The sequence below is a fragment of the Cibotium barometz genome, chromosome 18, assembly GCF_041138505.1.
Source record: "Cibotium barometz isolate CiBa-2024 chromosome 18, ASM4113850v1, whole genome shotgun sequence".
Classification (NCBI taxonomy): Eukaryota; Viridiplantae; Streptophyta; class Polypodiopsida; order Cyatheales; family Cibotiaceae; genus Cibotium; species Cibotium barometz.
This window is the reverse complement of record NC_141063.1, coordinates 37,413,844-37,544,058: the sequence shown is the minus strand read 5'-3', so window position 1 is coordinate 37,544,058 and position 130,215 is coordinate 37,413,844. Positions and strand designations below refer to the sequence as shown.

Here is a 130,215-nt window from a genome sequence, read left to right as displayed (position 1 = left end):
TTTTGTATAAGTTTACAATAAAAACGCTTCATAGTGGAAGGGCACCCTTTTGCAAATGGGTATTTGCAACTTGTTGGCCTTGCCTTATACGAGACATTATAAGCCTTAAGAATGCAAGACAAGTGGTATAGTCAAAGGTTCTTTTGGTCAATCATCATGGAATCTAACAGTGGAGATTATCTTATATATTTTTTATTATTTATTTTTTAAAATAGACTTGGTGAAGATATGTTTTGATTAATATTTGCTGCTTATGTTAGTATAGCTATTATTTACATTAACAAATAGATCATCAAGCAAAGCAAGGGTGGAAGTTTATTTTGTAATTTTTATTTTTTAATATTTTGGATTTAGTGTAGATATATTAAATGCATGTGGGTTTACAATAAAAACGCTATATAGTGGCAATTGTTAGTTCACTTAAATCTTCTTTTGGTCAATCATCATATGATCTATGGTAAAGAAAAACTGCCATTTTTATTTTTGAATTGGGTGGAGGTTTATTATGTGATTTATGTTTTTGAAAATTTTAAATTTGGTGAGTATTTATTGTTTGTGAAAGTTTACGACGATAAAAACACTACATAGTGACAAGATACCCTTTGGAAATGGGATTTTATAGTAAAAGCACTACATGGTGACAAGATACCCTTTTGCAAATGGGTATTTGCAACTTGCTAATCTCAATTGTGCCAAAATGGACACATTTGAGTTTCTCATTCAAAACTTGACCTTGCACTTAATGATATTATGCACAAGTAAATGGTCATTTAATGCAATACTTAGCCATGAGAAAGGGGACTTGCATAGTGGCAAGCTCAAGGGCAGAACTCTTAAGAAAAACCCTCACTTGCATGCGGAGGGTACTAAAAAAATAGATCTATATAGATAGCTTTTAGGGAATATATTATTATTATTTCTTGTGTATGTATACACATTCTTTCATATACACTGGCAACTATTAAATAGGACACTTACTATAAATGTAAATAGATAAATGAACTAATTTAAGATAAGTCTCCTCACTTGATATCATACATTTCTTTTATTGCACCCCCTTAGAGCGGTGGTCCCTCACAAGTTACAACCCTTAAATACGGAGATAAGTAAGGTAAGTAACCTACATGAGGGTTGAAGGGAGGTGTGACGTAGGGGTTGCTTGCAAAACTAACCAATCCCGTTCAACCTTTTTCACTTGTAGCATTTATTAACCAATCCCGTTCAACCTTTTTCACTTGCGAAACTAACCAATCCCGTTCAACCTTTTTCACTTGTAGCATTTATTAAGGAATGCAAAAAGGGAAGTCTCCTAAGGCTCATAGCACCAACAACCTTTTGTGTTTGCATTAATTGATTAATGATAACATCTTAGCATGTTGTATAGTATTTTATAATTTAATATAGTCTTTTGGATTTAGTAAAACAATTTTTTTCCAAAAAAAATTTTTACAAGTGGTATTAGGAAGGTTTTCAATAGTATCTAAATGTGGCCTCATTCGAGTACTTAGAGCCCAAAGTTACAAAAAGATAATACTCTCATAAAAGCATTACAAAAGGATCATAACATCAACTCCTAATCGGTGAACCAAAGGAATAGTTACATTCCACTTGTCTTAAACTTTCAACCAATGATATCCCTAAATAAACTCCACTTGCCATTTCCCTTGTTATTTCTTTCAAAAGAGTCCTACTCCTGGCAATCTCACGGTGAAAACTTATACCACTCTTGTTGAATATCCTTCCAAGGCAATTCAAGAGTTAAGATTATCTCTTCTTATTGTAGTAGCAAATGATACTTCTCTCTTCACAGACAGAAAATAAGGACATTGTAGTTGCATCACCCTCATTTACAAATTCTAATACACTCTCATCTCTAGTACTCTCTGACCACCTACTAATACATATGTATATACAAATACATACATACATACATGGGCAAAAAAGGAAGACATTGTAATTGCATTACCCTCATTTACTCTTCTAGCTGCATTATAAGAGGTCCTATTTCTAACGATGAAGCGATAATACCTTCTTGTAAGTCTCAAACTTTCAACCAATGATATCCCGAAATAAACTCCACTTGCCATTTCCCTTGTTATTTCTTTCAAAAGAGTCCTACTCCTAGCAATCTCACGGTGAAAACTTCTACCACTCTTGTTGAATATCCTTTGATCTTCACCCAAGGAAATTCGAGAGCTAAGATTATCTCTTCTTATTGTAGTAGCAAATGATACTTCTCTCTCTTCACACGGACAGAAAATAAGGACATTGTAGTTGCATGACCCTCGTTTACAAATTCTAATACACTCTCATCCTCTACCACTACTCTCTGACCACCTACCAATACACTTTCAGCCTCTATCATTACTCTCTTGCCATCTATGACTACTCTTAGACAATCTACCTCATCTCTCTCATCAAATATACTGGGTTCTTCATTAACTCCATTCAGTAAGTACTCAGTCACCATCTGCCATACATATACATATATATGTATATGTATATACAAATACATGCATACATACAGGGGCAGAAAAGGAAGACATTGTAATTGCATTACCCTCATTTTATCTTCTAGCTACATTATAAGAGGTCCTATTTCTAGCGCGATGAAGCGACGGTACTTTCTTGTAAGTCTCAAACTTTCAACCAATGATATCCATAAATAAACTCCACTTGCCATTTCCCTTGTTATTTCTTTCAAAAGAGTCCTACTCCTAACAATCTGTTATACATGTACTATCCCTTGACTCCTACGCACATTTTATTTTTTTCATTTCTTCTTCTTTTCCTTGGAGCATTCAAGGAAATGGTCTAAAGAGGACACCTCAAACTACCTAATTCCATCAAGTATTGAATTAGAAGGAGTGGCACATTGAGTATAAAGTCACTTTTATTGACACAATATATAGTGCAATAAAAATAATATTGAATAAAAATAGTAAACATTGAATACAAATAATAATATTTATTTTTATAATATTTGTGTATATACACATAATATACAATCCCTTATGAAATTTTCTCCAATCTTCACATACATACTAAAAGATTATAAAGCTCTCTCTCTTTCTCTCTCAATATATAAAGATTATATATATATATATATATAACAAAACAAATCAATTTTTATTTAAAAAATCCAAAATCAATAAATCTTTTATTTAAAACAAAACAAATCATTCTACACACTCCCTTTATCTTGTATACATTTTGTTTATATAATACATTTTGTATATATATAATACATTTTGTTTGGAATCTTTAGGTAGACCTTGAACAAAATAAAAGACCTTGAGCAAAATAAAAGACCTTAAGCAATGAAGCATTTAGAGGAGGCGAAGGCAGTTGATGAGCTCGAGGAGGTGAAGGCACGGCCACGTGGAGCTCAAAGCTGGTAGGCTGAGTTGCTTGGTATACACAAAATAACCAAAAATTTTAAAAATCTGAAGGCTAGCCAAAATGCAACCACTTTTTCTCAATCATTTTTTATTAAAAAAACCCAAATTATTTTTCTCTCTCTCTCTCTCTCTCTCTCTCTCTCTCTCTCTCTCTCTCTCTCTCTCTCTCTCTCTATATATATATATATATATATATATATATATATGTAAGTATGTATGTATCTTTTAAAACAAATCATTCTACACTCTCCCTTTATCTTGTAAAATAGGAATATGTAAAATATCATGAGAGTGCGGGATCAAGGGATCAAGGGATTCACCTAAGAATATGTAAAATATCATGTGAGTCTGGGCTTAAAATTTCATCGACTTACATAAGTTTTACATACATCCGCAAGCAAAGAATGAAAAAAGTTATAAGTTTTACATACATCCACAAGCGAAGAATGAAAAAAGTTATAAGTTTTACATACATCCATAGCAGCAATAAAAATGGGTATATTTAAAACATCAAGCTTCATAGACCAAAGAGTTTTAAACTACTCCTTCACTGCATTTAGAGTGTTTTCCTTTAGTGAACTCCCTTACACTTCTCGTGAGAGCCACTCTCTTTGTCTCAACAACATGCATGTTCCCCATGTAGAGGACACATATTGTTTGAACAGCATGCATGTTCCCAATGTAGGACACATATTGTGTCAACTTTCATAAAGAAATCTGTTCTCCAAGGCATTCATGTCGATAATTCGAGCATAAGAGGTATGAGGGGCAATGCTCTCTTGGTCACCAACACCAAGAAGCCTTTCGACATACACACCAATCATCATGCAGGTTGCGCGATCAATTGCAAGGCAATAGCCGTCAATGCATAAGCGATTTGGTCCCATGGGCTTCTCAAGTATCACAACAAAGACCAAGGTAGTGATTAATCTTGGCCAGATCTTGTGATGTGCGAAAAGTGAAAGAAGCAGGTCATCAACAGCACAGCCACACAAAGATTAGTGCACAATAACATTAATCACAATTCATCCTAGTCTTAACTTTCTAATTACGTTTTCTGTACACTAACAGTGGTCTGAATTAATCATGCCCTTAACTTTCTAGTAGGGTTATGTACACACTAACATTAATCAAAAGTCATCAGTCTTTAACTTTTTGGAAAGGTTTTGAATTGCTGTTTATACTAGGGTACATCATTAATTATAAAACAATTCATTACAACACTCATGTATACAATTCGACCTTAATTAGTAATTATAGGTCGTCAGATATGATAATGCTTTTTTATTTAAAACAAAACAAATCATTCTACACTCTCCCTTTATCTTGCATACACTTAATTTATATATATATATATATATATATATATATATATATAACATTTTGTATGGAATCTTTAGGTAGTCCTCTATATATATGTGTGTGTGCACATATATATGCACACACACATATATATAGAGGACTACCTAAAGATTCCATACAAAATGTTATATATATATATATATATATATATAATATTTAAAATTTTACCTTGAGCAAAATAAAAGACCTTGAGCAATGAAGTAGTTGGAGGAGGCGAAGATGGTTGAGGAGCTCGAGGAGGCGAAGGCACATCCACATGGAGCTCAGAGCTGGCTGCTCTGCTGAGGTGCCTGGGATACATAAATAACCAAAATTTTAAAAAAATCTGAATCTTTAAAATGCAAAATGCAACCGCTTTTTCTCAATCATTTTTTAATTAAACAACCCAAATTATTCTCACTTTCTCTCTCTCTCTCTCTCTCTCTCTCTCTCTCTCTCTCTCTCTCTCTCTCTCTCTCTCTCTATATATATATATATATATATATATATATATATATATATATATATAACAAAATCAATCATTCTACACTCTCCCTTTATCTTGTATACACTTTGTTTATATATATACATTTTGTATATATATATAATGCATTTTGTTTGGAATCTTTAGGTAGTCCTCTATAAATATATATTATATATTTAAAAAATAACCTTGAGCAAAATAAAAGACCTCGAGCAATGAAGCAGTTGGAGGAGGTGAAGGCGGTTGAGGAGCTCGAGGAGGCGAAGGCATGGCCACGTGGAGCTCAGAGCTAGCTGCTGAGGTGCCTGGGATACATAGAATAACCAAAATTTTTAAAAATCTAAATCTTTAAATTTGAAGGCTAGGCAAAATGCAACCGCTTTTTCTTAATTATTTTTTAATTAAATCTTCAAATTTGAAGGCTAGGCAAAATGCAAAATGCAATCGCTTTTTCTCAATCATTTTTAATTAAAATTTTCTCAATTTTTAAATTTGAAGGCTAGGCAAAATGCAAAATGCAACCGCTTTTTCTTAATCATTTTTTAATTAAAAAAACCCTAATTATTACACTTCTCTCTCTCTCTCTCTCTCTCTCTCTCTCTCTCTCTCTCTCTCTCTCTCTCTCTCTCTCTCTCTCTCTCTCTCTCTCTCTCTCTCATATATATATATATATATATATAGGTTTGCATCCTCCCCTCGCCCTCCATCTGGTCGTGTTTTATTTGTTTGTGTGTGTGTGTGCGTGCGTGTGATTCCACTCCTGGCATCACTTCTGCGCAAGTTGCAAAGCCTCCAATAACCTCCCTCCTTCTCAGCTTTTCCATGCTCCCCACATAATAACTCACACGTGCCATTTGTCGCTGTATATTAGATTTTGATCATATCATCCCATCCTTCCTTTTACAACTCGCACTTAAGATCTCTTACGCTGTAGAATTCAAGTAAATGCCCCTTTCTCTTCCTTTGAAAACCCTTTACTCACAGCTTGCTTACATGTAGAATTAAGTTGTTAGATCTCCATAGCACCACTACGGGTGCTACCACAGGAGAGGATGGCCTTTGGCTCACCACCCAGCCCACAGAGGAAGAATGAGGATTGCCCCTCATCCCCCAGGCTATATAGTGTGTGGCCTACCGTCCACACTAGCCTGGCCGCCCATGACTTTGCATGGGCGTCCTGACCGAGGCGTTGACACTAAAGCCCCGTCTGGCCATCCGATCTACCTCGGCACAGGTGTTACAGCCTACGTGACATTACTCCCCCCTTAAGAAGAGTTTTTGTCCTCGAAAACAAACTGGGGAAACCTCTTGGAAATTGCACTACGGCGTTCCCAAGTAGTTGCCTCCTCATCCCTGTCTATCCATTTAACAAGTACCTCCTGGTACACTTTATGTCGGGTTTGTTTGTCACAATACCCTAGAATCTTTTCAGGTTCATGTGGTATCTTTGGTGGCTCTATCAAGTCCACCAAAATCTATGGAGAAACTGCGTTCTCTAACATGTGAACTGATTTCTTCAGTTTACTGACATGGAAGACAGGATGGACTTGAGAACTCTCCGGTAACTCAAGTTTATATGCTACGTCCCCAATCTTCTTAAGGATTTTAAAAGGACCACAATATCTTGGAGAAAGTTTATCACACTTTCCCGTTTTCATGGTTTCTGACCTCGCAGGAACATTGAGGAATACAAAGTCACCTTCTGCAAAGGTCACCTTTCTACGTCCTTTATCCGCATAAGTTTTAGCGCGATCCTCAGTGCTACGAATGCTCTCACGTGTAGCTTTGAGCATATCATTCATATCTTCAAGGAAATCCTTGACAGATTGAATCTTCTCCTTTTCTAGGCCTACAGCCATTGGAGATCTCATACATTAACATGAATGACGTAAATCCAATCGCGCTAAGTGTTTGGATCTGTTATAGGCAAACTCTAATAAGAGCAAGTACTCTTCCCAATTAGATTGCTTCTTACTAACATAAGAACGCAATGTATCCTCTAGAATTTGGTTAACTCTTTCAGTTTGACCATCAGACTCCCGATAATCTGCCGTACTCATACTCAGAGTAGTATCCAACTTTTTGAAGACTTTCCTCCAAAAATAACTGTTGAACTTTCTATCTCTATCCAACACTATATCTGCGGGCAGGCCATATAGCTTGTAGAGATGTTCAATAAAGAGTTTTGCCAACTTTGGCGTTTTAACAGTTTTCTTCGTGGCGATAAACTTTGCCATTTTAGTTAACCTGTCCACTACCACCCACACTAAGTCATTCCCTCGACTCATCTTGGGTAAACCGGTAATAAAATCCATGGAAATGCTTTTTCATTTCCCCTGAGGAATCTCCAGTGGGCGGATGGAGTAGTCCTCCAACCTTAAGACGTTTGTGTTTATTGACCCGGCACTTATTGCATTTCAGCACATAAGTCTGGACATCCTTAAACAAACTAGGCCAATAAAATTATCTTTTTACTAGTGCATAGGTCTTCTTAATCCCGGGATGACCCGCACTTGGACTATCATGTTTTTCTTTAACAATTTGGGCCCGAAAGTCACCAATAGTTGGTACACATACTCTATCCTTGTAGAGTAAGTACCCGTCGTCAATGGAGTAATTAGCATATTTCTCCCCCCGACGAAGTTTATCACTCCCCTTTGAAGCGGTGGCAGTCAAAGGTGATGAAGGGCCTATGTCAGAGCTCTCCGGCTCCAAACTATACCCAAAAGACACGGCTAGTCTCTTTGGACTAACTCTCGCTTCCCTTCCTGTTGCACCTTCGGCTAGTCTCTCCGAACTAGCAATCAGTGCGTACGCGTACAGTGCGCCAGACCTCTGTAAAAGATGGATTGTGTTCACATAAACCACGCAGTGACTCCAAGAAATCATTCTTGAAGACTGTGAAACTAAGTTCATAAATCTGTGGCATGCGACTAAGTGCATCTGCCACCACGTTATACTTACCTTTCTAGTAACGTATCTGAAGGTCAAACTCCTATAGAATCTCCGCCCACCGAGCTTTTCTACCCTTCAGTTCACTTTGACTTGTAGCGTGTTCACATTATGGACCGCTTGTATATACTCTATTATGTGTGTTATTCACTTTATCTTCTTTGTAGACCACTTTTGCTGTGTGAAGAAGAAGAAGAATTTTCAACCTCTCACCTTGTGTGTTCTCTTCTAGGGTTTGTGTGTGTGTGTGTGTACTTGCAATAGCTCAAGCTCTCTTATCCCCTGCATCTTTTCATGGTATCAGAGCCTAGTTCATGCTAAGGGCAAGCAAGAAAAGTATAGGAAGCGGTATGAGGGTAAGAGCTTTATACTCTTCTCCCTTTGTGTTGGCTACTACACCCTTATCAGGAGCTCTTCGAGAGGCACTCATCGCAAATAAACTTTGATTGAGGAGCTTTCTTCGCGAGAGTAAAGCTACAATAAACAATTTTTTTTGGATTGAAAACGCGTTTCGGGTGCGTCCAGACCTTCGTTTCTCAGTTTACATGCATTCACGGGCATTGCAGGTAAGTTTCGATTCTCTAGAGAACTTTGTTTTTGGAACTACAGGAAGGGCAACTAGTTATGCAAACACTGTGTACTATAGAGAGGTCTTAAAAATGCCATTAAGTGTATGTATACAAATTTAGGTCACTGGTTGTGACAGTTTGGGTGCAGTATAGTACCGCTCTATATAGAGAATACAACAATTTGTGTAGGTCAAACAAGAGTGCTATTTTTGGTAGATTTGTGTTGCAGACAAGATGTCGAATGATGAAATAAACTAGATTGTTGCAGAGAAGCTTGACAAGAACAACTTCCATGCGTGGAGGTTCAGATTGACAATTTTGCTGATGGGAAAAGATTACTAGGACTACATTGAAGGTGAACATGAGGAGGAACCAAAGAAATTGGAGATTACATGAAGGATTGGAAACAAGGAGCAAGGAAAGTCATGTATTGGCTTTTTATTAGTATATAGGACACCATGATTGGGAATATACAGGATGCCAAGTCACCTAAGGAGGCATGGGACACCTTGGTGAAGCTTTATGAAACTAACACCAAGACATGAAAGATTCAATTGAAGAATGAGCTTCATACTGTGGAGAAGAGAAATATATCTATGAATGATTATGCCTTGAAGATCAAGGGCATTATGGAATCCCTTGCATCAATTGGTGTTTGTGTTGATGATGATCATAAGGTGGAAGTGTGTCTACATGGTCTCGTGCCACAATATAAGGCGTTCAAGATGTATATTTAGACTCGGGAGAACCTTCCTAACTTCCATAGATTTGGTGTCAATGCTGATCATTGAAGAGAAGAATTTGGGTGAAGATCAATAGTCTTCACAAAACAAAAATAGTTCAGAGCAACAGGCCTTCTACACAAGTGTAGGTAGAGGACAAGGTAGAGGTTGTGGATGTGGCCAAGGTGGTGGCTAAACAGGTAATCAGAATTATGGTCAGCAGAGCAGTAACAATCCCAGGATTCGCAACAACATCACACAGGTGAAAGAGGCCAGTTTAGAGGCAAGGGGAGTCAAGTAGATTGTGGTAATTGGAAGAGGCGGCATAATGATACACGAGGCTGTTTTTATTGTGGTAAGCCTAGACATGTGTAGGCAGATTGCTATAAGAAGCAGAGTGACATGCAAAATGGAAAAATGTAGCAAAATAACTATGTGTCCTCTAGCAAAAATAATGAGGATAATGAAAGGTTATTTGTTATGCAACATGTATTTAATGCTGTGGTTGGAAATAATGTAGCACTATGTAAGGATGATGTATGGTATGTTGATTTTGGTGCTTCAAACCACATGACAAGTCATGGTGAGTGGTTCAAGGAAACGAAGAATCTTGAAAGACTAGGTTTTGTTGAAACATGAGATGACATTGCTCATCCGATTACCCATGTTAAAGATGTGCCATTGTCAATGCAGGATGGTAAAGTGAAGTACCTTGTAGATGTACTTCATGTTCCGAACATTACAAAGAATTTGGTTTTAGTTGGCCATATGATTGGGTAGGGTTTGCAGATCCAATTTAACCCAGATGGCTGTTATGTAGAAGACTTTAAAGATAAGTGCAGGTTGGTTACAAAAGGCAACAGAGTGGGCAAAATGTTTACATTAAATGTAAATATGCCTAAAATGAGTGCTGCAATGTTTACAAATGGTTCAAGAGTTGTTGCAAATACAGACATTTGTCATTGGAGAATTGGGCATGTAAATGTGCAAAGAATGAAGTCTATGTAGACTAAAGAAATTGTGACAAGGCTGTCGAAGTTCAAAGTTGAAGGTATGTAGAAAGTATGTGAAGCATGTATTTCCACATGACAGAAATGTGAGCAAGAATGTACCAGATGTTGTGCATTCAGATGTATGGGGTCCTACAAAGACTATGTCTATGGGGGGCTGCAAGTACTATGTAACATTCATTGATGACCACACAAGGAAAGTGTGGGTGTATTTCATGAAAGAGAAGAGTGAAGTATTCACTCATTTTCAAAATTTTAGAGTGATGGTTGAAAAACAGACAAGAAAGCATGTGAACTGCCTAAGGTTAGATAGAGGGGGAGAATACTTCTCCAATGAGTTCTCTAAATTCTTGCGAAAGAATGGCATTCATAGACAATTTACATGTAGATACACTCTGTAGCAAAATGGAGTTTCTAAGCAGAAAAACAGACACATTACAGAGATAGCCCGAGCATTGATGGGGCAGAGAACAATATGCCACATAGCTATTGGGCTGAGGCTGTGTCTACAATAGTTTATATCATCAACAGGAATCCTACTACATCCATACATGATGTAACACCAGAGGAGAAGTTTACTGGCAAGAAACCTGATTTATCTCACTTGAAAGTTTTTAGATGTATTGCATATGTGCATGTGCCAGATAAGCTGCGTACTAAGCTGGATCCAAAGGTAGAAAAATGTGTGTTTAATCCTGCTACATGTGAATTGAGGGTAGGAAGGGATGTTGTATTTGATGAGATGAGTAGTTGGTATGCTACTGAAAAAGATGCTATGTGGGGCTGATGTAAGTGAAAACGTGGTTACACAGAATGCAAGTCAGCACCAGAAGAGTCCTCATCAGCGGTTTTGTTGATAGACCATGGAGTGGTAGGCTGCGTCATAATACTAGTCCTAGAAATGTAGTTGGTACATCACATAAAGGCAAAGAGAAAGTGGTTGAGCCGCTTGGTATGCATGATATTTCTGCAGGGCATTCTCTTGTTGATGGAGAGTCTAATGGCTCGGAGATGAGCCTTGATGAGGAGCTTGGGATTCCAACAATGAGGACACTTGGTGTGAAGAAGGCTATGGAAGCCATGAATGCATCAAACACCCTATGATGGAGACGTTGACTTATGATGGTTATGTGGCACATCACTATGCTTATATGGCAAAACTTGTGCAGGTTGTAGAACCCACATGTTTGATGAGGCTATTGGAAATGTGTGTTGGGAGAAAGCTATGGACGAGGAGATGGATGCATTGTATGGAAATGAGACTTGGGATTTAGTTCCATTGCGTAAAGGCAAGAAAGTTATTGGTTGTAAATGGGTGTATAAGGTGAAACATAACAGTGATGGTAGCATAAGTAGGTACAAGGCTAGATTGGATATGCGCAGACACATGGGATTGATTATGAGGAGACATTTGCCCGGTTGCAAAGATGGCAACTGTGAGAGTTGTGATTGCGGTGGCTACAACTAAAGGCTGGTTTTTACATCAGATGGATGTAAAAAATATGTTCTTGCATGGTGACTTGCAAGAAGAAGTGTATATGGATCAGCCACCTGGTTTTGAGAATACAGGTCACCCAGAGTATGTATGTAAGCTTCGTAAGGCTTTGTATGGGCTGAAGCAAGCTCCAAGAGCATGGCATGACAAGATTATTGAGTATCTTGTCACTATTGGTTTTCATATGGCAGATGCAGATCACTCTTTGTATGTACGCAAGAGTGATAAGGGTATTGTGATCATCACCATCTATGTAGATGAACTTATTATTGAGGGTGACAACTTGGATGAGATTGAGCATGTGAAGAGTGTTCTCAAAAGGAAGTTTGAGATGAAGGATTTGGGAGATCTGCGCTACTTTTTGGGAATTGAGGTCATTCGCACATTTGAGGGGATTTGGCTGTCATAGAGACAATATGTATTGGACATGTTGTCCAAGTATGGGATGGCTGATTGTAAGTCAATCTCGGTGCCATTAGATCAAAATGGCAAGCTTAGTGCAGATGTAGGTTATGTGTTGGAGGACCCCACTACGTACAAGAAGATTGTGGGGAGTTTGATCTATGTCACGATCAGTAGGCTAGATTTGAGTTACACTGTTGGCTTAGAGAGCCAGTTTACACAGGTTCCACACAAACCACATCTTGATAGTGTGCGATGCACACTTCGGTATTTGAGGGCCACTGTTGATTATGCATTGTTTTATATGCAGCAGGTGTACCCAGCTATATGGATACACAGATGTAGATTGGGCAGGTAGCATCTCAGACAGGAGATCTACCAGTGGATTTGTGTTTTAATTGGGGAGTGCTGCTGTGACATGGAGCAACAAGAAGCAGCCCACAATTTCCTTGTCGAGTACAGAGACATAGTATAGAGGAGCTGTGGTGGTAGCATGTGAGGTTGCTTGGTTACGCAAGCTACCTGATTTGGGGTTGCATGTGGAGAGAAGGATTGTCATATTGTGACAATCTTAGCAATATATAGTTGGCCAGGAACCCGGTTTTCCATGCATGGACAAAACATGTTGAGGTACATTACCACTTCATCAAGGAGAGAGTCTTGGTTGGCAGGTGGCATATCGACTTGGCCTACATTAGCACACAGAATCAGGTGGCTGACATCTTCACGAAGGCCTTGGGAGCTGAGAAGCTCTGTATATTTTGAGATATGCTTGGAGTTCATGAGTTGGAGTTGAGCTTAAGGGGGAGTGTTGATATGTCAAGCTCAACATGAGCTAACACTCACGAGGCACCTACATGACCATTCGACATTTACATCACTGACGGGTTTGGTAGCTGGCACTGGCATATCTTCACCAGAGATTCTACAGCTAGACTACATCGACAAGTCCACACCTACCCACTCCACTTAAAGTGTTCACATTATGGACCGCTTGTATATACTCTATTATGTGTGTTAGTCACTTTATCTTCTTTGTAGACCTCTTTTGCTGTGTGAAGAAGAAGAAGAATTTTCAGCCGCTCACCTTGTGTGTTCTCTTCTAGGGTTTGTGTGTGTGTGTGTGTGTGTGTGCACACGCGCGCGCTTGCAATAGCTTAAGCTCTCTTCTCCCCTGATCTTTTCACCACATTCCTATGTGAAAGCAATGATCACATGTGGGCGTCCCCACTTGACCATAGAGTTCATGACTAACAAAGAAGAAAGCCATCCATCTCTCTCTTTTGTGCTTATCTACTCGTGTGTGTGTGAAGAAGTTTTATTGGCAAGGAGCTCAAGCTCACTTTCCCTCGTATTCTTCTCATGGTACTAAAGCACATGTTTGTGTAACAAGCTCAAGAGGAAACAAAGGAAGTTGTACATGGGCAAGGTTAATTCCGTCTCTTTCCCTTTGATTCTCAATAAAATCTTTGTAGGTAGTTAGTCAACGAAATTCCTAGTAGGCATAGCATAAGAGGGCCTCATCATATCTTGGGGGCCCTCTGAAAAAAACTGTATCATATACTGTGTTTACCTTACTATCATTATTTTTTCCATATGGAGTCAGTTTAGACCTAGTTTTGGCTTTGCAAGATTTTCCCAGACACTTTGTAGAAGGGTCAACAGAGTGACATTTTTTAACTATGTGGTGTTTCTATGCATGTTTCACACAAACTTTTGTGCACAATGGCTACAAATATTTTGGGATGTGAACATGTATGGAAGATGTATGTTTACATGATTGGTTCACATAAAGTGGTTTCATAACAAGTTTAGAGTACCACTAGTAATTGTGTATATATCTGTCAAATATATTATTGGAGATTATAGGATTGCTTTGAGTGTAAATGTTATTGTAAGTTATGTTTGGCCTACATAATATCATATTTAGCGCATGTGAAAGTTACTAAGGTAACAATGTCTAATTAACTATTTGAGTGTTGTGCTTCTTTGAATCTCTGCTTACTTGCTACATATCTGTGTATATGTTGCTACCTTTGTCTCCACTACAACATGATAGGGGGTCTTAGACCACATGATAGGATTTAGCTTTTGCAAAGGCAGTGTGCTTTTGATATGGTGTGTCCAAGTATGGGATGACAGAGTAGTGTGACCTAATCTTAGTGCCAATTGGAGTAGGACACGACGTTGTGTAAATATATAAGTGATCTCTTAGAGGACCCTACTATGTACATATACATAGTACGTAGTTTGATTTACATGACTATCACACGAGGCGATATTTGAGCTATTCAATTGGATTAGTGAGTCAATTTATGTCTACCCCAAAGAAGCGACATTTAGATGCAACCAGTAAAAGGATAATCAAGTACATAAAGTCCACATTATATTATGAACTTTTCAATGAGACTAGGATACAAGTATATGTACATGGGTACATAGATGTGGATTGGGCTGATAGTATCTCAAACATGAGATCTACTAGAGCGGCTTTATGTTCTCTTTTAGGAGTAGAAAAGGGGCACTAATATGGTGACATGGGAGGTATCTTTGTTGTAGAATCTAGGGTGAACCCACATCTACAAGTAGCTCTATGTTCTCTTTTGGGAGCAATAAGAAATAGCCAGTAGTTGTTACTTTAAAGGCTAAGTACATGGGTGTTGTTATGGTGACATGTAAAGTATCTTTGTTACAAAAGCTACTTGTAGATATGGGTGAGCCCTTAGATAACATAATTATTATTTAGATGAGTAGCATACAGTTGGCCAGTAACCTAATGTATCATGCTAGGATGAAAAGCATATTAAGGTGCATTATCATTTTGTGAGGGAAAGAAAGTGATGTAGATTAGGTTTATGTCAGCACAAAAGAATGAGGTGGTTTTAACATCTTCACAAAGGCATTGGGTATAGAGAAGCTTCACTAGTTTAGAAGCTTATTTGGAGTACATGGCTGTTGGAAAAGTATTTTCTTAATACTCCACCCTCGTCATGTTTGTGCGGGTGATGGATGTGCTCTATTTTGTAAGGCCCCCTTTATGAGAAGTACTCGTTTGTGGTGAGCACTCGGGCACCTAGGAGTTCCCAACTTAGACACTAGATGGTGGCCCAGATGGTGGTTACCCATTTGTGGTGAGCACTCAGGCACCTGGGAATTCCCAATTTAGACACTAGATGGTGGCCAAGTGTGGCCAGATGGTGGTTAGGAGATAGCTTACGTAGACTTGGCACTTTGCCAAGTAGAATGTTGTGCTTGTGCAGGCTATGTGACTGCATTAGTGAGTGTTGGACAACAAACCAAGGACACACTGTTCTCAGGTTGTGGGGCCTATTTGAGGATCCAAACACTTAGTAGGATGATCGTGGGGAGTTTTGCAAAGTTCCTATTGGATAATGTTGTAGTCTAATATGGTCCTAGTCGTATGATGTGGTCGGTTATTCATTTTGGACCAAGGCCGACATGGCCAACCTACATTACTTCTGACATTGGGTACTATATAGAGACTTGCTTAGCAACCTTAGTTCATCATCGAGTTCATTGTGTTTAAGCACTCTTGTAAGCAAGACATACTTCATCTAAGGTCTATCTAGATCGCCATCAAAGCTCCTTGCTTGGAGCACACGGGTGGTCAGACATCATTTGTAAATCAAGTTTTTATAAGAAATAACATTATTTACTCTCCACTTATTTCTACAATTTAGTGCTTTATATTGTGTTGATCCAACTTCTGCTATTATTTATTCTTACAAGGGTATGGAGTGGAGATCAAGGGGGAGTGTTGAGAAATTGAGTGACACGCCAAGATGACACCTCCACACTTTATGCCATTGGCATAGTTGGTGAGATTATGGTTTATACATCTCTAATGGTTTACAGGCTGTATGATAGCCACTTTGGTGTATTAGAGTTATGGTATAGTTATAGCACCGGCTCATATAGTCAGGTTCACACTATAGACCCTATATATTTTAGTACTAGAGTATTTTTCCTTATAGTATGTACTCTTGTCTTTATGTTTTAATTATAGAGAAACGAAGAAAAAGAAAGAAAATTAAGCCATCTATCTGTCACTTGTGTGCTTATCTACTCTTTTGTGTGTGTGTGTGTGTGTGTGTGTGTGTGTGTGTGTTGTGACCCCTCTTCTCTCTAGAAGTTTAATTGGCATACTATAAATGATGTTCCTATACATGTAGGAGATGGTGATATAGGTGTGAATGAGGAGGTTAAAATGGCCCTTAAGACCATGCCAAAGAATTTGGTATAAGCTCTTTATTTTATTTGTATGATGGCTGGTGTGTCATGATATGTAAAAGGCTTAAAGGATAAGGCAAAAATAGAGGCCTTATGGAGTCATGTTGTTATTTGTATGATGGCTGGTGTGTCATGATATGTAAAAGGCTTAAAGGATAAGGCAAAAATAGAGGCCTTATGGAGTCATGTTGTTTAGAAAAGATGTAGGGTCTGGGCAATCTAGGAGCACAACTTGTTTGGCAAAGGGATGAGAAGAAATAAGTCTTTTAAATAGTGGGTAATATTTAAGAGTGGAGGAATGACTCTTGTTGACAAATCTCTTGAACCTTCTATGATTTCCTACCACCCGTGGTAGGGCCCTCATTATTGAGACTATGTGGGAAGGTCAATAATGAGGGCCCCCCACCCGTGGTAGGGCCCTCATTATTGAGACTATGTGGGAAGGTCAAAATTATTAGCTAGTGATTGTATATGGATAACCTACTACCAAGTAGAGGAGAGAGAGGTGGAAGTGATTGGAAAACACTCGTTCTCAATGTCCACAGATATCCATGGGGACTTCAATATGATAGAGAGACATAGGGATAAAAAAGGTGGGAGTGAAGTTTTAATGAGGGTTTAACGGGATGGAACAAGATGAAAGGATGGGAAAATTGGGTGAGGGGTTAACCATATTGTTGATAATACCTTACTTAAGGATTAAATTTTTAGAACAGAAACATATAATGCCATAAATGAACTAGCAAGAGAGGTTGGTAGGGATAATTATGCTTGGGGAAAATTTGCAGAATGTAGGAATAATCATGAGAGTGGGCAAACTTAGAGCTAAAGAGAGTAGATATTATCAAATGAAGATTGCAAAGGAGTGGGAATTGTTTCTTGCCAAGAGATAACTAGACGAATAAAACTAGTGCAAAAGTTAAATAGATGTTTTTGGGGGCCAAAAGAGCTTAAACAAGTAGATTTATGTCCAAGAACACCTTATTCAAAGCCTCACAATCCCCCTCCAAAATTTTGTTTCGAGCTCTCATGTGTAAGAGGACTCTGGATAGGATATATGAAAAGGGGGACTTGATAAATGACCCTTATGAAGAAATGGGTAAGAGATGGGTGGGCTTTCTAGGCAGTACTGCCCATTAGGGCACATTTATGGAGAGATTCTTGGTTGAAAGTTTCTTGTTCGACATCATACCGAGATCTATATCCCTTGTATAAGCAACCTAGTTGGAGAGACAAAAACAAATACATGAGGATGTATGAAATGATAAAACTCTTGGCTGGGATGGGTTGACAATTAGTTCTTCATCATCAAGTTTTCTAGGCAAAATTGAAGAGGCATGTGCCTTTTACAATCAATATAGCCTTCAGAGAAGGAGAAGGCAAATCAAGGATTGGTGTTCCTTAATCACAGTTATTAGGGTTAAGCACACCATAGCCATGCATGCTTGAGGGTCCATCTTTTGATATGGTATCAAAGCCTCCCTCTCCTCTTTGTGCTTCTCTAAATCATTCTCACAGCTCCCAACTCACTAATTCCCATATCATTAGTCATAATCTCTAGATTAAGCTCATCTTATTTATGTTGCCATATACATAGGCAGTGATGTGTGAACACACTTAGGACCGTCGGGGCACTTTTTCCCTCTTTAGGAGGTTTTTTCCCCCGATTTGTATATACGCCCATCCTTCTAGGGCTAACTTATCTTTTGTACATTGACACAATCTAACACTTTGTGTTGTGTGCATTCTTGCTTCTTCTTCTCCAAGCTTTGTGTGCTTTCCTGCAACCCTAATTCCAACAATTGGTATCAGAGCAGGCATCGGCTTCCAGGGCTACACCGCCAGCACCCTCCGACTCATGTTCTCCGATTGAGGTGAGCTTTCACGAGCGCTTGCAGGTCCCTATACTCTGCAAAGCCCATAGGGCTTACCGTTCTCAGAATTTGCATCTGAGGTCGTTTCGGGCTCCGTTTTTGCATTTCAAGTTCTGCACAGGTGTTTTCATCATTTTTTGCAGAAATTTCGACAGTGCAGTTTTCTGCAAAACAGGCATACATATTCTATTGTGGCCCGTGCTACATAGCACGAGTTGTTTTCTGTTCAGTCTTTGCTTCATTACAGGTAGCTTTTGCATCAGTTTCAGTCAGTGGCCATGGCTGATAACAACAATGATGTATTTCGCATGTTATCTGCTGATGACAAACTGGATGGAGACAGCAACTACCCACTTTGGGCATACATGATGCAGCATGTTTTGGTTGCAAAAGGAGTGTGGAACATTGTGCAGGGTACGGATGTACGTCCAGGTTCTGTGGATGTGGGATCTGTTGAGGATGTTGCAGGTCCTAGCAGCTCTACTGTTTTGCTGCTGTTTTACCCACTGCTGAACAAGCTCGTTTTTGGGATGGTAAAGATGCGCAGGCTCATGCCTTGATTGCACTTTCTGTCAAACGTAACATCACCCCACATATTCGTTCAGCTAAAATAGCAAAACAGGCTTGGGATATTCTAGCTGGTTTGTATGCAGGTCGTAACGAGGCAAAAATCGCTTCCCTGCGTAAAGAGCTAGAATTGAAGATTATGCAAGAAGATGATGACATGAATGTTTTTCTTGGTGAGATTAAAGATCTCAAAGAATAGTTGATTTCTGCAGGTGAGATTATTCCTGATCATTCTCTTGTGCAGACTGTTCTTGATGCTTTACCTGAGACATATTAGACTTTTGCTTCCACGTGGAGACTTCTTAATGAGGATAGACCTGATGCTGTCAAGTATGATACTTTAGTCAACAAGCTCTTGCAAGAAGCGCAGTTCAGGCAAAACAGGGCCAGGCAGCGTGCAGTTGATCAAGCATTTATTGCTGCCCAGCAGCCAGCAGAGCAGAGAAGAAGTGGTAAGGCAGCCCTTTCCACTGTTTCTTCTCCTATTAGTAGGTCTGCAACTTCTTCTCCTTCCACAGGTAGCAACAATAAGTCTGAGAAGGCTCTTGATAAAGGCAAGAAAAAGACCAGGTGCAACTATTGTAAGGCAAATGATCATGTCATTAAGAATTGCCCTAAGCTAAAGGCTAAAGAGGCAAAGAAGAAAGAGTCAAATGCAGCCACAAGAGTAGATGCTTCTACAAATGCAGATTCTGCAAATGTTGTGCAGGATACAGAATGGGCGTTTAACGTGTATTGCCAGTATGACCCATCTGTACATGATGCATGTTTGGCAGTTTCTGTTGACTCTCATGTTTGGTATTTTGACAGTGGTGCTACAAAGCACATTACCTCGCATCGTGATATGTTCACTTCTCTTGAGGCTGTCCCTAATGGGAATACTGTCACATGTGCCAATAATGCTTCTTACCCAGTGAAGGGCGTTGGTAAAATTATGCTTACGGCTGTAAATGGCAGCACTTTCACACTTTCAGATGCTTTGTATGTGCCAGGGATAAAGAGGAATCTATTGTCTATCTCTGCGCCGCTTGCTAGACTTGGATTTGTAGTCAAATTTGTGGATGACAGATGTACTGTTCATGATTTGACTTCTGGTGATACGATTATTGCATCTGGCACCTTGTTTCGTGGGCTGTATAGGCTCAATTCTTATGACAAGTGTGTGGAAGATTCAACAAATGCAGTTTCTGATGAAAAGGCAGTTTCAGATGCAAAACTATGGCATGCTCGTTTTGGTCATCTGAACTTTGCTAGTTTGCTGCGTTTGCAGAAATTTGATATGGTTGCTTCATTGCCCCCTCTTGAGGCACCATTAAAACATGTTTGTGAAGGCTGTATTTTGGGCAAAATGCAGCGTTCTGCGTTTCCAAAGGATGGTTCTGTGCGGGCCACTCGCAAATTGCAGCTTGTACATAGTGATGTATGTGGGCCTATGCAAACTCCGTCATTTGGTAAACACTTGTACTTCGTGACTTTCATTGATGACTACTCAAGGCATGCATGGGTATATCCACTGAAGGCAAAGTCCGAAGTGTTTTTGTGCTTCAAACAGTTTATGCTTATGGTTGAAAATGTATCCAATTGTACTGTGGGCACCCTCCATTCTGATCGAGGGGGGGAGTACATGTCTAAAGAGTTTGATGCATTTCTGGCTAGTCGTGGGATAAAACACCAATGTACAGTGCCGTATACCCCTCAGCAAAATGGTGTTGCTGAGAGGAAGAACAGGTCACTTATGGAGATGGCACGATGTATGGTCAAGAGCCAAGCTTTGCCACATGCGTTTTGGCTTGAAGCTGTCATGTGTGCTGCATATGTACTCAACAGGTGTCCCACTAAGGTCTTGGAGTCTATTACTCCATACGAAGCTTGGCATGGCAGGAAGCCTTCTATTGGTCACTTGCGTGTCTTTGGTTGCTTGGCCTATGCTTTAGTGCCTGTGCAACAACATAGAAAATTGGATGATAAGGCTGTCAAATGCATTTTTATTGGTTACAGTGCTGAGAGCAAGGGTTACAGATTGTATCATCCGCAATCAAAGCGTATCTTGATTAGTCGAGATGTTGTTTTTGTGGAAGATGCTGTGCAGCCTTTGTTATCATGTACCAAAGAGACAGGTGTGAGCTCACGGGATGTATTTGATACGTTGTTGCCTCTCTTTACAGGTGGGAATTCAAATGTAAGTACTAATGAGGCAAATATTCAGCCTATGCAGATTTCAAACGACATCATAGATTAGCCTATTTCTGATGCAGATTTACAGGATGTAATTCATGAGGATAGGGCTGAAAATGAGCAGGCTAGAGGGATGCCTAAATGGCTGGTGCAAACCTTGCGTGATAGTAAGATTGATGCACCTATTTCTGATGCAGATTTATAGGATGTAATTCATGAGGATAGGGCTGAAAATGAGCAGGCTAGAGGGATGCCTAAATGGCTGGTGCAAACCTTGCGTGATAGTAAGATTGATGCACCTATGACTAGTCGTACTCGTTTAGGTTTTCAGCATGCCTCTTATACATCAGATTGTTATGCTTTGGCTGTGTCTAGTATGTGTGAAGAGGAAGAACTTCTTTCATTTGATGACGCACAAAATTCAGAAAATTGGTTGGCTGCAATGCAAAGTGAATATGATGCTATAATGAAGAATGGTACATGGTCTTTGTGTGATTTGCCTATTGGATGTAAGTGGGTTTTTAAGTTGAAACGAAAGCCAGATGGCAGTGTTGATCGCTATAAGGCTAGACTTGTTGCAAAGGGTTATGCTCAAGAAAAGGGCATTGATTTTGATGAGACCTTTGCTCCTACTTGTCGTATGACTACCATTCGTAGCATTTGTGCATTGGCAGCTCATAATGGTTGGAATGTACATCAGTTGGACATAAAGACTGCGTTCTTGAATGGAGATTTGCATGAGGAGGTGTATGTATCACAGCCTCGTGGTTTTGTTTAAAGAGGGTAGGAAAACAAAGTGTGCAGGTTGAAAAAGGCTTTATATGGTTTAAAGCAAGCTCCACGAGCATGGTATGAAAAGATACATGCATATTTGACTGCACATGGTTTTCAGAATAGTCCAACAGAAAGCACTTTGTATGTTAAATGTGTGGATGATGTACATCTAATCATTGCTCTCTATGTCGATGACATGCTGCTCACAGGACCAAATGAAAGTCATATTGCTGATTTTAAGGCTGATTTGAATGCCTCTTTTGAGATGTTAGATTTGGGGCATTTGCATCATTATTTGGGGATACAATTTAAACAGTGTGATGGAGGTATTGCTTTGTGTCAGACAAAGTATATTGAGACATTGTTGCGGAGATTTGGCCTTGAAGACTGCAAGCCTATTGCTACTCCAATGGAGACAGGTTTGAAGTTGAGTCTTCATGATGCTGGAGATCACTTTGATGTCACACTCTATTAGACAGCTGTTGGTTGCCTCATTTATATATGCATTACGAGGCCGGACATTCAGTTTGCAGTCTCACAGGTGAGCAGGTTTATGCATAGCCCAGGGTCTCAGCATTGGAAGGCAGTTAAACGCATCTTTCGCTACTTGAGTGGCACTATACATCTTGGGTTGTTTTATCCCAAGGGGGAATCGTTGCCGCCAGATTTACATGCTTTTTCGGACTCAGATTGGCTGGTTGCTATGACACAAGAGTGTCCACAAGTGGTTTTTGTTTCATGCTCGGTAGCTCATGCATATCTTGGTTGAGCAAGAAGCAACCTACTGTGGCCACTTCTAGTTGTGAAGCTGAGTACAGGACAGCTTTCACAGCTATGGTTGAGTGTGTGTGGCTCAGACGGCTTATGGCTGATTTGGGTGTTGGACAGGAGTCTGCCACCTCTATGTACACTGACAGTCAGAGCGCATTAGCAGTTGCGAGAAACCCAGTTTTTCATGCTCGCACAAAGCACATTGAGGTGCATTATCACTATGTCAGGGAGAGACTCTCAGCAGGAGAGATCAGCTTGGCCTATGTGCCAACACAGGACAACCTCGCCGATCTTTTCACAAAGGCGCTTCCTCGTGAGAAGTTCGAAGCTTTCCGCAAAGCTTTGGGCTTGCTCCCCTTTGTGGATTGATCTACTTCGGGCATGGCACTCCCCTATACATGAGTGCCAGCTCTCGTTCACACCATCACTCCTAGGGGGGATTTGTTGCCATATACATAGGCAGTGATGTGTGTGAGCACACTTAGGACCATCGAGGCACTTTTTCCCTCTTTAGGAAGTTTTTTCCCCCGGCTTGTATATACGCCCATCCTTCTAGGGCTAACTTATCTTTTGTACATTGACACAATCTAACACTTTGTGTTGTGTGCATTCTTGCTTCTTCTTCTCCAAGCTTTGTGTGCTTTTCTGCAACCCTAATTCCAACAATTTATAGCTTCCACTTGTGGTCAAAATTATCTTAGTTTGATTCTCCACACTTCCTTCATCATTGCCAAATTCCTCTTAGGGGCATCTTTCTAACCTCATTGCTAAGCCACAACTCCAAGCATTCCATCCAATTTTGTGGCAATTGTCCAATTTCAGTGCATTTCTATCGACTGGTATTTTTCTCCATTAGTCTCATGTGATCCAAATTGACCTAAGCCCTTCTAGGGCTGGTTAGTACCTAGTAGAAGGTCTACACAGCCTAAATATTAGGACGTTTAATGTAGCACACGAGCCAGGAGATGTAAAAAACCAGTTGCTGAATTCTGCCTTGTTGCGTCGATTCATGCTAAGGATGAGCTGAAGTTTGAGCTTAATCCTAAGCTAATCACAATTCTCTTCAAGCCTATGCAAAAGCCCCATCAATGTTGCCTTCTCCAAGCTCAATTGAACACTCCAAATTTAGCTAGTGTTAATCAAGGATTAAAGCCTAATTAGTGTCATTAACAATCATATTAATAGTCAAGATTAAAATTACAAATTTGGGTTGATTTGAGTCTTGAGGAATCATCATTAGCCTCTCGTAATCTCTCTCATCACATTAATCCTTTTATTTGCACAGCTTATCTATTTTTTTGTCCGCATAACACATAGTTTGCATCTACTTATCCATTACATTAAGTTTGAAATCAGAGTCTATTTGCCAAAATATACAAGAAGTAGACACTGCCCATTGATACTTAAAAGATATCAATATAGGTAAGACCTTTCTAAAATGGCAAACAGACACATGGCAAATGTTAAGCATTAGGAAGTTCATTAGGGAAGGGTTACATATCCTTAGGCAAATCCAGTACCTCACAAAGCAAAACATGGATGCACAAAGCACAATTCTAAGCATGCCCAAAGCACAAGTGCATGAGATAACCATAGCACACAGCATGACATCCACACTACATGCACTCTAAATGCATTAAAGGAACATAAGGAAATCAAGAACAAAGCATCAAAAGAAGCATCAGAAACAAAGTCTATACCAAAGGTACAATGAAAAAGACGCCGCCAAAAGGTGGACACAAAGACACACAAGGACAAGCAATCAAAGAGCCAAGAGTCCAGCCAAAGAGCAAATACCAAGAACCAAGGAGCATTCAATAATGTGAAGAAGGACACGACATCAACATGAAGCATGAAGAAAGAAACAAGGGATCTTCATCAAGTAAAAGCAAGGAGATCTCAAGTAAGCAGCAACACTGAGTAATAAAGGAGCTACCAACCACTACTCTAACCTAAATCAAATAATGTAAGCCACCAAATGAGTAGGCAAATTAATATAATTTGAGCACACTTTACCACCTAAGAGTAGCCAGAGAGCACCTAGGGGAAGTGATGCAAATGTAAAACATTCTTGACCACTTGAGAGTAGCTAATCAAGCACCCAGGGGGGGAATGTTCCATGTATAAGTCCAAATGTTAATCCACCTACCACCTACATCAAGGGGGGGGTGAAGTATTTGTAAACCTTGCATATGACCACCTTGCAGTAGCCTAAGAAAACGGCACCAAGGGGGGGTGTTGAGAAATGTGGTGCCATTGAGCACAAGGAAGAGGTAGGTAGTGAGATGAGTAAGCTAAAGAAGATATTATCCATAGCAAGAAGCCACATGAATAAGCTAAATTATCCCACATTGATGTACAAGCCCAAGGATGTACCTTCTCATATAAAAGGGGCCCATTTCAAGCAATGGAAATAGAAGTAAGCTCCTTGTATCTCTCAAGCCTCTTTACGAGCACAAGTCTCAATCTTGTAACTTGATTGTGCTTGAGTCTTAAGCTTAGCTAGCATAATCTTTTCATCATCATTATGTTGTTAATTAGGCTACACCCACCATAGGATTAGTGTTCTTTAATCACAATATTTAGGGTTAAGCACACATAGCCATGCATGCTTGAGGGTCCATCTTTTGACAATTTTTTGATTTCAAAAAATGTCATTGGCTACTAGTCTTGAGGCCCATTAAGGTCTTTCTATGAAAAAATAAGGATAAAGCCCTTCCAATGGATTGCTTGAAAAAGAGTGCGCCTACCCAAAACCTTTGGTGGAGTGGATCTTTTGAATATGCAGATAGATGGAAAGGCTAGGGTGGCAACTTAGCTAGGTAAATCTTATCTATAGGAAAAGTGGTCTCCTATGCCTCTTTCCAGATTAAGGTCAAGGTACTTGGAAATCTCTCTCATGGATGGACATTTTTTTTCTTCGACTCCTTTGACCTTCAAGAACACTCCCTTATGTAATTTTTTCTTAATCAACACATGGAAGAATGCCTTCACTTGCTTGAATGACTGGCAGTAGGGCAACTCAATCTTTAGCTTACACATATGGTGACCCTCCATTGGCTATGCTTGTTGCAAGACTAGGATAGCTACTAGACTAGGATCATGTATAACTTAGAGAGAGGATGGATTCAAATGTGCTCTCTTTGGCTCTAGAAAAGCCGAATCTTTAGAGGTCAACACCTCTAGAAGGGATGACAACTAGTCTAAGGACTAGAGTTAGGCTTGATGGCATACCTTTAAACCAAAAACTTCTGAGCTCTACATCTTATTGATGAGGACACTGAGATAAATGATTACCTCAACAAGGTGTGGAACCTCAAAGAGGAGAATGAAAATTGGATGTCCAAGTGTAAGAACATTTGGAAACTCAAACTACCTCTAAGGATGAACACCTTCTAATGGAAGGTCCTTTTTGGAGCCTTATGCATGGGCTAAAATTTGATGAGAAGGAACAATAGTGGTGGGGAGATTCACTAGGCATGTACCCTTTGAGGATGAATAACTAGTTCTCTCAATGATTATTGTATATATCTCTTATCATTACTGAGTGCCTTTATTGGGTTTTGTGGCATTGGGCAGTTTGTTTATATATGTCTCTACATACAGATCTCAGCTTAGCAATCTTTGATTCGTGAACATTTTAATGTTGTAAGTAGTTTCTTGATACTATAGAATTTTCTACTAGAGACCCCACTAATATATTTCTTGCTACTATAGAATTTTTTACTAGAGACCCCACTAATATATTTTACTTAAAAAAATCGAAACAAAAAGGATTCAACAAGGGTAGATACATATTGGATGCCATCATTACATTATGGAAGGGAATAGAACATGCCCATAGCATACAATAAAATTTCATCTTCTTCAAAATAGATTTTGACAAGGCTTATGACATACATGAATGGGACTTCATGCTGCAATCTCTCAAGGATATGTGCTCTTATACTCTAGAACCCTTTTTGAGAATGCTAGAGGTTGTGTAGCGGCAGTGAATGGAGCCCTCATACACATTTGACCTAAAATGCTCAATCAGACCAGGTTGTCTACTTGCACCCCTACTTTTTACAATTTCTATAGATGTTAACTGGTTGGTTAAAGATGTTATGATCGTAGGCAAAATCAAGGGGATTGACCTCCCTAACAATGCAAAGCAAATGTGTCTTTAATAGTTTACAGATGACACAAACTCACTCTCCTACACAATGATGATGGCTATGGGAATGTCTGTACTTCTTTTGTTTAGCTTCTTTAGTAACCTATGAATCATGATTGAAATATTGGGGTGCTTTTATTACTATTATATTAGCATTGTTTTCTTTTGATTAGTGAGAGATTAAGAAACCAAAATGTAGGCTATCTATAATGATATGGGTGAAAGTCACATTCTTACCACTTTACATTGTTGAAATTAGCAATGTAAAGTGATCTAGGAAGGGAAAATCTATAGGTTGCTAGGTGTCCATATGGGATTTGGAGTCACCTTTCACCAAAGATGGACATGGGTTCTTAGTACAATTCAAAAGAAATTTGACAAGTGGTAGGGTTACTAGCACTACCTAGCTAGGTATCCCTATAGGCTTTGGAGTCACCCTTCACTAAAGCTGGACTTGGGCTCTCAGCAAAATTCAAATGAAATTCGACAAATGGAAAGCTTACCATCAAGGTCGAGCTAGTTGAATTATTGTGCTAAAACACATATTAATGGCCTCTATAATGTACTTTGTCATGTTGCTAGAGGCCTTCGACAAATGAACTTAAGACATTGGAAGCTTTGTGCATGAACACTTTTTGTGGTCATGGGATGCAAACATGTACATAGAATACCCAAAGCTACATGGAATGTATGTATTCTTCCCAAAAATAGGGAGGTGGGTCTACCTAACCTCAATGAATTGGCTAATAAACTGATATCGAAGTGGGTGATCAGAAGTCTTATGCAAGAGGATTGCACTATCCTCCTTAACAGAAATGTTCACTTGTTCTTGGTATTGGCTTCAAGCAATGGAGAAACCTACCCTTTTACTTATGTACTTTGGGGAATTTCAAGTCAACCCGATTGGGAGTCTAGTAGTCGAATCAATTTGAAAAGCATGGAACAAGTACAAGCTAGAAGTAAGAATATAAGATTCAAATACCATATATTTCACATGGATATGGTTTCTCTATGGCCCTACAGAACTTGATTTCACCAATCAAACTCTCTCAAACAAGTCACATAGATGACTAAGAAGGGTATCCAACTATGGGAAGATATTTGGGATATGCAAATAAACAACTAGCTCTCGGATCAAGAACTCGACAGGGGATTTAAACTCAACCATGCTAACATGGAACATATCAAAGCCAGAAGTGCCCTTTGGGATTTGAACTTGGTAAGTACATCTAAGCAAAAGGCTAATTTCGTCTAAGAGTGATGGTAGAGAGTCACATTGACAAAATCCTGCCTATCCCTCTCATGTGTATGGAGCTCACCCTACTCCATGTGAAACTTAACAACAAGTGGCACATCCTTTGGGACAAAAAGTAGTGGGGATACCACTTCTCCAAAATCTGATCTCCTACCATACCTCCTAAAAAATTTGATCTCCTATCATACCTCCTAAAAAATCATGACTCCTTTGGTTGATTATGCATAAGGCCCTTTGGACAAACTCCAAAGCGCTGTCTATTGGTATTGGAGATGGCTTATGTATGCGATGGTAGAAAGGAGGAGGAGGCCATTACCTATCATCAGAGAGACTCTAACCCTCTTGGATCAATGTATCTACCCAATCCATGCATTATAGTGGGAAGGAACTGCTGATCCTGCTCAGAGAAAATATCGTCTATGCTTTGGAATAATATCTGGGCAAAATATCTATGGGCAGTCTGGCTAAATAGGAATGAATGTGTATTTAATAGTATGCATGTCAACATTGCTATGTACCTAGAAATGGTTTGTATGTGTAGATAAGGAGGGAAGTGGATGTGGCCATGAAAGCATGCCAGGCTCATCAACTGGATTATGAGGTTAGAGAGGCACATGATCAACAAAAAAAGAATGTTGGCCAAAAACGAGACTTGTGCAAGTGAGGTGATCGGAGATGAAATCCAACCTCACATGCAAACATGGAGAACTTAAAAGTTACATCAAAGATCTCCTCGCTACTAAGGAGAAAATAGAATGAAGGTTTAGCTGTTTGATTCGTGTCCTAGACAACCGTTGTCAGTTAGCAAGCTAGGCTTTCTCGGTGTTTGATTCGTGTCCTAGGCAACCGTTGTCAGTGCAAGCTAGGCTTTCTCGGTGTAAAAAGCCTTCTTCTTTTTTGTTTTGGTGAAAATCTATGTATAGTTCTTTGTTAACTTGTGCGTGTGTGCTTTCATGCTACCGTCAACAGTCAGCAGGTTTTGAACCCAGCACCTTATGCTTGGGACTTCCTGTATAGTTCTTTCTTAACTTAATATATAGCCTTTTTCAAAAAGAAAAAAGAAAATGCATCTCACCGCCCATTCCAATGGAACATTATTTAACATTTGCTATTATTATTATTATTACTAGAGCACCTTCTTTTCAAGACCTCTCTACTCTCACGTCTCTGTCCACTCTCGCGTTTTCTCTTCACGTCATCTTTTTCCTTGCCATGGCTCCCCACCTTCTCTTTATGGGTGCCCCTTCATCTTATCTCTCTCCTTCAAGGTAACCTTTCCTTCTTCAATTGGCACAGTGCACACGATGCTTAATATTGTCCCTTCTATGGGATGCTTGTAAAGGGAAATCGATTCAGACCCAAGATCCATGTAAGCACCTTTCTACCTTCTTCGTGGTCAAAATATAATTGCGTTTTATTCAAACATACTTGATTTGTATGCAATTAATCTGTATGGAGTTCCTTGAAAAAATAAATAACTTCAATGGAGCTGAGAAATCCCATAGATATTTGGATAACTCAGTCTGCTTGTATCAGATAAAGATGATCATAGTGGATAACTAGTCATATGATTATGCATGTATCTGATGCCTTACCAAGGTCATAATGAATCTTTAATCTTAAGTTAAGATAAAAATGGATCACTATTATATGTTTGAACATGTTAAATACCATAACTCCATCTTGGTGCCTCTCTTCTATGAATACCCCCATGCATAGGAAGGTTTATTTAACTTCTTCCGTATGTTTACATAATTGTAAGATGAATCGAGTGTACTTGTATTAGAGAATCATAATGGAGCACTAATCATATTTGTCTATGTGTTGGAGAGGCCTTTAAAACATCATAATGTAACAATTATCATTTGTTATGTTCTGTAACCATGTACCGGATACCCTGAAATACCTTGAGACTATCACAATGGAGCACTAACTCAGCACCTGTGAAGCATGAAAATATGTATCAAAAAACACTGAGAAGATCATGATGGAGCTTGTAACTATTGCTCTACATGACTATGCATGTATCAGATACTTAAAAGAAGAGTGTATCATCGTTGAATCAAGCTGTGGCAGCTCAAGAGAAGTGGCCAGTTTATGTTCTTTCAGCAATTGAAGATGGGACGCATACATCTAACAAAACTGGATGGGGCGTTTTACAAATGTCACCTCTGCCATACCCATCTTGCAAACTATGATGAATTGATGTCTAAGGTGGGCCTTCTGTCTGGACAAATTCACTTTGCTTTTTTTTCAAAACAAGTTTAGATAGTGGAAGCGGAACACTTTAAAGGTTTTTCAATGCTGCATGTATGTGCTTTTCTAGACATTGACCTATTTTATTAATCAAAACTGGACACCTCTTTCTTGTTCTTTTATCAAACTTTGATGTGGTATGTTCTCACTACAAAGATTAATGCGGGCCTCTAGTTGGACATTCCTCTTTTCATACTGACCATTTCTACCATTTTGCCTAGCACTCTAGATTCCCTGTTTCATGTAAACGCATTAGGGGAAAATTATAAATATAGGACACGTAGTACATGTATTAGAGGGGTTTGCAATGGTCATCACAAACCATGGACAATGCGGGATTTTTTTTTTGGGGGTGGGGGGGGTGGGGGGAGGGTGGGGGGACTGGTGGAGGTTTTGATTTCATTTAACCCAAGAGGATCTTACATGCTTGGATTTCATCCTTGGTTCAGGTCAAGTTCTTTGTTCAATTTAGCAATTATATATAGTAGATTAGGTTGATAGAGCCAAGTCTTCTGCTACCATCTCTCTCTCTCTCTCTCTCTCTCTCTCTCTCTCTCTCTCTCGCTTTTTCTTCTTTGTGTATTTGGCAGTTTTGTGCTTAGAGTCGTTCATAGTGCACCTGAAACCACCCCTTGATCACCCAAGGGTCTCCTGCAAGACAAACACATAAACAAAGAACAGATAGATGATGGTGCCAACAGCTCACCTTGTCACCATTATAGTCATTTTCCATGTGGACGACAGTAGGACGCCTGACAGGTTGTGTGCTTGGGGATGGGAGATTATACAGAAGCCTCAGCACTTTTAGTTTGATTGATCATGCTTGGTAGGGTGACATGGATTTTGGAATCTACTTTTGCAGGCCACCAGTGGGAAGTGCTTGGATAAGGGCCATGAGAACACGGTTTATAGAAGGACACGTGTGACTTATGGCAACCAGTTCACGTTATTTTAAAAACAGTGGACACTTTGAATAAAAGGCGTACAACTAATAACACAATTCTCCTCTGCTCTACTACAAATGCAACTGGGGTGAACCTTGTCTTGATTGGCATATATAGTGGCTCCACCGGCGTGGTGTCAGGAACGACCACATGTAGATGCTTCTGTATTCCGGAATGGTGAGAAATTCTTTTCACCATTCTGGTTGATCCCGAATCTTCTTTGAGTACCCACCTCTTATCTCCACCAGGTGCTCCCTTCTTCCACTTGCCGCGGTAACTGTATGCTATCATGTAGATGACAAGGTGGATCTCTATCAAATCTTGCGATTGCTGGTTTGCCAGCTTTGTGGACACTGCCACATTCTCCCATACACGGGTATTCAATTACAAGTGAAAGGGATTACTCATGAGGCACCAACTTTACTCTATTTTGCGCATGGACACTCTATTTTTGATGGGACACACTATTTCTAATGAGACACGCTTTTATATAACTGGTCACACATACGAAGAGGATGTGAGTATGCCTTTTGAACAGATTTGGGCTGTTTTAGTCCGTTTTCGGATGTGTAGTTGCAAAACAATAGCTATGCACATGCCCGTACATGATGTACTCTTGTACTGTTGTTTGTTAGCATACACTCAATGCCCGCCTCTTAGCATGTATCTTACATCTATGTTTGGTGCACATTTGTAAAACCCCCCATTATGAGGAGAAGCCATTGTATCTTTGGTGGAAACCCCGGCTTAGACGTTGATGGGGTCGTTATTGTGACCATTGATAGTCAAGGGTTCGAGTGTTCTGCCTCCTCTGCTGAGGTTTGGGGGCAGGAGTCCCTGCCCCAATGGTATGGTATTTTGATAGTGGTGATGGCAAGCACATTATTTTTTAGCTTTTGTTTTTCTCCCTTGAGTCTACTCCTCTAGGAGGCATAACCACGTTTTAAAATTCCAATTGCGCAAGGTTACAATGATCAGGATAACTTTTGCATTGGAAACTTTGATGGTTCAAATGTCACTCTAGGCATGCCATGGAATCACATAGTGGGGTTCATGCTCTACTCTTAGAAAAAGGTGTTCGAGTTCAAACACAAAGGCAAAAGGTACGCGATCCAAGCTAGAGTTAGCCGAGATACTATGCCAATGGTAAGTCACATGCAAGTCTTTTTCACGCTATTAGAGATTGTGTTCAATGCTGCTTGATTTATGTAAATGATACAAAAGAACCTATAGATGTATATGCACAAGAGCATGTCGAAGTTTTGGAAAAGTACAAACAATGTTTTTCAAAAGAACTTTGAAATGAGCTTGCACCAAAAATGTTAGATATCATCTCCTTGTTGCTGGCTTCATGTTTGGTGTCCTATTTTACCCTCTAGGGCTAACCATGTTAGCTTGAGGGACTGGTCACCCCTCACTTATTTTACCCATATTTTATCCCCATTTTATGGAGTCTTAGGGCACTTTTCCCTAGTCGTGGAGGATCTTTTCCCTAGTCGGTTGTCTTCAAGTTGGCATATATATAGCTGGCTTGTCTCCCTCATGCTTCACTGCGGGCTTAGCATTGTTTGCTGCAGTCCCTCACATACGAGGTTTTCTCCCCTCTTGCTCGGGACATGTATTCCTTTGGATGATGATATTGAGAGTAGGTTCTCACCTGTGATTCCTCTCCGTCTCTCTCTCTCTCACACTCTCTCTTGTGTTTCCACTTTCCCTTCTTCTGCTGCACATTCTCTCATGGTATCAGAGCGCCGGTGAAGATCAGTGTGGTCAGAGCTGTGTTTTTTTAGCCAGCGGACAGATCTACGTTTTTTTTCCTCAGGTTGCTGCTGGTCGCTTGCTTCTTCTAGGCGTTTTTTCTTTGCAGCCTGTGGTCATCCATATCAGGTATTGACCTTCTGAGAACCCCCTTCACCTGTCGGCTGCACTGTTTTCAGGGCAGCAGCACCTAGAGTGCTATGTTTTTCTACAGGTGGTTTCTACAAGCAGTTTTTCAGCGTTTTCTTCAGCATCTACTCCCCTGTAGTGCTGGCCGCCTATTTTGTGCAGGACAGCAGCAGCCTACATGTTGCGTGTTTTTCTCTTACAGGTTTTCTAATACCGATTTGCTGATATGAGGCTTGGGTGTACCTATTTCTTATGCGTTTCCAGAATTTGCCCTTTCTACTGTCCCGAATACCTTTGCGTTTTCAGATTTGCAGCCATGGTTGCTGCGTTTTTCTGAACTGATCCTGCCGGTAGCTCTACCTTCACTTGGGCTTCTTCCGTTGGACCCGAAGGTACCTTCTCTTCAGCTTTTTTCCTCATATGAGGCGTGGACACTGGTTGGCTTGGTTTTTCAGGTTTGCAGCCCTCTGTTGGTGCTGCGTTTTCTTCTCCAGTGGACACAGATCACTTGCAGAGGGGGTCTTTTGTTTGGATTGTGGTTTTGGAGGCAGTTTGGTACTTGAGGAGGATACTGAATTTCTGGTTTCAGTGAACGTTTTGCTGATTTTGGAACATCTATACCTGTGTTTGGTTCCTGGTCGTCATAGTCACCCGGTTTCTTCATGTTCCTTGCCTGTTGGCGGTGGAGTGCCGTTTTTGCTGGACAGCAGTGTTTTGGCGTGTTTTGCTTCCCTCAAGAGTTTTCTACACTTAGAGGGGGTCCATCTCTACCTACTTTACTTGAGGATTAGTTTCGGGAGCTATTTTGTATCTGTGGAGACTTTCTTCTATGACAGGAGTTTATAGATTTCGGAGAAGAGTAGTGATCTTTTCAGATATCCTGAGCAGAGTTTATAGATTTCGGAGAAGAGTAGTGATCTTTTCAGATATCCTGAGCAGAGTTTATTTTGTCCGAGCCCGTGTTCTTTGCAATGTTTGTAGAACAAGGAGGGTGTTTATAGATTTCGGAGAAGAGTAGTGATCTTTTCAGATATCCTGAGCAGAGTTTATTTTGTCCAAGCCCGTGTTCTTTGCAATGTTTGTAGAACAAGGAGGGTGTTTTGCCTGTGAGGTGTGATCCTTTCACATGGATCACTTGTTTGTTGCTGATATGATGCTTCTGAGGATGCCCCTTCTCCTGTCAGTTTGATAGAGTGTGCATGTTTGTTGTTTTGGAGGATGGATTTTTGGACCCGGTGGGATACTTTGGATTTGTGGTTGCTAACCGTGCCTGGGGCATAGTGGTACTTCCAGAGTTTTTTGGGTTTGGATCAGAATCAGGTTGGGCTTGTACTAGTCTGATGACATCTTTTTTCAGAGGGGGATGTGGGGTCCTTTCATTTGGCGTGCCCACCTCAGTGGAGCATGCTTATGTACAGCATTGGGCAACTCATGGTACGGAGTTTGAGGAGATGGACCCCATCTTTTCTACAGAGTCCTCACATCTTGCAATGCCAATCTCTTTAGAGGATGCTTTTGTACAACATTTGACTACTCTTGGTACAGAGTTGGAGCAGATTGACTCTTTCTTTTGAGGGTTTCAACGAGGAGCAGCTTGCTTCTCCTTGTTCTGTTGCTTTTGTAGTTGAGTTGTTGAGGAGATTGCTTGTGGAGCTTTCTTGGTACGTGTTTCTGCAGTCTTTCATCTTTGATTGAGGACGATGTCTCTGGCTTCTTGGAGTTTATTCAGCATCCGATGCTGAGAGGGGTGTTAGACATCATCTCCTTGTTGCGGGCTTCATTTTTGGTGTCCTATTTTAGCCTCTAGGGCTGACCATGCTAGCTTGAGGGGCTGGTCACCCCTCCCATATTTTACCCCCATTTTATGGAGTCTTAGGGCACTTTTTCCTTGTCGTGGAGGATCTTTTCCCTAGTCGGCTGCCTTCATATTGGCATATATATAGCTGGCTTGTCTCCCTCATTCTTCATTGCTTGCTTAGGATTGTTTGTCGCAGTCCCTCACATACGAGGTTTTCTCCCCTTTTGCTCGGGACATGTATTCTTTTGGATGATAATATTGAGAGCAGGTTCTCACTTGTGATTCCTCTCCATCTCTCTCTCTCACTCTCCGTGTCAGGATCTTTGCCACACAAGAGAATCAAAGTACCACAAGTGTTCGGATAAATCAAGAATTAGTAATCAACTCCATACAAATAAAAGATTCAAACTTATTAAGCATGGATATGAAGGGAACCTTGGGGAAGCTTCCCCTATGGTTCAACTTGAGAAAGAAGGGCTGAAATTAGGGTTTTTCAGCAAAAAGACCAGAAATTACAGCAATAAAGAGAGCTGTTTAGCTGAATTTCAGTCATTGGGAGTGTGTAGGAGAGTGATTAGCATCCGGAAACACTCTTGGAAGCTTGAGAAACACCTTAACAAGCTTGGAAATAGAGTTGGGAAGGAGAAAGTGCATAAAATGTAGCCCAACAGTCCTCATGAAGGAGGCGCCAATCTCTAGAGAGAGGAGTGAGGTGGTGAGTTGTCCAGTGTAGGTGGCAGGAAGGTGCTTTGTGGAGCAAGCTAGAGTGGACACATGGCTGGTTACTCCCTTTGTGCAAAGGGGATAAGGTCTTGGTGGTGGACATTGGGTTATGTTCACCTCGGGACATCAGTGAGTGAACACCGAGCTGGTCATAATTTATAAGTGAGTTTTGGTCGCCTAAAACTTAATGAAGTGTATACACACTCACTTATAAATTAGTGCTAACTCCTAAGGCTAGGTTTATGACCAATACTTACCACATGTCACATGCTACATAACCATGTCAGCATACAGTTTCACACACACGGTTTGTGGGCGGGCGTTCCCTTACCCGGAACTACACATTGGTCAAGCAAGCATGAAAACAGCATGCAATTTCAATTGCAAGCAAGCACATAAAGATGCTATGCAATGCAGCATTGGTATGGACAATCCCCGTTCATGAGACTATACCAAAATAGACGTGCTCCAGGCAAGTACACGAGGTACCCGATCCAATGGAAGACCAATCCACCAAGCATTTCCGGGCATGTACACGGAGGCACAAGTCCCAATGGAAAGCCAAGTCCACAGTATCACATGAGTGGCATTAATCCCGGCATATACAACTGCCATGGACACCAGTCCAATGTACATACATGATAAGAAAGCACGGGTGGACCAATTGGGTGGCCAAATGGTGACATCCCTCCCGGCTTCTAAACAGTTGTCCGCAACTGAAAAGCATCCAAATATGTCTGAAGCACATGCGGGCAATCTCTAAAGAACTCTTCATCTACCCATTTAGCATCAATGGGAAGATAGTTCTTAAACTTCACAAGGTAATGTCTCACAACTCTGCCTGCAGCAGCAAGCTTGCGTTCCTTGTGATACACAATCTGCACTGGCTGCAAGATCTTCTCAAGCTCATCCACTTCTGGTGGATCCTTAGTGACCGTCTCACTGGGCTCCGGCCTACATACTTGCGAAGCAGACTCACATGAAAAGCATTGTGTATGTGCCAATGACGAGGTAATGCCAATCTGAAAGCCACTTCATTGATCTTGTCGATCACTTGAAAAGGCCCATAGTACCTGGTTGCAAGCTTAGGATATGCATCCTCTTTGCCATGCCTCTTTGCAAGTCTTGCTTTCTCAAATTTTAGCAATACCCAATCATTCTCTTTAATATCCAATTGCCTTCTATGTTTGTCGGCAACCTTTTTATGCTTGTCTTGTGACCTTGCAATGGCTGTCCGCACCTGAGCAAAAGCAATATCCAAGTCTCTTACATACTCATCAGCTGCAAATATCTCATTCTTTGTACGAAGAATGGGTGGCAAAACCACCTTACCATAAACAATCTCAAACGGGGCCTTTCTCGTAGATGCATGCACCGTGTTGTTGTATGCAAATTCCACAAGCGGTAAGTACTTCTCCCAAGAAGACTTCTGATCTGCCACATAACATTTCAAGAGATCCAACACGGCTGAATTTGCAGCCTCACTTTGCCCATCCGTTTGAGAGTGATAAGCTGATGAGAAGTCCAATTTGGTGCCCATATTATTAAATAAGGCCCGCCAAAAGAAATATATCTTGCACAAGTGTTCAAGCATCATGGAATGCCGAAGTACATTGTGGGGGATAGAGATCCCAGGACTGCTCAGCTTTGATGGTCTTTTTGACCGGCAAGAAGTGAGCTTGCTTGCTAAACCTGTCCACAATTGTCCAAATTGCATCATTACCCTATTGGGTCCGTGGCAAGTCCATAATGAAATCCATTATAATACTTTTCCATGGCTGCGTGGGAATAGGCAATGGCTGAAGCAAACCTGGTGCCTTTTGCCTATCAAATTTCACCTTTTGATAGGTGATACATGCACGTACATGTGCCTCTACGTCCTTCCGCATACGTGGCCAAAAGAAATACTGCTCAATCATGTGTGTAGTAGGCATTATGCCTCTATGACCAGCATATGGAGGAGCATATGGCACTCATCCAAAACCTCATGTCAGGTACCACACATAGGCAATTATCTTTCATGAGATAACCCTCTTTGATCACATATGAGGCATGTGCATGACTAGCCATCAAATCAGCCCAAATAGTGGCAAAATCAACATCCGTATGATACAAATCACGCATGGCAGACAAGTCTCCATGAGAGGCAACCGAGATAGCTGCTACATATGGCTTTCGTGACAATGCATCGGCCACTACATTCTTCTTTCTTGGGGTGTGCAAGATCTGAAAATGAAACATAGAGAGGAAATGGCTCTCATAAGCCACGGCATGTCCCTCTTGATTAAGGACAGCTCCTATGCAATTTCCAGATGAATCACATTCCACACTAAAAGGCTTTTGCAAATCCGGAATGATCAACACTGGACCAAAATCTTTCAATTTGAGGAATGCATCCCTCTCTACATTAGTCCATTTGAACACGGCCTTCTTCTTTGTCAAATCATGCTAAGGAGAAGCAATCCATGCAAAGTGCCGAATGAACCTGCGATAGTAAGAGCATAATCCAAGAAAACTACGGATCTCATGCATTGAACTCCATTCGGGCCAATTCCGAATTGCATCAATCTTTGCAGGATCCATCCGCACTCCATCTTTGGACACAATATGTCCAAGATAATGTATCTCTGACAAGAAGGACTCACTCTTCTTTGCATTTATGAAGAGTTTATGCTTACGGAGTTCTTAAAAAACAATGGCCAAATGAGCTTTATGCTCTTCTTCGGTTTTCGAGAAGACTAGGATGTCATTAAAGAAGACACTTGTAAATTTTTTGTTTCCACGGAATATACGATCCATCATTCTATTGAATGTTGCTGGGGCATTTGTAAGACCAAAAGGCATAACAAGATACTCATAAAGCCCAAATTCTGTCCTGAAAGCAGTTTTGTGTACATCCTCAGTCACTACACGAACTTGATGATACTCACTCTTGAGATCAATTCGGCTAAAGCATGCCGATCCATCCAGCTTGTCAAGGATGTCATCTATGCGTGGAATCGGAAACCGATTCTTGATGGTAAGCTTATTCAAAGCTCTATAATCCACACACATACGAAAGGATCCATCCTTCTTTTGAACCAAGAGGACGGGTGAACAATATGGAGAAGAGCTTGGTTGAACCAAACCCTTCTCAAGAAGCTCATTCACTTGCTTCATGGTCTTCTCTTTTTGGGATGCACTTACACGATAGGCTGGCCTATTAGGTGGTGAGCTGCCCGGCACAAGATCAATGCGATGATCTTCCGGTCGTATAGGTGGCAACTCATTTGGTAACTCATTAGCAAAACAATCATTCTGCTCTTGCAAACATTTCAGCCTATCAAGAGTGTTTACATGTACATTATTTTTTCAACATGATCTTGTACAAAAATCAAGTATGCAAAAACACTCTTTTTCATTACTTTCTTAATTTGTACATGAGATACAAGGTGAATGGTATCACCCTCTTCACCAGCATCAATTACATGCTCTCGGTCTTCATGCATGAAGGTGAACCTGTTGGTCTTGTAAGCCTTGCACGGATCAATACGTGTATGCCAAGGCTTTCCAAGCAATACATCACAACCATTCAAAGGCGCCACAAGAAAATCCTCATGATCCACATAGCCTTGAATGTGTATGCGCAACTTGCCAAAAATAGGCATGACCTGTACTTCTCTACCATGGCAAGGCAGGCAAGGTCTCTGTATCTAGCTTCATGCAAAAAACGTGAGAGAGAAGAAGATGAACTCAAGAATAGTAAAAATAAACCTAGCTTGGCATATTATGTTTAACCACCTAATTATTATATATACCAGTGACCTCGGGCATCTAGTGTGTACCTTCTTGGTCACACACCATACTCACGCACCCCCTGTGTCCTCGCTGGTAACCCATGCTACACATCATTGGGTCTTTGGTCTACAACCGTCACTCATGAACGTTACCCGTTCATACTTATTATTATAATAATAAGTGATGATGTGCAATAGTATGCGGCCATTGGTTTATCCACGCAACATTTGCGTATCCCACGCATTACTGGCATGTAAATCCCACGTAACAATGTAAGCATTCCACGTGTAAGTCCCACCTGTTGCCACGTGTAAGGGTTGTAATACACAGAAGCCACCGCCATAGTTGCATCTACATCTCTTGCAATGGCTATGAATGTGATCCAAATCTTACCCGCTGTCAACGGGACTTCATGTACTTATTGAAGAATTAATCAAACTCGTATATACATCAAGTATTAAACCATAGACTTAAATCAAATTGATAAGACAGAGCATAGCATAAAAACAAGAAAAATAGAGCAACATCATTATCAACACAATATTAGGTGCAATCTTCCCCCTCATGCATGTAGCTTCCACTTCCGCGACATGAGTATTTTGAGAATTGTATTCAATATATAGCCCAAGGAGCTATTAATAGTTATGTGTACAAAATTAGGCTTGCTTTTTCACTTTTATAAAAATAGCTTAAGCACTAGAGCTTGTTCACATACTAAGTGTAAAATAACCAAAACTCTTCTAACATATGTGCTAGTAATATAGCAACACCATGCACAAGCGTGCATAAATAATTTGTACAATCATTTAGCACGTGGCCAACAAAATAATAATATTCCGAGATGATATAGACAAGATATTTCATGTGCGACACTTGCACTGCTCATCACCTAGCTCACAAACGTAAGCACATTAGTTGTTTCAATTAATTGCCTTCTCTACAATTATTCCCAATATGAAACGTTGATAGGCACAAACAAAACATTTACTTACCACTTGTTTCACTACGATGAGAGTATCATTATACACATCATCTAGCATGGCATGTATTACCACTTGTTAAACTTTAATTAGCATGACTTACCACTTGTTACACTTCAATTAGCATGGCACATCAATTGCATACACCACTTGTTACGCTTCGACCGTGTGCAGTTGCTTAGCATAGTCCACTTGGACCACAATACAGTCATCAAGCATGGCACTACATGTTACACCTTTGTAATATGTAGCGGAAGTATTCGTAATTAAGAATCTTGTAACACAAATTCTCACACCGCCTTCTGTATCCTGAATTTCGCGAGTTTAGCAATCCACTTTTATGACTTCAAACTCTAAGAGATTGAGAGAGAGAGATAGAATCTGTACACAGTATAAGGTCCCGAATTACTCACTGAAGGGTCTGCTATCCCGTTACCGGAATAGTATTTGCTTTATTACTTTGAAGAGATTGACTGTGGACTGACGATAAGCGAAACGCAAGATCTCTGAGGACCAAGGGTCGAGCTGAATTGTACACGGTTGTAGAAGCACCAATGATGACCAATCTCGAGTCTATGCACTCTTCCCAATGGAATGAGGGAAGGTTGCAAATCTGAGGCTGAGGTATGGGCTGTTTGGGACTGTTCTAAGCTATATATGAATGCTGAAAATGAATGTGAATGTTGAGTTTTTGTCACATGCACTCTGCACACTCAGTGCATGGTGACAAGATGGCTCATCATCAACAGTGCAACATTTGTACATTATTAGAACCCAGTAGGATGATATTTGTCGTACGCCGTGACCAGTGTTGCATAGAAACGCGTTTCACACAGTTTCAAAACGTACGAAACGTTTCGAAACGTTTCGTACAGTATGAAACGCGTTTCATACATCATGCAAATTTTTAAAACCTTAAAAAACGTTTTCTTTCGTGAATCGTACAGTGCAGTTTATCACGCTTCCCAGTGGCGGCCGCAATGCAACTTTTGTGCTGATAAGCACCATGGCAGTGTCACCAGGTTGAAGGCACATTTGTCACAAACAAAGGGTTTCGGCATTGGACCATGTAAGCATGTGCCACAAGAAATCTATGATAGCCTCAAGGCTTGGAAGGCCATGCAGCTAGGTATCCCCCTTGAGGATATCCCCAATCTGGGAGAGCCTGAAGCACGTCAAAGTGTCTCCAAGAGGACTCGCAGTATCAGAGAGGAAGATACCAGTGGTGAGGTTGCAGGTGGTGTTGCAGGTGGTTCTAGCTCGGCACCTCGAGCCAAAAGAACTAGTCTTCCAGTGTTCAAGAAAGGACATGTACAGGCAGGGATGGAAAAGGCTGCCATGAAAGAGGCAACGAGGGAGTTGATGAAGTTGTTTATTCAATGTGGATTATCCTTCCACATTGTCAGGACTCCTCGATGGAAGAAGGCAATGAGAGCTATCTCCCGCATTGGGTGTGAGTGGGATGGCCCCTCCTACGAGACATTGCGCACTACTGAGCTTCGCAAGGAGCAACTGGCTGTGGAGATGGAGATGGAGCCTCTCAAGGCCACTTGGGCAAAGTATGGTTGTACTTTGCTTTGTGATGGATGGACAGATGGGCGGAAGAGAAATGTGTACAACATTCTTGTGTCCTCCTGCAAAGGCACAATGTTCATTCGTGCCATAGATGCATCGGTGCCAGGGATAGTGGTTACAGGGGAGTGCATTATGTCCCACATGCGCTAGGCAATCAATGAAATTGGGCCTGATAACATTGTGCAGGTGATCATGGACAATGGGTCCAATTGTGTATCCATGGGCAGGATGTTAGAGGAGGAGTTCCCCAAGATTGTGTGGACACCTTGTGCAGCACACAGCCTTGACTTGATGATTGAGGATGTGGGGAAGCTTGATTGGGTGAGCCATGTATTTTCAGCTGCATCTACCATGGTGAACTTTGTCACAAAGAGGCCAAAGGTTTTGAGCATGTACAGGGCCAATAGTGATCTTGAGCTTCTAAAGCCCTCCAAAACTCGGTTTGCATATATGTTTATTGTGGTGGAGAGACTAGTGAGAGTGCGACATGGCTTATTACGCACTGTTGTGTGTCGTGAATGGACAGCATGGGAGGACAAGGATGAGCCCAAGTCTATAGCATTCTCTCGTATGGTGATGAGAGATACTTGGTGGCAGGATGCAGAGGGACTTGTGAAGGCACTTCAGCCCATGTATAGTGTCCTTCGGCTCACAGACATGGAGGGAAGTACCATTGGGCTGCTTTATGAGTTCATGGACAGAATTGGTGAAGCTCTCAATGATTTCACTACCTTGTCGCGTGACAGGTGCTCACCCTTGGGCTTAAACTTTAGTCTTTGAGTTATTTTATAAATCTTGATCTCTTATGTATGTCACATGTTACATGTAGAGTTCAAGATATTAAGGAGATCTGGAATCGGCGTTGGGATTGGTTTCATAGGCCAATCCATGCTGTTGCTCACATTTTGCATCCCCTTTGGAGGAATGAGGAGCAATACCTCAATGAGGAGCTAGAGTCAGGATGGATCGAGTACATTACCAAGTTGGTGGGAGTGGGAGGTGATATACAGCTGATGAGAAAGCTCGAGGATGAGCTTCTCATTTACCGCAACGGTAGCCATATGTTTGGGTGAGCTACTGCATTGCTCAGGGAGACACAGTTGGAGCCAGTGTCTTGGTGGGAGAAATACGGTATTGGGACACCCAACCACAAGAAACGACCGTTTCAGTCTCTAGAAACGCATTTCTCCATTTCAGGACCCCATTCAGTTCCATGACCGTTTCTCGTTTCCCAAGTGCCTTTGTCACAGGAAACGGCCGTTTCCACCTCTAAAAACTCGTTTCTCCGTTTCCATTCCTAGAACGTTTCCATTCACTTTTCTCATTTCTGGTGACTATGGGGTGTGCACGTGACATTGGAAAAGCCATTTTTCTTTTCAAAATGGATGGCTAAGGAAATAGCCGGGCTAAGAGAATGCGGTCGAAATATATTCAGTTTTGAGCAAATTGTGGGTTTCAAACTTGCTATGAACTTGCTTCTTTGATCCTTGGTGTGAACTTTCTCAGTTACATGTATTTGTAGCAAAGTTTGCCAACATCCATCCACATAAGTGGATATATTCTCCTTCTCAAGTTGTCAAAAAGATAGATCATCGTTGTGTAGTCCTAGCCTTGTATTGTGAGGGTAAGAAATCTTTCTTGACGAGTTTCTGAAATAAATCTCCTCTAAGTTTGTGCTTACTTGTTCCACCACAAAGCTACATTGTCCACCAAATGATTGGTAGCACACTTGATTTTGTCTTTCTCGGAGAATTTCTCCTCCAAAAATAATTATCAAGTTGACTGAGCCAAGTAAGTATGGTGCGAGTATCTTTCTTGCCATTAAAATTTTGAAAAGTAAAAGCTTTGCGGCTAATCTTCTTTTCTTTCGTAGACTCTTGAGCTCTAAGAGTAGCTTGTTTACCATCAGAGTCTGAAGATGTATCACTAGCATGTCCATGCCTCTTCTTATGGGATAACCTGTCCTCTAGATCCATCCTTAACTTCTTCTCAACTAGAATCTAATTTTGGAGTGACTGAATTTGCTCTTGAATGGTTGGGGGTAGAGGATTCATGATGAAAGAGAAATGTGGAAAGATAAAGGTTGCAAATTTTAAATATAGAAATGAAAATTTGGTGAAATAATAATACTTAGCTCATCTGATGCGGATTGAGCAATAAGATGTCACCAGATGTGCTTGAATTTGAGGAATTGGCAAAATATTCGAGTAGAGCTTGAATGTCGAAAGATAAGTAGTAGAAATAATTTTGTTAATGTTGAATAATCAACAAAAAGCTATGGTTCCAGAAGTCTTTAAAAACTCGAGAATATGTAGAAGATAACTAGCATAAGAACTTCTTGACGCCGAAATAAATCCAAGTAATAGCACGTTGAAGAAGTCTTGATTTTCGTTTGTTGGAAATGCTGCTTGAAGTCGATGAAATCATAATCTTTGAAGCCGATGATACCTGATGCAAGAATATGAATTATTAAACACTTCTTTATGTTGAATAATCCGAGAAAAAGTACGTTTAGAAACTCTTTAGAAATGTCGATTAATCATGTCCAAGATTTGGCCACTTTTGTTGAAACTTTTGCTTTTGTAAGGCTCTCTCTCTCTTTTTTTTTTTGGTAGGCTTTGAGGGCTTGTGGAAGAAGAAGATAAAAGCTTTCAAATCTTATAAGAAATAAAAAAAACTTTAGAAAGTTGTAAGCTCATAAGGAATAAAGGCTTTAAAGCTTTACAAAGCTTAAAGTTCAAGGTTAAAATAAACAAAAAAAAAGGTTTTTTCTTCACGATTGAACCCCGTGCGTAGCGCTTGCAATATTATAAGCTTTGAAAGGCTTGGCAAAGCAGGTGCTTTTGTGAGTGCAAATCACAAGAAAAAAAAGAGATGAAGATAGGTAGTGACGCTGGGTGCAACAGAACAAAGCAAGGGAAAAGGTTGCCAGCTAGGCGTGCAGTCGCGGCCAAAGGATAGACGAAAAAGGCAAAAAAATTAAGTGAAAAAAAAGAAGTAAAAAAAAAGAATTTATCCGTTCTTCTTGGAAAGAAATCACCGACAGCAGTAGCGTGGATTTTAAAGAAGGAAAAGGAAAAAATCATGAGCTCTCCATTATAGATTTTGAGCAGACAATGCTTAGCAATTGTGAGAATAGGTCCCCGATCTCTTCAATGTGCTGATTGCATCCATACGGTTGGATTATGATGAGGATTAAGATTCATGAAAGTGGTATTAGGAAGGAGGAGGGTGGTTTTGGGCTTCACAGAAGTGGTCTTTGAGGAAAAGGTGACAATCTCTCTATGCTCTTGATTTCAATCTTGATTCGATGGCTCATAAATTTTCCATAAACCTTCCAAGCTTTGTTCAAGAGTTCTTGAGCTTTTGTCTTGTTTATCCTCTGGATTTTTGTAAGCTTCTCTCTTTTCTTCAAGTCCAGGTATCCATAGCTCTGATACCATTATCATGGGACCTCATGTACTTCTTGAAGAATTAATCAAACTCACATATGCATCAAGGATTAAACCATAGACTTGAATGAAATTGATAAGATAGAACATAGCATAAAAGCAAGAAAAATAGAGCAGCATCACCATCAACACACTATTGGGTGCGATATCCCCCCTCATGCGTGTAGCTTTCACTTCCACGACATGAGTATTTTGAGAATTGCATTCAATATATAGCCCAAGGAGCTATTAATAGTTGTGCGTACAAAATTGGGCTTGCTTTTTCACTTTTACAAAAATAGCTTAAGCACTAGAGCTTGTTCACACACTAAGTGTAAAATAAACAAAATTCCTTTAATATATGTGCTAGTAATATAGCAACGCTATGTCACTTGCACACGTTAATCCGGTGCCACGTAGACATGACTATTCCTTACAGCCGCCTTAAGGGCAAAGTTAGAGGTCGTATATGGGCAGTTTGGAGCCAATTCGGTGGCCCTATAGGTGCCCGGAGGTGCCCAGGACATGCACCAATGGTTGGGACATATTATGGGCACAATATGAACACATTTTATGACATTTTTGACGACTTTTTATGGCCTGAAAAGTGAAAACCGACCTGATTACGACTTGCTATCACTTTTCTATATAAAGACAAGTCATGGATCATTCATAATCATTCAGAGACAGAGATTGCAGAGCCAAGACCAAGGACATGTAGTCTATCAGTTTGGATCAGCCAAATACATCTCCAAATCAGCGTTTTCCATTAACGCACAGTGGAGAACAGTAAGCATAAGTTCATTCATAGTCTAGATCTACATTGGATCTATGACAATCATAGTAATTACTCATTCATTTAGTAATATATAGTAGGAGTAGGTTAGGTAAAGAGTATCTCTCTTCTTCTTCTCTCTACTCTATGTCATGAGCATGTGATTAGCGTTAATCTTTATTGCTTTGTATTAATCATCATTAAGCACGCTTCCGCATAGTAGTCATGTTACACGCCATGCACAAGCGTGCATAAATAATTTGTATAATCATTTGGCATGTGGACAACAAAATATTCCGAGATGATATAGACAAGATTCTCCATATGCGACACGCGCACTTCTCATCATCTATCTCACAAACGTAAACACATTAGTTATTTCAATTAATTGCCTTCTTCTACAATTAATTCTAATATGAAACGTTGATAGGCACAAACACAATATACACTTACCACTTGTTTCACTACGATGAGAGTATCATTATACACATCATCTAGCATGGCGTGTATTACCACTTGTTACACTTTAATTAGCATGGCTTACCACTAGTGTATTACACTTCTATTAGCATGGCACATCAATTGCATAAACCACTTGTTATACTTCGACCGTGTGCAGTTGTCTAGCATAGTCCACTTGTTTCACTTTGACCACAATACAGTCGTTAAGCATGGCACTACTTGTTACATCTCAACAACATACACTTGTCAAGCATGATCTCAAGCTATACCATTAACACTAGGTAACTAGTATTTTATAGGCTACCTATGATACCAAGTCACTAGGATGGCACACTAGCGTTCGAACATCCCCGTTCAGCTAAAGGGTGGACATTATGTAACACCCGCCTTAAATGCAGTCCCCATAGTGGTATTTGACGATAAGTAGGAGGGTGAGGTTCAGGAGCAAAAGAAAGCCCTCATTCGTGCTTATGGCACAGTGAAGGGACAACAATCTATTGTCCTCTTTGATATGGACAGCTCTGAGGATGCCATTTCTCCTCAGTTGGCTAAGAAGATGAGTTGCACACTTGTACCCCATCATTTGGGAGTGGACGGGTTCACACCACCTGGTCTTTGTACTCATATATCTCATAAGGCTCAACATTTCTCATTTATGGTTCAAAAGGCCACATTTCAGCGAGACTTCATTGTCTCACCTCTTTTGGGTTGTGATATGATTCTCAGCATTCAATGGTTTAGGGAATATGCACCCATTCCTGATTTGAGGTAGGATACTTTCACTATTGTTGATGGTATTCATGAGTATTCATGATTGGTGGGGATAGCATTCTAGGTATTCCACTCATCTCACACATCCAGGCTCAATGAGCTATCAGAAAAGGAGTCGAGTGTACGTTGATTTATGTCCGTAGCGGTGTAGCCAACAGTTTGCTGTTCAGTCAGCAATTCCTTTGAAGCAAAAGTTGGATGGTCTCCTAGAACAATTTCAAGACATCATGCTAAAGGATGATCTCCCGTCGTAGCTCCCACTCAGTCGTCCTAAGGATCATTGCATTGAGTTGGTCTCTAGGGCATAATCGCCTAGTAAGTTTCCCTATTGTCTTTCTAAGGTAGTGGAGGGCGAATTGGAGCAATAGCTTTCCTAGTTACTCCGAGCTGGATTTATCCGGCCCTCATCCTCGTCCTTTGTTACACCTATCTTATTTGTGCAAAAGAAAGATAAGTCCGCACGATTATGCGTGGTCTACATGGCTCTTAACAAGCTCATAGTGAAGTTTCAATGTCGAGGATTGAGTATATCCTTGAGCAACTCAATGGTGCAAAGTTCTTTTCAAAGATGGACCTCAAGAGTAGCTATCATCAGGTTCGGATCTTTACGGCTGACATTCCAAAAACAGTCTTCAGGACTAAACATGGCCACTATGAGTTTGTGGTGATGCCTTTCGGTCTCACCAATGCACCGGCAACGTTTAACAAGATGATGTCTTGGGTGTTTGTGGAGCTCATAGGAAAGTGCGTGTTCATCTTTTTAGATGATATACTCATCTTTTTTGCTACTGGAGAGCAACATGAGCAGGATGTTGAAAAGGTCTTGTAACTTTTGTGAGACAATGCGCTCTAAATCAATGCAAAGAAGAGTGAATTTGGAGTAGAAGAAATTCATTATTTGGGATATGTTATTAGTGCAGATAGGATTAGTCTCGACCCTAAAAAGGTAAGGAAAATTCTCGAATAGGATGTTCCCAAAAATGCTAAGTAGATCCGCTCGTTTGTAGGTCTCTTCCAAGCACATAGTTCACATATGGACAAATTATCTGACCTTACAGCATCTCTTACAGATCTGCTCAACGATGCGAAGATGCGTCGACAAAAAGTGTCCGTCGTGGGCAAGGCACTCGAGGTATTCTATTCATTGAAGAAAGTTGCGTCTGAGTCTCCGGTTCTCAAATTGGCTCGATGGGATGATCCTTTCGAGGTGATTACCAACACCAACAATCCAGTCATAGAAGGTGTCCTCAAGTAGGAAGGGCGCCTAGTGGCTTATTATAGCCGGAAATTAAATGATGCAGAAAAGAACTATTCTATGTATGACAAGGAGTTATTGGGGGTGATGACAACACTTAAGCATTGGAAACATTTCCTTTATGGGAGAGATTTCACAGTCAAGACAGATCATCAGGCACTTAAATGGTGCAGACCATACCTACTGAGTGATAGACAAGCTAGATGGAGTCAGATCTTCCAACAGTTTGGAGGTATGATTGAATACATTCCTGTCTCAAATAATCCTGTTGCTGATGCTCGTAAAGCCACAATTTAGGAGTCCACTGAGCTTGAAATGGAGGGAAAAGATCTCTATAATATGAAGGCATAATACGAGGATTCTTTGGAATTCAGGACTTAGTATAGATTGGCCCACCAATCAGAACTGGGTCACTATATCATCCATGATGGCCAGTTAATTTACAAGAACTGGCTATGTATACTAGGAAAACGCGACAAGCACTTCTTCATGATGTCCATGACTCTTTTCGGAGGTCATCGAGGTATCAACAGTACATTGGAGAAGCTTGAGCGATCATTCTATTGGCCTAAAATGAGACGAGATTATCAACATGTCAAAGCATGCCAGATATGCGAAAAAGTGAAGGTTCCTCATACGAAATGGGCAGGGTTGCTTCAACCTTTGCCCGTTTCCGAAGGTCCTTTTCAAGACATCAACATGGACTTTGTTGGACTTGGACCTCTTTCTACTGCATTTGAATCTCGGAACATAGTGCATGACCATTGTGGACCGATTCAGTAAATTTTGTATGTTGGTCCCATGCAAGCAAATGGCCACAGTTGAAGACATCGCTTGCCTGTTCGTCTGCCATTGACCCCATGGGTGGTTTGCCAAGGACATTAACATCATATAGGGATCCCAAGTTTACTTCAAATTTTTGGAGGGTAGTAGCACGTGTCGAGTGCAATCCATCTATAGACCAAAATCTACAATTAGTTGGCTTTCGATGTTCTTGAATCGTATTGCCATGACAGGCAGTCAAAGTGGGAGTATTATCTTCCTTTGGTTCAGGCCATCCTCAACGACACTCATTCATCTAGCATTGTTGGGACTCCGTACGAGGCAGCATTTGGTCGCTGTTTCTTGTCACTTCTTATGAGATTGGTGTCACCTTCCTTGGAGGCCAACAAGACCACTGAAACTTTTTCAAAGATCATTGAGTTTGTCAAGGAGCGCCTTGCCAAAGCTCAGGAAGCTTACACCGGGCAAGCCAACAAATCAAGACGAGAAGATAGGCTTCTTGTGCATACATTCAGCATTCAGCACTCGATTGGGCTACAGCCCCAAGGCCTCCATGAAGAGCATTCTTCAGCATTCAGCCAGCATATGTGTATCCCTCAGTTTTGGGCTTGCATAGTGGTCATCGAAGAGCTATTCAAAAGAGCTTGGACAACATATGGTTCAGCCTACGTTCGGTCTACTTTGTCCTTGCGTTTGGCAGTCCCAAGGCCTCCATGAAGAGCATTCTTCAGCATTCAGCCAGCATATGTGTATCCCTCAGTTTTGGGCTTGCATAGTGGTCATCGAAGAGCTATTCAAAGGAGCTTGGACAACATATGGTTCAGCCTACGTTCGGTCTACTTTGTCCTTGCGTTTGGCAGTCCTCAGTCATCTTTGATAATCATTCATTGTACAAAGTTCTCCAAAGACATATAAGCAAATACTCTTGCTTGCAGGGGGGGCCTTTGATGGGTAATTGGGACCCAATACCGTGTTGACTATCTATCTTCTCTCTCTCAAAGTGATATTGCATAAATTCACGGGTATAAGAGGGCTTTGTTGCGTGTTACAACGATCAACCTATTGCATGCTATAGTGGCGCCGCTTGCTCCACTCTGCCTAGGCTCACGGGAGGGCAAAAAGTTGGGCAGTCATACGGTGGTACCCTGCCGAGATTGTTTGCACACCTGCCCATGCTGCCATTTCAGTGTGCTCGCGCTTCTCCCTAGGAGCTCCTTCTTGTGCCCAAGCCATGGCTTTGCGGAGCTCGTGTTCTTGGCAGAGCACCTGTTCGCAGTCCCCTGTCCGCTTGTCTGCTCTGAGAAAGCCTGTTTGTGTTGCTTGCCCTCATGCTTCCAATTACCGCTTTGCACCTGTCCCATAGCAGCTGTTCCTGCCAATCTTTCCTTGCCACCACCTCCTCATGAAGCTCTTTTCACCCTTGCTGCTTGCTTTCGACACTTCCCTATTTCATCAGCAAGGTCATTGGTCAGTACAGAGAGTGTTCTAGTATGGTGTCCCGTCCGCCTTGTGTTCTTGGCATATGTCAAATTCCCAAAGGATCTCCTCGTAGAACGCTCCTGATACGAGACTCGAAACCTGCAACAAACAAACAAACAACAAGGGGTGCAGGCTTGACTCACCACCCAACCACGTGACGTCCCATACCGCCACGAAGCTACCCTCGCGGGCCTCGAGACTGCTGTTGGCCTCGGCTGCATAAAGCAGGTGCACGTTTGCACTAGATCCAGGCTCTAGACCATAGAGCTCTCACAAATCATGTGAGACTCTATGTGACTAATGACTAACCTTGGCCACCCTTTTATAGGTTCTTGTCCGGACATTGGGCGTCCACACTTGGGCGCCCACCCGTCCATACTTGGGTGCCCGCCCGTTAGTCTATCCCCAACTCAGCTCGCTAATCTGCCTGCCTAGCTCCAAGCTTCCCCACACCTCGAAGCTAGACTTGTGTGCGTGTAGCACACGGTAGATACACACTGTGCACATGACATACTCCCCTTTCTCTAAAAGCTCACTCCTGAGCTCACTAAAAAGCCAGGGTACTCTCTTTGAAGAGTTGTCAATGTCTCCCATGTGGCGTCCTTCTCAACACGATCCTTCCACTTGATCTTGTATTCCGTGATAAGCGTATTACGTAATCTTCTTTCACGAAATCCAAGAATCTTTTCAGGTTCGTGTGGAACAAATGTCATGTCCTCAACATCTATGATTTCTTGAGGAGTAACTAACTGGTCTGTTCCACTCCTTAAGTCTACTGACATGAAATATAGGATGAACTTTTACATGAGAAGGCAAATCCAATTCATATGCAACTGAACCAATCCGTCGTGTAATACGAAATGGTCCATAGTATCTAGGGGATAATTTCGGAGATCGACCTGTCCGTAAAGTCTCGGAATCTTTCGGAACTCGCAAATACACCATTGTTCCTTCAGAGAACTCTCTGGGTGAACGATGTCTATTAGAATAAAATCTGTCTCGGTCTTGAGCACTTCTAATAGATTTCTTCGCAACTTGTAACATTTCTTGCATATCTTGCAAAAAAATTACGTGCTGCATCATGTTGAAGTCTTGAGAATCCCACTGTAACAGGTGATCTAGGTTGAAAACCATACATAAGCATGAAAGGACTAAAACTTGTACTTGTATGCTTAGTACTGTTATATGCAAATTCTAACATAGGAATATAATCCTCCCATGAACTCTGTCTTTTGGATACATATGCTCGAAGCATATTCTCCAAAATCTGATTCACTCTTTCAGTCTGGCCATCAAATTGAGGATGATTTGAGAAACTCAAATTCAAAGTTGTTTCCAACTTCTCAAAAACAAGTTTCCAAAAATCACTCGTAAACTTGGAGTCCCTATCACTGACTATGTCCTGCGGTAACCCGTACAGTCTAAACAATTGCTCGATAAACTGTCGTGCTAATTGCGTAGCTGTAATAGTCTTCCGGGTCGGTAAAAATCTAGCCATTTTTGTCAAGCGATCTACCACAACCCAAATAGAATCGTGGCCTTGATGTGTTCTTGGCAATCCGGTAATAAAATCCATGGAAATACTTTCCCATTTACTACCTAGGATTTGCAAAGGATGCAACAACCTAGCCTGCCTAAAGCGTTCAGCTTTATTTGCTTGACAAATTTGACACTTGAGAACATAATCTTTTACATACCCTTTCATCTTTGGCCAATAAAAAGTGTGTTTCACTAACGATAGTGTCCTGTGTACCCCAGGGTGTCCAGCAGAAGGGGCGTCGTGACACTCCTTAAGAATCTTGGACCTAATGTCCGGGATCTGCGGTACAGAAATTTTGTTATTACGGAGTAGTAAACCATTCCGAATCATCCACTGGCCTCCTGCAGCCTGAATGGTAGGCTGTTCAGTCATCAAGTCTTGGTCAATCAATGAGCTCCCGTCCTAGATCTTCTGCCAAAATGGACCAAAATAACTATCAGTCCTGCAAAGCCCTCTCAATGACTGAAATAAGTCAGTAGAAATCTCGGTGAACGACAAAGTATTCACCTCTCTAATTCAACTAAGTGCATCTGCAACACTATTCATGGACCCTTTTCGATAACTAATCTCAAAATCAAAATCTTGCATTAACTCAGCCCAACGAGCTTTCCTTCCTCTCAAATCATCCGCATCACACACATACTTGATTGACTGATGATTAGTCAATACCACAAACTTGGAGCCATATAAATAATGTCTCTAAACCTTGAGAGTGTGAATCACAGCATAAAGCTCCTTCTCGAGGGTTGGGCAACAAGATTGAGTGTCGTCTAGCTTTTTACTTTCAAAAGCAACAGGTCTACCATCTTGAAATAGAGTAGCCCTGATGGCATAGTCACTGGCATTAGTTTCAAGATCATAAGGCCGACTAGGATCAGGTAATGCTAAGATAGGTGCTTCCTTGACTTTATCTTTCAAAAGTCGGAAGGCCATATCTAAATCGTTATTCCAAGTGAGAAGTGGACGTGGTGCAAGCGAACTCTTTTTTGGGGAAAGAGGTATATAAACAGCGCGCCAGTCCAAACCGCGAGGGAGGAGAGTTGGAAGTTGTGGGAAAATTCTCACGGTTGCGCCTCCCTAAAGTCCTATAAAGAGAAATCCTTTGATCTCTCTCGGAAGTACTTGTTTAAAGCCATGATTGGCGAGGACCCCGGGCATGGTGGTAACGGGTTTTTTCCCCGAGCAAATGGTGGTAGAGGGTGATTCCTTTGCAACCTCCCAGCTCAAAAACAAAAACAAAACAGAGGTTGATTTGACTTACGTCCACGACCTTTCAACAAGTCAGTCATCATCGGTAGTGTGAGCTGAGAGTATTTCCACACAGATTTCCGAAGAAAAACAACAAAACCTAGAAAAGAACGAAGTTGTTTCACTGTTTGTGATATAGGCCGTCCAGAACCTTTTGAACTCGGTCATAGTCAATGCTCAATCCATCTCTAGTGATCTTGTGTCCCAAGTAAATGATGTCTGTCATGCAAAACTCACATTTACTTAATTTAGCATATAGTCGATTATGTCTTAAAATAGATAAGACAATCGTGAGGTGCTTAACATGATCCTAAAGAGTATGACTGTATATCAAAATATCATCCAGGAACACAACCAAAAATTTTTCCAAATGTTTACGAAAAAGATCTTTCATCATTTGCTGTAAAGTGGCTGGAGCATTGGTTAACCCAAAAGGTAATACGAGAAACTCGTAATGGCCATACCTAGTCCGAAAGGCTGTTCTTTCGACATGCCTTTCATGAATACGTATCTGGTGATAGCCAGTACGTAAATCTATCTTCCTGAAATATTTCGCTCTTGCTAACCGGTCAACCAGGTCATCTGATCTAGGGAGAGGATAATGGTTCTTAATTGTCAGCTTGTTCAATCTCTTGTAATCTATACACATTCTCCAGGTGTTGTCCTTCTTTCTCCTAAGCAACACAGGTGCACCCCAAGGTGATTTACTTGGACGGATCTGGCCCATCCTCAAATAATCTTCGAGTTGTTTAGCCAACTCATCTTCCTCAGCTTGGCTCATCCTGTAAGGTGGAATACTAACAAGATGAGCACCAGGGATCAGGTCAATACGATGATCTACTGCCCTTTCAGGTGGTAGGCCCGATGGCAGTTCCTTAGGAAATACATCTTGAAATGAATCAAGTATCTTCTGTAATTCTTTGCTTTCAAATACACTTAATTCATTGACATCCATAGAAGATATGAGAAATGAAGAAAGTGGGATCAATACACAATGGAAACCGGTATACAAAGAAGAATCCATTATATTTCCAAATTTAACTGTATTTACAAGAGGTCCCTGAGAGGGATGTATACAATATGTTGAAAAAAAAAAGACTAGACCAATCTCTTTGGACTTGAAGAGTCTTAAACCACTCAATCCCTAATAACAAGTCTACATGTTCTAGGTGCATAATATAGCATTTCAGAGTATCTTTGTAGTCCTGAATCTGGATTGGTAGCATCTCCACCTTTCGATCCCATACTTGCCGACCCGCAGGTAGGCGTACCTCATAGGTATGATCGCTGGGTGTTGTATCAAGACCCAATTTCTGCACAAGTTTGTAGTTAAGAAAGTTGTGTGAGCTGCCAGGGTCTAGAAGAATGTGGATTCTATGGCCATTCATTCACTTCTCCATAAACTCGGAGAAGATCATTCAAGCCAAAAACTTTAGAGTTGAACAAACAATCAGAACATGTACTAGGGCGAGAAAGTACAGTAATTGACGTACCTGTCAAAGACAACTGGTTAGCTGCCTTTGGCTGTCAAAATACGCAGCGGAGATGATGACCAGATCTGGGAACACGAGCAAAAACGCATGAAGAAAAAAATACAGCACAAGAGAGAGAGATATAGACGTGTAACTCTGCTCTATATACACAAGAAGATCCCGGGTATGGTACACAAATGGTATGGGGGCTGGGGGCCTTTATATATGCCTCCACATGAGCAGTCGGCCTTCTAAAAAAGGCTCCACGACTGCATCATCAGTCGGCCAGCACCATGCAGCCAATCGGCCAGCACTGAGGGTCCACGACTGCATCAAGTACAGTCGGCCAGCTCCAGTACACACATCTGATGTAGTCGGCCAGCAAATGGATCCTCCTGCCAACTCAGGGCTGCCTCCCAAGCCACAGAAAAAATGGAAAAAATGCGGAGAGTGGGGAAAAATGATAAAACACCTCATATGTCACGACCCTGTGTTTTTCTCTGGACAATATGCAGGTGTGCACGGGGACATGGTGGACAGTGTGAATGGCATCAGGTGGGAGTGAAAATGGAAGCCCATGTGTGGAAAACCCCAAGTGTGAAGGGGGGCAAAGAGATTTTAACTTAAAAGGTTTTAAAAACCTTTAAAATCATTTTTAATGCCTTTTATGAAAGAAAACGTGGCCCATATGCTATTTTGGGGCCACGTGTGTGCTTTTTAGAAAAAAAAGGAGATGCTGGCGGGCTGCGTTGGATTATACACTGCCTGAATATCACACACGCATGCTTTTTGGGGAGAGAAGACTGGCTGGCTGCTGCGCTACAGAAAGCACAGGCGCAGACTGAACCTCTCTCTCTCGTGGCTTTTGGAAGGAGGTTGTCTGGCTGCTGCGCAACAGTACACACAGGCGCCTATTGAATCTCTCTTTCCCCTTTGCTTTTGGCAAGAAGCTGGCTGGCTGCGCTGCTGTCCATACAGGTAGAGCTGGACACAAAGGCGTGGACTGTAGGAGGGAGTGCAGGGCTAGACAGCAAGTTTACCCACAAGTTTTCTCTCTCTCTCTCACGTTGAATCAGGTGCTAGACTGCAGGCATATGTGTACGGACAGGTACAACTGGTACAGGCGGCTGCTGTACGACAGCTGATACAGGAGACAGCTACACACTATTTGGTACGGGTGGCTGCTGGTCTCGACCTGTTCGGATAGGTGGTTGCAGGCGTGTGCTTTTTGGAAGATGCCGTGTTTTTGCAGAAAGGAGGGGCTGGTTTTCATGAACATAGACATCATGTCGATGGCGTTCAACTGATGGAACTTTCAGCTTCTCTTTGCTTTGGGTTCGGGACTGTTTTGGGACAGTTTATGGGCTGTTTTTGTTTGGCTGCAAATTCAGCAATGTACTTGGGTTTTTGGCTGCAAGTACAGGTCATTTGGTTATGTTTCTTGGCATGGGAGTGATGCAAGCTCGCATGGCTGCATGCTCATGGAGCAGATTGTTTTCTTTCTGCTAGAAAGGAACAGTGGGACCTACAGTTATGGGCATCTTTATGTTGCCAGATGTTTCATGAGGGAACAGGTAACTAGATGTATGGAAACAGGACAGAAGTTTCAAAGGGAAACAGGCCTAAGGGTTTCATGTGGAAACAGGTCGTAGGTTTCTCGAAGAAACATGTTTTTGGGTTTCTCCAGGAGATAGGTCACATGCAGGCAGAGGGTACAGGAGTGGACACATGCTTGGTACAGCCTTGCTACTGATTGGGCAGGGGTCAGGGAATCCATGACAGAGATGGATAGTACTCTTGGAAGGTAGAGAGGGTTGGTACAGGTGTGTCGACTGTATGGTATGCTGTGCTGTGATACTCTTTTGAGAGACAGTTTGGGAGTTTGTGTTGAGATGCAGGAGCATTGGATGTGTCAGGGTGTGATGCTGTTCATAGTGTGAGAGGCTATGGATGGTTGTGGCAGCCTTGATCATGGGAGAAAGCTTCTGTATGCAGACTCAATGTGAGAGAGTCTTTCGATGTGAACAATGGCTGGGGACTTGTTTGTGGATGCCGAGTGGACAAGAAGCCAGATGCAGGTTCTTTGCAGGCTTCAAGGGTTCTACTGCGACGGCTGAGTTCCTAGCCTTATATTGTAATCAAAGCTCTTATATTCAATTAAAGAAATACCGCAAGGGGCGCCACTGCGATTTGGGGCCAATCGGTGTCCGTGTACTGTTTGCAGGAGCACTCTAGCTCCCCTTGTTTGTTTTCCTTTTCTAGGTCTTCAATGGTGTTGAAGTGTTTTATGTGCGAGTGGTTGTTTCACCGCCCGTCAGGCCGGTTTCATCATAAGAGCGGGCACACCCACAACAAAGGCCCTGGTGTATAAAACTGGACAGGAGATGACTTCTAACACCCCCTCTTAGCTCCTGGCTGTGAAACCAACCACTGGGAGCTGGGGTGCCGCCTGAGCAAATCATGAGAGAGCGACTTCGTGAAGAGGTCCACTGTACTGTCCTCCGTCGAACAGAACTCTAGCAAGATGTCATCAGCAACGATCTGTTCACGAACAAAGTGCCTCTGGATGACCATGGGTTCCTCCAGTGGAAGCCCAAACTTGCAATGCAACCTCTGCATCTTCACCACCTCACAAGCAGCCCGGTACTCTGCCTATGTCCGCGACAAGGCAAAAGATGACTGCCTCTTACTGCTCCGTAAGACTGCTCCTGGGCCGGAAGTAGATCTCCTCCCCAAACTGAGTCACTCCAACCGTGGAGTCGGACTCCATCCAACAATCCCCCTCTTGTGTACAAGAGTCCATGATCCTTCGCATGCCGCAGAAGCCACAGGAAACGCAATCCTGCCTCCCAAAGAGGCACTTGCAACCATGAGCTCAATCGCGTCATCAGGAAGCTCCCGTCCAGTCTGGTGTAGATCAACCAGATCAATGAACCATTCTGCTTCTGAGTCAAAAAGGCATCACACTGCTCACAAGGATCAACACCCGTTACGGTGCAAACACGTCCTGGAAACCTGATGAAGACCACGCAAGGCCTTCTGAAACCTGTCAACCACCCCCTCTGAATCCGGAACCACAAAGCCTGGAGAAAACACCTCCTTCTGCAAGTAATCACCTGCCACCTGCCTGGCTTTCCGAAAGGTCCCCGTGGAAAGAACATCCTCATCTACTGGAGGTTCTTTGTCCCGAACACGACGAGACATCAGAGCATAAGTGACCTGTTCAGTTTCCTCTGACTCACGAACACAAGAACCACCAACATCAGTACTGGAAAGTTCCTGCCAACTGTTGCAATCTACTGGTAAGCTATCCACCGTCTGGTCTCGGAAAGCCTGCACCTGCAGCGTATCCACACACAAGTGGCCATTACCAGACTGCCACTCATCACAAACCTGAGGACCTGGGAGAGAGAGTGCTGAAAGCTTGTAAACTCCATTCTCCACTCCACCTTCCCAAACCACTTGGCCTGTTGCTTTGTCCCGGAGAGCAACAAGATGCTCATCAAACTCCACCCGTACGCCAGTCTTGCAAACCTGATGCACTGACAACAGATGAAAACCAAGTGCCGGAACATACAACACCTGGGATGAATGCTTTCCCTCTCTGCCATCGGGAACTATCTCCATCCTGCCCTCACTGTGAACTGGGATAGTGGATGTATCCCCAATAAGAATATGACCAGAAAGCCTGCAGAGATCCTGTAAACCGGAACGGGAAGGAGTCATGTGCCTGGAAGCACCACTATCTAGAATCCACTCCCGAGTGTCCGTTGCGGAGAGTCCTCCAATCTCCTCCCTACCTGAAGAAAATGAAACATCGGTGTCCACCACCTCCAGGTGCACAAAAGCCGGAGTCTTCATGATTGCTGCTGAGGAATCTTCACCCTTCTCGGTCTTCCGCTTGGGACACTGCCTCCAATAGTGGCCTTTCTCGCCACAATCATTACAGGTCCTCTCTGCCTTCAGTTTCTCGCGGTCAGCGTCGGACTTCTTCCTAGAAGACTACTCCGATGAAGCCTTCCCTTCAAGGTTGGATCAAAAAGTACGTACGGATCCAATCCGTACCGTACATCCGTACCGTACGGGGATCCGTACGTACGGATCGATCCGTACGCCTTTTTTTTTTGGGGGGGGGGGGGGGGGGGGGGGGGGCGCTTTGCTTTGCTTGCCTGCAAGATAAACGTTTGCCTGCGATAAACGTTTTTTTTTTTTGGGTTTCGCCTGCGATAGCGTCTGGACTCCGTACGGCGCACACCTTCTGGTAAGGGCCTCTACAGTCGCTCTCTCTCTCTCTCTCTCTCTCTCTCTCTCTCTCTCTCTCTCTCTCTCTCTCTTCGCTACTGTTGCCTCTTTCCCGTCGCCGCCGCCTTCCTTTCGCTTCGCCTCTTTCCCGGTGCGTTCCCCACCCACCCTTGCTTAGGCCCCCAAGGCAGCAACATAACTCTCTCTCTCTCTCTCTCTCTCTCGCCTTAGCCCACCCTCTGTGGACCGTGCATAGAGCTCTCAGCCTCTCTCTCCTTCAAGTCTCTCTCTCTCTCTCTCTCTCTCTCTCTCTCTCTCTCTCTCAGAGCTGAGCTGCCCACTAAATATTATGCATTGCATGATTGCTGAATCCTGATTGAAATTGTATGGCATTGTGCATTGAATTTGTCAGAGTAATTATGCATTGACTTGTGATTCTAATTTCTCACTTTTGAATTAGTAGGTTTTTGACCTTGTTGTGTCTCTATTTCGAAAGTTTTATATGTCAATGTGGACATGGATTGAAATTTTATGTAGGTGGCTGAAATTTCTGAGATTTTATGTATTTTTACCAATGGTACGTATTTTTACGTACCTTAAATTTTTTTCCGTACCAAACAACGTACAGTACGTACGGATCCGTACAGTACATAACGTTTGGAACCACCTTGCTTCCCTTTGCCCGAGTTATGGCCTTTCGACCGTTGGTCAGTTAAGGCCTCCGAACCTCCACCCTGAGGAGGGTTCGTGAATCGTTCCTCCTGGTCCAGGACCATAGGCACAAGCTCCTCCCAAGTGATGGTGCTGAGCCTGCCACTGGTAATCAAAGACGAGTAAAATGCTGAGTACGAAGAGGGCAAGTGCGACAACAACGTTATAGCCATGTCCTCTGACGATATCTCCTTCCCAGCCTGAAGAACTTCTTGCTGAAGAGCCTGCAGCTTGTTAATATGCTCCCGCATCGTCGACGACTTTGCAGGGCTCATAACCCGCATCTGTACTTCCAAGGAAATCCTCTTCATGGGCGTACCCTGTTGTAAAGTGAGGCCAAATGCTGCCGTATACCTCTGGCCAGCGTCATATGCTTTACATGATTGATTACCTGCGGTGTGCAGTTGAGAAAGATAAACGAACGGACCCTGGTGTTGACACGATCCCACATCTGTGTCTGAGCCTCCCGATCCTTTCGGATCGATGGTAGCTCCCCTTCCTTACTTCCGGCCGTGGAACACCAACAACGACGAAATCAGCGAGGTCGTAAGACTCCAGAACAGACTCCATCATAACCTTCCATATGCCGTAGTTGCTCCCGTCCAACTGACGGTCCACCGGGAACGTGGGGAGTGTCGGGATCTTCACATGCCTCTCGGCCATCTCAAACAGATCTGCCATTGCGGGGATGTACTCTGAAAAGGGTGGGTAAGTGGGAACAAAGAAGAACTAATACCTGCAAGTGGCTGTCCAGCAAATGAGCCCGCCGTCCTCTTGCTTCTCCTCTTCCCGAACACCGTCCAAAACAGTCCACCAATCAGCCACACAATAGTCCTCCTCTTGCTCACACAAATCCCAAGACCTATCTAGAGCCTAGGCTGTGATACCATGTCAAAATACGTAGCGGAGATGATGACCAGATCTGGGAACACAAGAGCAAAAACGCATGCAGAAAAAAATACAGCACAAGAGAGAGAGAGATATAGGCGTGTAACTTTGCTCTATATACACAAGAAGATCCCGGGTATGGTACACAAATGGTATGGGGGCTGGGGGCCTTTATATATGCCTCCACATGAGCAGTCGGCTTGCTGAAAAAGGCTCCACGACTGCATCATCAGTCGGCCAGCACCATGCAGCCAGTCGGCCAGCACTGAGGGTCCACGACTGCATCAAGTACAGTTGGCCAGCTCCAATACACACATCTGATGTAGTCGGCCAGCAAATGGATCCTCCTGCCAACTCAAGGCTGCCTCCCAAGCCACAGAAAAAATGGGAAAAATAAGGGAAAAATGCGGAGAGTGGGGAAAAATGATAAAACACCTCATAAGGGCGGGCACACCCACAACAAAGGCCCTGGTGTATAAAACTGGACAGGAGATGACTTCTAACATTGGCTTGGGTCCTGCGTTGGTCTTTGCACCCTTTTGCTTCGGGCACTCGTTACGTATGCGTCCTTTTTCTTCGCAGATGAAGCAACGCTCCTCCTTCTTGAGCTTCAAAGCTTTAAGGAGACGTTTCTTCTTCGCTGGTGTAGAACTTGAATTCTTTGAAGGTTGGTCCGAAGACTTTCCTTCAGTCGTGTTAGCCATTGGTGCAGAGAACTTTCTTTTGTGCTTGTTCCCCTGCTCGGTAACGGGTTTAGACTTGGAGGAGACCAATGTATCATCATAGATACGAGCTGAATGAATGGCCTCGTCCAAATTTTTGCATTTGTTATTTTTAACCTGTAAACGGTATGAGTCGGGTAAACTGGCTACAAAGAACCCCAAAAGAGTTGTGGGATCCATCTTCGTAGCTTTCATCTGCAAGTCCCTAAATTCTGGAGGTAGACCTCATAAGTGAGGTGCTGCGAGGTCATGGTCAAAGCTGTAAACCGGGCAACAACATCATAATCATTGAAACCAGCCTTTGGTAGAAACCAAAGTGTGGTAGACTAGCAGTCACCTAACCACTTGTAGTCCAGACAAAAAACCAAAAGAACGAGAGCTAGAATGCTCCAGAGAACAGAAAGGAAAAACGACACCTGCTGGCCCCAAAGCTTGGCGCCCCTCTCGGTATTTCTTTATTCAAATTCAATGGAAAAGTTTAACTGAGTACAACAAATCCAGTCAAGGAAAGTAAACCTGCATGTCCAATCTGGCAACCCTCAAGACCTCTTAGCATAGAGGATTCACATACAGATCTGTGTCCCACGAAAGCAACACACTGTGGTTTCCTCTAATGAACCAAGACAATACAACAGGGCAGCCTTGAGCACGCATCTGGTTGTTCCATGTTCATGGCTTCAAACTCAGCCAAAGTACAAATCCACTCTCCAACTCTGTTTCCACCCTTCAAACTGCCATACCCCTCCTCTCACAAAGGGCCAGAAGAAACAACTTTGAAGCAGACATAAGCCAGTGGAAAGAGAGAGAGAAAGAAGTGTTCAATGTATTCCAACTGCTCTGCACAGTTCTGCACTAGTCGACTTGACAGTACGAGACTGTACTTGCAGCCGCCAGCGTCAGCAAATGTGCAGCAGCCACCTGTACCTGTCCGTACCAGTATGTACCTGCAGCTGCCTACGTCAGCCAGTCTGCAGCAGCCGGACTGAACCTGTCTGTACCCATATGCACCTGCAGCCGCCTTTGTGATGTGCCACTTGTACAAGCTGGACTGAACTGAACTGTACCCGCCTGTACTTGCTGTGGACAGGACTGTCTGTACCCGCGTGTACCTGCCCGTAAAGGTCCGTACGTGTAGCACACTTGTGTACGGCTTCTCTTCAGGCGACCTGTTCCAGCCTCCCTCCACGCAGCCAGCCAACCCCTCTTCCAAAAAGCAAGAGAGAGAGAGAGAGAGATGGAGAGGGAGGCGTGTACTCTAAAAGTAGAGTAGCCCTCCCTCCATAAATATTCTAGTGGCCCTTTAAAGTTTATTAAACTTTCTAAGGGTCACCCAAGGTTTATAAACTTTATGAAGTTAACACCTTGGTCCCCCTTCACACTTGGGGTTGTCCACACATATTACTTTTGTCCGGACACCCAAGTATGCATCTTGAAAAATTTATTTTGCTCACCAACCACCATGCTCACACTTGTGCTGTTCCACTTTCACAGGGTCATGACATACCCCCCTCTTGAAAAATGGCAAGCGTCCTCGATTGCAATCTGGTGATATAGCAAAATATCCAAAGTGAAAAGTACAATATGGCAAGATCAGCGTCCCAATCTCTCTAAGCCATGCATATGTAACAACATTCACTACAAACCAATGGTGTAGTAATAGTCCAAGTTGTATACCACTGTGAACCATACACAACCACAATATCCAATGTGACTAGTACACATATATCATAGAAGTCCCATAAACAGATGTACTGTCAGGCATCAGTACCTTTGGGTGAAACAAAAGCTGCACCAAGCGACCTCTAGATGTCATCTGAGCCTGTCTGTATCAAGGGAGTGGAGGTGCTACCCCCCCCTCTTGAGCATCAAGCAATGCTCCAGACCCATGCTCTGCTGAACCTGAATGAGCTGTAACAAGAGTCAGCTCCAACTCAAAGGCATCGAGATAAAGTTGCAAAACCTGAGGTGAATCTGTTAAGTCACCTTCCTCCATCCACTTCGCATCCATCGGTGAATAGTTCTTGAACTTCACAAGATAGCGATGGGAAACTTTACCTCGTACCTTTCTTTCCTTATGTGCCAGTATCTGCTTTAGAATAAGAACCTCATCAAGTCCCTCAACTTCCGGCTGAGCTTCATCTGATACATCCTCAGGCACATCCCCATGGAAAGGTCTAAGTAGACTCACATGAAATGCATTGTGAATCCTCCAGTGATCTGGTAGCTTCAAGCGATAGGCTATCTCACCAATCTTTTCTAGTACGTGAAAAGGTCCATAATAGCGCATGCTCAACTTAGGGAATAAGCGTTCTTTACCCTTTATCTTTTTGAGCCTAGCTTTCTCAAATCACAAAAGAACCCAATCACCCAATGCAAACTCTAATGCACGTCTGTGACGGTCTGCTGCTTTCTTTTGCTTTTGCTGAGTTTTCTGGAGTGCCAACTTAACTCTCCGATAAGCTTCATCCATGTTCTCCACATACTGGTCAGCCTCAAAGATCTTATCCTTTGTGTGCAAAATAGGTGGTACCCTCTTCCCTCCTTCTACAATCTCAAAAGGCGCCTTACCCGTCGAAGTATGGACGGTGTTGTTATAGCAAACTCCACCAAAGGAAGATACTTTTCCCATTGTTGCTTGTGCTCTGACACATAACACTTAAGAAGATCTAACACTGTAGAATTTGCCTCTTCCGATTGACCATCTGTTTGTGGATGAAATGATGATGAAAACTTGAGAGTTGTACCCATGTTGTCAAACAACCCTCTCCAAAATAAACTCGTCATCCGTGGATCACGGTCACTAATGATAGACGAAGGCAAGCCGCCGGTAGCCGCCCTGCACGCGGACAACTCACGGATCTTCTATAGGCTAGTGTCCTTGGTGGGCCCGGCACCTGCAAAGATCACAAACATTCATCCTTTAGGGTGCTACCACCAAGTTGAGTTCGACTCGCCAACGGCGTCAGACTGAGTCATGCAACTAAGCCCCGTTGCGTTGCGTATGGCCCAAGCCTTCTTTGCGCGGTGGCAGCACCACATCCGACCCACTGGCTAGCGTTTCAGGCTTTCCCGTGACATTCTGCTTCCCAGGCCTCAAGAAGGAATACCTTCCTCTTCTCCTAGTGATCGGTGGAGCCATTGGGAGAGTGATGGAATCCCCTTTGTCCCTCACAAGGGCAGCCAGGATTCCATCCCTTCGCATCTGTATTGCCTCGTCGGAGACAGTACCTCATGTCATATCCATTTTTTATGAACAACTTCACCATATGATCAACTTTGATCGATTTACACACGGGAATAAAATGAGCATGCTTACTGAATCTGCATATGATAGTCCAAATGTCATCATTCCCCGTTTGCGTCCTTGGAAGATCAAATATAAAATCCATGGCAATGCTCTCCCATGGTCTATCAGGAATAGGTAAGGGTTGAAGTAACCCTGGTGTCTTTTGACCTTCAAACTTCACCTTCTGACATATGATGCATTGCCTAACAAAAGCATCAACATCTCTTCTCAAGGTCGGCCAATAAAAGAAAGTCTCAACTGCCTTTACCGTGGCGTCAATACCTCTATGACCTGCATACAATGGAGCATGACTTTCAATCATAACCTTGAGTTGTAATTGCTTGGTAACACACAGTCTACCATGCATCAACAAAAAACCATCCCTGAGAGTATAATGATCATGCCGCTGACCCTCAGACATTTGATCATAGAGCCTTCCAAAATCCTCATCATGGGCATAGTGCTCTTTCATCTCATCAAGCTCATGATGATAAGCAAGTGAAACTGCTGACCTGTGGCTTGCGTGATAAAGCATCTGCCACAACATTCTTTTTGCCTTCCACATGAACAATGTGAAAGTGGAACATAGACAAAAAGTTGGCCCATCTCATATGCTTCTCAGAAAGTTTAGTTTGCGTGAGGAAATAACGCAAAGTTTGATGATCCGTCTGCACAGTGAAATCAGCCCCAAGCAAATAGTGTTTCCATGTAGAAAGAGCATGAATTACAGCCAACATCTCTTTCTCATAAACCTGCAAATGCTTCTCAGCATTCTGTAATATACGACTCTCATAGGCTATCACATGTCCTTCCTGCATGAGAACTGCCCCAATGCTGTTCCCACATGCATCACACTGGACAACAAAAGTCTTTCGGAGATCTGGTAGTACCAATACGGGATCCAAAGTAGGCTTTTCTTTAAGCTTTTTAAAGGCTGCAATTTCCCGATCAGCCCATCGAAACGGAGTTGCCTTCTTAGTTAAAGCATGCACGGGCGAAGCAATCTCAGCAAAATACCGTATGTACCGCCTGTTAATAGGAACACAATCCCAAAAAACTGCGTACATCATGGACGGTCCTCAAATCTGGCCAATTGAGAATTGCTTCCACTTTCGAAGGATCCATACGGACTCCATGTTTAGACATGATATGCCCCAAGAAGTGTATCTCTTCCAAGAAGAACTCACTCTTCTTGCCATTAATGACCAGCCTATGCTTCCGAAGTTCTTCAAACACAATGGCCAAATGCTTCCTATGCTCCTCCTCTGTGCGTGAATGCACAATCATATCATCAAAGAATGTGCCCACAAACGCTCTATGAGGCCAGAAAATTCTGTCCATCATCTTGTTAAATGTGGCAGGAGCATTTGTCAAACCAAAGGGCATAACTAAGAACTCATATAGCCCAAAAGTGGTCCGAAATGCTGTCTTATGCACATCCTCGGGTCTAATGCGTATCTAATGATACCCGCTTTTCAAGTCTATCCGACTAAAGACTGTTGAGCCCTGTAAGCGGTCCACATTGCAATGCATTGCCCTTGAGAAAAGTCACAGCTTTTCTCACCTTAGAGGATTCCGTGTAATTTCCACCAGAAAAAGCAGCATCAAATTGCTGTCAAAAGGTAAGTGCCTTTAGCTTGTCTTTGGCCCCACTAAATGTGTCAAACTTCACTGCAGCTAAACTTTATGAAGTTAACACCTTGGTCCCTCTTCATACTTGGGGTTGTCCACACATATTACTTTTGTCCGGACACCCAAGTATGCATCTTGAAAAATTTATTTTGCTCACCAACCACCATGCTCACACTTGTGCTGTTCCACTTTCACAGGGTCATGACAGTCATCCTCTTTCTTGAAGACATCTTCGAAATGTGCCGAAGTCGTTGGCTTAGGGTTGAGTTCCTTCCACCAAAGCAAAGCTTTGCTGCCTGAGAGGAAACCTGCTGCTAGCTGGATCTTTTTCCCATCGTCATATGGATGGAATTGAAAATGGACTTGCCACTTATGTAGCCAAGTGTCCACTATCTCCTTTGTTCGTGCTTTTGCTCGCCCCCGAACTGTTTTGGAGCAATGTTGGGGCCTAAAGCAGAGGCCAAGGTATCCATACCCGAAAGAGTAGATAGGGTAGTGGTCAACAGAGAGATGGAGTTCTGCAAAGCTTGCATTTGCGCAGCGATTTGTGCTTGACGTTTCGAAGAAGAAGCTTCGAGAGCCACTTTAAACTCTTGGAAATTTAATTTTAACACATAATCGCCGAAAAGATTGGCATCGGTGTCTTCCGTAGCCGGCAGGCCTTCGCGTTCGATAAGGGGCTCCAACTTGGATTCTTGGGTCGACTCTTGAAGAGGGCTAGGGGAGAGAAAATTTGATCTTGCAAGTGCTAGAGAACTTGAGAGCTTGAGAGCTTGAGAACTTGAGAGATGTGTGGCAAGAAGCCCGCTTAAGGGGTTTATATAGGCTTCCCCAAAAGCAATCTTGAGCTTTTGCTTTTGTGTTTAAAAAAATAAAAAACAAAAAATAAAAAATAATAATAATATATATATATTCTATTTTCTTATTAAAAAAAACACCCTTAAGCATTAACTGGGACTTTAAACTCTTTAATAAGGTTTAATCCATTAAAAAAAACGAAAGCAAGCGTATGTTTTGTTAAAAAAAAAACAAAAAACAAAAGCTCAATTCGGCGCTTGAATGCTTTTACGCTTTTTTTTTTCCTGCACCCACTTGAGTTCAACGCCACACGATGCCTACGTGGCCTGAAGTCGTCGTCGCCTGCGCACTGCCTTGCTGCGTGCGAAAGGGTGTGGCCGCTTGCGCATAAGCGTCACCGTTTGCGCACGGCTGCCTGCCTGCGTAGGCGTGGCCACCTGCCAGCCTGGCTGCCTGCCTGCGTACGGAACCTGATTGCTTGCGTACGCTTGGCCGCCCGCCTGCGTGCACACAGGTGATGCTAGCCTATACGCCTGTGCCCACAACACGTGTGCAAGCCCCGGCTAGTAGCACTCGACAGTGCATACAACAGCCGGTGGACTTCTCTCTTTCTCTCTCGCTTTCTCTTACAACAATAGCCGGTTGGCTTTTTTGCTTTTTTTTTCTCTCAACAGTTCATACGACTGCAAAACACATCTAACCTTCTTCTTGTTAAACAAATCAACCCTACTAGACCACTTTCTCCATCATCACGAGTTTCTTCGATTAACCGACTTGCTCGTTCATGAGGCATGCTCTGATACCACTGTCAAATCCCCAAAGGATCTCCTCGTAGAACGCTCGTGATACGAGACTCGAAACCTGCAACAAACAAACAAACAAGAAGGGGGTGCAGGCCTGACTCACCACCCAACCACGACAGCCGTGGGCAAGCCCACAAGACTTGCCTGTCCTCACCGAGCCACGAGCTGAGCTAACTAGATGGACGTACCGACCAATCTCTACCTCGTGACGTCCCATACCACCACGAAGCTACCCTCGCGGGCCTCGAGACTGCTGCCGGCCTCGGCTGCATAAAGCATAGAGCTCTCACAAATCATGCGAGACTCTATGTGACTAATGAGTAACCTTGGCCACCCTTTTATAGGTTCTTGGCCGGTCATTGGGCGTCCACACTTGGGCGCCCGCCCGTCCATACTTGGGTGCCCGCCCGTCCATACTTGGGTGCCCGCCCGTTAGTCTATCCCTAACTCAGCTCGCCAATTTGCTTGCCTAGCTCCAAGCTTCCCCAAACCTCGAAGCTAGTCTTGTGTGCGTGTAGCACACGGTAGACACACACTGTGCACATGACAGCATAGCACCTCACCATTGCTTTCCAATAGAGATGGAGAGCTCAAATCAAAAGGTGATCTTGCTGGTTCTTGCTCGGCGGACTGAAGCACAACAATGAAGCAAACTGGCTCTCGTCTCCAAGCCAGTTGAGCATAGCAGTCTTGTGCATCTATTTGGTTCTATTGCAGTCTCGTCAACTTGCTGCAATCCCCTGACACTTTGAGGTAATGGGAAGCAACTAGTCTTGATTTGATGCTTGAGTTCTTGTTTTGATCTAGACCTCTTACCTCTACTAGTTTGTTGGCTTTAGAATCTCGCCGTTCTTGTACACTGGTCTTGTAAAGCTAGCTGTCTTGTACTACTGCTAGTCTTGTTGGTGCTTTTGAGGTTAGACTTCTTAGGCTTTTGTGATTCATCTGGGTTTTAGGCTTATCTAGTATTTTTAGGCTTGGTCTATACACACATTTTCCTATCATACTCTGTATGTTTCCCTTGCTTGTGATGGAGCAAGAAAGTCATCCAGTTTATGTTTCAACATCGTCTCCATCCCTCTCCACTCTTCTGTTCGTGGTCTCATCCTCACTCATGGCACATTTCAAGCTTGGTACAAAAGCAGGGTCTTGTTCGAGGCTACTTTTGGAGATTATTCGTGTGGCTTGACATGTAGTAGGTGCCATTATTCTGTTAGCTCCAGATTGGGCCTATATAGGCTATCTTCGGCTCACAACTCCTTTTCATTGAGGGAGGGTTTGTTGGGAAAATTCAATGTAAAAGGAGTTTTGTATAAGTGTGTGAAATAAAGCGGATGTGTGAACAACTGCTAGTATGTGTGGGTTCCTTGTACGTGGGAACAACCACCTTACGGACTTATGTAAGCAATGATGTGTAAAGGTGACACCTCATGGACACTTGGCACCTCATCTTGACATGTGGCATATGTGGTGGCAGCCTATGGCCACACCTTGTAAAGGGGGGTCTCCTATAAGAGGACCATTACTATAATGAAAAAAGTACTTGCAAAGATGATGTTTCTTGTGCGTCTAGCTTTATTAGTTTAGGTTTAATATTATTGAAGCTTTTCATGCTTTCTTGGTTTTGAGGACCATGATCCAATCTCTGAAATCAATATCCTTGACAGCATGCCTTGGTGTTCCACACCACAAGACCGTGTGTGTACTTGCAGCTACTTGGCGTGGGGGTTGTGCGCTCCTTGTTAGACACCTCTACCTCACGTGGATACTGTGTAATCATCATAAGTGAGTCCAAACTCACATATATAGTAATAACCACTCTATTATTGGCCCACTTCTTTTATTATTAAGCTTTTAGCCATTATAAATCTCTAGTTAGCTTCTTATTGAAGTCTCTAGTTAGCTTTTTATTGACTCTAGGCCAATCTAGACCTCATCCTTGCCAGCCTTAGCTTCTTGGGTGGGTCCTATCAGCCCCTATGCCTTGCTAATCGTCGCTAACGGTAACCCTGGGTTAGCACATTCCCTTAACCCCGGGTTTTCCTAACCTGTTGTGAACATTGTCCCTAGGTCCAGTTAGGGATGTAATAGGGGGGGTGTTGGGTAAGCATTTGAAAAGAACCTAAATGCTAGGCTAAAGATTGCTGGATAAGCCAATGTATTTGGGCAAGGTGTTGGATGTCTGGGTTAGCTTGGATGAGATTTTGACTCAATTACACAAGCTTGTACTGGGTGGGTTTTTGTGGATCAATGTTAAGCAGGATGTGTCTAGACTTTGGTAAAACTCAATTGTCATTGCTAACTAGGACGTGAGGTCATCGGGGTGTCTCTTTCGGGGATCATGCTGAGCAACATAACAACGGCCTATTGAAAATCTATCTGAAAACATTTTTGTCACTTATTTCAAGCTTTCTTCAGGACAACAATTGGAACTTTATGTGCCTACAAATGAATATAATTCTAGTGAACATGAGGTGTGGCTTGTAGAAAGGGTTGTAAACAGTGTCAAAGGAGGGAAAGATTGAAGTAATGTGGCTATGCATTGAAATAGAACTGATTTCTTCCTGTGGGTTTTTGTTAACGATTCTGTTGTTCTCTAGACTTTTCAATGGAGCTTTGGGACGGGTTTACCTATTTAACGTTTCATGATAGTTTTGTTTGCCTCCAGACATTTCAATGCCGACGTGGGAAGGCTTACCTATTCAATACTGTGTAAGTGGCGGTTCTCTTTGTTGCTGCTTTTTGTTCTGGGTCTGGATTGGTTGATGTTTCTGCTAATATAGAGGCTTCATAAGCCACCTGTAATAATGATGAAATAGATTGACATATGTGAGCGATTATGTTTTGATGAATCATAGAAAATGTTGAATATGTCTACAACCTGTATATGCATCTACACCTATACAATCGTTGCATACAACTACATATGTAGGTATGCATTTCATGCTCATCCTTAAAGGTGTGTATATTTGTGTGCATCTATGTACAAATAGAGCTGGGATTCTGTTCATGGAAGATCATAAAATTCTGCACGTGATAAGAATCTTATTTGTGTAGAGTCAGCTAAGAGCAACTGAAAAGGTGAGGTGTACAAAGTACAGGGGAGTGGGATGTCAACCTGGGATCTCTCAATTAGGAGTGTGATTTGTAAACACACACACACGCACACACTTATACAGGCATTTGCATTTAACATTGCCGAAAGTGGTTGTGGGTGGTTGGAACCGCTGGGGTGGTGCTGGGATGGTTTAGTCCATGGTGCTCGAGTTTCAAATAATCCATGATGTGATGGGGAGAAACCTAAATTAGGGTTTAGAGATCATTCATGGGAGACATACACAGAGAAGCAAGAGAGAGAGAGAGAGAGAGTTGTGGGGATAAGTCAACTCATGAAAAGCATGAGTGTGTGACTCCCCTATCACACATGTATATTGCACTAGTACACATAGTGCACTTAGTACATTAAAAGTACTAAGTGTACTATGTACTATAACTTATGGGCTTGTACACACTATAAGGGTGGGCATAACGCCTTTACCCCAACAACCTCCCACTTAAAGGCAAAGTGCCCTTAAGTAAAGGAAAAGAAAAATCAGCATGTACATGATAATATACAAGGCCATATCAAGGCTGAAACTGGCCTCATCCAATGCCCATCAAGTGTCTGCAATGAGCAAACCGCTCCGGAGGCAAACTCTTCGTCAACAGATCAGCCGGGTTGTCATCCGTATGAATCTTAACAAGCTGAATTTGCTTGTTCTCTATCACCTCTCTGATGAAGTGATACTTCACATCTACGTGCTTCGTCTTTGCATGAAAAACAGGGTTCTTTGCCAACTGAATGGCACTCTGACTGTCACAATGCAACAATGGAATATCCCCTGTATATCCCAAATCAACCACTAACCGAGATAGCCATAATGCCTCCTTGCAAGCCTCTGTGGCTGCAATATACTCGGCCTCTGTAGTAGATAAGGCAGTGCACTTCTGCATCCTGGATATCCATGACACAGCACCTCCTGTGAATGTAAACACATAACCGGTAGTAGACTTCCGGTTATCTGGATGACCGGCATAATCCGAATCCGTGTAACCATGCACTAATGCATCCTGTTTGCCAAAGCAAATGCACAAATCCTGTGTGCCCTTCAGGTATCTCATGACACCTTTCACTGCTTCCCAATGCTTCTTGCCAGGGTTGGCCATGTATCTAGAAACCACTCCCACTGCAAATGCAATGTCCGGCCTAGTAGCAACCATGGCATACATGAGACTGCCACAAGCTGAAGCATACGGAATCTTGGCCATATCAGCCCTGTCTCTATCTGACTGTGGGCTGTCCATAGCACTGAGTTTCACATATGGAGGCAAAGGAGTACTAGCTTTCTTCCCCCCGTCCATATTGAACCTCTGCAAGACTTTGCCAATGTATTCCTTCTGAGACAAATACAACACATGCTGATTTCTGTCCCGAAGTATCCGCATACCCAAGATGTGATTAGCATCACCCAAATCCTTCATATCAAAGGTTTGATGCAGCCTCTGCTTCAAAGCATCCATCTCTTTACGAGATTTCCCGGCAATCAACATATCATCAACATACAAAATGAGAATCAATAGACTGCCATCCAAAGCTTTCTTGGTGTACAAGCAGTGATCTATGTCACTTCTCCTGAATTTCTGAGATTTCATGAATGTATCAAATTTATGATACCATTCTCTTGGTGCCTGTTTGAGCCCATAAAGACTCTTTTTCAGCTTGCATACAAGCTTTTCCTTCCCACTTATTGCATAACCTTCTGGCTGCTGCATATATATCTCCTCATGGAGATCACCGTGAAGAAAAGCAGTCTTCACATCCATCTGAATCAAGTCCAGATCATCATGCGCAACCAAAGCCAACACAGCTCTAAGTGTGGTCATTTTGACCACTGGAGAGAAGATCTCATCAAAGTCCACACCATATTCCTGCTTGAAGCCCTTAGCCACTAACCTGGCTTTGTATCTTGGCTTAGCATCTGATGCAACTTTGAGCCTGTATACCCACTTGCATGGCAAAACCTTCTTGCCTGCAGGCAAAGGCACCAACTTCCAAGTTCCATTTTTGTGCAGAGAATCCATCTCTGACTTCATGGCACGCTCCCATAGAGCTTTGTCTGCCCTCTGTAAAGCCTCTTTATAACATGAGGGCTCTCCACAGTCAGTAAGCATCAAATAGTCAACCCCTGGAACAAACCTGTCAGGGACTCTGGAGGGTCTAGTGGACCTCCGTACCCAATGACCATCATTTGCAGGTTGCTGTCCAGCCTGCATATCACCCATTGGTGGCTCCTGTTCCATGCCATAAGGCTGAAATATCATGCCCGGTATCTCCTCCAACTGTGGTATATCCATAGGGATATCTTCTGCCATCTCTGGCTGTCCATTTGGACCATTTTCAGCACCATTTAAGGGCTGGTTTTCCTGCTGTAATGGCTGATTTACAGCCCTTTGTTGTTGTCCATGATGTCCATCATCATCAAAGATGACTCTGCTAGGGTCCTGTTGCCTTGCAGGCTCCTTATACATGCATGTTTCATCAAAAATGACATCATTGCTGCGTATGATCTTTCTATTCATGGGATCCCAAAGTCTATACCCCATTTCACCTTTGTCACCATATCCTAGGAATATGCATTTGTGAGACTTGGGATCAAGTTTGGTGCGCATTTCCCTGCGTATGTGCACGTACGCAACGCAACCAAACACTCTCAAGTGCTTGTATGACGGAGGCTTCCCTGTCCATACTTCTTCTGGCACTTTCCCACCAAGCCTCGTGTTAGGTGACCTGTTTATAAGGTGAACGGCTGTCATAACAGCTTCAGCCCAAAAACCATGAGGTAATGCAGCATGTGACAACATAGAACGGACCTTCTCCTGTATGGTCCTGTTCATCCTCTCTGCTGTCCCGTTTTGTGGAGGATCATAAGGAGTAGAGAGCTCCCTCTTGATGCCTTTAGCATCACAAAAGTCCTGAAACTGTTTGGACGTATACTCTCCACCATTGTTGGAACGCAAAGCCTTCAGTGTTTTGCCAGTTTGATTCTCAACAAGAGCAACAAACTTCTGAAACACTGAGAATGTATCACTCTTCAAGTGAAGAGGATAGACCCACACCTTGCGTGTGGCATCATCAATAAAAGACACAAAGTATTTTGCCCCTCCCAAAGAAAGCTGAGGCATCTCACATACATCTGTATGCACAAGCTCTAACTGAGCATCTTTCTGTCCAAGAGCTTTCTTGTGGGGGCACTGTAGTTGCCTACCATATATACAATGCTCACAAAACTGAAAACTTGAAAACTTTAGAGAAGGCAAGTAACCCAAACGAGACAATTGCTCCATTCCCTTGACACTCATGTGTCCCAACCGGCTATGCCACATAGAAATTTCCGGCAGCTCGGTTGCATTTACATTAGCATGGTGACAAACACCTGCATGCATAAAGTAAAGAGTGTCCACCTTAGAGCCTCTGGCAACAACCAGTGAGCCCTTACTAATCTTCCACTTTCCACTACCAAATGTGGTAACATAATCAGCATCATCAAGCTGTCCAGTAGAAAGCAGATTCTTCTTGATCTCAGGCACATGCCTGACATCATGGAGCATAAGCTGTGAGCCATCTGAAAATACAAGCCTCACATCACCTCTGCCAAGAATTTTGCATGCATGGTTATCACCCAAATAAACAACTCCTTCATTGCCAGCAGTATACCTAACAAACAAGTCTCTGCAACCTGTGACATGAAAGGAGGCACCTGAATCAATGATCCATGAGTGCATACCATGACCACCTGTAAGAAGTGAATGGGCATCAAGTGAAGAAGTAAATAGGACCTCATCCTCACTGCCACCTGCATGTGACACATTGATTTCTTCGATCTTGACTCCACTTTTGCCCTTTGGCTTTACATCTTTGGCTTCATCCTTCTCTTTGTCTTTGCCTTTTCCCTTTTCCTTTTGATCATTTTTCCATTTGTAGCATTGCTTTTTAATGTGTCCCTTCTTGCCACAATAATGGCATTCCAAATCCTTTTTGGAGCGAGACTTGCTCCTTCCCCTTTCTTGGCTTTTCCCCCTTTGCTGGGATCTCCCACGTGCATTCATTGCATTGGACTTTCCAACAGAGTTGTTTTTCCTGTTCATCTCTTCTTGAAGAAGAGCACCCTCAACATCTGCATATGACAGCATAGCATTCGAATTGCTAGTGGCTGTCCTAAATGTGTCCCAACTCTCTGGCAAAGTGCATAACAAAAAGGTGGCTTTGAACTCATCGTCCATCGCCAACTTTTGATTGATGACCTGGCTGACAATACCATTAAACTCATTGAGATGGGCTGTCATAGAAGCCCCTTCCTTCATCTGAAGACCTATGAGTTTCTTCAACCAATACACTTTGCTTGAGGCACTTTGTTGGGCATACAAGTCCTGCAATCTCTGCCACATTCCCCAAGCTGTCTTCTCTTCACGAATGCTGAAAAGTAATGAGTCTGACACAGACAACATGATAGTAGATCTTGCCAGCTCATCCATATCTTCCCACTCTTCAGCTGTAAGAGAAGCGGGCATCACACCCCTTTCTTTGATAGGCTTGTGCTGCTTTTTCTGGAGCAACACATTGTAGCACTGGGTTTGCCAAATATCATAATTCTGCGAGCCTTCAAGCTTCTTGATGTGAAGCAATGAAGAGCTCTCACCTGTGGTTGCCATAGCAATATGCAACCTTTAATGCTTGACTCCCTGCAAATGTGCAAACACTGCACCCAAGATGTGCAAACACTGCACCCAGAGCACACAAAGTGCTCACAAATGTTCTCCCAAGCTTTATCTCCCACTGCGGAAGCAAGAATGCAACTTTTCTCCCACTTTTTGTGATGAAAACACCAAAATCTGGTTGCTGCAGATTTTGGACAGCACCTTGAATGTGCTCTTTTGCCCTTCCAAAGTACTGTACAGCAGTACCAAGTGCTCACCAATGATGTACCAAACCTGTACCGGCAATTTCAGCAGCTGAATTTGAACCTTTTGATCACTCAAAATAGTGTACAGCCATGCCAAAACATGTACAAATCTGTACCAAATCTGTACCCAGTAGCAATAAATGCTCTCCTGGCTGTCCAAATGAGTGAAAATCAGACTTTTACAGTCCTGTATACTGCATACAACAGTCCCGAACAGAAATTGGGCAAAAGCCCTTTGACTGCAAGCTGATTTTTGAGGATTCAAGGCATAAATTCTTTGCCTGCTGCTTTGCCAAGCTCAACAAGCATACAAACTTGAAAAGCCCCTTGATTTGAGATCAATTCCTGATCATACATGGTACATTGACGCACTTGAAGGCATCCAGAGTGTTCACGATGCTTCTCCCTGGCCACATATACATCAAATACATGAAAGCCCCTTGATTTACAGGCACATTGAGTGCTTGTAAGGCATCAGCACATTAACCACAGCATCAAATGCGATTGCCTGCATGCAAATCAACTCAATCGGCACAAAAGCCCCTTGATTTGCACTGCAATATGCTGCAATTTGCTGCGATTTTGCCCAAATGTGCGATTTTTCACATCATACAGCATGTATGAGTGCTTAATTGCACAATTACATCAAAAGCCCCAAATTTCGACATCCAATTTCCTGCAAATTGATCCTGATTTGACCAATTTCCTGCAAATTTATCCTGATTGTGACCAATGTCACCCAATTTTGCCAATTTTGCTCAAAAATTGAGCAATTGGGCACCTATACCTGCTCAATTAATTGAATTGATGAGAAATTCCCAAAATTGAAGCAAAATACCTCTGATTTTCTGATTTTCGGGCTGAATTTGAGGTTTGCAGGAGTCGATTTCGGCTCTGTGCAGGTGAGGGGAGGGGGCACGGGGCACTTCTTGCTGATGTTGATGCTGATGCTCCTGCTGAAAAGGACACGAGGCTGTTGAGACACCTCTTTGCTGGCTATATGCTCTGAGCGTGGCCTTACAGGAGGCGCCTGGCTGCAGCAGCCATTACGATGTTGCTCGAAGGGCCCCGTTGGCGTCTGCTGCTCAGCGCTGAAGGGCCAGCGCTGCCTTCGCTTAGCACCAGCCGACGCTACACGCCTGAAGTTGACGGTTTATCCTTTTCGCAGCAGCCTTCGCTACTCGCTCGCCTTTTCGCTCGACGCCTTGTGTTAAAGCTCGTCCTTCGCTTCACTTAGCGCTGGCGCCTTCTACACGCCTGAAGTCGACTGAAGTCGACGCTTTTGCTCACGTTTCGCCTGACTGATGTTGACGCCCAGCCTACGGCTGCTGCTTTCGCTCGCTATGCTGCCTTGTGTAATGCTACACGTAGCTCGCTCCAAGGGGAATTTCAGCAGGCGACCAGTGTGACCCTCACTATCTCAGCCTCACACTTCACATTCAACTTCTGCACGCATTCTATAGACTGCAGAGCCGAGCTATGAAGGGCTGCCATGCAAGGAAGCAAGAAAAGAAAACCCCCCTTGTCAACACCTACAGGCTCTGATACCAGTTGATGGGGAGAAACCTAAATTAGGGTTTAGAGATCATTCATGGGAGACATACACAGAGAAGCAAGAGAGAGAGAGAGAGAGAGTTGTGGGGATAAGTCAACTCATGAAAAGCATGAGTGTGTGACTCCCCTATCACACATGTATATTGCACTAGTACACATAGTGCACTTAGTACATTAAAAGTACTAAGTGTACTATGTACTATAACTTATGGGCTTGTACACACTATAAGGGTGGGCATAACGCCTTTACCCCAACATGATGCTCTAGTTTCCTCCATGTGAAAGCAAGTCAGGTCTCCAAAGGCATCCCGTTATACAGTAACAGCTCATGCGTAGCCCTCATCTCTAGGCGGTGTCTACCATAGCCAATGATAGAGCACTTATGCCTATGTGCTAGGGTTTGAGAGTAGAGAGAGAAGAGATGGCAGCGGAATCAGACACATAGCACACACAATAGCCCTAAAACTACTGATTTGTATTATGTACAAGAAAGAAGTGCTGCAACTGAATTTCAAGTACAAGAAAGAGATGGTTGAGAATGTAGATGACAGTTCGAAGCCCAATGCTCTGCTGAAGATCTCCCTTGGCCAGCGTGTAGTGTACAGAAACATTCTGTAGACTTCAATCGCTGACAGAATGCAGATGATAAATGCTGAAAATCCCACGTTCATATATGTATGGGCCCCAACGGTGCTGGTCGGCCACTTCCAATGCTGTTGGCTTGTTATGAGGACTGCCCACGACCAGCTATCCACTGGTCGACTGCCACGTGGCACCTGTGCCTGCTACCTGACGCCCTGCAGGCTGCTTCCCTGACTGCTGCTTCACTGCCTACAGGTTGTCCACGTGTACCATAGGTGAGGTGTGTCATGTTCTACCTGAATTGCATTACAATTGTCCTTAAGATAACCACGTAAAATGTCCGGCCAAGAAACACAAAGGTAAAACCTATCCATCCCGAGATCTTACAGCCGCAACTGAAGCTAACATTCCCGCCACGCCTTGTCAGCACCATAACTTGCAAAGAAACTCCTCCACAAATCTCCGTGTAAATCGCGACCTATCCTTGCGAAAAAGTGGTGAGTGCTGTAGAGCATCCTCTTGTCCAAGATCTGGCAAAACTACCTCCTGTAGAGAACACTCCCAATCTAAGTTCCAGCCACCTAAGAAACTCCGCATATGGAGCACCATCCTTGGCTTCCAAAAGCCCCACATAAGTCTGCTAATGAGGAATGAATCAAATGGAAATGCATGGTTTCTCAGAACTGATTCCTTAACACTGGGTACAGTAAGCTCAGACTAACATCCCCCTGCCCTTGCTAGGCACCTATTCTTGGTGCGATTCACTGAAGAAAACACTCCTTCCTCTGTTTGACTAGATACTTTTTTTTTTCCGAGAAAAGATACTTTCATTAGTTATATAAAAACGCCCGTAGGGCTACAAAAGATCTCTCCTGTCCATAAGAGAAACAGAGCAGTGAGTACAGCAAGGCAGCCCGGGAGACTCTCCCTAGGTGCTGCAAAATACAAGCATTAGTACAAAGGACTGAGGGGCTAAATCATACAATAGGGGGGGGGGGGGGGGGGGGGAAAGCCAAACAAGTGGCCTGTAATGCCAACGGGGGGATCCCGTGTGTAAGGTATAGAAGGGGCCGCTGTGCGCCTGGCGCCGCAAGAGACGCAGGCCGCCGGAAGACCGGTGTAAACAAGCCAGGTGCCAACTGCTGAGCCCTTGTGGGCGACCAGCCACTGGAAAGTCGAGATCCTGCGGGCCTGTTGACTAGCCCAGAGCCGAGCCCAAAAATCCTCCAAGAACTCCTGTGAGAGTCCCTGTAGCCGCCAATGCCCCGATGCAGCTGGAGAGACCATCCTCCTCGCCGTCAAAATATGCCGCCCCAGCCGAACTGTATATTGGAAAAAGGTGATCTCTGTGGCCTCAAGGGATGCATAAGGATCATGCCACTCGTACTCCCCAGGGTCCCACTGTAGCCAGGCCAAGGGGCGCGCTGCATATGCCCATATGCGCCAATCCGGGAGCACATATGCAGGGTCGGGGTCAATATGCCACTTCCGAGAAGCGGCGGCCACTACCCGTATCCTCTGAAAGGTGCACTCTGCAACCTAAGGCGACTACCTCCACTCTCTGAAGTCTGCTCTCATCCTGAATCTCATAGTAGAGGCATCTGCCATCCTCAGTGCAAGCTCTGACAGCAATCAGGATCTCCAACTGTGTAAAGGCTCCCATCCATCGTGGGGCCACTAGCTCGAAAGGCGTGAACCACTCCTCTGTGAGTGCCTCCTGAATATCATCCCTCATAATCAACCCCCCTTTGAAGTGACTCAGCCTCTCCACCTGGATCTCCTCTGGGAGACTGCAGAAGGCCTGCAAGTCTCCAAAACTACGTGCTGGGCCTGCCGCTAAAGGTCCCCAGGCTAGATGAGGCCGAGAACCCAGCATATGACCCTGCTCTGTGCAAACCACAGGGCTCCAGATGAGCGGCTGTTTGGCCCGCGCCTCAACACAAGAAGGAGTCGCTGAGAGAGCCCCGGTCTCAGCAGCTCCCAAGCTCTCAGGATGCTCAAAGCAAATCTGTCCTCCCATCCTCTACTGAGGCCTGTCCTCCTCATCTCTATGAAGATCCAACGAATCTCTGGTGCCCAAGTGCCCCCTGCTGGGGGAGCCCGAGCCTGCAGCCGCTGCAAGAGAAGCTCTTTCCAAGGCTCAGCGCCGCCTGGAAGCAGCCCCCGAACAATAAGCTTCCCCAATAAGGCTCTGCTCTGATGGACTGGATCTATAATGCCCAAGCCTCCCTGAGCCAGCGGAAGTGTAATAACTGCCCATGCAACCTTTGCCCGGGCTGGCTGACCGTCCCGCCCAGACCAAAGAAAGTTCCTGATCAGCCTCTGTACCTGGCTGATGCAAGAGCTCGAGAAGATCCAGCAAGACGTAATGTACCACATGGTCGCTAATAGCACCTGATTTGCCACCACCACCCTCCCAGCCAAGGATAGTCGAGCTGTACTCCAATACAAAAGCTTCTTCCGAATGCTCAGAAGAAGCGGGGCAATCTGCTGCTCAGGTGACAAATCTAGTCCAATCTGGCATCCCAAATACCGCACTGCTGTGCCAGGAGGAATCCATCTAAAACTGGGGTCTGGGCTCCATGCCGGAGTGGGAGCACTACTGATCCAAAAGGCCACTGTCTTGCGCTAATTGATCAATGCTCCTGAAGCTGCACTAAAAACCTGGAGCGACTGCTCTGCCCGAAGAAGATTGGCCTCTTGGCCATGCAAAAATAAGCCCGTGTCGTCTGCAAACTCAGCATCGAGCAGGTCCTCCCCCCGGACTGGGAGCTGGAGTCCTCTCAAACCAACCTCCTCTGCCGTCAAATACATGCTCATAGCCTCCGCAGCGAAGAGAAAAAGAAAAGGGGCGAGGGGACACCCCTGACGGACTGATCTGGTCAGCTCAAAACTCGGCCCCCGTCCTCCTGCAATCAACACCTGGCTACGAGATGTGGAATACAGAGCCGCCACCCCTCTGATCCATCCTGGCTCAAAGCCCAGGCGAAGCATAGTGCCCTCTAAGAAACCCCAATCAACTCTATCGTATGCCTTCTCAAAATCGAGAAGCATCACGACCAAGTCCTCGCCAAGAAATCTAGCTCGTCGCCTCCCAGAAAGTAAAGATGTTGTCAAGGATAGTGCGCTCCTTGACGAATCAAGTCTGGGTAGCATGAATCAACTCCCCCAGGAAGGGCTGGATCCTCAAACTCAAGGCCTTTGCTAAGACCTTGTAGACAGTATTGAGGATCGTAATAGGCCTCCAATGCCGAATATCATCTGATACTCCCTCCCCCTTGGGGATAAGAAAGATCAAGCCCTCTGAAAAGCTCTGTGGCATCACCCCAATGTCCAAAACATACTGAAAGCCTCTGCGGAGGCCTGGTCCCAAAAGGTCCCAATAGCGCATAAAAAAGGCCGGCGTCAGTCCGTCCTCCGCTGGGCAACTATGTCACGGCAGGACCCTCAAGGCCTCGGCAAGCTCAATCTCTGAAAGAGGCGCACCAAGAGCTGTACGCATACGATCTGTGACCCTCCTCTGCACATGGGCCCACACAGTCTGTCTGCAAGCATCTCGATCCTCAGTGTGGCTGGCTCCACTGAAAGTAGGTCTCTATAGAATGCAGTGGCAATGGCTCTGATCTCCCCGGGCTCAGTAGCTACCGATCCATCCGGTCTACCAAGCTGACGGACTCCTGCTCGAGCATGGCGGGGTCCAGTGATCTCAAAAAACTCCCCAGTCACTCTATCACCAAGCTGCGTCCACTGAGAGGCGTGACGACGATAGTAAAACTCATGTCTCTGCTCGTCTGCCTCTCTAACCTCCTGGCGTGCCTGGCTCAGCTGTGACGCCACCCACTCACATACAGGCTGCTGCTCCTGAAGGCGCTGTAGCGAAGCAAGGTTGCGTCTCAGCCGATGCTCCCGCTCGCGAATCTCTCCCAACCGTGTCAAAGCTGCAGCGTGCAAAAAAGAGCTAAGCTTGATGAGTCCTTGGGCACACTGGCCTGTTGCATCCTGGTCAGAGCACTGACTATCATGCCAGATCCTCTCAATGTCCTCAGCGAGACTGGGATCTGTAAGTACCCTCTCTGGGATCCTCAACTGCAAGCTGGGCTCCCGTGTCCTCTCCTCCAATGTCAAGATAACTGGCGAATGATCTGAAAATGAGGTGCCAGCGAGAATGCCGACGGAGCCCCCTTGCTCCCCTAACCAGTCGCCCACATAAAAGCGATCAATCCGTGATAGATTAGTCCCTCCCTGTCGGCGATCCGATCGAGAGAAACTAAGACTGTCCTGAGAGCGGGAGAAGGCCCCATGCTGCCATGCATCAGTGATCCTCAGTGACATGCAAAACCGGTCCCAAGCTGCAAGCTCCGTGCCGTGCACTGTAACATGACTGCCTCCCACCCTATCGGCCGGGTCCTCAAGCATGTTGAAGTCTCCCCCGACACACCAATGTGCGGCCTCTGGCAATGCATCCGTAACCTGGGTCCAGAACTCTGCTCTGGCACTAGCATGATTGGGCGCATAGACGTTGAGCACGCCCAATAGCTCATCATGCATCCTCAGAATGACATACTGTGCTCTACCAAGCACAATGATCCCTCGATCCACAATGGCCTGCCGCCATACATCTGCAATGACCATGCATACTCCTTCCTGTCCACCCAAAGGACCAAACCTTGCAGACCAAAAGGTGTCCCATCTACCAGGCATCACCGAACCATATCTCCGGATCCTGCTCTCACCCAAGTGGTGCTCCTGCATCATCAAAATATCAATGCTGCCACCAACCAGGCATCTCTGAAGCTCCTGCCTCAAGCAACCACGATAGCGTATAAAATGTGCTCCGCCAAGGCCCTGTACATTCCATGAGATAATCCTCATGGATGACCTGCTGAGGTGGATGCTGTCTCAGCCGTACGACGGGCCTTCGCAAGCGGCTTGGATGGAGAGTAGTCCCCATCCGAGCGGCTGCGAATCTGCCCACCCGGTGTACTGCAAGAATCACGGATCAGGCGCCAGTGGGGCTGTGGCCCATGGCGACTGCCTCCCGCTCTGGCAGAGCAACCTCGTGTATACATACATATCCAGGGTCGCGTGCTAAGTGTGCCACTATGCGAACGACCAAATGACGAATCCCTGAGGCATCCACACTCCCGGGATCCAAGAAAAAATGAGCCAACTCCCATAGTCGGCCTATCACATCTGTCACCTCTAGATCGCTCACATGATGAGAAAACTCAATTGCTTGAGTCTTCAAAGTGCTAAGAGCGAGCTCTATAGTCCACTCCCGGTCGCAAGGGCCACATAGAGGGAACGAGAAGGCCACCGCTGAATCAAGTGCCTCCTCCCCGCGGGCCGGAGGTATCACTACATGAACTCGGATGGGTGCTGGCTGATGGGGGCCCTCTGCTCCAAAAAGCCGTGTGAAGGCGTAATCAAAAGCCTCCGAGCGCTGTCTAATCCCGAGGCGACTCAGCCGACTGCGGATAGATGATATCCGTGAAGCCTGAATCGGCATGGTAGGTCTCCTCTGTGGTGCTCGAGCGAGGTTGGTGCTCAGCGCCCTCCGGACTGCAGGTGAATGCCAGGGGACTGCCAGGGCCTCCCGGGAAGGTGAGGCGGGCGGGGGGGGGCGAGGGGGGTGGAGAGGGAGCCGTTGCCGAAACTGGAGCGGGGATGGGAGGAGGCGAAGGTGGAAGCGAGGCGGTGGGGGGGGTGAAGGAGGGGGTGCTGGCATCTCTTGGTCCTCAGTCGTCGCTGCAGGGGTCTCCTCCTGGAGGGGAGCAAAGCTGCTCCTCACGGGAACCCAGTGAGGCTGAGACTGTGGCTGCTGTGCTGCAGCGGTCTCTGAGCGTGCTGCTGCGGCTGTCTCCCTCGGCAGCGCCCCTGTCCAGGCTGCCACTCCGAGGTCTCTGTTGCCTGAGCAGGTGTCCCGGAGGCAGCCTGCCGAGCTGCATCTGTGGGCGGGCCATCAGGGGCCTGCTGCTGTGGTGAGGGTCGGGGTCTCCTACGAGGGCAGGCCTTGGCCAGATGACTGACCTGCCTGCAAATGAAGCACTGGTTCGGGAGCCCCGAGAACTCCACTCTCTGATCAATCCATCCCCCCCCGTATCCTAGGTACCTGAATGACCTTAGGAAGGGAGGAGATGTCAGACACCAAAACTCTGACCGAAGGTAGCCCAGCTGCTCTGGCCACCACTGAAGCTGCTGTGGGGCCAGTCTCTAGTACCAAGCCCACCAATGCTCCTAGCCTAGAGAGGTCCCGACGGAGTCCAGGGAAGCAAACTGCAACATGGAAAAGGCGCTCTCCCTGCTCAGCCGCTGCTGGGTCAAAGCCATGCTGCCAAGGTCTGAAGAAAGCCCGAGCACCCCTGATGTCAAGGGGACTCATGGCAAGGACCTTGGCCACGCTCTGGGCGGTCTCGAACTCGATCTGGTAATGTCCACGGCCCAGTAGCTGTACGTCTAGGATCTTGCCCACATCTGCAAGAAGGCGGGCCTGGAGAAGATCCCGGATCTCCCCTCTGCTGGGGCGAGTGTCGACTATACAACAGATGGTGGAATGAGCCTGGAGGCGTTCCACCTTTGCGGTGAGGCTCGCTTCCTCTTCTGGCGAAAGAGAAAGCCTGATGGGGTGTCCTCAGGGGCGGGCGAGGGGGCTGCGGATGAGTCCCTCTGAGGCGGGGCGGGAGGAGCCTCCATCAGAGTCTGCAGCTATGGCGAAGGCGAGGCGAAAGCGGAGATCCTACAAGAACCGAGCTGCACACAGAGGGGCAGAAGACGAAGGCCGGAGAAAAAGGAAAAAACCCCCTTGGGGGCGGAAGTCAGCAAGAAAAAGGAGGGGGGGTGAAGCGGCGAAGGAGAAGCCCGGGGGGGGGGGGGGGGGGGGAGCTGCGCGCAAGTGGGGAGGGGTGGAGAAAGAGCTGGCGGAGGGGGGGGACGGGGTGCTGCAGAGTGGAGGTGGGCGCGAAGGCGAGGAGGGGCGGCGGGCAGTGCAGCGAGGGAGGGGGGCGCAGTAGCGAAGGCAGGCGGGGGGGGGGGGGGGGGGGGGGGGGGCAATAGGAGGGGCGGCGGGCAGTGCAGCGAGGGAGGGGAGCGCAGTAGCGAAGGCAGGCAGGGGGGGCAAGGGGAGGCGCGAGGAATGAGGGGGGGCGCGAGGAAAGAGCAGGCAGGTAGGCGGGGGGCGCAGGTGTGCAGGTAGCGCGAGCAGGGAGGGGGGCGGGAGCTTCAGCGAGCTTCCAAGTTGAGCTTCTTTACTTTTTGTTTGACTAGATACTGTCAAAGCATTCTCGAGAATTTGGGCTCAACACATCCTTATGTTATGGGATTCATGTTTGGCTAATCTACCTTGCCTATCCTATGAAGAAACACACATCATGCCACCAATATGGCCATTTGGGTACCAAAGTAGCTGCTATTAGCTCAAGGGTTTTATCAAGGATATACATAGATTTGGGTACTTAAGGCAAGCTACAAAGCATACCAAACATTGTAGCAGGTTGCACCAGCAGAACAATAGGATGGTCTAAAGGATCATGAGTAAAGACAGCCTACACACTAAAGATCACGCCTACCGTGGAGACCCATGAAAGGGTGCAACAAAGAGAGTGGGTTGCCAAGGGCAGTGGTGAAGACATATCAACTGACATGTCCTCGTGTGGTGTCATCTGTGAAGAAATCACTCTATTGCTTCAGCCAACTCTTTCGATGGATGTGATGAATCCTCTGGATGTGCCTGTCGCTTTGAGCAAGACAGCTGTAATGTCCTCATACAAAAACGTGATGAAGAAGAAGAGACTCTCAAAAATAGAAGCAAGAACCCTAGCCTGACATACTTAGTTTAACTGTCACTGAAGCATCAAAATACAGGTTGTTGACATGCAAAAATGCAACACAACAGAAAAAGAAAGTGGAGATATATACATGGTGCTGATGACATGGCATTGCCATGTGGCAGGATAGCAATGTAGGGCAACCTTACAAGCGCGGAATGATGCGACTAGCTTTTGGAAAGCAAAAGATTAAAAGTTTTTTAAATACTAAAAAGAGAAGCACTTTTATTATTAAAAAGATGCTTTTTGGACTATAAGTGAGTTTTAAAGCGCTTCTGTAAAGTGTTTTTGGGCAAGAACTATATATTCAGCTATTCTCTCATTATTGAGACATGTAAAAAGACGAGAGCTCTCTAGCTTTAAGAACTTGCAAGACTCCTCCAAGAGGTTTTATCCAATATAACTCGAAGGGAGGGGGGGGGTCGGCTCAAGGCTATTCTGATCCCTAGTGTGGTGTCTTCTTTCTCTACTCTCTCTTTTACTTATTTTCAGATTTATGCGTGAATTTGTTGTTTTGTTGAAGATAAGCTAGGTATCCGTGCCACAGCCCTTACGAAGGTGTGGTGTCAGAGCAAAGGATATATCTCTCTCCTATGAGGGATAATGATCTTTACACGTGGTGCTTTTTGGTTTTCTTCAACTCACCACCAAGAAGAAGACTAAGCCACCAAACGTGGAAAGCAAACCCAAGAAGACCCAAGAACCCACATGGTCAAAGAGACTATGACCGATTTGGACACTATTCTCCAAGGTCCCGACTTGATGAGAATCTTTGAGAAACTATCTAAGAAAATCGAGCTTCGCATTGCCTTTTTGTGTCTTTTCTATCCTCTTTTGAGGAATTTGAGGATTGTAGAGTAGAATGAAGGGGATGAGCAACCAAGAAAGGAGGATGCGGCTGAAAATCAAAAGTCTTCATCAAAGAGATCTCCCTCAAAGAGATCACCCACTCCTCCACCTTACTCATCGTGGGAAAAGCCAACGTAGTATGAAAAGGTCCACGAGTCCATCTTCTTTATCAAGCCTTTCATCTTCCGCATCGTCTTTTCTTCTTCTTGTTCTTCTCCCCTTCTAGGTCACCCTCTCCCCGGCATGGAAAGAAAGGTAAGCGCAAAGCTAAGGAGTTCAAAGGATGATGCGGTTTACACCATATGATGGAGCTTATGGTTACATAGACAAAGCCCTCACTTTTACCTGCCAATTTGATATTACTTTTGGTTCCGAAAACTATTCAGAGTCATCCAAGATTCGCATGGCTAGTCTACATCTTACGAAGACAGCTAATGCATTATGGGGTGCACTAATGGTTGAGGGAGAATCTCGCAAGAAATGGAAAGACTTGAAGCATCAGTTTTATGATCAGTTTGAAGATGATGTGCACCTTGCATGGGAAAGATTGCTGATGGAAACAGGTGAGACAATTGATCACTACAACAATTTCTGAGAGGTCTAAGTTAAGAAAGTAATAGGCCAGTTTGCATATGACAACATTCGGGATTTTGTGAATGTATGCTCGAATGATACCATCCAAGATTTGATGCACTCAACTTCAATTGCTCCTAGGGACTACGTGGTAGACGAACCAAAAAAAAAAGACAGAGTATTGGAGATCAAAAGTCTTCAGTACTTGAGGAGCGTGAGAACTCCAAGAATAGGTTTTAGCCTATGAAGCTGAGGGTATTCCAAACTCCTACAAAGGAAAGCACAACTTGACCAATGAGCAAACAGAGGTCTTTCACAAGGAAGGGAAATGCTTTAGATGTGGCAAAGAGGGGCACATGTCGGCCGGGTGTCCAAATCGTCCTAAGGGACCTAGAGAGCAAGAGAAGTCCAAGGAAAAGTCTAAGCTAGTGGTTGGTGTGATTCCTGATGTATTGGGAAACACTTCGGAACCCAAGGCTAGAGTGTTATGTCTCTCTTGGGCCAAAGTGCAGGACAAGAATGCTCTAGTGTTTGACATGGGAGCCACAGATAATTTCATTTCCATAGGCTAGTTGTTGGGAGGACTGTAGGGTGAGCCTCGGGAGTCTCTAGGGGGCCATGGCATTGATCCTATGAATTTATGTCACTCTCTGGAAGAGTGCCTCTACTACCATGGGTGTTGTAGCAAACTCTACTAGGATAATATCATGTGGGCCGATGGTTTGCTGCGTATCATACGGGAGAGCATCATGACCTGAGGCCTCTCTATCTTCGGCCATTTGGCCGCTATAAGATCAAGTGCCCAAAAGGGTGATCCATACATCAATGTTGGAGTGATCAAGGTGTTAAATAGCCACATCTTGGTCCTTGGCTCCTAGAAATGGGCGTGGAAGCACTCTCTCTCCATGAGAGCAAGAGAAGCATACCCTCACATTAGTCTAGCCTTTGCAGCATGGCTCATCGAGAAGACCAGTCCTGTAAAAGTGACTCCTGAGTACACATATGAGTGCAATCTCCACTAGGCTGCCCATGTAGGTGGAACTCAATCGAGATGTGAAAAGAGGGGATGTGTTGAAGATAACCTTGGTTTTCCCAAGGTTTACTGTGAGATCCCCCTATGCTCAAAAGTCCTATAATGTGTCAAAATGTTTGTGGAGAGCCTAGAGAATCTGCAATAAGCACAATGTTATCAACATAAAATAGTATGGAAACAAGGATGCCTGCTAGTGATACACCTCCTCCCCCTTCTCTATCAATGAAGGCCGAAATCTCGTCGTTGTAGAGGCCAAACAGAGTGGGAGAGAGTGGGCATCCTTGCTTCACTCCAATGGTACTGGAGATCTCCTCTGATAATCCTCTTGGGCATCTCACCCGCCTTATGACCGACTCATATGATGCCGCGGTCCCCCAAATCATGTCTGATGCTAGCCCCAAATCGTGGAGTCTCTGTAGTAGTCTGGCTTGAGGCACCATATCAAATGCTTTGCGGAAATCCACAAAGCAACAGTAAACCAGTCGGTGTCGTGCTCTGGCCTCTTCCATGATGGCTCAGAGGGATCTTCTTCAGGATCATGGGCTCCGAAAGAGAGAGAGAAAGAAAGAAAGAAAAAAAGATTGTATTAACGTCTACTAGAGGCTAAATTGGCCTATGAGACAAAACAGATGTACAAAATGTATCCATGTCCTTTGAATGTCATGGATAAGGAAAAAAAAGTTACAATGAATATAAAAGTAAAACTGGAAATGGATCTGTCAAGTGGGAGGATGGAGCTATATCTAGATCTATATCTAGGCTCAATGCAAGGCTATCTCTAGTATGCCATAATGTGTACAATCATGCCACTAAAAACTATCCCCATCTTGTGGAAGTGGGTGGGTGTAGGAGGTCATACATTGGAGATGGGGCTTGGAAAGCTCCCAAATCTGCTACATCCAGTTGGGGATGCCCAATACCCTCCTGTCGAGCTATGTAATGACGAGCCAAGATCTCATCAATCTATCCCTGGAGCCGGTGTTGAGGACGTGCCCAAGGTAGCTGTGGCTTCCATGTAGTGTGGGCCTCCACGACTCTCGAGATAGTAAGTCCACCTCTGGTGGTCGGGTGACGAGGGCGAGAGGCAGTCGATGGAGGTGGTAGATGGGCGGTCAATAGTGGGTGTCTCTGTGGAGGGTCAGAAGAATCTGGTGATGTGAGTCTGGGATGAGCTGGGTCGCTATAACGTAACTGCAGGGTCCGCTCTCTATGCCGGCGTATCTCCATAAGGAACAGTCGCAATCATCGCTGATCTGGGTAGTTCATCACTCAGCGCAGTGGTCCAAAACCCTCCCGAAATAAGCAGTGGTATCTCCCTCTAATCTCATAGTAGGCCGAGCATCTACATACAAAGTGCTCCTCCGACTCAACCTCCTAATGACAGTCTGCATGTGCGTGCCTCTCGTGGTACTCCTGCAGCGCGTCCTGCCTCAATCTCAAGGGTGTGTGAGGAAACTCTGAGCTGTCCAATGGTCACCCTCATAGCATGTGACATGTATGTATCTATGTAGCTGGGCCTTCGGACAAGACCGTCCTCTGTGAGCTGTAGGAAACGGTCATGATAGTACTGTATCTTTGTCAGCAGGGGTTGGTTTGGGCCAATCCATGTCTGACGGGTGTGCAGTTGCAATAGATCATATCTCAAAACCTGTTTCCTCTCAGCATGAGAGAGTCTGAAGTATGGGGAGGCCTTATCGTACTGAAAAGGGGGGAGTCTGTCAATGTCCAGTCCATGCTCTAAAAACCAGTATAGGACTGCTGCATACCATGAGCGCTTTCGGCCCTAGGTGACCATCCTCTGTGCTGCCTCTAGTGCGTGGCGGGCAGTGTTGCATAGAAACGCGTTTCGTATAGGTTTGAAACGTACGAAACGTTACGAAACGTTTCGTCCTGTACGAAACACGTTTTTTATTCATCATGAATATTTTAATACCCTACAGCTTGACACATCGAATTGATTCGTACCTTTTCTATGCGCGTTTCCCAGTGGCGGCCGCCTGTAGGATGAGCATGCAGATAGCAGCTAGCAGCTAGCAGCTAGCAGCTGCCAGCATCATTTTATTTGGACATGTTATTTATTTTGATCTTGGATTTGGAGTCATGACTCATCACCCGCGTGGTGATCCTTTTGATTTCTGTTTAGTCATCACCCACGTGATTTGTGATATCATCATATCTTACATGTATTTTGTTTTTATTGAAATGAATTCAATGTAGTCTCTTATAAGTTATGTCAACAGTTTTTTATTTTGTATATTTCAAGTTAAAAATATACATACTTTTTCTATTTTGTATGAAACCTTTTTCTACCCGTTTCTTACCTTTTATGAAACGTTTCAAAACGTATGAAACCCGTTTCATACTTGCCGTTTCAGAAACGCCTGGCAACACTGGCGGCGGGGAAGTCAGTCTGGGTCCATGGCAAATGAAAGCTATCGTCTAGAAGAGGGCCTCGATCACCATAGGAGATGCAACAAACTTAGCTCGTACAATATCATTCTAGAGAGAGAGAGAGAGAGAGAGAGAGAGAGAGAGAGAGAGAGTTATATTAATGTCTACAAAAGGCCAAAATGACCCATGAGACCAAAAGGATTACATCATGTCCATGGAATACATCATCATAACCATAGTTGCCACACGTTTTTTGAAACGCGTTTTTGAAACGTGTTTGAAACGTTTCAAAAACGTTTCAAACAAATTTCCAAAAGTTTTTTAAAAGTTTTTTTCAAATTTTTTTTCAGGTGTTTTTTCCAGGTTTTTTTTAGGGGGGTGTCCATAAATTTATGTTTGGTACAGTTTAATGCTAAAATCTACATTCAACTTTCATATACATGAATCATGATACATCATGAATGATGAATCCATGATTCAAATTTCATACTGAATCCTGATTCTTAATACATCATACATGATTACAATTTACATCATACAATGATCATACATGTAACATGAATCATGATACATCATACATGATACATGGCAGTCTTCAGGAATCAGGAATTAGATCATAGATGGCAAAAACCCATATAATTATTAATAGCATAACCAGTTTGAAGTTACAAGTTACAACTTACAACATACTAAGCAACATACTAAGCACTAGTGAATAGTGTCAAATGATAAATCTGAAATCTGAAATACAGATGTCTGTACCGAAAGACCAAATACAAAAACTCTGAAAAAACAAATGGTCTCCAATGTCTGGAGTCTGGACTCTCAACTCTAGACTCAAGTGTCAAGAGTCAAGAGTCACTAGTAGTAACTAGTAACTACTCAGCATCATCCTCCTCTGAGGAATGTGAGTCTGTGTCGTAAGAAGATGAAGCCTCAGCCTCAGCCTCAGCACTCGTAGATGCATGATCTGCTGATGTCGGTGCCCGTGATCGTGTCATAGTAGCTGGTGCCATCATCTCCTCGTATAGCATGGCATAGATGTCGCGCTCCTCAGCAGGGATCTCTGGTACGTCCTTCACTTTCTCTATGTCGATCTTGTCGACATTCACTTGGCGCGGCTCAATGGGATTGCCTTGCTGCTCAATTAAACGGAGGTTGCAATGACAATACACCAACCGTTCTAATTGAGCAGTGGACAATTTGTTCCTCTTCTTTGTATGGAAGAGGGCCCATGTGCTCCAGTTTCTCTCACATGGACCAGAGCTGCAATCCTGTGAGAGGACTCGTAATGCAAGGCGTTTCTGTCAAAAGATAACAGAAAACTTTATAAATAATAAGAAGAAACAACTTATATAAGTTGTAAGTACTAAGTTGTTACTTCAAAGTGCAAACTTATTACATGTAAGTTGTAACTTGTCAGTGGGCACTTACCAGAACTGGAGTACCGATGCCATATTTCTCCCACCAAGAGACTGGCTGAAGCTGAGTCTCTCTCAAAACTGCAGTGGCTCTCCCAAAGGCATGACTCCCATTCCGAAATACTAGGAGCTCATCCTCTAACTTCCTGAGGAGCTGAACATCACCTCCAGTCCAGGTCTGGATGTAAGACTGCCATCCCTCTTCTAGCTCCTCATTGTTGAACTGCTCCTCATTCCGCCATAGTGGGTGTAGTATATGGGCAACCGCATGGATTGGCCTATGAAACCAATCCCATCTACGGTTCCACACCTCCCTGATGTCCTGGATCCTGTTCAACGACACTTGGAAGCATGGAATTAATATCAATGTATAATGTGGCCACTGGCAACTAAAAGAACAACAATGACATACAATGATACATACCTCTCAGCTGATAGTATAGTGCATCGATCTAGGGCCTCTCCAATGCGGTCCATGAACTCATATAAGAGTCCAAGGGTGCTGCCCTCCATGTCCGTAATGCGAAGCACACTATATATAGGCTGAGTGGCCGTGACAAGTGCAAGGGCCTCAGCCCACCAAGTGTCTCGCATTACCGCGCGCACAAATGCTACTGCCTTGGGATGCTCTCTATCATCCCATGCCATCCACTCCTGAGAGACAACAGTGCGGAGTAAACCTGTACGGACCCGCACAAGCCTCTCAACCACAATGAGCATGTAAGCAAACCTGGTGTTTGAGGGCTTCAACAACTCCAAATCACTGTGTGCACGAAACATAGCTAAAACCTTTGGCCTCTTGGTGACAAACTTCACCATGCTCCGAGAAGTACTAAAGAGGTCGGCAATCCACCCAATTTTGGCCACATCCTCTATCAAGAGGTCCAAGCTGTGTGATGCACATGGAGTCCACACTATCTTTGGAAACTCATCCTCTAACATCCTGCCCATAGATACACAATTTGACCCATTATCTGTAACTACCTGCACTATGTTCTCTGGGCCAATCTCTAGCACTGCCTCACGCAAATGTCTCCATATGAATGCTCCAGTAACAACTGTACCTGGAACCGAGGCATCAATGGCACGCAAAAACATTGTGCCCTTACAACAGGACACCAAAATGTTATATACATTTCTCTTTCTCATGTCTGTCCAGCCATCACAAAGCAATGTGCATCCATATTTCTGCCAGGTTGCCTTCAAAGGCTCCATCTCAAGCTCCACTGCCTTCTTCTCCTTCCTTAAGTGGGTTTTGCGAAGGGACTCATAAGATGGACCCTCCCACTCATACCCAATGCGGCTGATAGCTTTAATGGCCTTCTTCCAACGAGGAGTACGCACGACGTGAAATGACAAAGCGCATTGTATAAACAACTTTGTCAATTCACGTGTGGCCTCCTTGACAGCTTGCTTTTGTATGCCTGCTTTAATGCCTGCCCTCTTTAGAGAAGGCACGGTGGGCAATGAAGATCTGTGGGCTACAGGAATGGAGCTAGACCCACCTGCTTGACTCTGCAAATCATCCTCTGTCCTAGCTCTTTTGGACACATCACCTACAGAATCTGTATCCTGTACATCATCATCAATAGGCTGAATTCCCTTTGCTGCTTCATGTTCTCTCTTCCATTGCTGAAGAGACGCTACAACCTCTCTTGGTACTTGACTGCAAGGGCCAATGCCTTCCCCTCTTACTCCTGTAAAATGGGCCTTTACCCTAATAATAGACCCACCTGACACTTTGGCACAAAAATTGCATTTCCACCTTTCTGTGCCTGAACCCCCATATCTGCTCACAGGAGTTACGTGGTTCCACATGGCATCCTTAGCCCGAGGCATGATGAATGAATGAAGAAATTTGGGCAACCTGGCAAGAAATGCCCAAATTTCAAATCTGAAATTTGGTCCAAAATCAGAAAAAATCAGCATTTAGGGTTATTAAAAACCTGAGAAGCAGGGTGCGTAGGGGCCGGAGGAGTAGGCTTGGTGCGTAGGCAAGGTGTGCATGCACCAATGTAGGCAACCTGGCAAAAAATGCCCAAATTTCAAATCTGAAATTTGGTCCAAAATCAGAAAAAATCAGGATTTAGGGTTAGTACAAACCTGTTACCTACGGTGCGTAGGGGCCGGGGGAGAAGGACTGGTGCGTAGGTAGGGGTGCAAGCAAACCTGGAAGACTTCAAAGGCTGGAAACGTCTCTTTCAAGCGTCACTTTCAAAACTGAAATGCCAGGAGATACTGCATCGTACGTTTTCTATCATAAAAAAAAACTGGCCCAGCAAAAAAACGCGTTTCAAACGTTTGAAACGTTTGCACGTTTCAAACGAGTAGCCTAAAGTTTGAAACGCGTTTTTTTGCAACTATGATCATAACTACTAAAATGAAACGAAAGAAAATGCTAAAATCTAGAGCTGAGATGCTAGAGTTGATCCATGTACAAAGAGCATAGGCTCCCTAAGATATCCTGCATGGGGTGCTACATGTCACTTAGAGATTGCACAACACAATGATGAATGAATTATGATAATACTTCCACCATGTACATTGCTTTTTATAGGCATCAAGCCTCATCTTTTGACCTAGACCTTAATAAGGGTTGTTCACGCCCTAAGGGGCTGTTCACACCAATGGGCACACTACTAGACTCCAAAATACCCAACAAACTCCCCTTCACAATGATGGAGGTAATGTCTGGATAGCCTTTAAAAAGAAATCCAAAATATTCAGATTTTGGGAGACATTCTTGGCAGAGAATCCATGACTACAAAATATTTAGTTTTTTGTGGACATCCCGGGTAGAGAACCCTTGACTCAAATAAAAAAGTTCTAGAAGTTGAGGAGGAAGAGTCTTCCCTTGATGTCGATGAAAATCCTTTTGCATTGTAGTTTTCAAGCCAATGTGACTTGGAGCTCATGCATATTTTTCAAAAAGATAGTATTGATGAAGCCCATGATCCGGAAGAAGATCCCAACGTTGCCACAATGGGTGCCATAGGGCCTTGGATCACATACATGGTGTCAAAGGTGTCGGAATGCACAATGGAAAATCAGACAATTGCTGTGAGAAACAAAACATAGAAGTGTAGAGAGAGAGAAGCTGTATAAACTCTGCTATATGCACAAGATCCGGTACAATGTGGAAGTGGGGGGAAAGGGTTGTATTTATACCACCCTATGGTTTTGGTCGGCCAGCCCAAAAATAGTCGACAGGCTGCCTACATGTCCACGACTAGGTAAGGACAAGTTAGCCAGCACATCTACAATCAGCCAGAACAGAAGCAGTCGGCCTACAACAACAGTCCCCACGACCAAGAAAAATAGGGAAAACAACACGGAAAAATGAGGAAAAATGGAGAGAACTCCTGGGCAGGCACACCCACAACAAAGGCCCTCACTGAATGATATGGTACAGACAGGAGATGACTGCTAACACCCCCTCTCAGCTCCTGGATGTGGAACCAACCCCAGTGAGCTTGAGTGCTGCCGGAGCATTGCCTGAGATAGAGACTTCGTGAAAAGGTCCGCCACATTGTCCTCCGTTGAACAATAAACAAGCAAGATGTAACTAGCCAAAATCTTCTCACGAACAAAGTGATATTGTATCTCTATGTGCTTGGTATGGGCATGGAAGATTGGGTTCCGGGCAATAGCTATACAGCTCCAGTTATCGCACTGGATTCCTTCTGTGGAAACCCATTCTCGCCAAGTAACCTCCGCAACCACACAACCTCGCAAGCAGCATCACAATTAGCCCGGTACTCTACCTCTATAGAAGACAAGGCAATAGTTGGCTGCCTCTTGTTACTCCAAGAAATAGCTCCTGAGCCAAGGGTAAATCCGTAGACTCATCTAGATCTCCTCCCCAATCTGAGTCACTCCAACCTTGGAGTCTGACTCGTTCCATCGTTCCCCCTCTAGTGTCATAGAAGATCCAAGATCCTTCGTACCTTGCATATACCGCAAGATCCGCAATCCTGCTTCCCAATGAGCCTTCAAAGGTGTCTGCATGAATGAGCTCAAGAGCCCCACAGGAAAGCTCAAGTCCAATCTGGTGTTCAACAACCAAAGCAATGACCTAACAAGCTTCTGATACAAGGAGGCATCAACTTGCTCACAAGGATCATTAACTGTAAGTTTGGTGTTCGGGTCCATCGGTGAAGAAATAGGCTTGCAGTTCTCCATCGAGAAGGTCTCGAGCAACTCATGAACACACCGCTGCTGAGAAACAAAGAACCCCCTCTGGGTTTGCCAAATCTCCAATCCCAAAAAGAAATGGAGTAAGCCTAAGTCGGTCATCTCAAACTCTTTTGACAAGGCAGCCTTCGTCACAGCTATGTGCTCCACATGGCCGCCAGTGAGAATGAGATCATCCACATAAAGGATAATCAACCTGACCATACCACGTTCTCGAAAGAGATACAAGTTAGGATCTGCAACCGATCTTTGAAAACCTGTCCGTAGAAAGAAGGAATCAATCTTTTGATTCCAAGCCCTGAGAGCCTTCTTAAGACCATATGAGACCTTTCGTAACTGGGAAACCATCCCCTTTGATCTTGGAATCTCAAAGCTTGGAGGTTTCTCAATAGCCCCGAAGTTTGGTAGTGGGATTGGCATACCAAAGGACCACAGAGATGCAGAGGGAGCCAATTTTTTTCTTTTCCGGGAAAAAGATCTTACAGTAGGAGGCTCCGTGTTTTGTTCGAGTACCAAAGTGGTTGTTGGACACCATTTGAGAGTCGGTTGTTACGGAGTATCTCTCCGAGTGATTTTGCTTATCGAAAAAGGTTATAGTTTCAATAGGATTTTGAAAAAGGTTCGTTCTTTCATGAATCGTAGTAAGTTTATCTTTGGTATTTCAGCTTTTGGAATGTTTAAAATGATTAGGAGTAAGTTTTATAGAAGTGGGGAGCTGAAAAGCCCACCTAATTCATAATTTAATGCTCTTTTTTGTAAAAGTGGCTTGTTCTAGCTTAGAGTAGGGTTTGTTGTTTTAACTTAGAGTAGGCCTTGTTTAGTTTTTTGTAATTCTTTCTCGCTCTAGCTTAATATAGACTTAGTTTGGTTCTTTCCTATGTTTTGTGATTCTTTGTTGTTATACCTTAGAGCAAACTTTGAATGCTAGTCTCTATCATGGTTGAGTATGCCCATCACCTCCATAGAGTGATAGAAACTCAGTTCACTGGTTTTATAAAGCATGTTCTTTTAGACTAACCTTATACAAACCTGCACCTACTCTTGGGCACTGATGACGTGAGTAGGGATGTCATAGCTCATTGTCCACGTTATGCATGATAGAGTTGATGAACCAATGCTTCATGTTCGGACATATATTGGAGTTAATGGTTGCACTTTCGAGTCGAAGTCTTTTTTAAAGTTTAGCTTAATGTTTGGTTCTGGCTCTTAAGTGCTTTAGGTCTAGAGTTTACAGTTCTCTGTTTTGCTATTTTGTGTTGTTGTTTAGTATCTCAGCTCAAAAGGTTTGAGTTCTTATTAAAAAGAAGTGTGTATGCTTTTGTGTGTGTTTTTTATTTTTTATTTTTTAAAGTTTCTTTCATTCATGTGATTGTTTTGTTTTGTTTTCTTGTTTCTTGTTTCTTGTTTTTTTTAATTTGTTTTGTTTTGTTTGTTTGTTTGTTTGTTTTTGTTTCTTGTTTTTTGTTTTTTGTTTTTTTGTTAATGTCTTAATTAAAAGTCTTTGTTTGATATTATCTTTTGATTTTCTCTCCTTAGTAGCTAGGTTTGTTAGTTTATTTATTTTTGATCTTTCAAATGCTTTGTTTTTGTCTTTGTCCTTCTTCACTATTATTTCTTTCTCAAATCTCTCAATTCATTAAGTTCAGATTTTTCTAACCTTATGAAGGTATATATATCCCTCCGAGTGGACCACAGAGGATGGACCTTGAAGATCGCACAGAGTTCGTAAAAAAAGTCAATCTGAGGAGCTGTTATAGAGGTGAACTATGCTTTGATGTCTCGTATCATTTGGGACAAAGAGCCTACTTCCGTTAAGGAAGCTCTTTCCCACGAGACTTGGAGGAAAGCCATGCAAGTGGAACTGGAAGCCATTGAGAAGAATAACACTTGGGAGTTGGTTCCGAGGTTGTCAAAATGGTCAGTCATTGGTGTCAAGTGGGTCTATAAGACCAAGTATACGTCTAATGGATCAGTGGACAAGAACAAGGCCAGACTTGTGGCCAAGGGCTATGCTCAGTGGCCTAGCATCCACCATGAGGATACCTTTGCACCGACAGCGAGGATGACCACGATTTGGACAGTTCTTGCTCTTGTCTCTTCTCAGCAGTGGCCGGTGTATCAAATGGATGTAAAATTTGCATTCCTTAATGGTGACTTGCAGGAGGAGGTGTATGGGGCTCATCTCCAACCTCGGGCTCAACCTCTGCAACAACTGACTGAGGTTGTCTAGCTAGAACAATAGCTTGGGAGTCATCCTTAGACTCATCTGGTTCTCCAAGAAGTGGTGGCTCATCAACAGTGGAAGTTGGAACATACTCATCAAAGACAACATCCATGCTGACAACAACCTCGTTCTGCTCTGGGTCATATAACCTATAGCCGTTGGAAAGAGAGTTATATCCCACAAATGCAAGCTACTGGGACTTTGAGTCAAGCTTCCCCCTCTGCTTCTTTGGAATGGGAACATAGGCATCACTCCCAAACACACGGAAATGGGAGATATCTAGTTTCCTGCCAAAATAAGCCTCATATGGAGTCATCTTTGGTACTGAAGTCGTCGGAGATCGGTTGAGGGTATGAATAGCCGTAGCCACAGCCTCTCCCCAAAGTGAACAAGGAAGATCACGATGCTCCAGCATCGTTCTCGCCATCTCCACCACAGTCCGGTTCTTACGCTCAACTACTCTATTCTCTGAAGGCGAACTTGTATTGGCCAGCTCTCGCTTGATGCCATGCTATGCACAAAATTGCACAAAAGCATTAGAAGAGAAGTCCCCTCCTTTGTCAGCCTGAAGAGTCTTCACCTGCAATCCAGACTCCTCCACCATAACATGCCACTCCTTGAACTGAACAAAGGCTTGGTCCTTCTGGGAAAGAAAATAAACCCATGTAAACCTGCTACAATTATCCACAAGCAGCATAAAATACAGAGAACCTCCCAAGGATGGGGTCTGCATAGGTCCACACAAGTCAGTGTGTACCAACTCCAAAGGTTTCGAAGCCTGCCTAGTAGCCTGCTTCGGAAAAGATTCCCTATGCTGCTTACCACAAATGCAAGAACTACAGTGTCCCTGCCTGTTGCCAACATTTGGCAAGCCATCCACTATCTCGTCTCGGAAAGCCCACCGCAACACATCCACATTCAAGTGGCCAAAACAGAAATGCCACAAATCCTTGAGCTGGGTACCTCTCAGAGAAGAGAGTGCTGAGAGTTTTTTTTTTTTTCCGAGAAAAGATCCTTTCATTAGTTATGTAAAAAACGCCCGTAGGGCTACAAAAGAGATCTCTCCTGCTCCTAACAGAGAGAAGAGCAGTGAATACATCATGGCAGCCCGGGAGACTCTCCCTAGGTGCTGCAAAATACAAGCATCAGTCTAAAGAACTGAGCGGCTAAATCATACAATAGGGGGGGGGGAAGAGCCAAACAGGTGGCCTGTAGTGCCAACGGGGGGATCCCGTGTGTAGGGTGTAGAACGGGCCGCAACGCCAAGTGGTGTGAAAGGCCTGGCGCCGTAAGATCGCCTCATCCGAGTCTCCCCGGATGCGGTCGTACTGTCCTCGCAGGGTGTGGATCAACTCCTGCCAAATCCCCCGAACAGTCTCTGTTGGTGGCTCTAATCTCCCCTCAAAGGCCGTAAAGCACTGGGCCCTCCAGGTGAACCAGATGGTGAGGCTGCTGAGGAGCTCCCATCGTAAATCTCTCTCCTGTGTCCAGCTGGCGGACGAGAAATCCGGTGCCGGAACCAGGCGAGGCTGGCCCCTAATAAATCTGATGGCCTGACTGCCCTGCTCCATCTCATAGCCCATAGCAGGCCCTGACGAAGTCGACCAAGCAGCGGCACCCCACGTAAACATACCCTCTGGAGAGAGGGGGGCCAGAATACGCAGCATCCGCAGCCAAATCTGCTGTGCCTGAGGGCAGTCCCAAAGGCAATGTCTCTGTGTCTCCATAGGGTGGCCGCATCGGACGCAGGCCGCCGGAAGACCGCTGTAAACAAGCCAAGTGCCAACTGCTGAGCCCCTGTGGGCGACCAGCCACTGACAAGCCGAGATCCTGCGGGCCTGTCGACTAGCCCAGAGCCGAGCCCAGAAATCCTCCAGGAACTCCTGTGATAGTCCCTGCAATCGCCAATGCCCCGCTGCCGCTGGAGAAACCGTCCTCCTCGCCGTCAAGATATGCCGTCCCAGCCGAACAGTATACTGGAAAAAGGTGATCTCTGTGGCCTCAAGGGATGCATAAGGATCATGCCACTCGTACTCCCCGGGGTCCCACTGTAGCCGGGCCAAGGGGCGCGCTGCATATGCCCATATGCGCCAATCCGGGAGCACGTCAGCAGGGTCGGGGTCAATATGCCACTTCCGAGAAGCGGCAGCCACTACCCGAATCCTCTGAAAGGTGCACTCTGCAACCAAAGGCGACTCCACCTCCACTCTCTGGAGTCTGCCCTCATCCTGAATCTCATAATAGAGGCATCTGCCATCCTCAGTGCTAGCTCTGACAGCAATCAGGATCTCCAACTGTGTAAAGGCTCCCATCCACCGTGGGGCCACTGGCTCGAGAGGTGTGAACCACTCCTCTGTAAGTGCCTCCTGAATATCATCCCTCATAATCAACCCCCCTCTGAAGTGACTCAGCCTCTCCACCTGGGTCTCCTCTGGTAGACTGCAGAAAGCCTGCCAGTCTCCAAAACTACGAGCTGGGCCTGCCGCTAAAGGTCCCCAGGCTAGACGAGGCCGAGAACCCAGCATATGACCCTGCTCTGTACGAACCGCTGGGCTCCAGATGAGCGGTTGCCTGGCCCGCTCCTCAACACAAGAAGGAGGCCGCTGAGAGAGCCCCGGTCTCAGCAGCTCCCAAGCTCTCAGGATACTCAAAGCAAATCTGTCCTCCCATCCTCTACTGAGGCCTGTCCTCCTCATCTCTATGAAGATCCAACGAATCTCTGGTGCCCAAGTACCCCCTGCAGGAGGCGCCCGGGCCTGCAATCGCTGCAAGAGGAGCTCTTTCCAAGGCTCAGCGCCTGGAAGCAACCCCCGAACAATAAGCTTCCCCAATAAGGCTCTACTCTGATCGACTGGATCTATAATGCCCAAACCGCCCTGAGCCAGCGGAAGTGTAATAACTGCCCATGCAACCTTTGCCCGAGCTGGCTGACCGTCCCGCCCAGACCACAGAAAGTTCCTGATCAGCCTCTGTACCTGGCTGATGCAAGAACTCGAGAAAATCCAGCAAGACGTAATGTACCACATAGTCGCTAACAGCACCGGATTTGCCACCACCACCCTCCCAGCCAAGGATAGTCGAGCTGTACTCCAATACAATAGCTTCTTCCGAATGCTCAGAAGAAGCGGGGCAATCTGCTGCTCAGGTGACAAATCGAGGCCAATCTGGCATCCCAAATACCGCACTGCTGTGCCTGGAGGAATCCATCTAAAACCGGGGTCCGGGCTCCATGCCGGAGTGGGAGCACTACTGATCCAAAAGGCCACTGTCTTGCGCCAATTGATCAATGCTCCCGAAGCTGCACTAAAAACCTGGAGCGACTGCTCTGCCCGAATAAGATTGGCCTCTTGGCCATGCAAAAATAAGCCCGTGTCGTCTGCAAACTTAGTATCAAGCAAATCCTCCCCCCGGACTGGGAGCTGGCGTCCTCTCAAACCAACCTCCTCTGCCGTCAAATACATACTCATAGCCTCCGCAAAGAAGAGAAAAAGGAAAGGGGCGAGAGGACACCCCTGACGGACTGATCTGGTCAGCTCAAAACTCGGCCCCCGACCTCCTGCAATCAGCACCTGGCTGCGAGCTGTGGAATACAAAGCTGCCACCCCTCTGATCCATCCTGGCTCAAAGCCCAGGCGTAACATAGTGCCCTCTAAGAATCCCCAATCAACTCTATCGTATGCCTTCTCAAAATCGAGAAGCATCACGACCAAGTCCTCGCCAAGAAACCTAGCTCGGGCCGTCGCCTCCCAGAAAGTAAAGATGTTGTCAAGGATACTGCGCTCCTTGACAAATCCTGTCTGAGTAGAGCATGAATCAACTCCCCCAGGAAGGGCTGGATCCTCAAACTCAAGGCCTTTGCTAAGACCTTGTAGACAGTATTGAGGATCGTAATAGGCCTCCAATGCCGAATGTCATCCGATACTCCCTCCCCCTTGGGGATAAGATAGATCAAGCCCTCTGAAAAGCTCTGCGGCATCACCCCAGTGTCCAAAACATGCTGAAAGCCCCTGTGGAGGCCTGGCCCCAAAAGGTCCCAATAGCGCATAAAAAAGGCCGGCGTCAGTCCGTCCTCCCCTGGGCAACTATGTCGCGGCAGGACCCTCAAGGCCTCGGCAAGCTCAATCTCTGACAGAGGCGCACCTAGAACTGTGCGCATATGGTCTGTGACCCTCCTCTGCACATGGGCCCACACAGTCTGTCTGCACACATCTCGATCCTCAGTGACTGGCTCCGCTGAAAGCAGGTCACTATAAAAAGCAGTGGCAATGGCTCTGATCTCCCCGAGCTCAGTAGCTATCGATCCATCCGGTCTACCAAGCTGGCGAACTCCTGCTCGCGCATGACGGGGTCCAGTGATCTCAAAAAACTCCCCAGTCACTCTATCACCAAGCTGCGTCCACTGAGAGGCCTGACGACGATAGTAAAACTCATGTCTCTGCTCCTCTACCTCTCTAACCTCCTGGCGTGCCTGGCTCAGCTGGGACGCCACCCACTCACATGCAGGCTGCTGCTCCTGAAGGCGCTGTAGCGAAGCAAGGCTGCGTCTCAGCCGTTGCTCCCGCTCGCGAATCTCTCCCAGTCGTGTCAAAGCTGCAGCATGTAGAAAAGAGCTAAGATCAATGAGTCCCTGGGCACACTGGCCCGCTGCATCCTGGTCAGAGCACTGACTATCATGCCAGATCCTCTCAATGTCCTCAGCGAGACTGGGATCTGCAAGTACCCTCTCTGGGATCCTCAACTGCAAGCTGGGCTCCCGTGTCCCCTCCTCCAATGTCAATATAACTGGCGCATGATCTGAAAATGAGGTGCCAGCAAGAATGCCGACGGAGCCCCCTCGCTCCCCTAACCAATCGCCCACATAAAAGCGATCAATCCGAGATAGATTAGTCCCTCCCTGCCGGCGATCCGACCGAGAGAAACTAAGACTGTCCTGAGACCGGGAGAAAGCCCCATGCTGCCATGCATCATTGATCCTCAGTGACATGCAAAACCGGTCCCAAGCTGCAAGCTCCGTGCCATGCACTGTAACATGACTGCCTCCCACCCTATCTGTCGGGTCCTCGAGCATGTTGAAGTCTCCCCCAACACACCAATGTGCGGCCTCTGGCAATGCATCTGTAACCTGAGTCCAAAACTCTGCTCTGGCACTAGCATGATTGGGCGCATAGATGTTGAGCACACCCAATAGCTCATCATGCATCCTTAGAATGACATACTGTGCTCTACCAAGCACAACGATCCCTCGATCCACAATGGCCTGCCGCCATACATCTGCAATAACCATGCATACTCCTCCCTGTCCACCCAAAGGACCAAACCCTGCAGACCAAAAAGTGTCCCATCTACCAGGCATCACCGAACCATATCTCCGGATCCTGCTCTCACCCAAGTGGTGCTCCTGCATCATCAAAATGTCAATGCTGCCACCAACCAGGCATCTCTGAAGCTCCTGCCTCAAGCAACCTCGATAGCGTATAAAGTGTGCTCCGCCAAGGCCCTGTACATTCCATGAGATGATCCTCATGGATGCCCTGCTGAGGTGGATGCTGTCTCAGCCGTACGACGAGCCTTCGCAAGCGGCTTGGATGGAGAGTAGTCCCCATCCGAACGGCTGCGAATCTGCCCACCCGGTGTACTGCAAGAATCCCGGATCAGGCACCAGTGGCTGTGGCCCATGGCGACTGCCTCCTGCTCTGACAGAGAAACCTCGTGTATACTCACATATCCAGGGTCGCGCGCCAAGTCTGCCACTATGCGCACGACCAAATGCCGAATCCCTGAGGTATCCACACTCCCGGGATCCAAGAAAAAATGAGCCAACTCCCAAAGTCGGCCTATCACATCAGTCACCTCCAGATCGCTCATGTGGTGAGAAAACTCAACTGCTTGAGTCTTCAAAGTGCTGAGAGCGAGCTCTAGAGTCCACTCCCGATCACAAGGTCCACATAGAGGGAACGAGAAGGCCACCGCTGAGTCTAGTGCCTCCTCCCTGCGGGCCGGAGGTATCACTACATGAACTCGAATGGGTGCTGGCTCATGGGGGCCCTGTGCTCCAAAAAGCCGTGTAAAGGTATAATCAAAGGCCTCCGAGCGCTGTCTAATGCCAAGGCGACTCAGCCGACTGCGGATAGATGAAATCCGTGAGGCCCTAATCGGCATAGGTCTCCTCTGTGATGCTCGAGCGAGGTCAGTGCTCAGCGCTCTCCGGACTGCAGGTGAGCGCCAGGGAACTGCCAGGGTCTCCCGGGAAGGTGAGGCGGGCGGAGGGGGAGGAGGGGGAGGCGAGGGAGGTGGAGAGGGAGCCGCTGTCGAAACCGGAGCGGAGGCGGGAGGAGGCGAAGGTGGAGACGAGGCGGTGGGAGGGGACGGGGGTGGGGGGGGTGAAGAAGGGGGAGCTGGCATCTCCTGGTCCTCAGTCGCTGCAGGGGTCTCCTCCTGAAGGGGAGCAAAGCTATTCCTCACGGGAACCCAGTGAGGCTGAGACTGTGGCTGCTGCGGCAGCGGTCTCTGGGCGTGCTGCTGTGGCTGTCTCCCTCGGCGGCGCCCCTGTCCAGGCTGCCACTCCGAGGTCTCTGTGGCCTGAGCACGTGTCCCGGAGGCAGCCTGCCGAGCCGAATCTGTGGGCGGGCCATCAGTAGCCTGCTGCTGTGGTGGTGAGGGTCGGGGTCTCCTGCGAGGGCAGGCCTTGGCCAGATGACCGACCTGCCTGCAAATGAAGCACTGGTTCGGGAGCCCCGAGAACTCCACTCTCTGATCTATCCACCCCCCCCCCCTATCCTAGGTAGCTGAATGACCTTAGGAAGGGAGGAGATGTCAGATACCAACACTCTGACCGAAGGTAGCCCAGCTGCTCTGGCCACCACTGAAGCTGCTGAGGGGCCCGTCTCAAGAACCGAGCCCACCAATGCTCCGAGCCTGGAGAGGAGCGGAAGATACTCCCGGCGGAGACCAGGGAAACAAACTGTAATATGGAAGAGGCGCTCTCCCTGCTCCGCCGCAGCTGGGTCAAATCCATGCTGCCAAGGCCTGAAGAAAGCCCGAGCACCCCTGATGTCCAGAGGACTCATGGCAAGGACCTTGGCAACGCTCTGGGCGGCCTCGAACTCGATCTGATAATGTCCCCGGCCCAAGAGCTGTACATCCAGGATCTTGCCCACATCTGCTAGAAGGCGGGCCTGAAGAAGATCCCTGATCTCCCCTTTGCTGGGGCGAGTGCCGACTATACGGCAGATGGTGGAATGAGCCTGGAGGCGTTCCACCTCTGCGGTGAGGCTCGCTTCCTCTTCCGGCGAAAGAGAAAGCCTGATGGGGATGTCCTCGGGGGGGCGGGCGAGGGGGCTGCGGATGAGTCCCTCTGAGGCGAGGCGGGAGGAGTCTCCATCAGAGTCTGAAGCTCAGGCGAAGGCGAGGCGAAAACGGGAAACCTGCAAGAAACGGGCTGCACACGAAGAGGCGGAAGGCCGGAAGACTGGGGGTGAAGAAAGGCACGAAAGAGCAGGGAGGGGGCGAACAAACCCCAAGGAGAAGCCCTGGGGGGGGGGGGGGCGGCAGCAACGAGAAGGGGGGCGGGGGCGGGGCACTGCTGAGAGGAGGCGGGCGCGAGCAGGCGGAGAGGGGGGGGACGAATCAGGCGAAAAAAGGGGGGGGAGGGCGAATAGGCGAAGAGGGAGGGGGGGGGGCGTGAGTCGGCGCGAAGAGGCTAGGAGGGGGGGGGGTGAGATGGCGAGAAAGGGGGAGGCGCAGCAGCAGCGAAGAGGGGGGGGCGCAAGCAGGCAAGACCGCGAGAAGAAGGGGGGGGGGGGGGGGGGGGCGCAACGGCGAGTAGAAGGGGGGGGAGCAAGAAACGAAGGCGGCGGCGATGGGCGAGCAGCGCAGGGGGGCGAAGGCGGGAGCTTCAGCGAGCTGTCGTTGTATTTGAAAGTGAGAGTGCTGAGAGTTTGTAAATCCCATTCTCCACTTTGCCTTCCCAGACAACCTGGCATGTTGCTTTGTCTCGGAGAGCAACAAAATGCTCATAAAACTCCACCTAGATGCGAGCCTTGCCAACAAGGGCATTAGGAAGGAATGAAGTCGAGAAAGTGTTAGTAGCGTTGAAAGCTTCAGACATCATCTTGTTAGTGTTCTTGATTTCTTGTGGTGAGAAAGCAAATGGGTATTTGGCAAGCCTTCTGGAATCAGAGTGTTCATGTGTGGTGGACAGCATGGGTGCCAGTGGCCACCACTGATTAGTCTCTAGGGCGAGGCAAGATGTAGAAAATCGATGCTGGCGTGGGGCATAAGGCTACAGGGCTGCGAGCATGCTGGTGAAGATAACAGGTGTGGGGCATGAGGTTGCAGGGCTACGATAAATGAGAGATCATGGAGGCGGTGTAAACTTGGAATTTGAAGTGATCGTTCGTGCGCTAGAAAAACACTCATCTCGTGGTAGAGGTGGAGGCGCTGCTGTAGGGTGCAAAGCATGGGAGGGCCATGACACTGACAAAAGATGAAAACCAAGAGTTGGGACATAAAGAACCCGGGAGGAATGCTTCCCCCCTTTGCCATCGGGAATAATCTCTATCCTACCCTCACTGTGAATCGAGATAGTGGAATTGTCACCAATGAAGATGCGACTTGTCTGCCGGTGAAGATCTTGTAGTAACTCTCGGGAAGGAATCATGTGCGTGGAAGCACCACTATTGAGAATCCACTCCCGAGTATCCTTGGTGGTGAGACCAACGGCCTCCTTGCTCGAAGAAGATGAAGCATCTGTGTCCATAATCTCCAAGTGCACAAAAGTTGGAGTCTTTGCAGTTGCAGCTGAAGAATCAGCACTCTTCTCGGTACTTTGCTCAGGTCACTTCCTCCAATAGCGACCCTTCTGGCCACAATGGTTATAGGTCCGCTTGGCCTTCAAAGCATCACGCTTTGAGTCCGGCTTCTTCGCAGAAGACTTCTCCGATGAAGACTTCCCTTTGCCCTTGTAGTTGTTGTTGTTGCAGCCTTTCGACCGCTGCCCAATCAAGGCCTCAAAACCTCCGCCCTGTGGAGGGTTCGTAAAACGCTCTTCCTGGTCTAAAACCCTACACAAGCTCCTCCCAGCTGATGGTACTGAGCCTTTCATTGGTGATCAGAGAAGAATAGAAAGCTGAATATTGCGAGGTCCGATGAGACAGCAAAGTGATGGCCATATCCTTTGAAGATATCTCCTTCCCAGCCTTAAGAACCTCCTGCTAAAGAGCCTGGAGTTTGTTGATGTGCCCGTGCATCGTCGAAGACTTTGCAAGATTCATCACTCGCATCTGCACTTCCAAGGAAATCCGCTTCATGGGTGATACCCTGTTATACAGAGAAGCCAAGTGTTGCCAAATCCCTTGGGCCAACGTCATGTGTTTGATATGATTAATCACCTGGGGTGTGCAATTAAGGAAGATGAAAGAACACACACGGGCATTGACACAATCCCATAACTGAGCTTGAGCCTCCCGTTCTTTCCTAGTAGAAGGTAAAAGCTCCCCGTCCTCCCAACTCTGGCTGTGGAACACCAACCACAATGAAATCAGCTAGTCATAAGACTCCAAGACAAACTCCATCATTACCTTCCAGATACCATAGTTGGTCCCGTCCAATTGTCGATCCACTGGGAATGTGGGAAGAGTGGGGATCTTCACATGCTTCTCAGCCATCTCAAGCAAACCTGCCATCCCAAGGGTTCACAAGGTCTTGTGAAGGGATGGTGGGTGGGAAAAAAAATGAAGAAGAGGCTACAAACACTATGCAAGGTGGCTGTTCAACGGTGATGGCCGCCTTCTACCTGTTCTTCAAGTCCCGAACAGCCCAAGAAATCTCCAATTAGCACCAAAAAACACCAAACCCTCAAGCTCTCACTGTCTTCAAGCTTCAAGCCATTTGGGCTCTGATACCATATCGGAATGCACAACCGAAAATGAGACAACTGCTGTGAGAAACAAAATGCAGAAGTGTAGAGAGAGAAGCTGTATTAACTCTGCTATATACACAAGATCCGGTACAACGTGGAAGTGGGGGGCAAGGGTGGTATTTTATACCACCCTACCACCCTATGGTGCTGGTTGGCCAGCCCAAAAACAGCCGACAGGCTGCCTACATGTTCACGACTAGGTAAAAGACCAGTCGGCCAGTACATCCACAGTCGGCTAGGACAGAAGCAGTCGGCCTACAACAACAGTCCCCACGACCAAGAAAAATAGGGAAAACAACAAGGAAAAAATGAGGAAAATGGGAGAGAACTCCTGGGCGGGCACACCCACAACAGAGGCCCTCATTGAATGATATGGTACTGACAGGAGATGATTGCTAACAGAAGGTCCCACAAGTCATGCATGTGAAGGTGTTCGAACTTCGATGAAGACAATTTGAGTTGCTTCATGAAAGAAACATTAGATGTAGCCAATGTGGTTGTCTCAGCAACATTGGTTGTAGCACCTGTATGTGCAGCTTGTGCCTCCTCTTTGAAGGAAGCAAAATGCTGACAGATTTTGATCCATTGAAGTTCTTACTAGAGAATCATCACACATGATGATGCTGTAGATGGTTGTGTTTTGCTGATCGGCCTTGTAGATGCAGATACTTGTGTTTTGCTGATCTGCAACAGCACCAATAGTGCAACCTATGGATTAGACGAAGCTGTTTCATGTTTTTGCGGATGCTTCGGATGTTGCAATTGGAAGTGCATTGATGCAAGTAGCCAAAGGAGGGTGGTTTTGCCCAACTTATTATGCAAGCCGGATGCTATCTGCAGTAGAAAAGAATTATTTCACAATAGAAAGAAAAGCCCTGGTATGGTTTACTCTGTGAATAAATTCACGCATTACCTGTTGGGCAATCATTTTGTTGTCCATGTTGATCATCAAGCATTGGTGTATTTGGTAAGTAAGCTCAACCTGACTACTCTTGTTGCTTGCATCAGTTGCTTTAGGTTGCAGCCAAGTGTAGGCATGGTGGGCTGCAGTACACGAAGGGAAAAATGCAACTCATGTAGCAAGAAAATCGCAACCAAAACGTAGCTCATGTGCGCAAGAAAAAATGCCGCTATATGGCAGCAGACGCTTGATGGACAGCATGAGTGGGCAGCCAATAGGGTATACAAAAACACACAGAATCAGTGTGGACAGAAAAACAACCATCATGATGATGGAAGATGGCGGCAGCAGTATCAAAATGCAGAAACCCTAAAAATGAATAAACCCAAAAACCATAGAAACCCAAAACAACGCAAAAACCCTAAAAATGCAGAAACCCAAGCAATTGAGTGGATCAACGACTGTGCCTAATCTTGATTAGGAAAAAAGCGTTGAATTGCTCAGATGATCAAATTATATCAGTGATAGTTTCTTTTTATTTGTTTTATTCAGGTGAAGAATAGTTTAGAATTGATCTCGTTAGAAAAATTCGTTAAGAAAAATAAAAAAGGTGGAATGGTCCCCGCTTTTTGGGCATGGAAATTTTTCCCGGTTTCGGTTTTCGGAGTGACCACCAGCCTAGTCTCGTGCGCGGACATTCGTGGGGGCAAGGCCCCGAGTGAGAAACCCTGTCCCGCGCATGAGGGGGCTGCTTTCGCTGCTATCAGCCTACCGAGAATCCGGTGCACGGAGGGGGCAGAGGGATCTCACACGGCCTAAGGTAGATGAGCATGATGGCGTGGAGAAAAGGGTTAGCCAGGCATGAGCATGGTGGGATGGAAAACAGAGGTAAGGTGTGGATAGGGTGGCTCTGATACTATGTTCAGACTACATGGTGCTTGAGAGAAAGAAAGAAGAAAGAAAGATATATTAACGTCTACGAGAGGCCAAAGTCGGCCTATGAGACAAAAAATAATACAATTGTGTTCTTCCGGTCATCGGAAGAAAAGGAAAAGAAAGAAAAGAAAAAGTGTGCATGTGTCTGGATACAACTGTGAATCATCATGGATCGGGAGAGCCCATATACAAACAATATAAAGGGGGGTGGGGATGTGGATGGAGTGCTAAGGCAAGATGCATCTCTATATGCTAAAGGGGTAGTACAAGCATGCTATGCGGATCTATGTCTAACTCCATCCAATGCCATAAGAGGGATATAAGATATCATACATCGCCGATGCTGAGGCTGTGAGTGGCGTGAACATGTACCCTGAGTCTGAATGAAAGCGAGCTAGCCTCTCTTGTGTCTCCATCTGGTGTCTCATCCGGATAGCTACTATCTCTCGGTGACGGAGTCGGGGTGCTCTGTGTCCAGTCTGTCTAGGTCTCCTCCTAGCTCTCAATTCCTCTGCTCTCTGAGAGAGAGAGAGAGAGAGAGAGAGAGAGAGAGAGAGAGATTGCACAACACAATGATGAATGAATTATGATAATACTTCCACCATGTATATTACTTTTATAGGCATCAAGCCTCATCTTTTGAACTAGACCTTAATAATGGTTGTTAACACCCTAAGGGGGTGTTCACACCAATGGACACACTACTAGACTCCGAAATACCCAACACCGAAGACTTCTTCTTCGTTGGACAATCCCTATAGTGATGGCCGGGTTGGTTGCACTTGAAGCATAGGTTGTCCTTCCGTGCTTTTGCCACATGCTCCTCGGTAAGTGGGGCATACCTTTGCTTGCCTCTAGAGTGCTTCTTGGGATTCTCCCCCGAGCACAGGGGAAAGTCCCCGGCATCTTGTACCACCAATACACACCCATCAGATTAAGGATGGAGTAGTCTCAACTTTCAAGGCTTGGAGTCTAGGTTTGAGTAGCTCTCCCTCAAGCTGACTTATAAAGTTACTTATATAGGCCGCCTCCTCCTATAAACCAAGAGCCAAATATAGCACAAAAGCTACAAACCCCACTTAAGATACCTAACTCCTTAGGCTAAGAAGGTTAACCTAACCTGAAGGTCTTAATCTGTTTAGCCTTGGGACATAACACAACACCCTTGGAAAATCCGACGAACTTGGAACTCTCAGAGTTAACCCAAGTTAAATTACCTATCCACATGATGATTTGGAAAAAATCACACCATAACATACATCCTTGTCCGTAAAATCTCAAAACTATCAAGCTATCCAAAACATCCCTCATAGAATGACTAGCATCAACTACAATTCTATGTATTTCAACAAGGAAATCCAAGCTACAACTAGATATATACCTTCGTATTCTAAGCTCCAACGAATCTAGGCTGTTATCTATACCAAAACATAACCAAACTGTTACCAATATTCATATGCTTAGTAGATCATAGGAAACTTCGACCTAGGATAATCAACAAGAACTCATATCTGCTTAACCATTGACTGCTTGAAGTCTCTAGTGTACTTCAAGTTCTTGTCAATCACTATGGCAAACAATGCTTAAATAGCATTGTATGCTCTACTGGCCTTAGAAGATCTAGAATAACCTCACTAGTCCTGCATAGTCCTGGACGTAAGCTTCAACCCCACCACTTTATTGCATAGTCCTGAACATAAGCTAATCGAACGCGACAATGTGTGCGCCAACGAAGGTCAGTAAAACAGCGGTTTTACTCAAGTACAAATCTGTGAACCCCTGGATGTCTCTGCTATAGGAATGTAATGGGTACCCTTTCCGAAATATCACCCAACACGATGTTTTACCGAAATACAAATTTTTGGACTGGTTGATGTCCCTACTGTATAAATTTAATGGTGGGTACACTTTTCAAAACAACAGCCAACACACAAACTGTATTTATCTCGGAAGATAAAATCTATCCGCTCAAACAACAGATCTTAATATCAGTGTTATCATTCTCTATGTTTAGATCATATACATATTTGCACGCAATTAGACCTGATGCCAAAACTGACCACTGTACGTAATGGTTTCACAAAATCAGTCAGAATCATTCAAAGGTGGCATGAATGTTTCACCCCACCGATCCAAACCGTGAGTAATCCAAATCATAAGTCTCTTTCATGTATTTGATTTTCCAAAATCAAGCCCGCTCAGTTTTGGTTGGCTATTGCCCCATGGAATAGGACACCCCACGATAAAATATAGGTACATCGAGAAACCTTACATGTGGTAGATTCTAAAGTCCCATACTACTAGGATATACGCCATATAAAATTCCCTTTAGGATCATAGTTGCAAAAAAACGCGTTTCAAACTTTAGGCTACTCGTTTGAAACGTGCAAACGTTTCAAACGTTTGAAACGCGTTTTTTTGCTGGGCCAGTTTTTTTTTATGATAGAAAACGTACGATGCAGTATCTCCTGGCATTTCAGTTTTGAAAGTGACGCTTGAAAGAGACGTTTCCAGCCTTTGAAGTCTTCCAGGTTTGCTTGCACCCCTACCTACGCACCAGTCCTTCTCCCCCGGCCCCTACGCACCGTAGGTAACAGGTTTGTACTAACCCTAAATCCTGATTTTTTCTGATTTTGGACCAAATTTCAGATTTGAAATTTGGGCATTTTTTGCCAGGTTGCCTACATTGGTGCATGCACACCTTGCCTACGCACCAAGCCTACTCCTCCGGCCCCTACGCACCCTGCTTCTCAGGTTTTTAATAACCCTAAATGCTGATTTTTTCTGATTTTGGACCAAATTTCAGATTTGAAATTTGGGCATTTCTTGCCAGGTTGCCCAAATTTCTTCATTCATTCATCATGCCTCGGGCTAAGGATGCCATGTGGAACCACGTAACTCCTGTGAGCAGATATGGGGGTTCAGGCACAGAAAGGTGGAAATGCAATTTTTGTGCCAAAGTGTCAGGTGGGTCTATTATTAGGGTAAAGGCCCATTTTACAGGAGTAAGAGGGGAAGGCATTGGCCCTTGCAGTCAAGTACCAAGAGAGGTTGTAGCGTCTCTTCAGCAATGGAAGAGAGAACATGAAGCAGCAAAGGGAATTCAGCCTATTGATGATGATGTACAGGATACAGATTCTGTAGGTGATGTGTCCAAAAGAGCTAGGACAGAGGATGATTTGCAGAGTCAAGCAGGTGGGTCTAGCTCCATTCCTGTAGCCCACAGATCTTCATTGCCCACCGTGCCTTCTCTAAAGAGGGCAGGCATTAAAGCAGGCATACAAAAGCAAGCTGTCAAGGAGGCCACACGTGAATTGACAAAGTTGTTTATACAATGCGCTTTGTCATTTCACGTCGTGCGTACTCCTCGTTGGAAGAAGGCCATTAAAGCTATCAGCCGCATTGGGTATGAGTGGGAGGGTCCATCTTATGAGTCCCTTCGCAAAACCCACTTAAGGAAGGAGAAGAAGGCAGTGGAGCTTGAGATGGAGCCTTTGAAGGCAACCTGGCAGAAATATGGATGCACATTGCTTTGTGATGGCTGGACAGACATGAGAAAGAGAAATGTATATAACATTTTGGTGTCCTGTTGTAAGGGCACAATGTTTTTGCGTGCCATTGATGCCTCGGTTCCAGGTACAGTTGTTACTGGAGCATTCATATGGAGACATTTGCGTGAGGCAGTGCTAGAGATTGGCCCAGAGAACATAGTGCAGGTAGTTACAGATAATGGGTCAAATTGTGTATCTATGGGCAGGATGTTAGAGGATGAGTTTCCAAAGATAGTGTGGACTCCATGTGCATCACACAGCTTGGACCTCTTGATAGAGGATGTGGCCAAAATTGGGTGGATTGCCGACCTCTTTAGTACTTCTCGGAGCATGGTGAAGTTTGTCACCAAGAGGCCAAAGGTTTTAGCTATGTTTCGTGCACACAGTGATTTGGAGTTGTTGAAGCCCTCAAACACCAGGTTTGCTTACATGCTCATTGTGGTTGAGAGGCTTGTGCGGGTCCGTACAGGTTTACTCCGCACTGTTGTCTCTCAGGAGTGGATGGCATGGGATGATAGAGAGCATCCCAAGGCAGTAGCATTTGTGCGCGCGGTAATGCGAGACACTTGGTGGGCTGAGGCCCTTGCACTTGTCACGGCCACTCAGCCTATATATAGTGTGCTTCGCATTACGGACATGGAGGGCAGCACCCTTGGACTCTTATATGAGTTCATGGACCGCATTGGAGAGGCCCTAGATCGATGCACTATACTATCAGCTGAGAGGTATGTATCATTGTATGTCATTGTTGTTCTTTTAGTTGCCAGTGGCCACATTATACATTGATATTAATTCCATGCTTCCAAGTGTCGTTGAACAGGATCCAGGACATCAGGGAGGTGTGGAACCGTAGATGGGATTGGTTTCATAGGCCAATCCATGCGGTTGCCCATATACTACACCCACTATGGCGGAATGAGGAGCAGTTCAACAATGAGGAGCTAGAAGAGGGATGGCAGTCTTACATCCAGACCTGGACTGGAGGTGATGTTCAGCTCCTCAGGAAGTTAGAGGATGAGCTCCTAGTATTTCGGAATGGGAGTCATGCCTTTGGGAGAGCCACTGCAGTTTTGAGAGAGACTCAGCTTCAGCCAGTCTCTTGGTGGGAGAAATATGGCATCGGTACTCCAGTTCTGGTAAGTGCCCACTGACAAGTTACAACTTACATGTAATAAGTTTGCACTTTGAAGTAACAACTTAGTACTTACAACTTATATAAGTTGTTTCTTCTTATTATTTATAAAGTTTTCTGTTATCTTTTGACAGAAACGCCTTGCATTACGAGTCCTCTCACAGGATTGCAGCTCTGGTCCATGTGAGAGAAACTGGAGCACATGGGCCCTCTTCCATACAAAGAAGAGGAACAAATTGTCCACTGCTCAATTAGAACGGTTGGTGTATTGTCATTGCAACCTCCGTTTAATTGAGCAGCAAGGCAATCCCATTGAGCCGCGCCAAGTGAATGTCGACAAGATCGACATAGAGAAAGTGAAGGACGTACCAGAGATCCCTGCTGAGGAGCGCGACATCTATGCCATGCTATACGAGGAGATGATGGCACCAGCTACTATGACACGATCACGGGCACCGACATCAGCAGATCATGCATCTACGAGTGCTGAGGCTGAGGCTGAGGCTTCATCTTCTTACGACACAGACTCACATTCCTCAGAGGAGGATGATGCTGAGTAGTTACTAGTTACTACTAGTGACTCTTGACTCTTGACACTTGAGTCTAGAGTTGAGAGTCCAGACTCCAGACATTGGAGACCATTTGTTTTTTCAGAGTTTTTGTATTTGGTCTTTCGGTACAGACATCTGTATTTCAGATTTCAGATTTATCATTTGACACTATTCACTAGTGCTTAGTATGTTGCTTAGTATGTTGTAAGTTGTAACTTGTAACTTCAAACTGGTTATGCTATTAATAATTATATGGGTTTTTGCCATCTATGATCTAATTCCTGATTCCTGAAGACTGCCATGTATCATGTATGATGTATCATGATTCATGTTACATGTATGATCATTGTATGATGTAAATTGTAATCATGTATGATGTATTAAGAATCAGGATTCAGTATGAAATTTGAATCATGGATTCATCATTCATGATGTATCATGATTCATGTATATGAAAGTTGAATGTAGATTTTAGCATTAAACTGTACCAAACATAAATTTATGGACACCCCCCTAAAAAAAACCTGGAAAAAACACCTGAAAAAAAATTTGAAAAAAACTTTTAAAAAACTTTTGGAAATTTGTTTGAAACGTTTTTGAAACGTTTCAAACACGTTTCAAAAACGCGTTTCAAAAAACGTGTGGCAACTATGTTTAGGATGCATACATGTGGTTGGAGTGAGTGATCAATTTCCCCTCCGGTCCCTATCTGTGATGCAACTAGACTTCCACCTCAATGTCATGGTCAAACTTTAGCTCCACATCAATCTGTTTTACTCAACATTTCCAGTACCATCTCTCTCAATCTGCATTCTCAAAGTTGCTTGCACTGAAAAACTACAAGCTGATATCCCCACAGTAAAGTCTGTCCCTGTAGCTAAATCACTGGCATGCATATCAACCATAAATGGTGAGCCAAACTCAACATATATAGTTACGAGAGTTAAGTCCTTCACAGGAATACATGAGAAGCCTAGCCCAGCTCCTCATTCTTGACAAAGGACTCTTGGACATCTGTCCGAATCTCGGGAGAAGAAACCTAGGAAACAAATATTACCCAGATTGATGCGGGCTAGCTCTTGTGGGGTTCTCTTCTCTTTGGTTCCCATTTCTGATCTCCTGGATTGTGCTCGATCAGCTTGTGATTGAGGGAGACAGGTAAGCAACACTTCAGCTTTAATATAATAACCTTTTGGTGCTCGACACACGACACAGCGCACCCCCGCCCCAATTTGCGTGGTCAATGTGAAGAGAGCTGGGACTAAGTCATGCTTGGATCATGCTGTGCTTTGCAGAGTGAATGTTTCTGTTGGGGAGAAAGAAGAACGTATTATGACAACAGGGATGCATGTAGTAGCAGATATTCATTGTATTTGCTGCAATCAAAATGTAGGATGGAAATATGTAAGTTAGCTTGACTAATTTAACTTTGTTAATTTCTTGACATGTTACGGCTGGTCTTTGCATTTTCAAAATATATCGGTTCAGATTATGTGATGAAATTTTTCATTGACTAGGATGGATTTCTCATTGACCTGGATCGAATGTGCCGTGACAACTGACAGGAAGTTGCGTATGAAGAATCTCAGAAGTATAAGGAAGGAAAATTTATCTTGGAAAGGTTAGCTCTGAGCAGTTGTCTTTGTATGTTTGAAAGATAGTGAACTAAATCTTTGGAATGGAATCTATGGATCTCGTCCTTTGGAGTATGGACCTATTATGTTCTCGAGAGCCCCAGATTAAGGAGATAATATATGATTGTGTGGACAGGTGAGCATGCTAAGCATCTCAGATGTGCAAGACTTGACATGCACACGCATGTGCATGCCACACATGCACAGGCACTCGTGCTATGGTACATGCCACATACATGCACTTGCATGGAGACAGAACCTAATATGCTCTTAGGGGCCTTAGATGAATAGGAGGTATTATATGATTTCTTGATTAGGTAAGCATGAAAAGCATATTAGATGTGCAAGACTAATATGCATGCAACCCCCCCCCCCCCCCCCCCCCCCCCCCCCCACATATGCACAGGCACACCCCACACAAATGCACGCAAGCAGGTCCTGCTATGTTCCCAAGATTCTTAGACTAATTCAAAGGAGGTAATATATGAGTGATTGATTAGATAAGCACAGAAAGCATCTTAGATGTGCAAGACTTTGTGTGCATGCACACACGTACATGCACATTCGTATGCGCATGCACACAAAAAGAAGGGGAAGGGTTGTTTTGGCATGCAAAAAATAATGCTTAAACGACTTGGGATACACAGGGCAAGGATTGATGGCGATTGGAAAGAGGTCAATCCTTTCAGCAGTGATGCAGACGATCCCTAATGTGGAAATGGCGTTTTATATAAGTGGTTAATCCTTGCTGAAAGGATGTGTATACAAAACCGTTGAATTCTTCTATCTTGAGAAAAGAAAGAGACATCACTGTCATTGAGTAGAGTAGAAGGAAGACTTCTACAAGTAATCATTGCTAATTCATTTGGCGATGTGGTACTGCCACTCCACTGAGAGCGGCCTATGACAAGAATAAAATGATGGGACCAGACGAGAAGAAGTGAGCTGTACGCTTTCTTCAATGTGTATAAAGTAGTCAAAGTTTTCATCAGTGATACATATGAAGTACACATCATTGTGACCCAAAGCAGTCAACTAAGTATGAATATTGATGCTTATACTGAATGTTGTGCAGTCTTTAAATAGCATTTTGATGCAGGAGCTCTTGGTTCATAGCCGTTAAGGCCGATTAATCATGATGATCTAAATAGGCACATCTGGATAGTTTGATGTGTTTGGTATTGCCAGTTCAATAGAATCAAATTTTTTTGAAGCAGAACATGCCCATGTGAGTTTGATTGGATTCACTTGTGTTGATTAAGCTTGACGTTTACCATCACATTTTGCTCACACTTGCCTTGATCAGCCTAATGTTATGATTTGAGCTTGCAAGTATCTGTCCATAAATGTTGAAACAGAGACACCAGTCCCCACATCTCCATCCCCAATCCCCCACCCCTTAACAAAACACACGTGTAAATGCATGCATGCACTCTCATGGATATGATACAAGGATGTTGATGGATATCAATATTTGCATGTAGCAAACCAATTCCACCAAAGAGTTCCCTTGAATTAATGGTTGTTTTTGGTGCTATCGTTTGATTGCTAATGAGATAAATTTATCGTATATAGATGATCTGCAAAACCTAAAATAGGTACAATTTATGTAGATACTAAGTCTTAATGACATTGATAAAATCTTAATCATTGCCACGACTATTTTTATCTAAACCATCTCTTTGGAATACCTATGATCCTATCTATTGGCATCATATTGGAGGATAGCATTTCTGTTTGGAGAAAATATAGAAAGCTAACCTTGCAATCTAGAGTTGCACGTATACAAGCTTTATAAAAAGAAGGCTTCTCATATTATTGACGCACTACGTGCACGACACGTAGGGTTTTGTACAAGAGAAGCCAAAATAGGCTTTCAACCAAAAATAGATGACATTTCTTATATCAAGCCCTTATCCTCACACCTCTTAAGTTTTGCACTATACTTCAGTGATATGTAACAATCTTCCCCTCAAAAGCGAAGAGGTGTTATGGCTTAAGAATTATGAATGGTCGATCGATTTTGTTGCATTGCGGCCTAGTTAGCTAGGGACTTACAAAATGACAGCCTACAGATATCTAAGCCACCACCATTACATTGGAAGTGTAACAAATATTGCTAAGAAGTTATTACTTGGGATGATTTAGAAGGCTAATCAAAAAGAGACTTGACTTGTTGATGTAGCTATCAAATCATGTGGAGGGCGGCTAATCTAAAAGAGATTTGGCTTGTTGATATTGTTATCTATTCATGTGGAAGAAGGCTAATCAAAAAGAGATTTGACTAGTTGATGTTATCAAATCATTTAGAAGGCTAATCAAAAAGAGATTTGACTTGTTGATGTTGTTATCAAGTCATTTGGAGTGGAAAAAACGTGATTTCATAAACATAATTCTTGGGTTCAAGTCCCACCATGTGTGCCTACTATTTCGGAGTCCCAATCCCCCCTTACGTTACCCTTAGTTTACTTCTCCTAGTTTAGTGGTCCTTAGTTTACCTACCCTAGTTTACTTACCTCCTAGTTTACTAGCCTTTTTCCTAGTTTACTTTGCTTAACCCTAGTTTACTTTTTTCATTAGACGATCGAAAAGTGGTGTGATGGATCAAATGCATTCGCAACCCTTGATCCCATCTGATCCTTGTCTTAAAGATCAGGGGAACCTTCATGATTCTTGAGTAAATTTGCAATGGAGTGAGAAGAGAGAATTAGAATTATTTGGAAATAGGGGAGATAAAGGTACATAGATCGAAAGAAAAGCATTGGGAGTAAAGAAAAGCATAGTAAAGAGAGAAAAGTTTAGGGGGGAGAGAGCAGGCAAGGACTACGAACAAGGAATATAGGAACAACAGGGAGGGAGAGAGCTGTGTATCTCTCTCTCTCTCTCTCTCTCTCTCTCTCTCTCACACACACACACACACACACACACACAAGGGGGGGGCGATAAAATTGAGAGAGAGAGAGAGAGAGAGAGAGAAAGAGGGAGAGTAGATGGAAAGAAAAGCACCGAGAGAGAGAGAGAGAGAGAGAGTAAAGAGTCGGCTTTGTCTAAGGATAGCCGAGTGTCATCTTCGCACCCTTCTCTTATGATCTTCTTATATGTAAAGAAGATTATGATGCTTTATTTGAATCCTCGATAGTGTACGTGGTCACAACCCCAAGATTGTCGGTAGTAAATTTCTTTCCCGCCCCCGAAGCTGGCCACCCTCTTTTGTTTGACAAGCATGACACTGCAGAATTCCTCACTCAATGCCTTCGTCAAGAATATGCCCAACAGCTAGACTTTGGTTATCCAGCTCATGTGTTTGGTATTGTTGCCCGCATTTCGAGCCAAGCACATCCAATCCTGTTAACGAGAAGAATTGCTTAACAAGAAGCCCATGATTCCAAAGCTTTGCATGATGTATTATCTCACAATTTACCCCTACTTGTCGAGCATGTTTTAGACCAAAAGAAGGAGTCTTTATGTGGCATCTGATTGGCACTCACATGGTGCAAGAGTGTCAATGGTCAATCCGATGGGCAAGATAGTACTACTGGTCAGAAGCAATTCTATCAACGTCAAAGCCCGATGGGTTCAAAACTCGCGAGTCGTTAGCCAAAGCAGAGAATACACACAGAACTATGAAGCTCACTCACTCTCTCTCTCTCTCTCTCTCTCTCTCTCTCTCTCTCTCTCTCTCTCACTCATTCAGATAGCACACAATGAGGGCTCTGTATTACTGTCAAACTTGTACAATGCTATGTTCTCCAGACTAACTCCGTGTCTAATGTTCTCTTTTTGTTTTTGTTTTTGTTTTTTGAGCCGGGGTGAAAGACGAGCACACTCGTCTCTGAGACTCGAGCAGAGAAACGCTTTTGTCATTAGCTTTGCCGTCTCGGTCTCGTGAGAACGGTTTCGCTACTTCCTTAAGTCTAATGTTCTCTTCTATCTCTCTATATATCTATCTCCTAACTACTATCTGCTTCCTTCATTGCTATCTTGGAGGGACCTCCTTCTTGTCCCATCTAGCTATTGCCCTACTATTACACGACTCATTCTGTTAACAGACTGTTATAATAAATTACATATGATTACAATGGGGGCACACGTGTGCGCTGTCATCTATGCAACAGCACGAATGTTAGTGTGTTGGCCTTTTATTGTCGGCTTATGTCCTCCAGGTAGTTGTTCAGTTCCCACCAATTAGCTCTTGTTGGACGCTTAACACATGGTACGCCCGGTGGCTCTGCTCTAGTAGGCTGCCTGAGAGGTGCATCAGAAGGTTTGATAAGTGGGGGTTGACTGGGATGACCCTTTGTTTTGTCGCTAGTACCTGTGTGCTTTCTGTGGGTCACATCCTAAACCCCCCTATTATCTTGTGGTTGAATCATATCAAAAATTCTTTTTGCATCTGCCTGTGTTGCTTGGTAATTTAAAGAATGAAAGAATAGTTTAGTATGTATTTGTATATGTGGGTTGGAGTCCAACTACTGCTGCTTGCTGCTACAAGGCCTCTTTGTCTTCATCACAGATATCTGGTTCTTCTTTGTCTCACCCTATAGTAGATGTGCACCATCATTTAGGATCTGCTTAGCTGAAGATCATGGGGCCTGGAATGTGGATCTCTCTTGTGGTTTGTATTTGCCAAGGATCCAACTTGTATGGGTTGACATGCGGGTCCCAATCTTTATCTTTGTTCTGTTGTTTGAATTTGGTGAGCAAGTAGGTATCATATTCCAGATTCTGTGCTCTGACCTTTAGTTGCTTTGTCGCTTGTGCCTACTATTCGGCGGGCAGAGCTGATGTGTCTCTTGAAGATTCACCAGCTATGCTGTTGATGGAGGATGTTCACTGGATTGTTTATAGAGCAGCTGGCGGAGTTGTTGATTTTAACTGTTGCTTGGCTGTCAGCAGCTCCTCGTGCAGCTTCCTGTGCTTGCTTTGTTCTTGCATGAGCTGTGTTTGGACCTTTTGTAGCTCCAACGCCACTTGGTAGCTTTTTGCAACTTGGTGTCCTTTATTTGGATTTCTATGTGTAGATCTACCAGTTGTTTCTTTATTGCCTCTACCAGCTCTTTTGATTTTTCCTGTGGTTTGTTGGTTTCTACCTTTTCAGACTGCGCAGCTGTTGTGTAACTTTTTGGTGGTGATGGTCTCCTGTTGCTCTGCTGCTGTGTCAGTCTTTTAAATTGACCTTGTTTTGGGGGAGGGTTTCTTCTCTACAACCTGCTCTTCTACATGTATGACCTTTGTCTTTTTTTCCTCTTCCGATTGTCTGGCTGTGTTTTCATCTTGTTGTAGAGATATTTGCTTCTCTAAGATGACTATTTGTTCTTTTAATTGAGCTAGTATCATCTGATCGATGGCATGCATACTGCCAACTATGACTTTCTTTGTGCTCTCTGACTGTTGTATGGGTTCTTTGCCCTTGCCCCAGTGCTAGCTTTATCTTCTATTGATCCTATTCTAGCTATTTTTTGAGTGTTAACGATCTATTTTTGTTGGTCCACGAGCAACTGCTTTTGACCTATGGAACTTTCCCCTGTAGCACCTTTGGCTGACACTTGTTTCTTCCCTTCCAGCTGCTCTATCAGACTGTGTATTCTACTTCGGAGCTCTTTCACTTGCTGATTTGATTGTGTGTTCCCTCCAGAGGTGGTGGTGGTTACTACGTGGTTACTATAGTAGTATAGGTTCCTTGTGGCTGTGCAGAGGATGACCCTTTGGTTCGGCCTCGAGCTCCATCTTTGTCATGTGGTGGAATTGGTGGTATTAGGAGGTGGCATGTGGGAGTTGGGCAGTATCATGTATTCTTTGAGTAGTTGCAGATTGTCCTCCCAACATGCATTCTGTGATGCTGTCAGTTCCTCTTCCCACTACTCTATTAGTTTTCATCAGGCATCTAGACTCTTCTTCAGCCTCCATAGCTTCTTGTATCCATAGCTTCTTGTATCCGTAGCTTCCCTTTCACAAGGAGTAGTTCATCAGGCATCTAGACTCTTCTTCAGCCTCCATAGCTTCTTGTATCCATAGCTTCTTGTATCCATAGCTTCCCTTTCACAAGGAGTAGCTCCTTGTGGCTTTTCCTCTTGCTAGCTCCTCATTGTGGATCATTTGAGTGGCATGGTCTACAATGCGGGCTGCTTTTTCCGCTCTTGACTTAGTTGGAGCTTTCTTTGATGTTGTCCAGAGCTCAGCGATCATCATCTCTAACTCATTACCTCTTCTTCACAATGCTGTTGCTTTCTCCTCAAGTCTTGCAATGGTATCCTGTTGTTGCTAATGCCGGAGCAAGTTGTGAGTAATTGCTTGTTGATTTTGTTTTATTGGACTTAAGTGGACATCCAACAGCTGCACCTGTGCTTCCACCTAATCTATTTTGTCAAGTCTTTCTTCATTATTTAGCTTGTCCATGACACAGTTTGTAATATTTTATAGTGCTGTGAGAATGTTCTGAGTGGCTGGGTCAATTGATTGCCTCATCCTGTTTAGCCTATCACTTACCATGGTTGGTGCTTTTTGGATTTCTCACTGTGTTGCTTCTTTTGCTACTTGTTCACTGTTCAAGGATAGTCCACTCTTCACCAATTACTTGTCTATGCCCTCCTGTTTTTACTTTTGCTGCTCCTTGGTTGATTGGGCCTCCTTTTGCTTCTTCAGTTTGAGAGTGGTGACGTGCTGAGACCATTCAAACTTCCTTTTTTGGGAGTCTACTTTGGAGGTTTCATCTTCAGCTTCTATTGAGGCTGTGTTTGCTCTATTCTTGGTTATAGATTTGGCTACAAGGTGTTTTTTCTCTGCCCCTTTAGCCAGCGTGGTTACAGATTTGGTTGCAATTTGCCGTGCCTCTTTAGCCAGCTTGGTTACAGATTCGGCTACAATTTGCTCTGCGTCTTTAGCCAACCTTGCAGATTCGATTGTAAGGCCTTTTTGTTTTGCATTTTGCTGTTGGCTTTCTCCACTTGTCTCTTCCTAGGTGCTGCTTCTTCCATCTTTTGCCTCTAAGACTCCTTCACTTGTCTCTTCTTGGCTGCTTCTTCTTCTAGCCTTTTTCTTTGAGACAACTCCTCTAGTTTCTTCCTCTCTCCTCCTTATTCCTTCTGCTACTGTACATTCTCTTGGTTTTCTCCTTCTCTAACTCACTGAGCTATGCCAAGGCTTTTAAGTGTCCTGCCATCTTTGTGTGACCTCCTGATAGCCGAAGCTTTTAAGCTTGTTTGCTACTGCATGTTTTTGGCCACCACTATTGCCCAATTCACCTTTTGTCCATACTTTGCATCACCACTACCAACAGTCTGTAGTTGGTCTTGCTTATGGTGGTGTTTTTGGCGAGCAGATAGATCATGTCTAGGTAAAATTTGAATTGCTTTTGCATGTCTGGGGATCACAGCATGTGGCACAACGGAGTATTTCTTACCGACTCTTGTCAATAGTCTATAGTTGGTCCTGCTTATGTTGGTGTTTTAACGAGCAGACAGATCATGTCTAGGTAAAATCTGAATTTCTTTTTTCTTTATCGATCACAGCATGTGTGGCGCGATAGAGTATTTCTTATCGACTTTTGAGAGTTCCTCCTTAATGTCCACATCATAGAAGTCGTCATTGGTGATGCCTTCCACGGCGAGAAGATTGAATGCATTGGTGATATTTTTTGGCATGACCAACACAACCTTACACCCTTCCATCTTCACTATGTTGTTCTTTGACAACTCTACTAGTTGCACTTTAGCTTCAATGTTTTCTTGCAGGCTCGTCTGGCTCTTTGTTTGTTGCGAAGCTGAAGAATCTGACCTTCTGCAGCACTCTTGCTAAAACACATGGTCCAGTATGGTGTTGCAGGAATCAAACTCCATGGGGTTGCTCCTACTTCTAGCCATGGTAGGTTCTGGTTGCGGAGTTTTGCAAGAAGAGGGAAAGCTGGGTACTAGTGAGAGAGCTTGAGATGGTGAGACAACGGGAAAGAGCAAGAGAGTGATTTGCACAAATGATTCAGGGAGAGTGAGGGTAGAGGAGTTTGGCCGTGGTAGGGTTCCTTGATTGGGACTATGTTTTTGAGGTATTTGCTCCTACCCATGATGATTTCCACAAAAAATGAGGTGTTTTCTCCTACCCATGATGATTTCCCCAAAAACAAGGTAGCCGCCCAAGAATGTCATGATTCCCATGTGTGTGTGCCGTATTTTGCATACCACATTTATTGCTCTTTGCTCCACGTTCCCATTCCTTTGCTTTTCATTATGCGTTTTCTCTCCGTTCAATGTTGCCCATCGGAGTGTTCCGCACGTGTCTTCATTTGGTTGTGCACTGTATAGATAGGGATCGACACCATTATGCATTGGTTCGTTGTGTCTACTTCAATGTCCTCTTGACTGGTTGATTGTGTCAAAATTATGGAGAGTGTGCACAATGGAAGCAATAGTTGATGGCAAGATAGAGCAACATATATGAGAGAGCAAGACCACAAGATGTATAGAAAGCTTCTATATTACCTTCTATTTTAGGCACTACAAAGTTGGCTTGACCTTTGTTTAAGATTCATGATATCTCCTACACAACTATGGAGATTAGGGTTTATCTAATGACCTACAATAACACATGATTAAGCTAACCTAGGATGGATGGTGCCTAAGTACACTCATGATAATGAGTATGTGCAATAGACTCAAGAGCATAATTAGGTTATAAGATTAAGATGTGTACTCATAAAGTGGATTGAGATGTGTGCAAGTGATATGATTTCATTGCTTGAAATGGTCCTCTTCTATACCCTTGGGCTTGTACATCAATGTGGGATATATCTCTTTGCTCATGTGGCTTCGTGCTAGGCTTTACACTCTCTGGGCTACTTAACTCACTCCCTACCTCACCCCCCTCATTTCTAACTTGACTAGGTACTCAGAGGCTCTTTGGCTTGGTTACTCTCTAGCTCACAGGTTACTTTTAGAGGTGGTCGGGTGTGAATTACAACAATCATTACTCCCCCTGTGTGCTTAAGTGGCTACTCTCAGGTGGTCGGGTATTAGTTACAATGATCATTACTCGCACTGGGTGCTCAACTGGCTACTCTTAGAGGTGATCGGATAGATACACAGAACAAACAAGATTATAAGATGGGTGTCTACTCATATGGTGGCCCCTCTTTTACAACAGATGGCTAGGGTAGTGGTGGTAACTCGTCGATGTTGCTTAGTGCTGTGCTGCCTGCTAGCTTGAGATCTCCTTACTTTTGCTTGATGAAGATCTCTTGTTGTTTCCTTTGTTTTTCATGTCGATGTCATGTCCTTCTTCACCTTGTTGACTGCTTCTGGGCTCTTGGTCTTTGCTCTTTGGCTTGATTCTTGGCCCTTGGACAACTTCTTTGGTGTGGACGTCATTCTTCTTGTTGCCACTTGATGCTTGGTTCTTGATTTCCTTATGTGCCTTTGATGCATTTAGTGTGGATGCCATGCTATATGCTATGGTCATCTCATGCACTTGTTCTTTAGACATGCTTAGGATTGTGCTTTATGCATTTATGTTTTGCTTTGTGAGGTGCTTGATTTTCCCGAGGATATGTGACGCTTCCCCAATGAACTTCCCAATGTTTGATTATATGAGAGGGTCGTACCATCATGAGCTTGTGACAAGTCTCTATGACAGTGTCTGTACTCTCTTATAAGATTAAGCTTTGATTTTTTTGTGCAATGACTGAATACAAGATGATGCAGGTGATAAGATGCAAGCTTTTGTACTAAAATTTAACTAAATGTAGTGAAACCTACTCAAATTGAGTAATGCACAGATGGATGTGATAAAGTTGGATGCAAGAGAGAGATTCCCAGTATAGATTCACACCCTATTTTTTTAATTTTAAAATTTAATTGGCCTAATTTCTGTTAATATAGCACTAATGATGGTGATTAATGCTTAATAAGGATGATTAGAGCTAACAGAATGTGGAGACCAAAATTGAGCTTATAGATGCAAGAATTGAAGGGGGTTTTGTGATAATGTGTTTACCCTTAAAGAGGCACACTTCCCCAAGTAATAGATCTAGCTCAATGTCTCAAGAAACAGGCACACACAAGTGAATTTCGCTGACTGGTTTTTTTAAGCTTATAGCTAGTACATTGAATAACTTGATAAAAGATTCAAGTTGTAGGTAGGTCATACCATGTAAAAACCTCAGTTGAAAGAGCTTATCTCAATTGTACATAGGCGAGGAGAGAACAAGCTTCTGGTAGAGCTAGTGGACTATAGAGTGAAAATCGGCACAAATTGGTCGAATCTGGGCGAACGCTTGGCTGTAGGGCTTCGCCTTGGAGAGATTGATATGCTCATAGAATATCTTGGGTAATGCTCAAGGGAATGATAAGATTTCTCAGCCATCATCCTCTTCCTTAATCTTGTGATAAGATTGGTGCTTACAGCTTTAATGATGTAATTAGTGTTAATGAAGTGCTAAAGAGCTAGTGAAAGATCGAGAGGATTACCTAGTCTTGTAATGAGAGGCAATGGTGTAGAGATTTGGCAATTGCAAGCTTGGAAATCTTCCACCACCACTAGTGAAGTGAGTGGATAAGACTAATGAGGTGGAATTAGAGCTAACACAAAAAAATTAAACTAATGCAAAATGATGATAATGGAAAGATTGGAGAAGCTCATGGGAAGAGGGGTGGCTCTAATACCATGCTAAGATGCCTAATTTATAAAGGCTACGTACCTTGTCATCTATCCTATGGTTGAGAGGGGGTCATTTTGTTCTTGTATGTCCAATGCTCACCTTGCTCCATGTTTGGCATTATCCTAGGGTGCCATTAAGAGGGGGTGTTGAAATATATGATGTACAAGTGATAAAGGGTGAGAGAAGGTGTGAACACACCCAAAATAAAGTGGGCATGTGGGTGGAAAAGGGATCTAGGGTTGGCCCAACCCTAGCCCTTAGTGGACCCTATATAAAGAGCAGGAGGTCTCACTTTTTGTAACACAATCAAGACATTCACAAGGTAAAGGTTGTTGAGGAATGTGGTGCCAAAGAGCACAAGGAAGGGGTAGGAAGTGAGTTGAGTAGCCAAGAAAGTGTGAAGCCTAGCATGAAGCCACATGAGAAAGAGATATATCCCACATTGATATACAATCCCAAGGGTGTACCTCCTCATATAAAAGGGGGCCATTTCAAGCAATGAAATAATATCACTTGCACACATCTCAAGCCTCTTTATGAGTACAAGTCTTAATATTGTGCTTGAGTCTATTGCACATATTCATCATCATGAGTAACCTAATTGTTCTTGAGTCTATTGCACATATTCATCATCATGAGTGTAATCTAATTGTAACCTAATTCTCATGTACCATAATTGTGCTTGAGTCTATTGCACATATTCATCATCATGAGTGTAATTAGGCACCATCCACCCTAGATTAACTTAATCATGTGTTATTAGTAGGTCATTAGATAAACCCTAATCTACATAGCTATGTGTAGGAGATATATACAGTAGGTGTCATATTCATAATGTACACAGCAATTACTACTGCTTCTACCCAAAAATAGTGTGGCATATTCTTTTCAGCCACCATCAAGGCATGTGCCACTTCTTCTACAATGTGCTTGTTTTTCCTTTCTATAACACCATTTTATTACGGAATGTACCTGCATGCAAACTATTTCTTGATTCCCTGCTTTATCAAGAAATCACTGAACTTATTGAAGAAATATTCTCCCCCACCATCTGATCTTAGGCATTTTATTTGCATGCCTTTTTCCTTCTCGAACAAGGCTTTAAATCTCTGAAATTGAGCAAACACCTCACTTTTCTCCTTCACGAAGTAAACCCACACTTTCCTAGTGTGGTCTCATCAATGAATGTAACGTTACATTCATTGATGACCACACTAGGAAAGTGTGCCCAATAATAGCACTCTATACTGTTTGCACTTTGATTTCTTTACCAACCACAATCGACCTCTTTGGCTCCCCATGCCTCTAGAGACTGGCCTCTTCCACCTGCGTATGATTGTTGTTGCGCTGGGAATCATTGGACTGTTGTTGTCCAGAATTCTGATTTCCTTGTTGGCCCCACCACCTTGGCCTCGACCATGACCTTTACCTCTGCCTCTACTTGAATTAGAGTAGAAGGCATGTTCTAATGTGTTCTTGCTTTGTGAAGAAGAGTCCTCACCTAGAGAGTTTTCTTCTATGATCAGCATAGATACCAAGTTCCAAAAGTATTCTCTCTGACTGCAACAATGAAGGTCTTGAATGGCTTGTACTCTTTGCCAAGCCCATTCAAATAGACACTCACCAAATTATCATCCTCAACTGATACATTGATAAACCCAAGAGATTCAATAATCTTTAAACCATACTCATTGATAGACATGCATACACCCAATGTCAACAATACATATGCAAACACTATCTGCACAACCTGTAGGTCACCAGATCCGACCAAAGTACATGTACATACACCCAATATCAAAAATACATGTGAAAACACTGTCCACTCCCAAAATGCAGTGCTGCACTACAATAACTAGATTTCG

At 44.2% G+C, this 130,215-nt stretch overlaps 4 protein-coding genes across 6 annotated transcripts; 3 read left to right on the top strand and 1 right to left on the bottom strand.

Annotated features, from left to right (window-relative positions):
* Positions 1–29,324: 29,324 nt before the first annotated feature.
* LOC147629273 (protein yippee-like At3g55890) lies at positions 29,325–118,760 on the top strand. Of its 3 annotated transcripts, none has more exons than XR_015267921.1 (6): positions 29,332–29,568; positions 30,231–30,413; positions 71,106–71,149; positions 117,367–117,475; positions 117,589–117,692; positions 118,353–118,760. XR_015267921.1 is itself a non-coding variant. In XM_086812532.1 (6 exons), the coding sequence occupies exons 2-6, from the start codon at positions 30,297–30,299 to the stop codon at positions 118,414–118,416; spliced, it is 390 nt and encodes a 129-aa protein (XP_086668658.1). In that variant the 5' UTR covers positions 29,335–29,568; positions 30,231–30,296; the 3' UTR covers positions 118,417–118,760. The 3 variants fall into 3 exon arrangements, 2 of the variants coding, with proteins under 2 accessions (XP_086668657.1, XP_086668658.1); XM_086812532.1 differs by having other exon boundaries at positions 29,335–29,568; positions 117,637–117,692; XM_086812531.1 differs by lacking the exon at positions 117,367–117,475 and having other exon boundaries at positions 29,325–29,568.
* LOC147629276 (uncharacterized) lies at positions 41,590–43,274 on the top strand. The gene is made up of 2 exons (XM_086812981.1): positions 41,590–42,885; positions 42,969–43,274. The coding sequence occupies exons 1-2, from the start codon at positions 42,332–42,334 to the stop codon at positions 43,210–43,212; spliced, it is 798 nt and encodes a 265-aa protein (XP_086669107.1). The 5' UTR covers positions 41,590–42,331; the 3' UTR covers positions 43,213–43,274.
* On the bottom strand, positions 91,955–94,718 carry LOC147629275 (uncharacterized). Its single transcript, XM_086812566.1, has 4 exons — positions 94,610–94,718; positions 93,088–94,530; positions 92,677–92,992; positions 91,955–92,546 (listed from the first exon to the last, which is right to left on the bottom strand). The coding sequence occupies exons 2-4, from the start codon at positions 94,500–94,502 to the stop codon at positions 92,121–92,123; spliced, it is 2,157 nt and encodes a 718-aa protein (XP_086668692.1). The 5' UTR covers positions 94,503–94,530; positions 94,610–94,718; the 3' UTR covers positions 91,955–92,120.
* On the top strand, positions 113,699–116,685 carry LOC147629274 (uncharacterized). Its single transcript, XM_086812563.1, has 3 exons — positions 113,699–115,113; positions 115,209–115,524; positions 115,655–116,685. The coding sequence occupies exons 1-3, from the start codon at positions 113,699–113,701 to the stop codon at positions 116,078–116,080; spliced, it is 2,157 nt and encodes a 718-aa protein (XP_086668689.1). The 3' UTR covers positions 116,081–116,685.
* Positions 118,761–130,215: the final 11,455 nt, after the last annotated feature.

Bases quoted from the DNA above. Each gene is read 5' to 3' on its own strand.
- LOC147629273 (XM_086812532.1), top strand. From the start codon at position 30,297: ATGTTCTTTCAGCAATTGAAGATGGGACGCATACATCTAACAAAACTG. The intron at 71,150-117,366 runs GTAAGTGGCGGT...TGTGCTTTGCAG, and splicing joins GCTTACCTATTCAATACTGT to AGTGAATGTTTCTGTTGGGG. The intron at 117,693-118,352 runs GTTAGCTCTGAG...TGGGATACACAG, and splicing joins GGAAAATTTATCTTGGAAAG to GGCAAGGATTGATGGCGATT.
- LOC147629276 (XM_086812981.1), top strand. From the start codon at position 42,332: ATGGACAATGGGTCCAATTGTGTATCCATGGGCAGGATGTTAGAGGAG. The intron at 42,886-42,968 runs GTGCTCACCCTT...TGTTACATGTAG, and splicing joins ACTACCTTGTCGCGTGACAG to AGTTCAAGATATTAAGGAGA.
- LOC147629275 (XM_086812566.1), bottom strand. From the start codon at position 94,502: ATGCCTCGGGCTAAGGATGCCATGTGGAACCACGTAACTCCTGTGAGC. The intron at 92,993-93,087 runs GTATGTATCATT...GTCGTTGAACAG, and splicing joins ACTATACTATCAGCTGAGAG to GATCCAGGACATCAGGGAGG. The intron at 92,547-92,676 runs GTAAGTGCCCAC...ATCTTTTGACAG, and splicing joins GCATCGGTACTCCAGTTCTG to AAACGCCTTGCATTACGAGT.
- LOC147629274 (XM_086812563.1), top strand. From the start codon at position 113,699: ATGCCTCGGGCTAAGGATGCCATGTGGAACCACGTAACTCCTGTGAGC. The intron at 115,114-115,208 runs GTATGTATCATT...GTCGTTGAACAG, and splicing joins ACTATACTATCAGCTGAGAG to GATCCAGGACATCAGGGAGG. The intron at 115,525-115,654 runs GTAAGTGCCCAC...ATCTTTTGACAG, and splicing joins GCATCGGTACTCCAGTTCTG to AAACGCCTTGCATTACGAGT.